At 43.1% G+C, this 144179-nt stretch overlaps 1 protein-coding gene across 1 annotated transcript; it reads left to right on the top strand.

Moving 5' to 3' along the window:
• The first annotated feature begins 38579 nt into the window (after positions 1 to 38579).
• HMG20A (high mobility group 20A) lies at positions 38580 to 117739 on the top strand. The gene is made up of 11 exons (XM_065412033.1): positions 38580 to 38624; positions 55537 to 55575; positions 91044 to 91136; positions 93659 to 93806; positions 96405 to 96617; positions 100312 to 100444; positions 101122 to 101153; positions 110342 to 110417; positions 111307 to 111522; positions 112118 to 112262; positions 117142 to 117739. Exons 3-10 carry the CDS (start codon positions 91048 to 91050, stop codon positions 112252 to 112254), a joined length of 1044 nt encoding a protein of 347 aa, XP_065268105.1. The 5' UTR covers positions 38580 to 38624; positions 55537 to 55575; positions 91044 to 91047; the 3' UTR covers positions 112255 to 112262; positions 117142 to 117739.
• The last annotated feature ends 26440 nt before the right edge of the window (positions 117740 to 144179 follow it).

Genomic DNA, 144179 nt, shown 5'->3' with positions numbered 1-144179 from the left:
ATGTATTGTTTTTACTGTTCTTATTTTTGTGCTTTTTTTGTATTTCAAAAACAAAACATTTTTGTTTACTATGAAAATATGTGGTAATTTTATATAAAGCAATCAAAACTGCCATGAGCAGCATAATCACCTTCACTAAGGTGAGCAGACAAGAGGGACAGAGACAAAAGCCATGCTGGGCCCTTGTAAGCACAATGAAAGCAAGACTATCTAGTATTTTAGATTTCTTTAAAATATACTTTTATTACATTAAGTAATTTCCTTTCATTTTTAAAACTCTTTTCAAGACATCCGAATTTTGCAAAAAGCCCTTGCAAAAATTTAACTAGATATTTTGCTTTATATACTAAGGTTAAATTAAATGATCCATTGAACCTCTTGCTCCTTTGATTAAGAGTTCCTGGAACACCTGAGCCTGACAGCCAGGAATATTACAATCTGCATTTAATTAGGGCTATAGCACCTAGTTTGTTACAGTGGAAAGCTACTAGAAAAATAACGTAAAATCCTTTCCCTTGCTGAAAAGGATCATTCATTTTTAGTTCTAGTATTCACTGTAGGCGTATAGCAATATCATGTCTTATATCACAGTATTTTCAGAAAGCCAATACCCTCCCCATACACGTTTGTTACAAAAACAAAACCATAAAAAAAACCTAGAAGACAAATGCAAAAACCTTCAACCTCATAGTTACAGAGCAAATAAATAAATAAAAAACCCACAAAAATGTTCTTATCACCAAATGTTCCTATAAGCAGGACATCTAGACTACAGTGTGAACTCGGCAAACTTTGCAACTACAGTATGATTATCTTGTCAATATGTTTGCATGCAGTCTCTAGACCAGAGGTAATGAGCCTGTTTCTCAGGCCTGGTCCACACTACCCCCCCACTTCGGACTAAGGTACGCAAATTCAGCTACGTTAATAACGTAGCTGAATTCGAAGTACCTTAGTCCGAACTTACCGCGGGTCCAGACGCTGCAGGCAAGCTCCCCCGTCGATGCCGCGTACTCCTCTTGCCGAGCTGGAGTACCGGCGTCGACGGCGAGCACTTCCGGGATCGATCCGGGATCGATTTATCGCGTCTAGACAAGACGCGATAAATCGATCCCAGAACATCGATTGCCTGCCATCGGACCCGGAGGTAAGTGTAGAAGTACCCTCACACAGCCAAGAAGTAACATTTACAGAAATGGATACCACAGCTTGTCACTCTTATTTCCCCTCCCCCTCTTAAAAACAGTAAATAGATGGCTGAGATACAACTCCGGCTCTGCTGAAGCCCTCTGTAGTTTGTCTGCTTTTGGGGATGCTGTCCAAATGACTGAACAGTCCAAGAAGTTACTGATGAAATTCAAAGTTCAATTTGCAACAGATTTCATATAGTGGTGCCTTCCATATGGCAACAGTAGAAAACGGTAGGTAGGGCTACACTTAAAATGCTGCTGCAGCTGTGCCCCTGTAGCACTTCAACGTAGACAGTCACTACAGCGACAGCAGGGGTTCTCCTGTTGCTGTAGATTGGGGTGGGCAAACTTTTTGGGCCGAGGGCCACATCTGGATGGGGAAATTGTATGCAGGGCTGGGGCAGGGGTGCGGTGTGCAGGAAGGGGCTCAGGGCAAGGGATTGGGGCAGAGGAGGGGTGCAGGGGGGGCTCAAGGTAGGGGGTTGGGGTGCAGGAGGGGTGTGAGGTGCAAGCAGGGGGCTTAGGGCAGGGGGCTTAGGGGGTGGGGTGCAGGCGGGGTTTGGGCTCCAGCCCGGCGCTGCTTACCTAAAGCGGCTCTGGGGTGGCAGCGGTGCACACCGGGGCCAGGGCAGGCTCCCTGCATGCCTTCCCTGGCCCCGCGCCGCTCCGGGAAGCACTGCGGCCCCTGGGGGCGCGGAGGGCTCCGCATGCGCTGCCCTTGCCACGCTTCCAGGTACCTCCCCCGAAGCTCCCATTGGCAGCGGTTCCCCGTTCCCGGCCAATAGGAGCTGCGGGGGGCAGAGCCTGGAGGCAAGGGCAACGCACAGAGCCCTCTGCCCCCCCACCGAGGGACCGCAGGGAAGTGGTGCCAGCTGCTTCTGAGAGCGGCACGGGGGGCAAAGCCCTGAGGGGCTGTAGTTTTCCCACCCCTGTTGTAGATAATCCCCAAGAGGCGGTAGCTAGGTCAATGGAAAAATTCTTCTGTCAACCTAGCACTATCAGCACCGGGGCTTAGGTCAGTGTAGCTACATCTCTTTGGAGTGTGTATTTTTCACACCCCTCAGAGACGTAGCTATGTAAATGTAAGTTTTCAGTGTAGACCAGCTCAGGTAACCTCTCTCAACTTCAGAGTCACAGGTACCACTTCTCACACTGCAATCACAATTCATCCAGCACTGTGCAATTTGAAAAGAATCTGGAAGATATTGGTTTTCCACAGCAGGGCCTGCCTTTTGACTGTAGAGTCAGCTAATAGTCCTATGATCTCCTTGAATGCACATTCTTGGACTGAAGAATCTGTATTACAAAGTGTGAGTCATCAAAAAGGGTAACTGATAAAACAAAATATGGAATGAAAAATACATTATCTATAAACTCATGTAAACAAATAATGCAGAAAACTCCCTAGATAGCCTACTCAAGGGACAATTTCAACACCACATTAAAAATCATTGTTTTATTTAGCTTTTACTCCTGGGGGAATTCTGCGCCACTGCACACGCACAGAATTCACATAGGTGCTGGAACTAAGGGTGCTGGGGGTGCTACTGCATGCCCTGGCTTGAAGTGATTTCCATCATACATAGGGTTAACAATTTGGTTCAATGGCTCTCGGCATCCCCACTTTACAAACTGTTCCAGAACCCCTGAGAATTTATGTCCCCTGCAGAATTTTTTTTTTCTCTACAGAAACTACACTCTGCTGGAGAGGAGCTGCAGTTACACCTTTCAAGCACCCGGGGCTGCTATGGTGCCAGAACAGAGGACAGCCACTCCTGGGCAGGAACAGCCAGCTGCAGACAGAGAGCAGAAGAGGCTGCATACCTCACAGCGCCCTGCCCGTAGGGCCAGTTGAGATGGCACAGGGATACAGGAGGACGGACAGCTCGGGGCACATGGGGATGCTGGGGGCGGGGTCACAGACTGGGATTCAAAAGAGTTAGTGGGGGGGACTGACTGGGGGAAGGAGTGGCTGAGTGAGAGTGCAGGGACACATTGGGATGGGGAGGAGGGCTGTCAGATTATTTCCCCCTCCCTCAGACTCCCTCAAGCTTTTGCACTGCTTCTGAGGGATGTGGGAAATATGTTTCTGTATTGTAGTATAAATGAATTATTACTCAAAGTTCTGTATTAATATGCCTAGCAAGGAATCTATTTGTCAAAAAAAATTTCCTGAAGCTTTTTTGCTATCCGTCTTGTTACAGACATACTTGCTGATAGGTTTTTTTAAATAAATGACCAAAATACTTGAAACTGGCATGATTATATGGTGTTATTTTCACAAATAAAATATGCAGAATTTTAAAATACTGTGTGCAGAATTTTTAGGTGCAGAATCCCCCCCCCCAAGAGTAAGCTTTATTGTTAGTAAACATTTTAGCAATCCAATACAGATATCCAGTTTTTCACTCAGGAGTTATTTCTCCAGGTTTGCAATTTGTTTTCTTCTTCTGATTTTTTTTTTTTTTTTTTTTAAACATACATCCTGGTACTTGAATTTCATGTACACAAGTTAAAATGGGTCAACTTAAAACGACTGCTAGTGTGGGTGAACACTACAAACTGGCTTGTCTTCACTAGGATTTTACCTTGAGTTACCTAACTCTAGTTAACAGCACTTTTTCCTAGTGAAGAAAAGGCCTTGTTGACTTCAGCTGCCACCCATCCCAAATATATTCTCTTGGCACAACAGAGCACAGATCCTGCTCTCCCACCACCCCCAAAGTGTCACTTAATCAATGGGCACTTCTATTAGAGTCACAGGAAAAATGAATATCAGACCACTCTGGGGAGGTGGGGTGATGGGTGTGCACCAGTCTTCACAGAGAAGGAACAATCAGGCTTTGGAAACTCAACTCATCCATTCTTTCATAGAGAAAGAATTACAAGCATCAATCAGCAGAAGAGGGGAAAATAAACACCAACATATGAAGTCTCATCAAAATAAGGAAGGGAAACTTTAACAGGCAAGATAATTCTAGAAGAGTTTCTATGAACCTATTAATTATTAATTTGAAGGCAGAACTGAACTGGTAATCTCTCTTTAAATCTGACAGGGACTTCCCCATTAAACCAAACAAACTCAATTTGAAAAGTGTTTTTTTGCTAATAATTAAGCTACACAAGCAACCAAACTGCTTTCAGAAAGTTATTGTCCAGTAAATCTCATGACTCTACTCTTAAGTATGAGTAACTATTGAATCCGCATCTATACTCTTAATTGTTTCACAGTTTGAGGAGAAGACTAGTTATGGACAAACCACATACTACAAGTAACACTCAGGCCTTGGCTACACTTCAGAATTCACAGCGCTGCCACGGCAGCGCTGTGAAGCGCGAGTGTAGTCGCGCCGCCAGCGCTGCGAGAGCTCTCTCGCAGCGCTCCAAGTACTCCACCTCTCCGAGGGGAATAGCTTGCAGCGCTGCGAGCGAGCGTAAGGCCTTGGCTACACTGGCGCTTTACAGCGCTGCACTCGCTGTGTTGAGGGGGGGGGGCGTTTTCACACCCCCAAGCGCAGCAAGTTGCAGCGCTGTACAGCGCCAGTGTAGCCAAGGCCTTACATTCCAGAATGCGGATGCTTAGGAGGCAGGTAAAAATGTAAGTAATCTGCAGGATGTGAACCTGGCTGTTAATTCAAGCATCTTAAACTTGTAACAATTACCAAGTTTAGTAAGTTTATCTGAAGACCAGTTTCTAGGAGATCAGCGACCAGGATAGCTTACTCCTAGACCCAGACTTGTTTTTCTGAATAAGAGATTCTCTTTTTCAGGTAAAAAAATAACTTCAGAAAGGAACAAAATCACACACTTCATTACTCATGACAATGTATATTACACTTGTTACCATGAGCAGTTCTACTATGAAAAATATTATAATTCCAATATAAACAGCAGTGGTACACTCTTCATCTGGAATACTGTGTTCAGTTCTGATCACTCAACCTCAAAAAAAAAAATTAACAGAAATAGAGGAGATTTAGAAGTAAGCAACAGAAATGATCATAGCAAAACTCTCAGATGAAGAGAGATTGAAAATATTTGACTCTTTACCTTACAAAGATGAATTAAAAAAAAAAAAAAAAAAAAAAGATGCAATGAAAGTATACAAAACAATGAATGACATAGAAAAGGTAGATCAGGAACTTCTATTTCCCCTTGCTTCACATTGAAAAATGATCATTTGATGAAACTGAAAAGTGGCAAATTTGAAACTGATAAAAGGAAATACACAGACAACCTTAAATCTGGTAATGCCTAACTTTCAAGTGCTTGCCTTTGCAATTTTAGCATTCTAGTTTTTAAATGTAAATAGAAATTGAGAGTTCTTTCACTCTACTTTGCAGCAGCGTGGAAAAGGAAGGGGATTTAAGGTCATTCACTGACCAAAAACTTTTAACACAGTGTTAAGATTGACCAGTAGTGCCTCATTCCCTTCCAGAACACATCAAATACACCTATACTTAAACCTCTGAAAACCAGGAAATACATAGTTAAGTTATGAACCAGCCCTACCTCTCAACCTTAACTCTGCCACCTGAAGCTGGCAAGAGTCACTGGGGTAATACTGTAAATATGTTTCAGTCAGGGCTGCGCTATAATAAAGCGACAGTGAAGCATGATTAAGTAAACGTGCCAGTTTATGTGATGTGTTGTGTTTCACAGAATTGTGTTCTCATTCACCTGCCTGCACTACAACTGCCATTCACTGTATTAGCTATATTGACTGGTGTAGGGATTACTTACAGCATGAAGCAGTTGAGTATAGGCCAGGTGTAGCCAGCTGGTGTTCACTAGGAGTCTATCTACATTGCAGTTAGACACCCATGGCTAGGTTCTGCCAGCTGACTTGGACTCGCGGGACTCAGGTTAAGGGGCTGTTTAATTGTGGTGTAAATGTTCGGGCTCGGGGCTGCAGCCTGAACTCTGGAACCCTCCCACCTTGCAAGGTTAAAAAAAAATAATGTTTCTTTACAGTTATTTTGAATTTTAAGAGTCCTCCGATGGAATTTTCAGATTATATCAATTAAAAATAAACATGAAAGTATTGTCTGAGATTTGTGCATTAGGTGCACAAAATAAAAGCACAGAACTGTACAGGCTCTGGTGGTTGCCTCTGTTTTCTCAGTACTGAACCTCTTTTTCATCCTTCTCAAAGTGATTTTTGTTAGTAGTATTAACTTCTAGAATTTCTAAGATGCCATTGGTATTTCTTGCTTTATCCTAATCTCTCCTCTTGTCCTTGCAACCACTGAGTCTCCATCATGCTTAGTATCTATTTTACACCCAAATCTAATCATTCACCTTGACCTTGCATTACACTTGTCCTTGAAAGCTCACATCACCTTGGTACCTCCACTAGCAGCTAATAATTTGGCCACTTGAGGCTATTCTGATTGAAATACACAATTAACAATTTTTCTTAAAAGCTTGTGACAAACTGGGAATCATTTGGAGTTCTTCCCTTGAAAAGTAAACAAACTACTGTAGTAGGTTTGAGTGCTCTAAGTTCCTCTAGTTTCTTCCTCACAACAGAGTTTCTTGGAAGGTTTCTGTTCCTTCATATAAATAACAGGAGTACTTGTGGCACCTTAGAGACTAACAAATTTATTAGAGCATAAGCTTTCGTGGGCTACAACCCACTTCTTCGGATGCATATAGAGTGAACCATATATTGAGGAGATATATATACACACACATACAGAGAGCATGAACAGGTGGGAGTTGTCTTACCAACTCTGAGAGGCCAATTAAGTAAGAGGAAAAAAAAAAAAAAAAAAAAAAACTTTTGAAGTGATAATCAAGATGGTTCAGTACAGACAGTTTGATAAGAAGCAAGTGTGAGAATACTTACACTTGCTTCTTATCAAACTGTCTGTACTGAACCATCTTGATTATCACTTCAAAAGTTTTTTTTTTTTTTTTTTTTTTTCTCTTACTTAATTGGCCTCTCAGAGTTGGTAAGACAACTCCCACCTGTTCATGCTCTCTGTATGTGTGTGTATATATATCTCCTCAATATATGGTTCACTCTATATGCATCCGAAGAAGTGGGTTGTAGCCCACGAAAGCTTATGCTCTAATAAATTTGTTAGTCTCTAAGGTGCCACAAGTACTCCTGTTATTTTTGCGGATACAGACTAACACGGCTGCTACTCTGAAACCTGTTCCTTCATATGGAGACAGCTTGCTCTGGAACTCAAAACTGCTATGAAATTGCTAGAAGCTTGGAATGAGCAACAGGGAATGGATCACTTGATGATTACCTGTTCATTCCCTCTGGGGCACCTGGCATTGACCGCTGTCGGAAGACAGGATACTGGGCTAGATGGACTTTTGGTCTGACCCAGAATGGCCGTTCTTAACTGCACACATGATGGCTCCCAGCATCTTGCTCCACAATTTTCTGCACACTTTTCTTCTTCTCTGACCATATCCAGACTCCTCCTAGTTTTCTTTATATACTCAGTAACTATTCCTCTCGGCCATCCTCCTGTCAGCTAGCTAGCACTCTCCAGCATGTTTTGTCACTGCACTTTATTTTGGTCTATTTTCTACCTCCCCTCCCATAACTTAAATGTACAGTGGTAATTTTGTTCTCATTTTCTTAAATAGACAATGTAATTTCTTCTTTTATTCTTTAAATTCCACCCAATCCCATCACAACTGTGCTGAGAATCTAAATTGGCTTGCTATAACTGTGCTCTAGCATGTTGAAATCCATGAATACTGAAAATAAATCTAGCCTACTTTATTCCCTACTCTAGTGATTTTTACAGGACTGAAAATCAGCATTGATTAATGTACTTTGCGTTGTGGTATCCTATTCTTGTGAATCATTCATATAATTATATAGATATATAAATAAAGGTGAGTGTATCCTGCACTAATTGAAGTACAGGGAAGCCCTGAGGTAGCTGATTAGTAAGATATCTTGATACCTGTCCAGCTTTAGTTCTGACATGTTAAAATACAAATCCCAACTCCTACCACTTCAGCAGCATAACACTTCCAACAAGGAGACACTAGCCCCATTGCCAAATGCAAATTGTTCTATATTAGCATCTGGGATGCTGCCAAGATGAAAGAGTACAGCACTTGTATTGAACTATGTTTGCAAAAGATTTCATATCTTTATCCTTTAACATACGAAAAATATCAAATCGCTCTTAGGACATGAAATTATTTCACAATCAGTTAGTCTTACACATTCACTTTATTTTCACAAAATTTGTATCTACAATATTCATTCAGCTTGTAGGTGTGTGCACCTTATGAAGCCAACCTTCCTCATAGGTAGAAGCCTTATAAACAGGGCCCATATATGTTCTGGAATTCCACAACTGTGGAACTCTCCCCTTGCTGACTAACTGTGCTCTCAAATGTAAGCTCTCTCTTAAAAGAAACATTATATGTTCCTAGCACTTAGAACTGCAAATAAATATTAAATGAATGTTACCAATGTTGTGTTGTCTGCTGATAGACTACAACAATAGCTTTGGGAGAGGTGTGAATTGTTAAATCTTTAGGTTAACTATTTCACTGTTGATCAGGAACATCCATTTAAAGTATTTATCCTACATTCCAAAATATATATTTTTAATCATAAAGACAAGCAAATATATGGTTCCTCCTTGAAGAGCATATAACACTGCTCTACAGCCAAAATGCTTCTGAAATAAATGTAGTCAAACTTTACTAATTCTGGGTCACTGAGAACAAAAATGATGCTTAAAATTGTTGATTGGCTCTAGTTTTCAAGATATGCTATTGGGTCAGTATATACGACCCTTGACTTGGGAATGGCGGAGGATAAGTGAGTTATAAAGGGAAGGGATCTCAATTTAAACCAGAAATGACTAAAATACATCTTTGACTGGATCTATGAATAAATCTATGACTGGGGAGTTTGGACAGTACTTGCTTTTTAGGCAAAACAATGAATGATGCAATCTGAAGCTGGTATTGCGTCATACATGATATGAATTGCATCATGTTATTCCTAGAAGTCATGGATGATGCAATCATAACGAAGCTTACATCACTCTGCTGAACAAATTGCCCTATATCAGCTCTAGAAATCATACAGTGTCGTGCTCTCTTATTTGTCAGTGTTTGATTTTGCAAAGGGACACATTTCTGTTTAGCCAAAGTGAGCAGAGAGGCCTCGTACTTGTGTGAACAGTGCAGATAATTTCTGCTATGTTTGTGGTGAAGTGACTTTTGCATCACAAAAGCGCAGTATAACCACTATGGTTAAGAAAGCCTATCACCTTTATTTTGGCTGCAAAATTGGAGATCAGGACAAGAGGTGGGCCCCACACATATGCTGCAACACTTGTGCAACAAACCTTCGCCAGTGGTTGAACAGGAAAAGGAAATCTATGCCTTTTGCAGTGCCAATGATTTGGAGAGAGCCAACAGATCATACCAGCAATTGTTACTTCTGCATGGTGCCTCCAGTTGGGAAAGGTGTATCAAAGAAGAAAAAGTGGACTGTGCATTATCCAAACATTCCATCAGCTATACGCCCAGTACCCCACGGAGAAGGACTGCCTGTTCCTGATGCACCAGAATCATTCTCACTTGAGTCAGACGAGGAAGAGGATGAAACTTCTGGTCCTGAACCATCAATGTCACAGGACCCACATTTTCTCCCATCCTCCTCCTCTGAACCACACCTCATAACACAAGGTGAACTGAATGACCTTGTCAGGGATTTGGAACTACCCAAGAGTAAGGCAGAGCTGTTGGGCTCCAGACTACAGCAGTGGAATTTCCTGGCAGGTGATGTTAGGGTTTCCATGTTCCGTGACCGTCAAAAGGATCTTGTCCCATTCTTCTTCATGGAAGGTGATCTTGTAGCCTGCAACAACATCGATGGTGTGATGGCAGCCCTCAACATCGTTCACGATCCAGATGAGTGGAGACTGTTCATTGATTCATTGAAGGCGAGTCTTAAAGCTGTTTTACTGCATAATGGCAATGTTTTGCCATCAATTCCAGTTGGTCATGCAGTCCATATGAAGGAAACCTATGACAACATGAAACAACTTTTGAGGTGCATAAACTATGACCAACATCAGTGGCAGCTTTGTGGCGATTTGAAGGTTGTTGCTCTCTTGCTTGGTCTGCAGACTGGATACACAAAGTACTGCTGTTTTCTCTGCGAATGGGATAGTCGTGCAAGAGATTCCCACTACATCAAGAAAGATTGGCCACTCCAACAGTCATTGGAGCCTGGGAGGAAAAGTGTTCAGCATCCACCACTTGTTGAATCAAGGAAGATTTTGTTACCACCCTTACACATCAAGCTAGGTCTGATGAAGAACTTTGTCAAGGCCATTGACAAAACACAAGCAGCTTTCAAGTACCTCCGTGGAAAATTTCCAAGGTTAAGTGAAGCTAAGATAAAGGAAGGTGTCTTTGTTGGTCCTCAGATTCGTGAACTTCTTCGAGATGATGCATTTGACCATGCACTGCGTGGCAAGGAAAAGACAGCACGGAAAGCCTTCCAGTTAGTGGCAATAAATTTTCTGGGAAACAACAAGGCAGACAACTACAGGTTGTTGGTGGAAAACCTCCTCAAGGCATACAAAAGCCTTGGTTGCAACATGTCACTAAAGATACATTTTTTGCACTCTCATCTAGATTTTTTTCCACTGAACTGCGGAGCAGTGAGCGATGAGCACGGCGAGCAATTTCAACAGGACATTGCAACAATGGAGAAACGCTATCAGGGCAAATGGAGCCCATCAATGCTTGCAGACTATTGCTGGACAGTGACAAGAGATGCTCCATTTAATGAATACAAGAGACAAGCCAAGAAGCACCGAGTAGACACTGAAAAGGACTAAACTATGTACATAATAGTTTTTTGCCTTTTCTTTCATAATAAATTTTATTTATATAACCCTTTTGCTGATTTTTAAAGTGTTACATAAACAGGACAGGTGAAATATTATCATGTAAAGCAACCATAAACACATGAAAAGACCTAGGTTTACAATTTATGATTAAAACTCTACTATCTACACAATATACATAGACATAAAATGTAAAAACTTAAATATCTTAGAAACAGTAGCCAATCAGTTGTTTTAATTGTCATATTTGAATTCAGCACATCAAAATACATAATAAATAGCACATTTTATCTCTGAAGCAGACTTCTCAAAAATTGTAGACCAGTGTAATCAAACTACTTCCTGTTACTTCTTTCATTATTTTGTGCACTTGCGTACTAGAGACATTTAGCTCACTGCTCAAAAACCAGAACTCACTTGTCTAGATTGACTAAAACACAGAATAACTTCCCAATAAATATGATGCAGTGTTTCCTCTAAAAGGGACCATTTAAGACCAGGGCCGGCTCTGGTTTTTTGGACGCCCCAAGCAAAAAAAAAAAAAAAAAAAAAAAACCTGCGGCACGGCCGGAGCGCGGGTGCAGGGGGACCGGCGGGGGGGGAAGAGGAGGCGGGCGGGAGAGAGAGAGAGAGAAGGGGGCGGCCAGGGCTACAGCAAGGGCGCTGCCACGCGGCCCTTCCCGCTGCGCCGCCTCCTGCTGCCTGCCGCGAGGGCTCCGCTCCGGTCGGCGGGGAGGGAAGGAAGAGGACTGCCCTGCAGGGCGCTCTGGTTCTCTGCGCCGCCGCCCCCTACAGGGCGGCCGGAGCGGAACAAGAACCAAAAAAAAAAAAAAGCGGCCGTGCCGCCCTAGGATTGGGCAGAATGCTGCCTCCAACAATCTGCCGCCCCAAGCACCAGCTTGCTCAGCTGGTGCCTGGAGCCGGCCCTGTTTAAGACTAACAGTTAGGCTAAGTGACTTACCTAAAACCAGACTTCTCCCTCACTGAGCCCCAAATACCCCTGTTCATCATCTGCATTTAAAAAACATCTTCCCATATAGAACCATACAGTGCTTTACAGACAGTAATAAATTCAGCTTCATTCACCCCCCTGTATGTTATGCATTATCCTCATTTTATAGATGGTCAAGTTCTTTAACCTTTGTGTGCCTCAAATTTTAAGGTCACCTAGTGAGTTAGTGGGAAAGCCAGAAACAGAACTCAGATCTCTTCATGTAAAAGCACAAGATCTGGGAGCCATTAGACCATGTTCCCTTCCAATATTGCAAGCTTTAGACAGAATTATACTAGTAAATGTATTATTACTTTATGAGCTTGCTTGCCTTTTGTATTCTAAATAGATTTAACTTTTGTGGCTCAGTATAAAAGTTCTATGATTAAGAGTTTCTCCAGTTCAAAGCTGATTATCACTGAGTTACATATGTACTTTCAAATAATGAAGGGAACCACATCATGAGTGGGCTTTTATCTAGGAACTAGACACTTTATAAAGTACTGGACTTTTCAAAACAGGAAGAAAGATACTTAATGGATTGATTAATTTTGAAGAAGAGTCAACAATACTGAGAAAATAGATTTGAGCAACCAGATTTGAAATTTAATGTAAATCTAATATTTTAAAGAGAATACCAAAAGAGATCCATTCTTTCAGTTTTTCCAACACTTCCATGATCACTTTTCTTTTCCCGCTGCTGCCACTCTCTTTTCTTAGGTCACGTCTACACTAGCACTTATGTCGGCATAGCACTATGTCAGCAAGAGACGCTCTCCCGCCAACATAGCTACCGCCACTCGTTGAGCTGGTTTTATTTTGTCCTTGGGAGAGCTCTCTCCCATCGACATAACACGGCTACACAAGCGATCTTACAGCAGCACAGCTATATCGGTACAGCTGTGCTGCTGTAAACTTGTAAGTGTAGACATGGCCTTAGTGGCGTTCCTTTTTAGCAGAGAAGTGAGCAATGATGCCACCCCCCCCATCCAAAGGCAATCAGTTTGCCACCGTCAGCAACCACTCTGTTTAAAAATAGAAATCAATCTCAAAATGTGATTTGGCAAACAGCAGCTTAAACATTCAGTAGTTCTCTTTCCCTTCTTCACCATTTGCTATTTGTCCTTCCTAAAATGCACAACATGAAAAGAAACATCTCAAACAGCTCATATATAATTAACAGCTAGACAACAAAGAATATCACGTCATATAAATTTTAACACAAATCCAGTGTGTGAATCACATAATCTTCTTAGTAAGAGTGCTCTTTGTATAACCAGCTCCCGGACTGTTGTGATGTTTCAAACAGTTGTCTTCATTTTCTGATAAGGCTACTGTGACTTTTCAGGGAGTCACCAAGAGGCCTTGCCAGGAGTTAAGGCAACAACTGCTTCCTCCCAACATCTGTCGTAACTGAAAAACCAATGCCTTTACATTTCTTACAACCTGCATCAGCTTTTTCAATATGGTTAGTTCTCACATATGTTACATACCTGCCAAACAAATGGCACAGAAAAACAAGATTCTGAAAATTCTAGAGCACTGTTTCCCAAACTTGGGACGCCGCTTGTGTAGGGAAAGCCCCTGGCGGGCCGGGCCGGTTTGTTTACCTGCCCCGTCCGCAGGTCCGACCGATCGCGGCTCCCACTGGCCGCGGTTCGCTGCTCCAGGCCAATGGGAGCTGCTGGAAGCGGCGCGGGCCGAGGGACGTACTGGCCGCCACTTCCAGCAGCTCCCATTGGCCTGGAGCAGCGAACCGCGGCCAGTGGGAGCCGCGATCGGCCGGACCTGCGGACGGGGCAGGTAAACAAACCGGCCCGGCCCGCCAGGGGTTTTCCCTACACAAGTGGCGTCCCAAGTTTGGGAAACACTCTTCTAGAGCATAGTAGGGCATTTTCTACACTAAAGAAATTTTGCATACTAAACACAATAAAAAGATCACAGGACTTAAGGTCCACTGCAATAAGGCTCAGGACAATAATAATGCATTTGATGCAGGGAAGAAGACCTCTGTTCTTTGAAGAACTCATCTGAATCTTTGGTACTTTCCCTTCCGCACAGGAACCATGAAATGGAGTGGTGAGACAACAAGAAGGGGACCAGAAAGATGAGGAGACTAAAAGAGATACCCAAGACTTTATCATTATAAGGCAGACTAGAGGGAAATCTCACACTGCCAGAACTTTGTATTTTTTCTGTGATTAAATAAAAGGCTCCATTCTCCAGAGATCTCAATTTGGTAATTCTATCATCACTAAAAGATTTAGAAAATCACTTTTTTTGTTAAATAGTTTACTGTGGGACAGGAAGGGCAGGTCACCCTTCAGTACTGACACATCTGTTGCAATACAACAGAAAATGCATTTTACAAAGTGAGTAAAAAGAACTGAAATGGGGAAACTTATGCCTGGAGAGAAATCTACTTTCTAACACCACTCCTAATGCCAATTGATACGTTACATCACTCATATTTGCTAGAGATACTGATGCACATAACAGGTATCACCACCATTTAAGGTCCAAGTTTCTGCAGACTCCCTCTCTTCTCAATGAGCCTTTCAAATGTATTTAATGTTATTCTTAACAAGCATTCAGAGTATAACAGTAAATATATTTATATTAGTTTAAAAGAAGAAAGATTCTAATATGCAATTAGTCAGCCAACTAGATGGTTTTATATGACAGCTTCAGAGTTCTATAGAACAGACAAAATGTATTGTTCATACAAGCAAAATCATCAAGATATTGACTGTAGAGGGTCCCTTTCTTGTTGGTCACTTTCACAAAATCCAAAGATTCATCAAAAAGACAATGCATTTCATTTTGTCATCCCAAGGACAATGGGACTTCCATGATATTTAACTGTTTGTCAGTGGGGATGAGTTTGGAAGCTTTATAAATGAAAACAGAGACAGACTAACATTTCTACTGTCATCAATAAAGCAGTTCAAAGGCAGTGTCAGTAAGATATAGTGATTGATTTCACAGTTCATTGGTCCAGACACTGTTTGTAAACCTCTGACCCAAAAACAAAGGATTGCTCAGGGCCTCTTTAATAGGGTATGTCAACTGAAGAGACTTACAGACTGTTATACAATGGAAATCTATTGGAAACCAAAGGGTGGTCTGACAATGTTTCCTAAAAGTCCTTTAAAGAATTTATTTTAAACAAACCATATTAACCTAGTTAACTGAACAGTGGTCAGACAATGCTAAATTAGCAAACTTTTCTAATTCCTCTCCCTCCTCCCTGGGACCATAATATGTAGTTGTCTCCCTTTATCACAGCACTACTGTACAGCTACTAAAAGCTTGCTAGGAAACTGCCATCAGTATCTAATTACAGCACAGCTAATCGATTTTCAAAAACACACGTATAGGTTTGAAGTAAGTCAAACATTTTAAAAGTGCTAAAGATATAGCTAATTCAAAAGCTTTAATACAGATTCAAAATTGACATCATAGTACTAAGGTGCTAGTAAGACTGGACTGCTTCAGATCTTCAGTGCAGAAAGTTCCTCATTTAAGGTTACAACTATCACCTCCCCTCAACTTTTATTGTTACTTAAGACGGCTGGATTCTAGTGTGCACATTCCAAAATTGCACGGCAAAAGAAGCATCTCATAATACATCAATTAACTTTATTAAATGAGCTTTCCTAGTAAATGTTTCAGCCACTTTAGTGGTACCTACGCTAGTCCTTTTTTCCCAACCCCCCCCCCCCCCCCCAAAGAAAACCAAAAAACAAAAACCTTTCACTGGGTTCTGCTCCATCACCAGGAACGTTTAAATAAATAGACAGGGCTCCTGCAGCAGCTAGCACCCTGCACAGAGCAAGTGTAAATGACATTGTAGTGAAAACACCCACCAGAAGCGCTTTGTCTACACTAGCATTTCACACGGTTGATACTATCTGTAGCGCTAACTTGGTGGTATCAGTTGTAGGAAATATTAAGGGGGGTGGGGGGGGGGAAAGCTATAAAAAAAAAAATAAACCCACCCCAGAATGGATCCCTCATGGAAAACCACATTTTCATTATAAAGCTCTACCATGCAGTTAATTAATTTCATGTATGGAGGCCTCAAGTCAGTTACAAACTCCTCATAGAGCCCTCCACTATCTGTTCACTGCTTACTCTCTTCCCCACTATTTTTACATTTGAAAGAGGAGACAAATATAGAAACTTTGCCTACTGAGTCTCATTTCCAGAAACCTAGACCCAAACTAACGGTAAAGCAACAAGCTCAAGGGCTCCTGTATATTCCTCTCAAGATGCACATACTGTGCTTTTGTAGCAGACTGCAACTGCACATTTAAAATTAAAACATGGCAGAGCAAAGGCAAAATAAACGCTAGTTTAACAGTAGGATTGCCAACTTTCTACTTGCACAAAACCAAACACCCTTGCCTTTCCCCCTGCTCCATCTGTCCTCCGAGTCCCCGCCTCTGCCCAGTCCCTTATCCAAGGCCCCGCCCCCACTCACTACATCCCCCCCTTCCCCTGTCACTCACTCTCCCCACCCTTGCTCATTTTCACCAGGCTGGCTCAGGGGGTTGGGTTGTGGGAGAGAATGAGGGCTCCAGCTGTGGGTGCGGGCTCTGGGGTGGGGCCAGAAATGAGGAGTTCAGGGTGCAGGAGGGGGCTCCAGGCTGAGGCAGTGGGTTGGGTTGTGGGAGGGGGTACGGGCTCTGGGCTGGGGGTGTGGGTTTCGGGGTGGGATCATAAATTAGGGGTTCAGGAGTGGGCTCCAGGCTGGGGCAGGGGGTTGGGGTGTGGGGGTGTGTGAGGGCTCCAGTTGGGGGTGTGGGCTCTGGTGTGGGGCCAGGGATGAGGGATTTGGGGTGCAGGAGGGGGCTCCAGCTTGGGGTTCAGACTCTGGGGTGGGGCTGGGGGATGAGATGTTTGGGGTATAGGAGGGTGCTCCAGGCTGGGACTGAGGGGTTCAGAGGGTGGATCAGGGCTGGGGCAGCGGGCTGGGGCATGGGAGGGAGTCAGAGGTGCAGGCTCTGGGCAGCACTTACCTCAAGCAGCTCCTGGAAGCAGTGGCATGTCCCCCCTCTGGCTCCTACGTGGAGGCGGGGCCAGGCAGCTCTGTGCGCTGCCCCATTCGCAGGCGCTGCCCCTGCAGCTCCTGGCCAATGGGAGCTGCGGAGCCGGTGCTTGGGGTGGAGGCAGTGTGCAGAGCCCCCTGGCTTCCCCTACGCATAGGAGCCGGAGGGGGAACATGCAGCTACTTCTGGGAGCCGTGCAGAGCCACAGCAGGCAGGGAGTCTGCTTTAGCCCCGCTGTACCACCGACCAGACTTAACAGCCCGGTCAGGGATGCTGACCGGAGCCGCCAAGGTCCCTTTTCAACCTGGAATTCCAGTCAAAAACCAGACACCTGGCAACCCTATTTAACACCCTTATCATAAAAATCAACAATTATTCCAAATGTCTAAAAAAATATTTTACATATGATTGCATTACACTGTAACACAAATTATAATACAGAAGCCGTTATAATATAGAGGAGCAATACAGCACAATCCAAGACATGTTTTTTCAGTATATTAAAGGTGCAAAACTAAGGCCCCAATCCTGCAAAAATATATTGATATAATTTTAATCATGGAAGTTATGTCTGATTTCGATGGGATTTCTCACATGCTTAAGGTTAAGCACATTTGCAAGTCTTCACCAGATTGGAGGCTATGCTGGTCCTGTATCATTTAAGTTCTAATAAGTGTGTCATTAAGGGGGAAAATCAGGGGGGATGTTTCAAGCTAGGAAGTTATTTAACACTATTCTGTCTTTTTCCACTCTTAAAAAGCACTAAGACTAAAATGTTGCTTTACATGTTAATCTTAATTTGTTTTCCAGTGCTCACTTGAAGAGTTGGTATTGCTGAAAGAATTAGAAGCTGTGAGGTAAAATAATCATTGAGATGCAACATTGCCATAACCCCTCTAAACGAAGCAGTGGAAAGGAGTTTTCCGCAAAAAGGGGCCTGCACAGGTCCTCTGTCTTACATGATGAGAACAAATGAGAAGAAATCCTGTCTGCTATTTTAAATTTCCATCATACACTGCCCACCTAACATGCAGTCTTTTTGACATTAGTTGATGGCTGTATTGCCAACCCCAGAAGTTCAAAAATCATGAGGCAGATTCTCCCCTTCCCACTTCCACCCCCCAAAATGATGAGATATATTTTATTTTATTTTAAATGGTGCTTTTGGGGCCAGAGATTAAACCACATTTTTAGACCGTCTTTTGAATTTTGAAGTCCCCCTGCCCACTCCCAATGTGTCTGAGACAATAAGGGTGTACAGAGAGTAACATGATTTTGGTCCCTGCTACAAGAGCCCCACTGAGGGATTCAAACGAGACATGGCCATTGTGCTAGGCACTTTGCAAACACATAGGTACAAGACAGTCCGTGCTTACCACATAGTAGAAAGTATGGTGATGAGTTTGTGGTATGGGAATTAGAAACGAGAAACTAAATTTATCTCAAATAGAGTATACCAAAAATCCATTGGATGGAAACAACTTTTAAATCACTGTTGAGCTGGGCAGGATTCAAACTGGTGACCTACAAGTGAAAGGCTCCATAGATCATTAGCAATGCCCTGAAGCATCCAGTTCCGAACAAGTGTTACTGTTGCACCTTTGCAAATGAAGCTTCCTTTCTGGAAAGATAATGTTCATTAAATCAAGCTCTAACCTTTTTGAAGCGGATATTGAAAGGGTCTTCCACTCTGGATTTACAGGAAAGTCTCCAACACACTGCTCTCAAGAGATGGACACTGAGGGCTTGTCTACACAGTGGGATAATGTGCACTAGAGGGTATGATTTCTAAAGCTCAACAACATGTTGCCCATTAACTGGTCAGTGTAGACCCCGCAGGTGTGCACTTAAGGTCCCCTAGTGCACTTAAACTTAGTACTGCTACAAACAGCATTACTTTAAAGTGCACTAGGGAAGTTTTATTGTGCACCAGCAGAGTCTACATGGACTAATAAATGTACAACACATTAGTGTACTTTAGAAATCACACCACTGTATTGCACATTATTGCATTGTGTAGACGAGCCATAAATCTGCCACATCCCTATTATTAAAATGGATAACTCATCAAATACAAATACTAAAAAAGCATCAGTAAGACAAATATTAGCACAATGTGACAGGTTGGGCCTCTTGGGAAGTCACCTGATGTGCTGAGATACCACTGAGTCTACCTGTTCTGCCAGAATGGGCCCCCTTTTACCTGTCTTGCTGAGCCAGGCTCTTAAAACCTCCTCTAACACACACAGAGGCAGGGCCACACCCAGCTACAGATCAGCTCTAGGAAGACTCAGCTTAAGGGACTTGCTCCAGCACTCAGATGTCCACCTCCACCTGAGTACAGACCTAAAGATATATTATATTTGCCTCTTCCCTCAATGTGGAAGAGGGTATGCACAATTTCTCACCCCTCTCAAATTAGAAATCACATAAACCGTGTTATATTATAAACTACAAATAAATTTATTAACTATAACAGGTGTATTTTAAGTAGATACAGTGGTAGCAGACAGAACAAGGCAGATTTCTAAGAAAATAAAACAGAGCACACAAACTAAGCTTAATACACTAAAGAAACCGGTTACATGCAAGTTCTCACCCTAAATGTGGTTCTAATAATCTTCTTCCCAGGCCAGATGCCCTTCCAGCCTGGGCCCAGTTCTTTCTCCCTGTTCAGTCTTAGTTGTTTCCAGCAGTCATCTTGGGTTGGGTAGCAGGGAAGAACTGACCACCTCGGATTACCTCACTCCCCTCCCTTAAATAGGATTTGCATAAGGCGGGAGTCCTTTGTTTCCTAGTTTGACCCCCCTTCCCTTACAGTGGAAAGTTACAAGAAGTCCTAGGTAATGTTTTAGTATCAGGTGACAAGGCCACCTGACTCTGTAGGGCCCTTGTAGCTATTCTTCACAGGCTGACCCACAGGTTCACAGGAAGACTAAGCTCTTTTACAGTCCATTGCCCTTGTTGATGGGCCATCCGCCCTGTCTGGCTTTTCCATTGTTGTACCTGAAGTGTTGGCAGTGGGCATCACCCAAAGTAGCATAGTTGAAATACAGATATATAGTCAATATTCCTAATTTCAGATACAGAAATGATACATGCATACAAATAGGATAAACACATTCAGTGAATCATAACCTTTCCAATGATCTCACATGAGCCATCTTGCATAAAGTATATCTCAGTTATGTCATATTCATATCATAAGAATATTTTCATAAAGAATATGGAATGACATGTCACATACAACATTCAAATTCACTTCTACATATAATATTTCACAGCATAAAATAATTCCAGTGATTACTCCAAAGTCTCTGCTGGCTGACAAAATCCAGGAAGCATGACTTCAGTGGTTAGACAGCTACAAAGGGTGAATGAAGAGGACCTGGTGAAGATAGCTTGGCACGAGACAGTGGTAGGAAAGAGATTCTGAGGAAAGCCAAGGAAGCAAAGGGTGAATTGTATCAAAGATGATGGTAAGCAGGTGGACCTTAGTGCTCCCGCAGATAGACAAAGATGGTGGATGCTTGCATGATGACCCGACCTCAGATGATGGGATAAGGGGAAGAAGATTACTCCAGTGTCCTTACACTAACATTTATGCATGTATTTCTTCAACCCCATATGGGTTCATCAGGCAGGGTTTGAACCCACAACTTTCAGATCCACAGCACCGACCTCATACTTCCATTATAGGAGTAAGTAGTGATGGGAAAACATGCTGTAATTCTCTATGAAGACCAGCTCATGCATGGGGAGACACCATATACTTTGCCATTGGGTTACACAAGTACTGGTGAGACAGCAATAGCTGGGCATCATGATTCATGGGTTCTGTTCCTGGCTCTGGGAGTAGATCGTGGTCTTAGTGGTTGTAGGCAGCACAGCCAAATGTAACAATGCTTCTGTTTAGGGCATGTGGGGACCTGAACTTAGCACCTGAGGATGTAAAAACATAAGCCTTTACCACTTGAACTAATGAACCACATGGCTTAGCATGGAAGTAGCAGCAGAGAAAAAAAACCTCTATATGTGGCCTAATTGCTCAAGGATGACACAAAGAACCACACTTGTTAGGGTGGGTTACACAGGTACCTAATTTAATGTACTCTTTCCAAAAGACTGTGTTGCAATGAGACTATAATCAGAGATCCCAGCTTTGCCTGAAGTGACCTTATGCAAGCTCTCTGTTATTTTATCTGGGAAAGTGGTGAATGATAGTTACTCCCTCCTTCTCCCAAGGTACTGCCAAGTTGTTAAAGGCAAAGAGCTGGAGCTAGAACTCATGGTAACTGAGCTTGCAGCTTTCACTAGGCTAGGTATCTATTTAATGCACCTATATTGGCATTATCATAGAATCTCAGTTTTTAATATATTTATTCTTCCAACACCCCTGTGACATAAGGAAGTACTATTATCCCCATTTTACAGATGGGAAACAGAGGCACAAGGGAGACTAAGTGACTTGCACAAAATTGCTCAGGAAGTCTGTGACAGATCAAATTCACTCTTCCAAGTGTCAGGCTACAGTCCTAAACACTGACTCATCCTTCTTTTCAGGGTATTGTATGCGGGTGTCTGCCTCTCTTGCCCTGGTTTTGCTTCCAAAAATCATATGAAGACTGCAGATTTTTATATTATCATGACACTGCCTGCAGCAGTGGCCAATTATGATAGATTTGTGAGTCAGACCAACAGACACTAGTCAGGATAACAAAAAAAGAAGCCCAAATGGTTAGTCTCCAAAGCACTGAATTGATCATGGAAGCAGGAGTCTCATCCCTAGCATTTGTCCCTTCAGGTAATTTTTATCATTACAGCGGTACATGAAAGCCCAATCTTACATTGGGGCCTTATTCTGGTAGATACCATAAGTGCACATTGTAAGAGACAATCCTTGCCCTGAAGATTTTACAGTCTAAACAGACCACAGGCAAGTAGTGGGAGAAAATAATTTTTACCTCGTTTTGCAGGGGTTTTGAATTTAAGCACAAAGAAATTAAGTGACTTGTGTAAGATCACACCAGATGTCTGTGGCAGAAAAGGAATTGAACCCAGTCCCCATTACCTTAATCACAAGTTGTTATTCTCCTCCCAGGTCAGGTTTGAGGCATACTGGCAAGACACTGCGGGGAACTCTCTCTACCATTATGTGTACCATATTGCTCTATAAATAAAGATGGCTTCATTCTACTATACAGACAACAAGAATTAACCATATATTTCAGCCTGGAACTTTAACAATAACATTCATTAAAAGAAAAAAACTTATTAACAACAGCAGCCTCCAACAGACTATTGCAGTAAGATATACATGCAAGACTACAGTTCTTGAACTCAAGTACATTTTTCTTTCTGAATGCACATGAAGGCAATTGCATTAGGAGAAGAGCCCATGTAATAAAAGTCTCCCCTTATAATCAATGGTTAAAACAGATTCTATTTTCTCCATATTATCACAAATGTAGATTTTGAGAAAGATAGAACACTTGTTGATCTTTGGGTCTGATAATGATAATCAAGGTTTAAAATATGTTCTGACATTCACCTCTACCCCGATATAACGCGACCCGATATAACACAAATTCTGATATAACACGGTAAAGCAGTGCTCCGGGGGGCGGGGCTGCGCACTCCGGCAGATCAAAGCAAGTTTGATATAACGCGGTTTCACCTATAACGCGGTAAGATTTTTTGACTCCCGAGGACAGCATTATATCGAGTTAGACGTGTATATGGTCATTCTACACCTATTTCAATATCAACAAGAGATACTGAAACCTCAGAGCCCCACTTCAACTATAAAATTAAAAATTACAGGCTACCTTTCACAAATATGAAAATGTACCGCACTTTAAAAATGAATAAAACATTATTTTCTATAGAGAACAAACATGTATTCAAGTTATTTTGAAAATCCTCTCCGATCTGAATTACCAGAAGTGTGGACACCAAAAATGTGTACTCCAGAGTAATTTATTAACCATCAATGAAACTTCAACACTCTTCATCATTTTGCAGACACTGATCCCAACAAATTTAATCCATACATAAGAAAGACTGTAAAGAATATTTGCAATAATGATTACAAGTACACACAAAATAATTGAAGTTCTAAGAATCAACAGAAGTCGTACGGCCTTGGGCTAAAATATCCAGTAAGCCAGAGGCAATCTTTCACTCGCAACCCATGAGACTTTCAGCACGTGGACCAAAAGGGAAACAATCTCTTTTGAAGCCTCTCTCCCCCACATCCCAAAAAGGCCTTACAGCCAAAATCCTGATTTTAGCTTTACTTATAACATTGGCAGAGGCGGATTTACAGTAAAACACAGGGTGCCCTGGCATGACCCCCCCTCCCCCCAACGACAGAGGGTCCCAGGGCCAGGCAGCTGCGGGGGCAGAAGTTAACTACAATAGTTAGCTAACGGTACAAACAATATTTGGAAAGATCATTAAGTGGTCCACTGAGACCCTCAGCGATTTTCAAGTGGTCTGTGAAAAAATAAGTTAGACTACAAAAACAATCAAGGTACCTCACTTCATTTTAATTTACTTCCTATTACTTATAGGAGGAGGAGGAAGAAAAAAAGAATGAAAACGGTGGCAGGGGTGGGGGGAAGGGAGATAAGAGAGAAAGTTATTTTTCTTGGCTGGGTCCCAAGGAGGGGCCCCAAGGAGGGCCCCCAAAAACGAAGCTGAGCATAGGGCCCTAACTAACTCTAAATCCGCCACTGAACATTGGATAGTTCAACCATCTTATTTTATACATGAGCCTCTGTCTCACGGGCCAAGGATACCATGAACTGTGATTCAATAGCAATAAATTAGACAAAAAACCCTAATCAGAGCAAAAGCACAATTAGTATGCATGTTGATGAAAATGCAAAGTAATTTATTGAAAATAATTTTTATTCTTTGTGCCACTACATTTTTTCATGCATTCTTAAGCTTTTGGTGCAGTAAATTCCAAATAACTATTTAGAAATCTGAAACTACTAGGAACAAACAAGTCTTTTCTACTCAGAACAGCAGACATTTAGAAAGTCTCTTGGGGAATACAGTTCTTCAAAATTCAGAAGTATAGAAGTAGACAGCAAAACATCCCAAGTTTTACAGGATATCAATGAAAGAAATATTCCCATATGCTTAAAACTATCAAAGCATTAAGATTATGTAATGAACAGCACAAAGCCTGGGAGAATTATTCCTTTAAAAAAATACGCAAAAAAAAAAAAAATTAATTTATTCCAACATTCCTTAATTGGGCAGACAAAACAACACTTCCCCTATTTTCACATTGTATATTGTTTATCCAAAATATATGTTTATCACAGATCCCTGTATCCACAATTAAACTTGTCCTTTAGGGATGGAATAAGCTGCACAGTAGCATTTTTAAGATAATTACCTTTCTAATGAGAAGCTTTCCTTCTCTTCTCCCCTGAAAAGAGAACAAAAACTTGTATTTCAGTACATTTTCCTTTACTCAGACTAAATGTATAGCATTTCAGACAACACAATTGCATTAAACTTCAAGCAAAGAGACACACCACTTTCTCTTTGAATATTTCCTTGCTTTTGACAGGCAGAGTCATTTTCACCCAAGGATCCGAAACTGAAATATCACTGCTACACACAACTACCAGTCATTATGTGCTCATTACCAGCCTAGGGAAGGATCCTTATTTAATTGTGATTGTCTGCTCATATTTTTAAGCTTGTCACCCACAATTAACCAGTTTGACACACACACACACACACACACCCCATGGTCTGACAATTTCCCATTCTGAACTTGATCAGAAAGCCACCACCCACAACAAAATAATACTGTTAGAGAAGAAACTGTTAAGAGATACAGATTGATGGCTTCGTCATAAATACCATGGGAAACCAATAATTCCCAGACTGACTGGTGCTAATTGCAGGTGCTGTGCCTTGCTTGTACTTTTAACGCTAGTCAGAAAGAATTTCAGAACTCCTTAAAAATATTGTAAAAGTGGAGCAGATATTTTGCTGTCCATCTCCAAAAGCGATGTAGGTGCCTATATATAGGACCTCATGCAGAATCACTACTCCTCAAAAGAATATACTTCCTGTGATGATGAAGATGAGGGGAACGAAGTGTCATGGGGAGATAAATCAAGGCGTTTAAAATGAATACCAACTAACTAAAGTGCACTGATTTTAGATACCAAAGTAACTTTAGAAATTCCTAAAATTAGACAGATACATAGCCAATTAGAAATTAAGTGAAGGTAGATTTCTGGTTATGTGGATAAAAAGCAAAGAAAAAAAAATCTTGGATGACAATTGGAGATGTTCCCACCAGACCAGTTTTGAAACATAAGACTTTTTTTTTTTTTTAAGACAACCATTAAAAACTGATAATTGAAGGGACTGACATTTGATTGCAATGAAATTGATTTGAATGATTTAGAATCAATTTAACTCATGCATATTAGTTACTTTTGAAAAAGAACATATCCTACTCTGGAGAAGTTGCCTGTGATGTGATGCTGCTGTAACTCTGATGCCCACCATTCTATAATGAGTGCACTAAAAATGGAACCCTATCGTGACTTTTGGAAGAGTGCAGCACTCTGTTGCTTATCTACTGATACTTATTTTTAATCATTTCACTTGCACAATAAATCTTTCATACATGACTCAGCCATTTGCGACTACACTGCCACTGCAATTACAAAAGCCAGCACAATTTTCTTATCTTTTAATAGATTTTTTCCCCCCTTCTTTTTGTGCTAGCAATTTGATCCAAATTTAAAAAAAAGAAGAGCAAACTAACTGTGGTAACCAGTGTAATTAAAAATAAATAAATCAGAAAGTATTACATGTATATCACTGCGTCAATGGCTGTTTGCTGAATTGATAGCCCTCTTCCTAAATAATGCCTGGCACTGAAGATATCCTTGTGATGAAATAATGTTATGTGCTTTCTTCTATATTCCACAGATTTTTATTTTGTTTAGATGTTCACAACTTCATCCTATACAATTCCATATCAAGACATTTAGATGTCAGCTTTGTACATAGCTAGGTTATGTTGTGCAATAAGCAGGCAATTGCAGGAGCTCACAACCTTAGAAACAATAAAAGGCAATGAAATTTTAAAAAGCTTATGTGAAACCTCTGCCTTTCTCTCATTTTTAAATTATGCTGCTTTTTTGGGTGGGGACCATTTGTGTTTCATCTTTATATTGTGATTTCACATTTGAATTATATTATATTTATGCATCTCCTCGAGTGCTCTGGCAGTAGGGGAGGAATGCTTTATAACATTATTATTTAGTATTTTTCATTATCTCCTCTTCATAGGAACATACAGATTGTAGACCATACAGAGCATTTGGATTGTGCTGGTTATCCATTTCAACATGTTTCAAGACAATATTGCTCCTTAATCTGCAAATTTAGCTTCAAAAGATCTCAGCGTTGGTTGTTATCTCTATCATTCAGCAATAGCTCTGTTGATTTACACTGATAAAGATAATGTAAAATGTAAGCAGTAAAGTCCACCTGCAAAGGACAGAGAAGGGGAAAGACTGCAATGTTTTCACCATTACACAATAAAGAGCTTGTTAATTGCTTGTAAAATAAACAACAGGGTGGATACTGGGTAATTTGATTTTTAAACTGCACCACTTCTTGCTGTTTACAGTATTAATCAACTAAGATTTGCAATGTAGCATTTAAAGAATGTATTCACTAAATACCATACAAATGCACAAGGATAACACCAATGAGAAAAGCAACTGATTCAGCTATTCCTACTGAAAGTGATTGCGCAAACAGAAATGATCAGATACTTCTCACATTCCAACAAGCCAAAAAAAAAAAAAAGAAAGAAAGAAAAAAAAAAAAACCCCCAAACAATTACAAGGAACACAACACGAACTTACCATGACTAAAGCTCCACTGAAGCTGAGGAATCTGTCTAAAACCTTTTCAATTTTACCTTAAAGCTGTCGCAGAAGGTTTTTCATGGCAACTGTTACTAACAGTATCTCTCTATCTAAGGCTAAGCAGGAGTACTCTGAATGCTACAGAATAGCATTCTTTATGGTGCAGCACCTTATTAACAACTCTCATAAAAGAATAACCCTTGAGAGAAATTCTCTCCTACTCTAAGAAGATATATAGAGCTAACTTTTAAGAAACCATGAACACAACCACCACCCACAAACCAACAGGTTATTGGAGTGAGATGATAATGCTGATTTAGCTACCCCCACCAATGAAGATTACAGAGAAATAATGAAGTGCACTTTAAGCTCTGCACGTTTCAGTCAGCCTCTCTTGACAGGAATATTACCTTAATTTTACAAGAAGGTCTTACCAATAGGAACTCATAGGTGCTGGTACACTTCAGGCTCCAGTGGGCTTTGTCCTAACACAGTGGGTCTCAAACTTTTGTACTGGTGACCCCTTTCACAAAGCAAGCCTCTGAGTGCGACCCCCCCTTATAAATTAAAAACACTTTTTTTATATTTAGCACTATTCTAAATGCCGGAGGCGAAGCGAGATTTGAGGTGAAGGCTGACAGCTCGCGACCCCCCATGTAATGACCTCATGACCCCGAGAGGTCCCGACCCCCAGTTTGAGAACCCCTGCCCTAACACGTCTTTGCTTCCTGAATATCCCAAATTATCTTTCCAAAGCATCAAGAGGTACTGGTTTACAAAAATGAACTGTCTCACCATAAAATAAACTAGACATAGTATTCTTAATATATTATGATTACAGGAGAAAGACATTAATGATAGCTTCATAATGTATCTTCATCTCAGCTTCATGGTTTGTTTGGGGTTTTTTTGCATAAATTCAAAGTGATGTTCCAATCCATTCAGCCCAAATACATGCTAATAAATAAAATACAGTACCACAGTTTTTATCTGAAAAGAAAAAAAAAAGAATTTTGCTGATCTAATGTTATAAAGTATCATTTAATATTTAGGCCCCAGTCATACAAAGACTTACACATATGCACTGTCTTTTTGTACCTTTCATTGTCTGTTTCTTTATGAGAAAAAAAATTAATCACAAAATCAACAATAAAAACTTTTATTCACCTTTATGTGAGTAGTTCCATTGACTGCAGTGGAATTACCCATAGAGCATAAGTCTATGTAGGATCAGAGCCTTATTTTGTACAAACACTTGTAACAATTGGTTACATGTGAATCCCTTCCTTTCCAGAGGCTTATTTACTAAATTCTCTGCACCTTCACTATCAGTAGTCTCCCTGTTTCTAAAAACATTTCTGGTTTATAATACAGAAGCTGTTAAATAAACTTATCTTCTCCATGGATCATTCTAGGCAGTGAGAGAGAGAGAGCGCGCGTCACGCTCACTAGACACATACTTTCAGACTTCAAACACACACAGGGCACATTGTGCAATCTTAAGCAGTACTATCCATCCTAGAAAATGAGGGGAGGAGTGGAAAGAGAATCAGTGAGGAGTTTGGCTTCAAAAATGGATAGCACAATACAGTACAATAACTAATCCTTTAGTGGAAGACTCCTGCACTAACACTTTCTCACTATATTTCTAAGTTTGTCTCTTGTAACATGGTATTACTTGAAGATTTATTTTTGTTCAGTCTTTAAAACGTCCTCTAAATTAAAAGACCGTTAAACAATCTTGCTATATTCACTATAGCCTTGCATGGGCAGACACCTGAGCCTGGATAGAGATGCCAGTGATTTCAATGGGGCTCCATGTGGGCTCAGGGATGAGCTTGCAATACATTCACTGAATGACTGGGGTCTAATACAAATGGGATGTTCGGTGGGAGGGAGGCTAAATTAGCCTCAAGAGAACATATTATAAAAGGCACATTATCAACTTGAAATCCAGGCAATTTTTAAAAACAAGATTAATAGTAGTTTCAAGTATTACATGTGTCCTTAAATCTATCTTACAATTTTTGTTAACATTATATTTTCCAATTTTTAAAAATTGTTTTTACCTCCCTTGTTGCTCTTTTAAAAAAAACCCTCACAAACAGAAGAAACTGACCAACCCACCCAGTAAATATACTGAAAAATATTTTCCCTCTAATCTCTTTCAGTTATATAGATTGTAGAAGTTAAACAACAACAGGAAAACAAGTTTTAGGCAAAAGTATCTTTAAGCTGATGTCCTGTTAAAGCGTCTGCATTTGTTCATAAAATGTATTATCTGAAGAAAGATCCCATTTTCTACACTTTCATTTGTAAACTTTATGGAGATGTATTCCAGATTGTATGAAGAACCGCAGCCAGTGGGAGCCGCGATCGGCTGAACCTGCGGACATGGCAGGTAAAGAAACCGGCCCGGCCCGCCAGGGTGCTTACCCTGGCGAGCCACGTGCCAAAGGTTGCCGACCCCTGCTATATATAAAGACACACACACACACACGCACTCACCCCCACCCACCAATTTTTGGTTGCAGTTTAGTCCCTCGTCTCCCACATCCTACGATGAGTTCCCTGTGTGTGGACCCCGGGGACTGCATGGAACCACACAGAGGCAGAGAAATCCCCCTCAAGCACAGCACATTTTAGAATGAAGAACATGTTCTTTTAAATTGCCTAGCTCCTTACTTTTAAAGATATGATACAAGAACATTTATGTCCAACAGAATGCATCACTGGTTATTTTTATATGCAACTCCTCCAAAACTATGAAATAATCCAGATATGTTTAATTTTAAACACCTAGAGAATGGTGTTTATGCTGCAAATTTTGGGCTAGTCACTTCATTTTCCAGAATAGCATGACTATTAGTTAAGACCCTGATTCAGTAAGGTTCTTAAGTACCTTGCTGAACTGGTGCCTAAAAGATCACATCTTATTAAGTTTTGTTAGCAGCCTGCGTTGTGATCACGGACTTCCTTTTTATCCATTTAGTGCATTTCTAATACTTCAATGAAATTGATCTGTCGTCTTGAAATCGGCACTGTCAGCAACACTATATTTCATCTTTTTGTTTTTTAAAATGTAACTGCTGACAACAGATTTTTGAGTTTATAACTTAACCTTGAGGCCTTGCTCTCAAATGAAACATGGCATATAATATAAAAGGATTTTTAGATATTATTCAAAAAGTCCACTTGACTATCTCCAAGATATATATGAATGGAAAACATTTTTAAAGATTTTATACCCCTTTTTTACACTCAAATGGTGGAAAAAATGCATATTCTATGCAATAAATAAAATATCCCCAGCTCTAAGGACCATGACAGTTAAAATAATAATCCCTATAAGAAATAATCAAGAATTTTAAAGTTTTTTAATGTATGCATAGCAGATTAATGCTGTTAAATACTTTTTATAATATGCTGTGTTGTTTTAACCTTCTTGGTCCCCGGATATTAGAGACACAAGGTGGGTGAGGTAATATCTTTTACTGGACCAAAAGCTAGTCTCTCTCAACAGAAGTTAAACCAACAAAAGATATTACCTCACCCACACTGTTTATAATATTTCTTTAATTTTAAAAGATGCTTAACTGAGCACAGATGTACACCACTAGTGACCAAAGTACAGCTGCAGCTATTGTAATGTTGCCCATTTGGCACCATCATAATTTTATTAACTGCAACCTGTCAGAGTCTCGTACCAACGCTGTTCAAAAAACTCATTGAAAACTAGGCCCATACATAACAGACACGGGCCATGATCTTGGTAAGGGATCCATCCATGTGGGGGTTCGACTGACTTCAATGAGACTTGCAAGACTGTAGAGTCTGTGTGGATGGATGCCTTCCTAGGGCTGAGGCCATAGTCAATCCAGATTACAAACAGATTAGAACAAGGTTACAGATTAAAAGGGAACTGCAGCATCATAATACAGTCCCTCCATGGCATGTCTACAGTGGAAATGCTGCAACTGCACCACTGTAGTGTAGACACTTACGACAACAATGGGAAGAGTTCTTCAGACACTGCAGTAAATCCATCTCTCCAAGAAGCGGTTGCTAAATCAACAAACAAAAAATTTCTTCCATCAACCTAGCACAGTCTACACTGTGGCTTAGGTCAGCTTAACTAAGGCCATGTCTACTTTAGCACCTATATCAGCAAAACTTTTGTCATTCAGGGGGTATGAAAAAAACCACAACCCTGAGTGACATAAATTTTGCCAGCGTAAGGGCTCGTATGCACAGCGCTATGTTGGCAGTAGACGCTCTCCCATCGACAGAGCTACCGCCCCTTGTTGAACTGATTTTATGTTGATACGAGAGCTCTCTCCCGTCAGCATAACGCAGCTACACAAGTGCTCTCACAGCGGCACCGCTGTACCGATACAGCATTGCCACTGTAAACTTGTAACTGTAGACCTGGCCTAAGACTCAAGAGTGAATTTTTCATACCCCTGAGCAATGTAGCTAGGTCGACCTAATTTTCTAGTATAGATCAGCCCTCAGAAGAACAGGAGTCCAGTTCATGGTTACCTCACATATTCTGAATGCAAAATGGGTGTAAAACACAACCATCCTGACTTAGTGTCATTTTATACTGGTGTAAATAACCACACAGGGGCACAGAACAGTGGTGAAGGGGTTCCAGAAACGAAGCACAGTTCTGTAAATATAAGCCAACTTAGTCCCATCTACACAGGCAAAACCAGACCATATTATAATATTTGCACTACTGCTGTTTTAACTTATTTCCTTAACGTGGTAAATTTTGTATGGTAGATGGGTCTTTACAAAAAAGATACTAACCTCAGAACCATTCCCACTGCCCAACTTTGCTTTATGCGCATTTCAACTAATCAGCCAGTCTGTGGTTACAGAAGACCACCAACACCAAACCACATTTTCATTATGATACACAATTATAATATTGGACAACTAGATAGAAATGCTGAAGATACCGATTAAAAATAAATTCTTTACTTGTGTCAACAACATCTCTGGCATATTAACGTAAAATAATTTTACAGGTCTAATTTTCACTTCACCATTTATGCTGTTTACTTGTAATATTTCACTCAGCTTTGACAATTAAACTAGACTAATCAGTTTTATTTCCTGCTGTGGAGTCTGAGTTTTCATTACTATACAAGAAAACGTGTGCGTGGGGGGGGGGGGCTGGAAATCATGAAAGAATTTCTGTTAACACTGCATTAAATTCATCTTTGGGCTAATGCAAGTCCCACCACTCCACTTAAGCTCTAAACAGGACCCACACAAGTATGCCTGTAAAACCCCTACGGGCCCCAGAAATGGTCTCTGTGCCAGCCCCACATAGGCCATCACAGAACAATGGGATTAGGAAGGCTGAGGGCTGGCCAAGGAAGGTGCCATGCTTTGATATAGTTTCAATGGCCCAATGCACTAACTAAATAGCCTGGAAGGACTGCAACCTCTGTTTCAGCCTGAGCACTGTGTTGGGGATGAATTTCGCCCCCCCAAAACCTTCACACTATCTAATATATGTAGATGGAATGAATTTGGACTCCCTTAAACTCCCTCCCCCCCAATAAATACTACATTTTGGGACTAACATGACTGGACTATATCCGTTTAGAACTTTGCTCCAACTAAGACACAAATGAAAAAATGCTAAGACGTGCTATTACTATGTTTTCAGAGTGTAAAGAATTGGCAAGAATGACAATATATACCAATAATTCATTAGAGAATGAATAAAACATTATAATTATTATAATTCCAGATCAGATATTTTAATCTCATTTTTGTATTTAAATATATCTTTTTTTATAAAGAAGTTTCCTTATAGTGTTCACATTTGCAATATTTCCCTGTGTGACAGATTCTCTCTCATCATTACATCTATAGTAAAATATCAAAATACAATGACAATGTCAGAATGTTTGCTGTAACTCTGATTCCATCAGGCATAACAGCTCAGGAAGCTGGAGTAAATGTGGAAGCTAATAGTACATAGACCTACGGTGTGAACCATGCTTAACAATTCATTTAGAAAACTTGGGCTCCTCTTGTCAAGAGCTTAGGAGAAGAGGGAATCCAACAGCCACATGTGCAAAACAAGACAGAGGACAACCCAGTCAGCAGCAGCAGAAAGACAACCTTGTCAGAATGTGGCCAGAAAGAAGAAAAGAAAAGACAGGAGTCAAAGCAGCAGCTCCCATCAGACCAGGAGGCAATGTGGAGGGGCTCATGAGCACTAATGGGAGGTTAATTCTAAACAGGGAATGAAAGGAGGGCATAAAAGAGGCAAAAAATAGCAAAAAGGACCGCAAAAGAAAGAGGACAGAACAAAGGCATAGGTGCAGAAATGAAAGAACACCACAACCGAGAAAAAGAAAACAAAAATCATGTTATATCTTGGTATTTTGATCATATGTTTATTTTGTGTACATGTTTCCTAACATGACAGAGATGCTTAACAGCAATCACTAACATCTGTGACTCCAAACCATAACTTGTGATCATTGTGTGGCTCATGTCTAAAGGTCTGACTGTCCTGATTACACAAGAGACATAAGAACATAAGAACATAAGAAAGGCCGTACTGGGTCAGACCAAAGGTCCATCTAGCCCAGTATCTGTCTACCGACAGTGGCCAATGCCAGGTGCCCCAGAGGGAGTGAACCTAACAGGCAATGATCAAGTGATCTCTCTCCTGCCATCCATCTCCATCCTCTGACGAACAGAGGCTAGGGACACCATTCTTACCCATCCTGGCTAATAGCCATTTATGGACTTAGCCACCATGAATTTATCCAGTCCCCTTTTAAACATTGTTATAGTCCTAGCCTTCACAACCTCCTCAGGTAAGGAGTTCCACAAGTTGACTGTGCGCTGCGTGAAGAAGAACTTCCTTTTATTTGTTTTAAACCTGCTGCCTATTAATTTCTTTTGGTGACCCCTAGTTCTTGTATTATGGGAATAAGTAAATAACTTTTCCTTATCCACTTTCTCAACATCACTCATGATTTTATATACCTCTATCATGTCCCCCCTTAGTCTTCTCTTTTCCAAACTGAAGAGTCCTTTAATCTTTCCTCATATGGGACCCTCTCTAAACCCTTAATCATTTTAGTTGCTCTTTTCTGAACCTTTTCTAGTGCTAGAATATCTTTTTTGAGGTGAGGAGACCACATCTGTACACAGTATTCGAGATGTGGGCGAACCATGGATTTATATAAGGGCAATAATATATTCTCAGTCTTATTCTCTATCCCCTTTTTAATGATTCCTAACATCCTGTTTGCTTTTTTGACCGCCTCTGCACACTGCGTGGACATCTTTAGAGAACTATCCACGATGACGCCAAGATCTTTTTCCTGACTCGTTGTAGCTAAATTAGCCCCCATCATGTTGTATGTATAGTTGGGGTTATTTTTTCCAATGTGCATTACTTTACATTTATCCACATTAAATTTCATTTGCCATTTTGTTGCCCAATCACTTAGTTTTGTGAGATCTTTTTGAAGTTCTTCACAATCTGCTTTGGTCTTAACTATCTTGAGTAGTTTAGTATCATCTGCAAACTTTGCCACCTCACTGTTTACCCCTTTCTCCAGATCATTTATGAATAAATTGAATAGGATAGGTCCTAGGACTGACCCTTGGGGAACACCACTAGTTACCCCTCTCCATTCTGAGAATTTACCATTTAAAGTTATGTTAGATCAAAAAGATGTCCTTTTTTCCTAATATATTAAATGGATTATAATGAATCTATTTGGCAAGCATATGCAAAAGAATATATATTTAATCAGGTAAATAACATTTAAAAAGGGTTTATATGGAGTTATGTATACAGAAATAGGTATGTATCCAAGGTGTGGAGTGGTCCTTTGCACAGATATACCCCTTTCCTTCTCCCTCCCCCACCCCCAAAAAAGCATAAAATGTACTGAATGGAAACTTTAGTGCACTGTGACTTTTCAACATAATGGTATGTGTTATTTTGTTAAACAAATATGCAGTAAATTTAATGGCTTCTGTCCTTGAATGAAACTATCCATAATATTAACAGCATGTTTCTGCGCTTAATGTAGCTAGGTAAAACTGACCAACATCAGTAAAGATCTAGAATTAAACTTGCTCAGGTCACTAGAGGGATGGCGCAACCCATTAGGCAACGTAGGCGGTCGCCTAGGGTGCTACAATTTGGGGGGCGGCGACCGCGGCAGTATTTCGGCGGCGGGACCTTCCGCCGCCTCTGTGGGGGGCGGCATTTTGGGGCGGGACCTTCCGCCGCCTAGGGTGGCAGAAAAGCTGGCGGCGCTCCTGGGTCACTAGATTCATCTCTTGGTTTAAATTTATATCTTCTGTCCAATATCTTAAAAATAATAATAATAACAACATTACCTGCCATTGCAGTTCATGTGTGAATGAGTCACCAGAGTCAAGATAAGCCAAACAATTTTTAAAAAGTAATTTGGGAAGTCAGAGAATGGAGCTACCCATTAGAATGCTCTGACAATAAGGTAACGCCATCAAGAAATGAGTATGTAGGATTACTCATGGAAAGTTACTCATGGAAAATGGATAATTCACTTCTTACATACTTCAACACTGCAGAGAGCAATATGAGGTTTTCCTGTAACACACGCTAGAGCACTTTATCTGGAGAAATCATCAGTAGCTAGTTTGCAGAACAAAAATCTGTAAACTAATATGAAATCAGGTGAAGAGCTCAAACTAATCACGTTAAACCTAAGTCAGAGTTACAAAGCAAAATATTCAGCAATATAAATGCCTCCTTAGTGTATTGTTCAGAATCAAACCATCTATCCAAATGAGGACACAAGTCAATCATCAGTCAAATATAGCCACACAGAACTAAATGAACCTAACTTGAAACAGACAGGATTTAAAAAAAATTATATGTATATGTATATGTATATGACAACCAGTTTTAAATAGCTTTCATTTAACTATAGAATTTGAATTCCAGAATTCCATCAAATCTGGAATAAATGTCTCAAGACCTCAATTTTGTATCTTACAGCAACTGTTTTATTTAGTATTTTCTAAAGAATTCTTTTATTCTGTATTTTATTTATCCTGTAAAGATTTTTCAGGCACATGGAATCACAAATTCAGGAGTGAAGTGCTTTAACAGACATGAGACAACCTTTAAAACATCTACAATAACAGAAGAAACTTCAGAGTCTTACAAACTGATCAAAGTGCACAGAAAGCAGAGTTCTACAAAAAGAAGCATCCAAAATGTAACTAAGATAAACAGAAGCAATCTTTCTAGGGAAGAGGCCCTGATCAACTCCAAGCTGGGAGGCATACCAATGCATGTTTCTTCTCCCCGGTGCCAGCCAAAAAGAGCATAGCCATCTTGTGTCAGATACCAGCTGCTCAGTAAATAATGATAATCTCTGCACTATATAAACACCTTTTTTCTACCCAGTATTACAAAGCAGATTCTAATGAATAAACTTCTTAATCCTTCCATATCTGGACTCAGCTCAACCTTTGGGTAAAACAGGATAAGAGATAAGGAGAGACAGAGTCATACTGATCAATCTGCCAATCCCAAAATAAGGGACAAATGAATAGTAAAACAGAAAAGCTTAATATAATGTAGCAAATAATTTGGCATTTGTAAATTAACAGTTTTAATCTCATTTTCTTTATGCCAATAATATACAATAATAAAAACGAGAGGAAACCAGGTCTGTGAGGAGTAGAAATAAATCGGAGTCTGCAGCAATGTTTTACTTGTAAAATTCCTAGAAAGTGGAAACAGAGGAACAGCCCACAAAGATCTCAAAACTGCAGACTGAGGTAGACTGTGTTGCGACATATTTAGCAAATGAGCATGCTGAAAATGCAAAACATATATACACAGAGAAAGAAAAATTAAGTTTCTTTATTAAAAAAAGTGTCAGGGTACCTATCATTTGAAAGATACAAGGGGGATAATAGCAACTGCCCTGGCCTCCCCAGCCTACAAATAAATAACTGGTCTGTAATAAGAGGCAGTTGAGAGAGATCTATGGACTCAATCCGGGCTGAGCTGTAAGAAGCTGCCGCTGCCTCTTAGCTATGTCCAAGACCCTCTCTACTCAGCAACAAGCAGCTCCACCTCTCCCTTAAGTTTGAGGAGCCCACTTAGGACTAGATGCTAGGGAGGAGGACAGAAGAGGAGGGGGCAAATGAAGAGACAGGCAATGAATCCCGAGCTGCGGAAGGATGGAAACAGAGATAATTAGGCGTCCTTCATTGCTGTTGTATCTTCAATTCCCCCTCAATTCCCTGCCCCCATCCCCCAGGAGACGGGGATGTCAAAAAAAATTGATCAGCCATTTCCAATATATTTTTGCTCCTTCTACTCCACCAATCCACTGAGCAGACGAAGTAGGTATCTTCCTTCCTTCCTACTGCCCCCCACCCCAGACCCCAACTTAGGAGGCGTCTTGTAGAGGAAATCTGAGCCATGGGGGGGAGGGGGGAACCAATTCATTTTCCGTGAATGGTTCTGCCTCCTTCCCTCCCGCCTCCATCAGACTTCCCTCTTCGCGGTTAAAGGGGGCAAATAACTACACCCCCCCCCCCGGAAGACTCCCCACCCACAGCTCCCCTCCTCCTGTCTCCTCCACGGGAGAAGGACCTATTGGGTCCTCCAGCCCCTCCCCCTCAAATGGAAGGACTAAGCCTGTCAGAGGGGCATTTAAATGCCCCTAAGTCACTTTAACTACCCCCTCCACGCTGTACTTGCCCCCTTACCTCTGAGGGGCCCCAGAAACTGGCAGGGCTGAGGGCTTCGTTCGTCACGGTTCAGCTCAGCTGCCGCCGAGCCCCAAGGAGGAGCCGACTCTGGCACCCACCGACGGACTGACTCACACAACTAACTAACTACTACCAGCGGCCGGCCACAAGCAGAGACCACGCCCCCCACGGCGCGCTACACCAACCGTCCCTCCCCCTTCCTCGCGCGGGGCGCCAACCGTCACTCTCTCTACTGCGCGCACGGAGGAAGGAGAATCTAGCCACTCGCGCGCTCCCGAGCACACGGGACACCGAGCCATGAGCGCGCTCTCGCTCTCGCAAAGCGCACGCCGATTGGCTCGAATGGTGACAAAGGGCGTGGCGCCGCGGAGTAGACACTATCGGTTTGCTGAGAGATGGTCCTAGTACGGTGTACTCAGAGCGAGAGAAGGGGAAACTACGATTCCCAGCATGCATTGCACCCACCCCGCCGCCGGGCCCTTGAAAAATTGCATCACCACGTACGAGAAGGTATACTGCCGCCAGTCGGATCAAATAGTTCTGCGCTGGCTTTCTCCCTTTCCTTTCTCGGCTGTCAATGGTGAAGCGAGAGAAGTCGGTTCACTCCGATCCCACTGTCCATTCCCTTGCGGAGCCTTCCTACGGGGGGAGGAGGACCGGGGAGGCAGGGTGTGAGAGGGGCGGAGAGATCTGTGCGGGGCAAAGGGAAGGGTAAAGCGGCTGTGTGTGTGTATGAGTCTGGAGGAGACTGAGTGGGGTGAGGGGATTGCGCTCCGTAGGGTGACCCCCCCCCCTCCCGGAAAGCCATCCTGCGGCAGGTCAGTAGAGAGGGTCTGAGAAGCCCCGAGACCCACGTATCCCATCTTCCCGTTCGTGCGGTGCGTGAGGGCTTCACTGGGGAAGGGGACACCCCCATGCCCTTGCTCCTAAGGGAAGGGGGCCTGCCTGGGTACTCAAACCCCAGCAGGAGGTGGGGCAGGGGAAACGTATCTTCCTCCAGCTTCCGTCCCTCACCAGCCCCAGCAGCCTTTATTCAATCTCAGCCCCTCCTCCCCACTAACTTCTCTTGTAACGGGAGAGGAGGGGATGCGCCACTGGGCTTCCTAGCCGCCACCCCCACAAGACACCAAAGGAAATCCGGGAGTAATCTCTAGGATAGGGAGCCCGGGCCTCGTGTGGGAATGAGGGTTTGGAGGGAAAGGAGGGTCAGATGCATCTGGGGCCTCTTCTCATACAACCCCCAAACCTGTTAAGGCACAAAAGGGGGGGGAATGGTGGCGGTCCTTTAATTTCTTTATTCCATAAACCTTGACTGTCCTATGAGATGGTAGATAGTTGATACTGAAAACTGCAAGATTGAAAATCCACTCACAACTGGGGAGCTTTAACTGCTAGTTCCTGTAGAATTTAAGCTTCTAGTTCTTGGGTTTGCAAAGAAAATATAACAAACCTGAACAGCCTCTTAAATCTTCAGGTAGACTGCTTTGGGCTTTTTCAGAGCTCAGCAGTTGCAGAATACAATTGACAAGAACAGTCAGTTTCACTGCTACTGTCAGGGACCAATGGGTCGGCAGTAAAACAGATGAGAATGATGTCAGTGTCATGTTCTTTCTGCTCAGGAGAGCTATGAGCAGCTGCTTGCAGGAGGGATGAAGTAGTAGAATTGCACATACCTTGCTGCGGAAGGGTAAAAATACATCCTTCCACCCCCTCATAGCAGCCAGGAAGCTTTGTAGGGAGAGAGAGAAAAGGAATGTTGGAAGCAAGAAGCAGCTTTAGATTTATCAAACACCTCCTATCTAGAGGCTAAATTGAAAATTGGGACAGCACTCCCCTTACCAGCAGATGGAGGCTGGTCTTCTTACTGAGGCATTGCCTCTGAAATTTGATTAAGGAGGGCAAGCATATTTCTCACAGGTGTATGGGTGATAGGCTTCGACCACTTGCTAGTCGGTGACCATGATTTTTCAAGACCTGATTATCCTTATTTTACAGATGTGGAAAGTGAGGCATGTAGGAATATTAACTTGCTCAAGGCCACATAACAAATCAATGATAGAGGTGGAAATAGAACGTGAGCACACTTACTGTCACTTTAGAATGTTGGTGTGTGGTTCCTGAGAATATTTTTAACATGCGCTTAGGTATATAGATACTTATTTCATTGATTGCGATGGGTATTTAAAATGCTAAGAAACTGCAACAGACACAGATAAGCATGGCAACGTGCTATACGGCTGCTACTTCACAATGGAAGGTTAATGCCTTTTTTAGACTTTTATTTTAATGTTTTCTAACAATGTCTGGCAGAGATGACTGGCTCCATTAACAATACTTTGCTTTTCTAAAGCATCTTCTAACCAGTGATTACAAAATGCTTTGCAAACATTAAAGATTATCCTCATTTTAGGATTGAAGAAACTGAGGCAGGGAGACTTACTTTCCTGTGTTACACTGAAAGTCTGGTAGAACTGGGTTTGGAACTCCTGATTCCAAATTATTGACTTTAACAAGAATATCTTTCCTTGGTTTTGTTGTAAGTCCTTCAGCCCAGGGCTTGAAAAGATTACAAGATACTTTTTAGCTGTTATTATCCCAGAGGTAATTATGGAGGATGAGATGTGTGGGCTGAGCAACAGTGAAGCCCAGGGGCAACATGTTGGAAGAAGCTCAGTTATTCTCCCACCAACAGTTGGACAGAAGGTGAGGAGACTGAATTTTCTACTAGGTAGCTGTCTCTAGCACTCACAAGTAGGTTTCATCTTTTTTATTCACATCTAGCTGTTAGAAGGGGGTGGCAGGGAGAAAGAACTTTCTGTCTTTCCTTTCTTCTGTCCAGAAGCTCTTTGCCGTTATCTTTCTCCCAGAGACTACTGGTTTTACTCTACCTTTACACCCCAACTTTCATTTATTCATTTATTTATTTTAAGGGAAGGTCTTTCCCCTGTGACATAGCCCCAGTGCTTGCATGGCTGCCTCTGTGGCTAGTTTTTTTCTAAGCAGCAACTGCTTGAAATGACATTCTTGACAGTTTCACTGGTGCAAACAAGCTTTTGAATAGTAGCAGTGAAACTGATCAGTCTTTGCCATGCTGCTGGAGAGCAAAAGGATAGTTATGAAAATTTATCAAACATCTCCAATATATAGGCCTAGAAGATAAGGTGATAAGTAACAGTCAACATGGATTTGTCAAGAACAAATATTGTCAAAACAACCTAATAGTGTTCTTTGACAGGGTAACAAGTCTTGTGGATGGGGAAGAAGCAGTAGATGAGAGAGATCTTGACTTTTGTAAGGCTTTTGATACTGTCTTACATGACCTTCTCATACGCAAACTAGGGAAATATAGTCTAGATGGAGCTACTATAAGGTGCATGAATAACTGGTTGGAAAACCATTCCCAGAGAGTAATCAGTGGTTCATAGTCCAGCTGGAAGGGCATATCGAGTGGGATCCTGCAGGGATCAGTCCTGAGTCCGGTTCTGTTCAATATCTTTATAATGATTTAGATAATGGCATAGAGAGTACAAGTTTGTGGACAGTACCAAGCTGGGAAGGGTTGCAAGTGTGTTGGAGGATAGAATTAAAATTCAAAATGATCTAGACAAACTGGAGGAATGGTCTGAAATAAAAAGGAAGAAATTCAATAAGTACAAATGCAAAGTATTCCACTTAGGAAGGGGCACAATCAATTGCACACATGCAAAATGGGAAATGACTGCCTATGAAGGAGTGCTGCGGAAAGGTATATGGGGGATATAGTAGATCACAAGCTAAATATGAGTCAACAGTGTAACGCTGTTGCAAAACAAGCAAACATCATTCTGGGATGTATTAGCAGGAGTGTTGTAAGCAAGACATGAGAAGTAATTCTTCCACTCTAGTCCGTGCTGATAAAGCCTCAGTTGGAGTATTGTTTCCAGTTCTGGGTGCCTCATTTGCGGAAAGATGTGGACAAATTGGAGAAAGTCCAGAGGAGACTAACAAAAGTGATTAGAGGTCTAGAAAATATGACCTGTGAAGAAAGATTGAAAAACTTGGGTTTGTTTAATCTGGAGAAGACTGGGGGTTGAGGGGTCTTGATAACAATTTTCAAGTATGTAAAAGGTTACAAGGAGGAGGTTGAAAAATTATTCTCGTTAACCTCTGAGGATAGAGCAAGAAGCAATGGACTTAAATGTCAGCAAAGGAGGTTTAGGTTGGACATTAGGGAAAACTTCCTAACTGCCAGGGTAGTTAAGCACTGGAATAAATTGCCTAGGGAGGTTGTGGAATCTCCATCATTGGAGGTTTTTAAGAACATGGTAGACAAATGCCTGTCAGGAATGGTCTAGTTATTATATAATCCTGCCTTGAGTGCAGGAGACTGGATGAGATGACCTACTGAGGTCCCTTCCAGACCTACACTTCTATCATTAGCAGCAGAATCACTTGAGCTATCTTTCTGCAGACTTACAAAGGCAGCACTAAATTGATCTATACCCATTTGTTGTTTGGAAGGCTCTTTGCAACTATAATGGATGGAAATATATATTTTTTTAAATTAAGGTTTAAATTCTTCAGACATTTATATCGTAACTCTCCTCACTTGCTAGGGCAAGCTCATTCATCCTGAAAAAGTGGGTGAGTGGGATGCCACTATGTCTCACACCATCATCTTCCTCTTTGCCAGAATGAGAGTTGTATCAGTGCTAATGTTAGGTACAGATATTTCCTCCAAGCTGGATTCATGCCTTGCCACTGGTTGAAACAAAGGCTTCAGATAGTAATCTGGAGCATGCCAAGCTCAGAATTCATTCGCTTTAATGAATTACTAATACTCTGTAGTGAAGACATGTGCTGGGTTTTTTTTTCTCAGCTAATCTGCCCCTTTGAAATGCCCTCACTGTCATCATTTGATTAGCTGACTTTGATCTCCTCCTGGCTTCAGTGGTTGGTTCCTGTATGAATTCAAGCTTAATTGTTTTGGTGCTGTAATTCCTGTGTGGTGTAGTACATGCTTGTGCTTTTTGTGTGTTTTGAAGTTTTTAATTTTTCTAGGTGCTGAAGAGTTATGTTTCAATTCACTCCCTCCCCCACCCCCACCCCCCAACCGAAACTCAATTATTTGCTCAGCTTTAGCTGGAAGTGAAAAGCTCCATATCTCTGCACCAATCTTGTGCCCCTTCAACAATAGCTTTTACTTCCAGGAAAGTTGGACTATTTTGGTTTCACACTGAAGTGATTAGAAAATGTCTGCCCTTCCCTACTAAAAAGTGCTGGTAAAACTAAAAGAACATTAATTTCCCACAAATCTTAGATATTAGACATTAAACTATTGTAAAATCTCCATTTCATAGATTCTAGGACTGGAAGGGACCTCGAGAGGTCATCGAGTCCAGTCCCCTGCCCTGATGGCAGGACCAAATACTGTCTAGACCATCCCTGATAGACATTTATCTAACCTACTCTTAAATATCTCCAGAGATGGAGATTCCACAACCTCCCTAGGCAATTTATTCCAGTGTTTTACCACCCTGATAGAGGTGGATGTTGTTGATGGAGGTCTTTATTTATAATGTCCTCAGACAAATAGGTAAAGATACTGTACGTACATGGTAACAAATGACTCCCCCCTCCTCTTTCTCAAGAGACTAGATTGATAGTAGACATCAGTTGACTGATTTCAGTTTTGTGTATTGTATTTCTTATGCAACATACGGTAAACAGAACCAATGTAAAATAGTGCTGGTTTCACCATGTTACTGTATTTGGAATTGTTGTGACTAAAAATCGGTTGTTTTTTTTGTACAGGAGTAAATATAATAAGTTGTGACATTGTTGTAGACCCAACAATGTGCCTTTAAGTCACTAGAAAGCTAATGAAGGAAGCAACTGAAAAATTTATTAAATAGGTTGTGTTGTAGCTTAAAGAATTGCCACCACCTGGAAGCAAGAAAAATCACTGTAGTTGAAACTGAATGACTTAAAGAAATGTGTTATTGATAAAAGCAATATGTATGAAGTCCCTGGCAAAGTGAAGGTGTTTTGGTGAAAAGTGGCAGTTTATTTAAAAAGGAACCCAAGAACTGTGGAATAGAGGGAAAGAATTGTGAACAAGCTTAAAATTCCTCTTTTCTTAAATATTGCAGAAGTGTCATGATGGTTTTTATTCATTCACTGTATTGAAAAAGGGGAGTTTGATGTGCTGGTGATCTTTTAGTGTTCCAAAATTTAAAAAAAAAAAAAAAAACCCTACAAAATAATTGTAATGCCACTTCTTTGGAACAGTTCTTAATTGAATTAAATTCTATTTCTAAATTGCAATTTCTATGTTATGGAAGCAGTAGTTAATAGCACTCTATTGTAACATAGAAATAAATTGCATGCATTAAGAAACATTGCTGAAGATCTGTTTGGACTCTTGCTACATGAATGTTCTTAATGCTTGTTACCTTAGTTCTCCTGTGCCCTAATGTATTTTTACTTCCTAGATACTAAAATTGTTCAGACATTCCTGTCTGGTTGATTTTTGTCTCCTGAATGTGATGGTTGTCTTTGGGACAATAGAGGGTTTTGGCCAATATGGCCTTGTCTACCCTGGTGAAAATTTAATAACAAAAAAAATTGGAATAATTGGAAGCCTAGTGAAACTAGGGCTTTATCGGCCTAACCCAGTATTACATTGTTTTAATTAGACTGTTTTTCAGCAACTTTAACTAAAATGATCGTTAAAACAGGTGTGGCTGCTAGAGTCTAGTTTATGCTGTAGCTCATGCTTCTTCAGGTGAGCTGGTGTTAGAACTGATGGGAAATTTTTGTCAATTTCCCCACTGTGAACATAGCTTGGTTCTTTCACTAATTCCCTTGTCTTTCTTTCAAAGCCTTAGGCTTGGTCTACACTTACCCCCCAATTCGAACTAAGGTACGCAACTTCAGCTACGTGAATAACGTAGCTGAAGTTCGAAGTACCTTAGTTCGAACTTACCTCGGTCCACACGCGGCAGACAGGCTCCCCCGTCGACGCCGCGGTACTCCTCTCGTCTAGCTGGAGTACCGCAGTCGACGGCGATCACTTCCTGGTTCGACTTATCGCGTCCAGACAAGACGCGATAAGTCGAACCCAGAACTTCGATTCCCAGCCGCCGAACTAGCGGCTGGGTGTAGACATACCCTCAGACTCCTAATGGCATGTCAATTTCTAGCCTCACAAAGCTGTTTATCCATTATTTGCTTTTTTTAGCACACCATCAGTAAATACTAAACTAGGGTTGATTTACAAGGCCAGACAAGTCAATACCATACAAGCAGGGCCAGATTAAGGCAGCCTGGAGCTCTAGGCACACTGTGACCCTGGGCCCCTGTGGCTCCATCCACTAGCAACCCCACCCACAAAAGTTAGGGACAGTGGCATGGGCCCCCTTCTACTCAGGATTGGCTGCTGAGGCATGCTTTCTACCCCATTAAGAAAGAGGAGGCATCAGGGTACTAGTAGTACTCACTCCAGCAGCTCAGATGTATCTGCTTGGGTGGATATGCCAGACCCACTGGTTTTAGAGTTAGCGTCATATTGAGATTCATGGAACACTTCGCACCTCTCAGAGCTGTTGTTCTGTGCAGTCTTCAGACTCACAAGGATATTGTTGCTTTGGTTACATTTACACTGAGTTCATGTTTTCAAGCTTTTCTTTGCAACCATCAGGGCTAGAAGATATAAAAAGGCACCGGAGACATCTCCATATTAAAATAAAAGCTGAAATTCTGATGTAATCACGAGTCCAGAATATGCTGAGCGTGTCTCGTGAGCTGTGAAGTGGGAGATAGGTCTGTCACTTACCGTGTGCCTAGGAGAGATGGGGAAAGTGAGCTGTGAAAGAAAGCTTTTGGTAAGGTTATGTCAAGCTGTGTTCCCAGTTGCGCCCCAAGACTTACATATGCAGCAGCCTATAGGGTTTGCTGTTTCTCTCTTCTGAAACTGTCATTGCATAAGTGTGACATAAAACTTCACATGCAGCTTTATTAGGAGCAGGTAAAGAGGTGTTTCCAATACAGGGAGTAATGGCACATGCGGTGGAATGATGCAGACTGGCCTCTTAAGAGATTGTTCTCCAACCCACTTTTGGGCCATGGTGACTTTTACCCACAGCATTTCAAATCATGCCATCTGAAAATGTAACTCTTGTCCTTTATTTAATCAAATCTCTAAGGAATAGACAAAAGAAGTAAACAAATACACACTCTACACAAGCATACTATAATGCCTCACTTAAATCCTCCTCCAATCTCTCTTAGTGCTGGTGAGGAAAGATGGGGTCTGTGGAATTAACAAATTTGGATTCTGATGACTAAAGAAGGAAGCCAAATTAGAGTTGAGGATTTCTTGTAGAAAATGCCCTGCCATCGGGCTCCTGCTTATTTGAAACAATGGACCTATAGCTTGAATAGTCTGCTGTTCCCAACTCTGCTAATACACCTCTACCCCAATATAACATGAATTCGGATATAAAGCAGTAAAACAGCGCTCCGGGGAGGCGGGGCTGCACGCTCCGGCGGATCAAAGCAAGTTCAATATAACGTAATTTCACCTATAACATGGTAAGATTTTTTGGCTCCTGAGGACAGCGTTATATCAGGGTAGAGGTGTATTACGTTAGAGGAGAGGCAAACCCTCAGCGTCCCCATTAATTTAGGGCTCTAGAGATGGAAATTTAGTTTCTAGACAGAGTTCAAGAGGCTATTGGAAGTCAGTGAAGGCAGAGTACCTGTGTTGTGTGATTCCGGTATGACTCATTGCTCAGCAGATGTGAGGCTGACTTTTGCAGTGACTGGAGATTCTGAGTGGTTCCAATCCACTCTTTTTGAAATTGGAGTCAGCTGTTCACCACTCAAATTGCACAAGACTAGCATGATGATGGTGAGTTTGAGGAAGAATCTGGAAGAGTTAGTGAGGGAAACATCTGCAGCCCTGCTTAAGATAACATGGCTACCATTTATGAGGCAGGTTTGTGTTCTTGGAGTTTTATTAGATTCTGATGTTGGAAGATCTAGTAACTATAGCTAAAAAGATGTTTTGCATCTGTGTGGGGCCAAAGGAGCACAGCTTTTCTTTTTAGCTGCAGACATACCATCAATGGGATCCTGGTCCATGAGTAGGGCTCCTAGGCACTACAATAATACAAATGAATAATAATAACATGCCTCTGTCACCTCAAGATTAATTTACTGTAATCTCTAGTTGGGACTGCATACTATTCACAATACTGGATCAGCTGGTCCAGATGTGTTGGAAACACAGAGTTAAGTACAGGCAAATGTACTGAATATGCTGCAGTTTACCAACTTCTTATGGCCTCAAACATGTTGAACAAGAAGAGTGACGAAACAGATCTCAGACTATTTCACATGAAAGCTATCACATCAGAAGAGAAATTGCCCCAAACCACCATCTGGTAAGCAATGAACAGAGCCACTCTAACAATTGTGTCAAGTATCGAATGGGTAGCCGTGTTAGTCTGGATCTGTAAAAGCAGCAAAGAGTCCTGTGGCACCTTATAGACCAGGCCTGCACAACATGCGGCCCGCGGGGGCTCACTCTCAAGCCTGGGAGGGAGGGGGAGCAGGGGCGCGCGAATCAGCTGTTTCGCGCGCCGCGGCCGCTCGGGGTCTCCCCCTCCCTCCCAGGCTCTCAAACCTGGGAGGGAGGGGGAGATCCCGAGCGGCCGCGGCGCGCGAAACAGCTGTTTCGTGCGCCGCTGCTCCCCCTCCCTCCCAGGTTTGAGAGCCTGGGAGGGAGGGGGAGAAGCAGCGCCCGCGCCGCGGCCACTCGGAGTCTCCCCCTCCCTCCCAGGCTCTCAAACCTGGGAGGGGGGGGGAGATCCCGAGCGGCCGCGGCGCGCGAAACCGGCCCCCCTGCCCCAAGCGGGACACGGGCAGGGAGCCCTCGCGCGCCGCCGCGCCTCGCCCCCCTGCCCCAAGCGGGACACGGGCAGGGAGCCCTCGCGCGCTGCCGCCCCCCCCCCCCCCCGCCCCAAGCGGGACACGGGCACGGAGCCCTCGCCCCCCCCCCCCCCCCAGCAGGGACACGGGGCTCAGCCACCGCCCCCGTCCTGAGCGCTTTTTGGCCCACCCCACCCCGGGACTCCTGCCCCATCCACCCCCCCGCATTCCTTGATGCCCCCCCCGGGACCCCTGCCCCATCCACCCCCTTCCCTGTCCCCTGACTGCCCTCCGCCGCCCCATCCAACTCCTCTCCTCATTCCCTATCCAACCACCCCTTCTCCCTGTCCCCTGACCACCCTTGGAACCCCTGCCCCTGACTGCCTCCCACCGCCCCATCCAACCCCTGCTCCTTCCTGACTGCCCCCTGGGACCCTTGCCCCCATTCAATCCCCCTGTTCCCTGCCATCTGACTGCCCCGACCCCTATCCACCCCCCCACCCCACCCCCTGAACTCCTCTGCCCTCTATCCAACACCCCCTCCCTGCTCCCTTACCGCGCTGCCTGGAGGTGGCTGGCGGCGCTACAGCCACGCCTTGCTCGGCTGGAACCGGGCCACGCCGCCACCGTGCAGTGCCTGGAGCACCGGGTCAGGCTGAGCTTGCAGCCCCCCTGCTTCCCGCGAATCAGCTTTTCACGCAGGAAGCCTGGGAGGGCTGAGAAGCAAGCGGCGGCTTCGCGCTCAGGCCCAGGGAGGCGGAGCAGAGGTGAGCTGGGGCGGGGAGCGGTTCCCCTCCGCGCCCCTCCCCCCGGGTTACCTGCTGTGGCGCGGGCGGCTCCCCCCACCCCAGCTCACCTCCGCTCCGGCTCCCTGGGCTTGAGCGCAAAGCCACCGCTTGCTTCTCTGCCCTCCCAGGCTTCCCGCGCGAACAGCTGATTTGCGGGAAGCGGGGGGGGGGATGGGGAGAAGCGGGGCAGAGTGTTCAGAGGCAGAGGCGGAGCGGAGGTGAGCTGGGGCTGGGGAGCGGGGCGGAGAGCTGGAGCACCCATGGGGTCGGCTCCTAAGGCGCCACTTTTGGATAATGTGCTCAGGGGGAGCAGCCGCTCCCTCTGCTCCCCCCCAGCTACGGTCCTGGTCACTTCAACTTACCAGTTGTTAAATTTAGAAGCCCTTTTAGAACCGGTTGTCCCGCGCAGGACAACTGGTTCTAAAAGGGCTTCTAAATTTAACAACTGGTAAGTTGAAGTGACCAGGACCGTAGCTGGGGGGGAGCAGCCGCTCCCTCTGCTCCCCCCCAGCTACGGTCCTGGTCACTTCAACTTACCAGTTGTTAAATTTAGAAGCCCTTTTAGAACCGGTTGTCCCGCGCAGGACAACTGGTTCTAAAAGGGCTTCTAAATTTAACAACTGGTTCCCGCGAACCGGCTCCCGCTCACCACTGGAGACTCCCCTTGCCGCTCTCACCCTAGGAGCCAGACACCTCCCAGCAGGGCTGGTGAGTACGGCCAGGGAAGGGTGTGGTGGAGTGAGTGTCTGGGAGATGTGCGGGGGGTGCTGGGCTGTGAGGGTGTGGAGGGTGCTGGGCAGTGGGGGAGGTTTGTGTGTTTTGGGGTGCTAGGCAGTGTGGGCCTGTTGGGGGGTGCTGGGCAGTGAGGGGGATCTGTGTGTGTCAGGGCACTGGGGGTCTGTGTGGGGCATTGTTTAGTTGTGGTGGTGGGGCTGTGGGGAAGGGCACTGGGAGGGAGGGAGGAGAAATCTGTGTGTATTGGGAAACTAGCGAGTGGGGGGTTCTATGTGGGGTGCTGATGTGTATTAAGAGTTACCAGCTGGATTGAGGACTGATAGATCTGGACAGAGTTTATATTGAATGGGCAAATGAAAAAGATCGCAGGGAAAAACAGTAAGGTTAGTTTAGCCGTCTTTGACATTTCGACCAATAAGGACATTAAAATGCATTTGTAATTACATATCTTATTCTTGGCTGATAATCATTTATTGATATTTTTTAGGAAAATTTTCAATTTAAAACACAAACTTTTGTTTTTCTTTTTTTACTTATGATGTCTATCTGAAAACCCATATAAATTGACACAAATTGCAAATTAAAACTTTTTAAATGTATAAGCATTTTACTCACTTGGGCGCATTTGCCTCATGGCACACAAATTTGAACTCTGCTTCAAAAATTTGCACAGAAGAAATTTTTCTTTTACCTTAATTATACTATCTTAGGAGCCCGCTATAACATAGTACCAAGGTTCAATACAAAGTCATATAAAAGTTATACAAAAATGCATAATGCAGAGATTTATCTACAACTGCATTGATTGACTGCTGTGTGCAGTAATATAGTGACCCCTGGACCTACAGGCTTCCACACACCGTCAGTGCCTTGCTAGTGTGCCATGCGCCGTGAGATATCTCTTCTCTTTGTGTGTGACTGTGAGTGTTTCCCTTGTGTGTGAATTTATTCAACAAAATCTTGAGCTTCATAATGGATACCATGAGTGAAAAGAAAAAGAGAAAAAGAGAATCAGAGCACAGAGTTTTCAACACTGAATGGACGAATAAATACTTATATACTATTTCCAAAGACAAAATACTGTGCCTCGTGTGTCGCGAAATGTTAGCCGTTCCGAAAGAATACAACCTTCGGTGGCACTTTGAAACTAAGCATCCCAATCTCGCCAAATTGAGCCCAAATGAAAAAATAATTAAAGCAGCCAGTTTAGCGAAAAACCTTAGTAGAGAACAGCAAATTTTCAAGAAAGTGAGCACTGAGAACGATACAGTTACTAAAGTAAGCTTTAAAATTTCTAAGGAAATTGCTGCTGTTGGGAAATGCTTGACAGAAGGCGAGTTATTAAAAAAGTGTATGTTGATTGCTGTATCTGAGTTATGTCCAGTAAAGAGGGGAATATTTGAGAATGTCAGTCTATCACACATGACTGTACGGAGAAGAATAGCTGACATTTCTACCAATTTAAGTGATCAGTTAAAGCAGAGAGTCAGTGAATTCTGCTTTTACTCCCTAGCTATGGATGAAAGCACCGATTTAAAAGACACCGCCCAACTTCTTATTTTTATTAGAAGTATTGATAAAAACTTTGAAATTACTGAAGAACTTGCTGGCATGTGCTCCATGACGGGTCGCACAACCGGAAAAGAAATTTCCAGTGAAGTGATAAAGTGCACGAATGATAAGTCGGGATTAGATTTCACAAACTTGGTGGCCATTTGTACTGATGGTGCTCCAGCTATGTGCCAAAAAAATGTTGGAGCAGTTACTCTTCTTGAAGAATTTATCGGGAGAGAAATAACCAAACCTCACTTCATTATGCATCAGCAGGTTTTGTGTAGCAAAGTCTTAAAATTTGAGCATGTAATGTCAGTGGTAGTTTCCATTGTAAACTACATCCGTTCTAGAGGACTAAAACATAGGACATTTCGAACCTTTCTTGAAGGGGTAGACACCGAGTGCAATGACTTAATCTACCATACAGAAGTGAGATGGTTGAGTCGAGGAAGAGTGCTCCAGCGTTTTGTTGCTTTGAAAGAGGAGGTAGCAAAATTCCTAGAAAATGGGCCAATAAAATTCCCAGAGCTTGAAAATGAGTCCTGGAATCAAGATCTCTTTTTCTTTTGTGATATTAGAGCACACCTGAATGATCTCAACATTCAACTTCAGGGAAAAAATCAACTTATATTTCAAATGTGTGCAGCAGTGAAAGCTTTCAAAATGAAATTGAAACTTTTCAGAAGTCAGCTGTCAAAAGGTGAAATGTGTCACTTTCCCACTTGTGCACAGCGTATCCCTCAGCACAAACACGCCGAGTTAGGAGAAAAATACGCAAAGCACATCATTCTTTTGATTGAAGAATTTGACAGAAGACTTACTTTGTCTAAAGAAGAAGACGTCCAGTTGAAGCTGATTGAAGATCCCTTTTCTGTGGATCCAGAGGAAGTGCCACTAGATTTGCAGTTGGAGGTTATTGAACTTCAGTGTTCAGCAGTTTACCGAAATAAGCACAGAGAAAGCAGCTTGCGGGACTTCTACAAAAGTCTGGACAATGAAGTTGCACTGAAAACGTTCAGCATTTTTGGACGCACTTACATATGTGAACAAACATTTTCCATCATGAACATGAATAAAAACAAGCAACGTTCTTCTCTGACTGACGACCATTTGGAAGACATTATGAAAATATCCACTTCAAATATGACCCCCAAATGCGACAAGCTTGTTGCCGAAAAGAGATGTAATATTTCTCATTAAATTTGCAAGGTAATTATGAAAAGTACAAATGTTTTCTTTCAACGGAACAGATGTTTTTAATTTTTCCATGATTAATAAAAAAAATTAAAAGAATTTAAAAAATTGTTTGATTTAATTGAAAAATTCTTAATAAAGTATCACACACCCTCCCCCGCAAACCTTAGCTGTTTCGGCGGTGCGGTGCTGGGGAAGGAGGGTTTGTTTCCGCGGGGCTGGGCAGTGCTGGGGGGGGGGGGGGTGTTTCCGCGGGGCCGGGAGGTTTCGGCCCTCAGCTGTTTTCTTTGGAGTAATATGGCCCTCGCCGCTTTACGAGTTGTGCAGGCCTGTTATAGACTAACAGATGTATTGGAGCATGAGCTTTCGTGGGTAAATACCCACTTCTTCGGATGCATGTGACATCTAACAATTGTGTATCCCTTAAATAAGCAATGGTATCAGAGGCAGTTGATATCCTATAAAATCAGCGCAGACAATTCATTGTCCTCCATTGTAAAGAGAAGCTCCGTAATCAATGTTGCTTGTTGCTCAAACCCAAGTCTAAAGTCCAAATGAGTGGGATTCAGGAAAGATGAAATCTGTAGAACCTGTCATGGGTCCTGCCACAATCCTCTCAATAAACTTTCCCAAAACTGGAAGATGATGTGCAGTAGACCCAGTATTACTTCTCTGACCTTCACTCTCCAAGAAGAAGTTGTCTCCAACTTGCAGAGCACCCTTACCACCTTCAGAAGGGCTCAGTGTTGCCTACTCTTTTGATTCTTGTGATATTTCGTGGTTGTCTTAAAGCCCCACCTCCTGGAGTCATGTGATTAAGTGAGACTCTCTTCTTTCTTTCTCTCTCTTTTTATTTATAAAAAAAAAAAGGTTTTTAGCCATCATGATTGCCAAGAAAAAAATTGAAAATGTGAACTTCAAAGTCTCAAAAATTAGAAGATAAATTTTGACTGGGTGCCTGGTATGGGCCTCACTGAAAATGCCACGCTCAGTACAGACTGTAAGAAATAGGACAGACAATCCCCAAAACTCTTGGTTTATTCTATAATTAGATTCACCAAGCCAGGAACAAAAGAGCTTCTGCAGTAACCTACTGGTTAACCAGAAGCCAAATGCAGTCCCCTGTACAGATTTAATAATAAAAGAAAGGGGCAGTTATAAATGGTTAATAGAACATACACATACACATGATTGCAAAGTCCTTATATCAGGTTTGTAGCAGTGATAGAATAGCTTGCTGGCTTGTAAAGTTTCTCTGGTAACTTCCAAAAGATTGTAAGGTTCTCCGTCCATAGTTCAAGATGCTCCTTTTAGTTGTAAATCCACAGTCCAGAGAATCAGATGAGGAAACAGTCAAATTAGGGATGTCTCAGGTGCCTTTTTATATCCTCTGCCATGTGCATGGAAGCTTACTGTTCTAAACAAAGTCCACAGCCCCTGTTTGTGGAAAGTTACTGGCCCAACGTGGAGTCCAGGGTCACAGGAGCATCTCATATATCCTTACATGATTTGCTGAATCACAGGAGGGTGGCCATTGGCTCCTCAGGAAGAGCTACCTGGACGGGGTAAGCAGTGATGTAAATTCTACCTGGCAGGTGTCACCCACAAATGCAACATGTGTAAGATATAAGTACATAGCCAATATTCATAGTTTCTGATACAATGATGATACATGCATATAAATAGGATAATCATACTTCAAATCATAACCTTTCCATTGATACCTTACATGATACACTTTGTATAAGATTTATGGAAATTGTATAACAGTGGTAAGTGATATAAATGGTCACCTTTCTTGTACACAGCATCACAAAACCTCACAATCCCATAACAAAAAAAAATCTCAGAACTTTTTTTTTTTTTTTTTAAATCCTGATTTCAAAGCCAATGCCATGATTTTGGTGCGGGAGGCTCACTCATGATTTTTAACTGTTTGGGGCTCGCAATATCAGAGAATGAGTCTGGATGAAACACGAGCCATAAAGAACTAGCAATTGTCCCCTCCAGCCATTGCTCTGTTTTCATGCAGGTATACAAGTTATTCTGAATCTGAATACCTTTATCCTCAATGTAACATGAAAACTCTACTTTGTAACTGACTGGAGGCAGCATGGGTCCAGCAAGCTGTCTTGTGGGCTGTTCTGGAAGTGAAGAAGCATTTTGTTATACCATGCAGCCTAAAGTTCTGATTAAAAATTCCATATGCTGTAATGCCCCGTCGTCTTCCACCAGTGCTCTGGCAGTTTCCAATTTTGCTTTATCATTTGCAGGTCATCTCTAAACCACTGTACTGCATGTGTTACTATGTTTTTGTAAAATGATCTATAAAAAGTACTAAGCATTAATACTGAAATCTGGAAGCACTAATAGTGGCTTTTTGAAGTATTATATTATGGCTGGTGTTGGGAAGAGAAGGCAGGAAGAACTGCCCGGTTCTCTGACTCAGCTGTGATCTCTGACCCTTCTTCATATTCTTGTAAATATTTTAAAGCCATAAATAGACTCCAGTACATATTGCTTACTGAAGATTGATGTCCTCAAACCTAAATAACATCAGGTTTAAAATTGTATTCAATAGTAGCAGATACTTGAAGCTCTGAGTTCCATGAGCTATGGAAATGAGGTTTTTTTATTTCTAATTCTCATCTCGAAATAGTCTGGAAAAATGTACTGGTCCTGTAAGCATTTGTACTAATCCCCAAATGGTACTAGCCCTGATCAGTCGCAAGGACCTGCTCTTGTTTGCCAACCGGTCCAAAATTGAATACAACTGTTCTGCACTAGAATTTCCAACCTGTTTTCATTAAACATTGAGACCTTTCTTTTCTTTTTATTTTTTTAAATTTTAAAGTGGATTGTCTTGAATCAAGAGTGATACAAAGAGGCTGTGGGTCTTGCTAACACTTTAAAACATGGAGTTTGCTTACATTAAAAAAGCTGTTTGCTTTTTTCTCCTAAAACAAGTATATATTTTTATAAAATTCTTAAGGTGGTTAACACAAAATCAGTTACAGGTCTGTTGCATCTTACGCGCATTTAACATGCGCGATTTCAGTTTTACGCGGTTGGCAAAAACAAAACAAAAAAAACAAAAAAGAGGAAAATAACAATTTTAATACTGTACCCGTAGTGTGGGCGATTCCGCCCGCCATTACACTCAATGTAATTTTGACTATATGCGATTTTCGCTTTACGCGCTGACTGCGAAACGTAACCCCAGCGTAAGATGAGACAGACCTGTACTCCGCTTACATTTAATTTTGCTAGCTAGAGCTACTGCAAATGTTTTTCTCCGTTTGGGGGGAAAAAATGTATTTTAAAAAAGTAGTTTTGAACAAACACATACATTGAGCTAAGCTATTATTCAGTGTATATTCTAATTCCTTATTACCACTTATAAAATAGCCTAAATTCTGTTTTAAGAGTCTAGTCCAGCAAATTGTTTATCAAGGGAGCTATTATAAGGGAATATGTTTATCAGAGCATTTGCAAAGTATGCAGAAAATAACTGAGTACACCAAACCTTTCAATTTGTTCCCAGAGCTCAGATGCCTGTACTGCTGTGAACTGGAAGAGCATTGTGAGTATTGATATGCAAATAAACACACAAAGCATTTAAAGGTTTATAATAGGGAGAGAGTGGGAGGATGGAGGAGATTACAAATGCTTAGAAAATGCCAGAACATTTCTAAAATTCTAACTATCGCTTTTAGCTTAATGTTTTATTATATACTCTTGGGAATTAAACTGTATATATTTTTAAAATCTAATATCTATTCATGCAGTACTAGTTTATTAGAGATGCAGCTCTATTCTGAGGCCAGCAAAGTTTTCAGATAAGAGTTTATAATTGCCTATTTCTGGAGTCTTCTAAATAAGGATTTTAAAATGTAGAAACTTTATTGGTCTATAGTGCACTATATGCTTTTTCTTCAGGTTTTGCAGATGTGGATCACTGACCTACATAACCAATAAGAGATTGTGATTGATGATGGGATAGGGTTGTAACAATAATACCTGGAAATATAGTAGTTTATGGCTACAGTGAGAAAGGGGGGGTCCTGTCATGTGCAAGGATGTTTTAGTCAAGTTAATTATCAATTTAACAAAAGTCTTTTAAACGTCGAGGGCTGATTTTCATATTAATTTCAAACATTTTGGAAAACGCATTCTTTTTAAGGTGTTGTGAGGTGGTGGTAGGTTTTTTGTTCCATTTTTTTGCTAGTAGGGGGAGTGAGAGAGGGAAGAAGGTTAAAATATGAGTGTTGGTGGGTAATGCACCATTTTATCTTGATGGCATCACTGTTAGCCTCTTATTCCCTAGTAGCAAGCTGTAGTGCATCTGGTGAAGACACTCTATGGCGACCGGGTGAGAGTTCTCTCCTAATTCGCAATATTTGATATAAATCAATTTGGATTTTTTAAAAGGCACACCGAATATTTTCTGCAGTTGTAGGTTTTTGCAGGCTAGGAAAAACTTGTTGTCTGGCAGCCTGAAGCCAAAGTAAAATTTATTGTTTGCTAGAAATATACTTGGGGCTTAACAGATAGGTAAAACTCAGGGTCATTGCCCCAAAGAGATCCCATGTTACATTGACAAAATGTGACAAGTGATGATTACAAAATTTAGAAGAAATGAAAGATGAATGAAGGAGATCATATGGTATTTTATTCAGTGATGCATGCAGTAGAGAGATTCCAGATTTATTGTATTTTTTTTCTGTTAGGGATCATTGCTAAGAGAGAGGGACTAGGATTTGTAAAACTTCATAAAGTATGTTTTGAGGAGGAACTCAAAGAAAGAGAATGGGAGGCATGGTGAAGCAGGCCAGGAGGATGGTGGTATTTGTAGGTGGCTATACAGAAGACAGGCAAGAGATTAAAGGGATACAATTGATTTGAAATCTAGTCAGTAGTTTCAGGTACTTCGCTTACCTTTGAGGCTTTACAATCACATTTTCTTATTTTTTTCCAAAATGTTTCCCTGTTACTTGTATGAAAACCAACACAATAATAGGCTGACTGACAAGTACTGTCAAACAGAAAAACCCTCTAATCGTAATTTTACTTGGAACAATACTAGCCTGTTGTTGTTGGTTTTTTTTATGCAAAAATGAAATTGGGTGGTTATCCCACCAATCTCTAACTGCCTGTTGGTCAAACTTCAGACCTGCATTTCAGAATTATCCAGTTTGTGGTTAGGTGGCCTGGTGGTATGGTACTGGACTGGGAATCAGGAGAGCTAGGTTTTGTTCCCAGCTCTGCCACTGCTCTCCTGTGTGACCTTAGGTAAGTCACTTCACTGCTCTGTGCCTCCATTTCCCCTTATACTCTGTGTTTATCTAGATAGTCCCTGCCCCACATAGTTTGCTGTCTCTTACTTTGTGGTATATAGTGCCTAGAGCAGGGATCGGCAATGTTTGGCACGCGGCTGTCCAGGGTAAGCCCCCCGGCGGGCTGAGCCGGTTTGTTTACCTGCCATGTTCGCAGGTTCGGCCGATCGCGGCTCCCACTGGTCGCGGTTCGCCGCTCCAAGCCAATGGGGCTGCGGGAAGCGGCAGCCAGCACATCCCTCATCCCGCACCAATTCCCGCAGCCCCCATTGGCCTGGAGCGGCGAACCGCGGCCAGTGGGAGGCGCGATCGGCCAAACCTGCGGACATGGCAAGTAAACAAACCAGCCCAGCCTGCCAGGGGCCTTACCCTGGACGGCCGCGTGCCAAACGTTGCCAATCCCTGCTCTAGGCACTATATACCACAAAGTAAGAGACAGCAAACTACGTGGGGCAGGGACTATCTAGATAAACACAGGGAATAAGGGGAAATGGAGGCACAGAGCAGTGAAGTGACTTGCCTAGAGCAATGGGGATCCAATCTCAATGGAAATTCCAGGTGCTACTATAATATAAATAATACAGTGTGCCCCACTGAGACTGAAAATGAAAATTAGCCTACTTTCTCACACTTCTTGAAAATGTTATTACTCAAGAAAATAAATGAATTATTTGCTCTCTCTCCTCCTCTCCCCCCCACTTGTTGTCCTCCTCTCCCAGCTCCATTCACTCTATTGCCCTATATACAGACATTCATTTTGTGCTCTTTGCCTAGTGAGGGCAGAACACTCCTGCTAACTGGTGGGATATACAAGGGTAACTACATTTTAGATCACAGTTGTCCTTGGAACAGTTACTTAAACTTCTCCACTAGCCTGCCTTTTTGTATAGCTCTGCAGGAGAAAAGATTACATTGTGGGGGTGGGAGAAAATTGCTGAGAGTTGGCTTGTATACGGTTAGTGTCACAAATCACCTTTCTGTAAGATGGCAGCTGCCAGCTGGAGTTTGCCTTTGGTATGCCAATTGTAAAATTTAAATAGTTGTTTTCAAATGCTGTTAAAAAAAAAAATTTAAATGTGATAAGTGCTTCTCACTGTGTGATTAAAATACAGAACTGAGTATAATGGCAGAGATTAGAAAATGTACCAAATGCTAGAGGCTGATACAAAAGGCAAGGCAACTGTGGTTTAAGGTCAGTGCCATAGTGAGAAGTCCAGCTCTGTCCACAGCTGTTGAGGAGAAGAAGGAAGTCCTGAATTTCCTACCATGGTGCTGTCCCTAGATCTGCTGTGGGGAAGGGAAGAGCTAGATTTTTTTTTTTTTTTTTTTTTTTTTTTTTTTTTTTTGGCCTCTGGTTAGTAGGTGTGGCATTACAGTCTATATGATTTTATAAAAATATGCTAATGAGTGAATATAATGTAACTGGAATATGCTTCATGCAAAAGGTCTCTTGTAAGGTATCATTTCAAAGCTTATAATCTGAGTGTGATCGTCCTATTTGTATAAATGTACCACTCTTGTATCTGAAACTAGAAATATGAAATATAACTCTGAGGACCTATTGTAATTATGCAAAGTGTGGGCCATTAATGGTGGTTTGGAATCTTGATGACTCCCATTAACCAGGACAATTGACTGCAGATGGCTCTGTTTTACCTGTAAGTCTTCCTGTATACGTGTGTGCTGGCAAGTGGCCAATGAAGTCTTGCAGTGACATGTGATCATGTCACCTGAACTGGAATCCATCTTTAACCTGGTGTCTTTCCATTGAGAAGGAGCGGGTGGGAACCCAGAGAGGGACAAAGGATTCCCGCCTTATGCAAAAGATTATATGAATGGGTGGAACAGAACAAAGCAGGAGGAGCCATCATGAAGAATCCCCTAGCTACCACCTGAGCTGGAACAAGAGCTGAACCAGGGGAAAGAATTGTGCCCAGGCCTGGAAGGCGTCCAGTCTGAGGAAGAAACTTACTGAAGCATCTCTGAGGGTGAGATTATCTGTATTCAGTTTGATTAGACATAGATTTGCACGTTTTATTTTATTTTGCTTGGTGACTTACTTTGTTCTGTCTGTTACTACATGGAACCACTTAAATCCTACTTTTTGTATTTAATAAAATCACTTTTTACTTATGAATTGACCCAGAGTATGTATTAATACCTGGAGGAGCAAACAGCCATGCATATCTCTCTATCAGTGTTATAGAGGGCGAACAATTTGAGTTTACCCTGCATAAGCGTTATACAGGGTAAAACGGATTTATTTGGGTTTAGACCCCATTGGGAGTTGGACATCTGAGTGTTAAAGACAAGAACACTTCTGTGAGCTGCTTTCAGGTAAACCTGCAGCTTTGGGGCAAGTAATTCAGACCCTGGGTCTTTGTTGGAGCAGACGGGAGTGTCTGGCTCAGCAAGACAGGGTGCTGGGGCCCCGAGATGGCAGGGAAGGCAGGGGTAGAAGTAGCCTTGGCACATCAGGTGGCAGCTCCCAAGGGGGGGGTTCTGTGATCAAACCCATCACAGGTGTCTAAACTGCAAAATATACTCTTTTCCCCTTCTCTGGCCTGCTGAAAGGGAGAAAAACTTTTTTTTTTTTTTTTTTTTTTTTTTTACTCCCCTGCCTTTGAGCCCTCCGATGGATGGATTTAGAAAAGGGTAGTCTCTGCTAATCTATCCCTCCCTATCCTCACAGCTTTTGTAAAGAGACTTTTTTTTTTCACCAATTCCATCCCCAAACCTTAATTTATTGGTAGCTCCTTCTCCATGAAAAGCACCAGTGCCTGCTGCTGCAGCTGTTCATAGCCTTCCCAAATAGTGGCAAAGTGAAGCTGATATAGTTCTTGCCAATTTCACAGCTGCCTATTGGTTTCCGTATACTAGCTTTGAAAGTGACCATAGTCTTGTCAGCTGGGGAGTGAAAGGGATTAGGAAGGCCATGAGCAACAGAAGATACCCAGGCACAATCTGTAGACTGAGAAAGACGGCACTGCATTGTTTAACATTTGAAAAGTTATTTTCACAACCATAAAAGGTAGAAGCTTCATTGTTTAAAATAAAAGCTTAACTTCTCTAGCTTCTCTGGTGGGTAATATAGGTTCCTTTCTCATCAGTGAAAACTTTCTACTCACTGGCAAGATGTCAAGTAGAGTTTTCAAGCTCTGAAAATGGAAGCTATTTTCTTTTGAAGGGACACCATCAACTGGAAGTCTAGTCAGTTTAAAAAATTAAATTAGTTAAAGGGATTTCAGATGCTATACCTTCCATCTGCCAATATTTTTGATTTTACAATTACATTTTCTATTTTTTAAAGGTTTTAATCTCCCTTGTTTCTGTGTGAATGAGAAAACTACCCGAGTAATACAAGAAAAACAGACAAACTGACTATACATAAAGTGCTGTCAAATATACAAATATATATACAAATCTTCTTAACTGCTTTCAGTTACAGTAATATTAGAAGTTAGTTGTGACAGTAGATAAACACACTTTCAGAGAGACGTGATTTTTTTAAGATGACTCTGCCATTTTAAACTGTCTAATGTGAGAAATTATGAGAGTTAAGACTACCGCCTCCTTTGCATTCTGGCTGATGAATCTAAGATCTTATTCTTCTGTTGTCGTACCACCTTTGCATAACTCCAGTTAATCAGAACTAAGTACATACTGAGAAGGATTGGGATTATAACATCTGCTCTGATACCTAAGGTACAGCACAAGGAAGAGATTTAAGGATGAAATGAAAGCCTTAAATTGAAATTTCCTGGCTTTTTTTGTGGGTGATTTATACCATTCTGCTATGTAATATTATTACCCTTCTTACACACCTTTTTGTATTTTCTCAGTTTTCTTTGACTTCTTGGGAATTTCAAGATGTTGCTGGCAATTTAATGTGAAAGGGGAGGATAAACAGCTGCAAATCTTAAACAGATTGTCTGAGCTTACTCACATTAAACTCTTGTTTTTACGCTACAAAAATAGTGGCTTGATTTATGAAAATGGAGTTAATTCAGTATAGCAGCCCAGGAGGTTAAATTTAGATTTCTGAAATCCTTAACCACGTTGCACTCTTTTCCATCAACCAAAAAGGAGAAACCTACAAAATGATTGTTCTGATAGGCAGTCTGGTCTTGGTCAGTAATACTTTCCTGAGGTGGGCCACTGTCAGCAGAACTAGTTAGGCTCTCCAGATTCTACTTCATTTCTGGCGTCACTAGGGAAGTGTTTATACAGGAGCAGATGTGTGATCTTCATCAGGTGGTGTTGGTAAGGCTCTTACTGAAAAAGAGAGGTTGAAACAAGCATCAGAACAAGGTGATGTGGATTGAGAGATACATGGGAACTAAAATAGAGTGGAAGAAAGATTGAGGGCAGAGAAATAAAGAAGTGTTTCTGTTAATTGCTCAAAGAGTTAGGCCTTGGCTACACTTGGGACTTCCCAGCGCTGCTGCGGCAGCGCTGAGAAGCGCGAGTGTAATCGCGCCGCCAGCGCTGTGAGAGCTCTCTCGCAGCGCTGTATGTACTCCACCTCTCCGAGGGGAATAGCTTGCAGCGCTGCGAGCGAGCGTGCAGCGCTGCAGGCTCTGATTACACTGGCGCTTTACAGCGCTGTACTCGCTGCGCTCGGGAGGTGGGGGGGGCCTTTTCACACCCCTGAGCGCAGCAAGTTGCAGCGCTGTACAGCGCCAGTGTAGCCAAGGCCTTAGAAACAGAATAATTGCCCATTTTGATAGTAGTAGGGAAGACCAGTAAAAATAAAATAAATAGGGCTGTCAAGCAATTAAAATAATTGTGATTAATCGTGCTGTTAAACAATAGAATACCATTTATTTAAATATTTTTGGATGTCTTCTACATTTTAAAATATATTGATTACAATTGCAGTACAGGTTTTAGAGTAGCAGCCGTGTTAGTCTGTATCTGCAAAAAGAACAGGAGTACTTGTGGCACCTTAGAGACTAACAAATTTATTTGAACATAAGCTTTCGTGGGCTACAGCCCACTTCATCAGATGCATCTGGCTAAGTGGGCTGTAGCCCACGAAAGCTTATGCTCAAATAAATTTGTTAGTCTCTAAGGTGCCACAAGTACTCCTGTTCTAATTGCAGTACAGAATACAAAGCGTACAATGCTCACTTCATACTTATTTTTTATTACAAATATTTGCACTGTAAAAAACAAAATAGATAGTATCTTTCAATTCATCTAATACAAGTACTATAGTACAATCTCTTTATCATGAAAGTTAAACTTAAAAATGTAGAATTACATACCAAAAAATAACTGCATTCAAAAATAAAAGCATATAAAACTTCAGAGCCTACAAGTCCACTCAGACCTACTTCTTGTTCAGCCAATCGCTCAGACAAACAAGTTTGTTTACAGTTATGCAGTGACGGATTAGCCACTGGGCCAACAGGGCCCGTGCCCAGGGGCCCTGGTCAATTGGAGGGCCCTGGAAAAATGGGTGCCGCCCCGACCTGCTCCACATGCCCACCTAGCACTCCTGCACCCCTCGGAAGCCCCTCCTCCCCGGCAGGAGCGCTGGGCGTGCGGGAGAAGCCCTTGCACCCCAACCCCATTCCCCGGCAGGAGCACCGGGGAGAGGGGCAGGGGGGACTGCAAGAGGAAGAGGTGGGGAGGGGCCCCCACTTGCTCTGGCCCAGGGCCCCACAAAACCGTAATCCGCCTCTGCAGTTATGTAACAAAAAAAATCTACATTTGTAAGTTGCACTTTCAAGATAAAGAGATTGCCCTACAGTACTTGTATGAGGCGAATTGAAAAATGCTATTTCTTATATCATTTTTACAGTGTAAAATTTGTAATAAAAAATAATATAAAGTGAGCACTGTACACTTTGTATTCTGTTTTAATTGAAATCAATATATTTGAAAATGTAGAAAAAACATCCAACAATATTTAATAAATTTCAATTGGTATTCTATTTAACAGTGTGATTAAGACTGCAATTAATCACGATTAATTTTTTTATCGTGATTAATTTTTGCAGTTAATCGCATGAGTTAACTGCAATTAATCGACAGCTCTAAAAATAAATCCTCTGCAACACAGAAAAGTGTTTGGAATTTAAATAATTGATTCAGTTCTTTATTTTTCTTGTTTTGAGTTTTTCAGAAATTTGATAATGACCCTGCTGAGTATATATTCAAATAATAGTCTCTCCCTTTCCTATTTGAACAGATGCCCAAGTAGCCAATGTGCTTACTCTCTTTGGACATTGGGGTGGTCATAATTTAAAAGCCCATATTTTTCCAGAGCATTGGCTCAGGACAATTTATATTTGGCATGAGCTTATGGGTGAGGGATCCTATATGTTGTCTGGGTGCAATATTTAGGTAGAGGAGTCACAAAAAATTCTCTACAGCTTTTTAATATTGTTCTCTCCCTCCGCTCACCCACAGCCAACACCCCCCCCCCCCCCCCCACCACCTATCATCTTGTATAAGCACAAACTGCTGCAGTTATCCTGCAGTAGAAGGGAGATAGCTAGTCTCTGTTCAGCAATGATTTGATTTAACCAAGCAAGGGTATTTTTAAACGATGTTTTATCATGAGAAAGAAAAAGTTCATTTTAAATGTGTACTGAACTCACCAATTTTATTTTTAAAAGAGAGAGACCATGTTACCACAGAGTATCAGAATGTAGTGCACATTTTTTCCCCCAGTTAAATATGGATGACCCTTTCCAAAGGTCAGGAAACAGTTCCAGGGTGGGAGTCTGCTGTGGTGGGAGCCAATAAAGACTTGGAAAACCAAGCCTCTTTCATCAGAAGGTCAAGTTTCAGCTCAGGAAGTCTACAAACTAATTACTTATTGCTGGTCAAATTCTTTTAATAAAAAATGAATCCTTACTATTTTTAAAACTTGATGTTGACTCCAACTGCATTGGAGTCGTAACAATTGCTTTTTTGCCTGTTTGGGAAGCTCGGAAGTCTGTAAGGGAAAAACAGATTCCTAGGCAAATATTCTACAGCCAAGAAACTTCAGAGAGCAAAAAAAAAAATAAAAAAAGAAAGGGATGTGTGCTGATGGCTTTCCCCCACATCCCAGGCTCATCTACATATCCTTGTCTACACCTACAATTTCCCTCAAGACAGCGGACTCCCCCTTATTAGACCACTATGGCTGAAATGTATTTCCTAATCTTTTTTTCCATACAAAGGTCTCATATTCCTCATTTCCATATTCCCAATCTCTAGCAGAAGTTTCTGTAAAGCACAGTGTTAGTAGCTTTTTGTTAAGGGTCTTACTATTTCAGGTCCAGCTTCTTTCTGCATTAATTGCTCTAAGAATGGTGCAGTGTCTCTTGCACCAGGTCATCATCATAGAATCATAGAATCTCAGGGTTGGAAGGGACCTCAGGAGGTCATCTAGTCCAACCCCCTCCTCAAAGCAGGACCAATACCCAACTAAATCATCCCAGCCAGAGATGTGCGGTCCCTCTCTGTATTCCAAAACTGGGCGTGCTTGCCCGCCACAGCTGAAAGTTTTTAGTAGCAGGGTCAGTTGACCTGCACCTGAGTCATACATTGCCTCATGCTACAAACAAGGTTATAGGAGGCCATGCGGGGCAATGCCCCTTCAGTCACTCTCTCACCACTAAATAGCGCAGTCTGCAGTAGAGGGGATGGTGGGTGGGTGTGACCAGGTGTCTGGATGTGCCACACTGACAATGCCACACTCAGGGCAGACTGCAAGAAATAGGGCCCATAATCCCCCAAACTGGTGGTTTATTCTGTAATTAGATTCACCAATCCAGAAACGAGAGCTATCTGTAGTGCCACACTGGTTAATAAGAAACCAAACCCAATCCCCTTTAGGTATTCCAGCTCTTGGCTCCCATCTAGACAACCAAGTCTAATACATTGAGGGGTTACTGAAAACCCTATTCACCATACTTAAAGTTCTACCAATCCCAAAGATATTGGACACTTACCCGTAGGTCCATATGAATCTCAGATCTTACCCAAATACATGCTTACAGCCAATCCTTAATAACTAAGTCTAAGATTTACTATTAAAAGGAAAAAGAAAGAAGAGAGTTATAAATGGCTAAGGAATCATATACATACAATTGATTGCAAAGTCCTTATATCAGGTTTGTAGCAGTGATGGAATAAACTGCTAGCTTGCAAAAGTCTCTCTGGAAATTACCCAGACAGATTAAGGGTTATCAGTCCTTGTTTAGAGCTTCCTTGTTAGTAATCCAGTCCAGAAACGTGAAGCAGGAAATGAAGACAAAATGGAGATGTCTCAGGTGCCTTTTTAGATCCTGTCCCAAACAAAGCCCACAGCTCCTCTTTGTGGAAAGTTACTAGCCCAAGATGGAGCCACGGTCATATGAGCATATCACGTCCTTACATGGTTTGCTGACTCACAGGGGTTGGCTATTGGCCCCTTGGTGTCTAAGGCGTCCTTTGGGAGAGTTATCTGGGAAGGATGAGTTTCTTCTATGGCCCACTGATAGAGTGAAGTGTCCTTAATGGGCCATCTACACATAGATGTCTAGTCTTGATGTTAATTTATTTGAGAGGTGTCACCCAGAAACAAACCTTTATCTTCTTCAAGTGATAGTCCCTATATGTATTCCAAATGTGGGTGAGTACCAAGTAGTGATCAGCTTGGAGACAGGGGTGAGGACACAAGAAGTATCGTCATCTGCAGGATGGCATGGCTGATGGCTGTATCTTCTACTGCTCCCCTGTGTGATGGCATAGTGGGTGGGGAAGGTATGCACGAAGCGCCAGGTCGCTGCCAGGTCACATGTGTCCATGTGGAGTGGGCTGTAATCCTGCCAGGCAGCGGGGTATTAGCCTGCCTGCAGCATTCTGTGATGCATGTAGAGACCCACTTTGATATGTGCTGTGAAGAGGGGGCTTGTCCTCACGACCTCACCGCAATGCCTACAAAAAGGTACGAAAGGCATGGGTCCTGTCAAGGTAGAATGCAAGTGCATGGCAGACGTCCAATGAGTGTAGGGTCCTGTCACTATTTCAGTCCCGTGCACTTGAAACAGGGTAGTGATCAAAAGTTTGTTACAAAGCCTTGGCTATTAGGTGATATGTATGAAATGAGTTGGTGACCTCACTCTAGCTCTTGAGCAGGTGTTCACATCAAAAGGATGAAGGATAGTTTTGTGTTTAAAGCCTGTGATTATATATTAAGACATTTGGGTTCCCATCCCAACTCTGCCACAAACTTCCTGTGTGATCATAGAGAAGTCACTTTGCACCTCTCCCTTTTTACACATCTGGAGGAAAGTAAGGATGATACTTACTTACAGCTGTTTAAAACAGAGGCTTAATACATTATGTGTAGGCTTGAGATTGCACTTTTGTAGTACTCTCTATTTGACAAAATATTATTAAATTTTTTACTAATTAATAGGCCAAAATGTTCAAACCTGAGTGCCTAAAGTTAGGCTCCTAAATACATATTTAACACCAAATATAAGTGGCCTGATTTTCAGAGGCACTAATCCCACAGAAGTCCATGAGAGCTTCAGGTGCTCAGTACCTTTCAAAATCAGATCACTTACTTTTAGATGCTAAATATGGATTTAGGAGCCTAACTTTAGGCACTCAGGTTTGAACATTTTGTCAAAAACTTCATCTGGGAGACCAAAGATGGAATAGACATGAAGACAGAGCTATCCTTTTAAAGCTAAAAAGGCTCTCTCTAAAGCAGAGGTGGGCAAACTTTTTGGCCCGAGGGCCACATCTGGGAATGGAAATTGTATGGTGGGCCGTGAATGCTCACAAAATTGGGGTTGGGGTGCGGGAGGGAGTGACGGATGTGGGCTCTGGGGTGGAGCTGGGGATGAGGAGTTTGGGGTGTAGGAGGGTGCTCTGGGGCTGGGACCGAGGGGTTTGGAGGAGTGGCTCAGGGGTGCAGGCTCCGAGAACAGCTCCCATTGGAGCACCGGAGGGGGGCCACTGGAGCGCGTAGGAGCCGGAGCGGGGCCATGCTGCTGCTTCAAGAGCCGCGTGGAGTGGCCCCCAACCCTGCTCCCCGGCTGCAGCGCTGGAGCAGGGCAAGCCCCAGACCCCGCTCCCCAGCGGGAGCTCGAGGGCCAGCTTAAAATGACCTGTGGGCCGTAGTTTGCCCACCTCTGCTCTAAAGGCTTGTCTACACTTGATACACTACAGTGGCACAGCTGCAGCACTTGAATGTAGACACTGCCTACTCCAACAGGAGGCGTTTTCTCTGCCATGTAGGTAATTCACTTCCCTAAGAGGCGGTAGATAGGTGACGGAATAATTTTTCCTTTGACCTAGCGCTGTCTACACCAAGGGTTAGATCAGGTTAACTACTTAAATCTACTCCTCTACCGTGGTTACTGGCTCTCTGCAATATTGCTCTGCCCGGTGTTCACAGAGAGGAAAGCAAAGCAAACTTGTGATGAAATTGCGTGATATGCCATATCTACTATTAAGTAAAGGCTTGTTTAATCCACCACATGGCATCTGCCCTCACGACACCCGTTGTGGATAAATTTACCAGGTGAGGGATTTACTGTAGAGGACATGTGGCGGGCTTTATGGTTCGCGGAGAAACTCACAAATAATTATCTTTTCTCAGACCCCACTCAGCGTCAACCTGGGTTTGATTTACCATGAAGGCAATGGAGCCTTCCGAACCGGTTTCATACTGGACATGGAATTTGCTGCAGCAGAGTTTCGGTAGCGTTTTAGACACAATCCACTATATCAGTTTGGGTAGCCACAAACTATGACACACATTGTTGAGGACTGAAAAATGACTCAACTTCCTGGGTGTCTTCGTGCCTTGAATGTTGTCGATAAGAACACTGTGGCTTGGCTTGACCAGATTGCATATGCCAAATAAATAAACTACATCACTCAGGGATGTGGATTTTTCACACCCTCAAGTGACCTAGCTGGGTCGACCTAACTTTTTAGCATAGACCAGGCCTAAGACATTGAGACACATTGTTGGGCCAGCGTAGTTTATACTGCTTCTGCTTGTTCAGTGCCTGTTGTGCAGCTACTAAGAACATAAGAATGGCCATACTGGGTCAGACCAAAGGTCCATCCAGCCCAGCATCCTGTCTGCTGACAGTGGCCAATGCCAGGTGCCCCAGAGGGAGTGAACCTAACAAGTGATCTCTCTCCTGCCATCCATCTCCACCCTCTGACAAACAGAGGCTAGGGACACCATTCCTTACCCATCCTGGCTAATAGCCATTAATGGACTTAACTTCCATGAATTTATCTAAATTACTTTAGTCTCCTGAACTATCAATCTGCTACATATCACAAGCACTATATTTGCTTAAAGGGGGCAGGGAGAGAAATCATCAGGTTGGGTGCCATTATATACCTAATTTTTGCACAGTTGCATATAATTTCCTATATACATGTGTATTTATCCTACCTGTATATGCAGATTGGATAAATACACATGTACATAGGAAATACGTATTTTTGTACAGTCACCTTGCACTTGTACTGTGGTTATTGCATGCCTAACCTCTCTGTCTTCTTAATATAGACTCAAGCGCTCTCAGTAGTTTTCACTGTGTTGGACTAGTACAAGAGCAACAGCAGACACGAGAAAAAAGAATGTATGTGGAAACTGGCATTGCTTATTTCTTAAAGATGAATAGTTTCTGACATCTAATAGAATGAGTAGCTTACTTAGTGTGAGAATCTTACTCTTCCCACATTTCATTTCCTCTAACCTTTTGCCCTGATACCCATACCAGTGCATTAAAATATCTAGTTCCAAGCTATCTTGGCTGCTTTTTGTGGTCAGGGGAGATGCTTTTATGTTGGGTCATGAAGCCAGTGGTGAATCACCCTTTGCATAGTCGTTGCTTTTTCACATCCTAGTCTCTGGTCTCTCATCCAAAGTATTCATCCCCCTTTGGTAAAATGATCACTAATGACTCATCTTGATGGGTATGTCTATGAGAAATCCCCTTTTGCCTTCTCCAGCTATCACCATTAAGAGTTTCCATTCATAGAATCCAAGTGAGTTGGGAGCTTACTCCTGCCACACAAGTTTTTGTGGAAATCAGAGTGTGACGATGCTGCCTGTGGGAGCCAGCTGAGGTCACTCAATCAGGGTGAACTGCAAACAGAACAGGGCAAACAAACCTCAAAAGCTGGTGATATTCCAATACTTAGATTTACCAAGCCAGCACAAAACAGCTTCTATAGTACTTCACTGGTTACCCAGAAGTCCAAATAATGCAGTTCCCGTAAAGTACCCAGCCTCAGGCCTCCATCCAGACACACATGTCAGATACGATGATGATTACTGAAAATCTTATCTCATCATATAAACAAAAAGGTTCTTCCAATCCCAGAGGATCAGCCACACACCCAGGTTCAATTATAACTTAGATCTTACCCAAAATACATGCTTATAGCCAATTCTTATTAACTAAACTAAAATTTATTAAAAAAGAAAAGAGAGTGAGTGTTGGTTAAAAGCTCAATATACATTCAGACTTGAATTCAATTCTTAAGATCCAGATACACAGCAGAGATGAGCTTGTAGTTGCCAAAAGTCCTTTTAGAAATAGTCCACAGGTTATAGTCCAATGTCCATATTCAGGGTGACTCCAGTCAGTGACTGGGGATCTCAATCCCTGTGGCTTAAGGTTTCCCCCTCTTGAAACCCAAAGCAGATCTGAGATGAAGAAGGATCATGTCCCAAGGTTTTTATACATTTCCTGCAGCCTTTTGGCCTGAGAAAACAATAGGCTTAACTTTCCTTCTCCTAAACATCATGGCAATTAACACAGGATAATTTATCCATTAAACAGTTCAGATACAGGTTACCACAACCTTCAAAGAGACACATAGACAATAATACTATTTCACTCAAGTGTGTTCCTAAATACTAATACTCCTTTTTTGATCTTTGAATCAAAGCTATAGCAGTAGACGGGACTTGTTTGCTTATATCACAAGACCTGAGCAAACATCTACCTTTCTACCTCTAACAATACAGACTTGCATATCAAAGTTTTATTCATTTACATATCTTCCTAACCAGTCTCTAAAGTTCGGCCATGGGTCAGGTCAGTCTGTGAGTTAATTAACTCTTTCTGGCCCTGTCACCTTTCAATGAAATATTATATTACACTCATAACGTCACACTGAGTATAGCTTTATGAGGGGAAAAGACCTACAAATTATTATTTTAAAAGCACTTTAAACTTCAGTCTGGGCAGGTGTATGTCTTTTTAAATTATTTTCTCTTCAAATGTATAACTCATTACTTTATTAACCAGTCAGGATTCCCCAACATTCTGAATTGCTCTTATTTGTTCATAATACTTACATAGCATTTCAAGTCACCAAAGCACTTTGCAAACATTTAATTAATCCTTGCTACACTTGTATGGTGCTGATAAGTTTAGAACTGGGCAAACAGCATAAAAAAAACTTTAGAGACTGTTCATTTACATTTTTTTAATGAATTGCTATGCTCATGGCCCTTTTGTGTTTGCATTCCACAAGCATTGAAACAACTTTTACTGGCACGAATGCTCACAGAAACTGACTAAAAATGGCTGCGCATCTATTCAGCTGGGGAACTAACAATATCAGGTGACTTCTCTGATCACTCAAAATTAATCATAGTTTACAAAGATCTGTTTGCGATCAAGATGTTTGTTTACTTTTGTAAAAAGCAAAATGAGGATCCTTTGTACTCAGCAAAGAATCTGGGTGGCTGCAGGAGAATATTTAAGATCTCTCTTTTAATATTTTTTAATTGTATATTATAATATAAAAGAGAGAAGGTCACGTATTAGAACAGGAGTCAAATTTGGAAAGTAAGAGAGAAATGCCTAAGAAATCAGAAGTCAAGTTAATAAAAGAAAAACTTCAGCAAATGATTTGGGCAACAGAACTGATATATTTAATTTTGGATTTCATTCCACTAGAGGAGAAGAAAACCTGGATTATTTTTCCCCTCTGACTCTACCACTGGCTTGCTGTGTGACCTTGGGCAAATGACTTATCGCTCCTTCCTCTGTTTCCTGCAATGATAATACTGCCCTCCCTCTCCCATCTCCTATGGATATTTTAGGGCTTAATTAATGTTTGTTAAACAATTTAGTATCTTGGATGAAAGGTTCAATAGTAGTGTAAAGTATTATTTGAGATTTTGTTTAATGGAATATCCAAGTCCTGGTGAATCTTGAAAAATCTTAACTATTTGATGGAGGACAAACACAATATTCTTTTATTCTCCAGTAATGTGTACCATCTGAATTCTTGACCATGCATGGAAGCCTGAAATTCACAGCTTTATGCAGGAAGTTTCCACTTGGCAGGTTGATCCAGGTCTCTGGTAGAAAAGGAGGAGTGTAATTACAATAGCTTTACAAAATTATTGTGAAAATATACTAAGCCAAGCTCAAAATCTACTGCTTTCCCTTGCCATGATGATTTTTAACACCCCTCCCCAAACTAATAGTGTTTTACTGAGCTGTTTTTAAAAAAATTGACTGATTAATGGCAAGCAGAATTTTGGAGCGGTGTGGTAGTACTGGACTTAAAAAATCCTTTAGAAATTTATCAAGAAGTCTATTGAATGTATAGCAGATGTGGTTCTTGCCTCTGTTACTGAGGAGTTTGGTCCACTCTTTGTCTAACACTTAAAACAATGCATCAGCGCAGCTGTAGCGCTTAAGTGAAAACACTCCTGTGCTGACGGGAGAAGCTCTCCCGTCGACATAGCGTTGTCTACATGGGGAGTTAGGTTGGTATAACTAAGTCACTCAAAGGTATGGATTTTTCACACCCCTGAGTTACATATACCCATATAGGTCTGCAGTGTAGACCTCACCTAAGATGCTCACAATTTGAAGAAGTTCTTAAACCTAGGAATATTAGGTGGCCCATGAATGCCTTTTTCCATCTTCGTGTGGATGGATGTTTTGACCTCGTCATTTTGAACTAGACCTCACAAAAGTAATTGGATACTTTTATGCTAATTACTGTAATCTTCTTTATGTGAGGCTATCGTTGAAGACGACCTAAAACTACAGCTGGTGAAGAAGTGGATGCCCACCTGTCTCAAGCAGCTGTTATTGCTTCACATATTTGTCAATTCTTTGAAAACTGCACTTGCTTCCTGTTGGCTTTCAGGTGTAATTCAAAGTGTTGACAATGATCCATAACAATCATTCCTATTAGTTGTACACCTCTACCCCGATATAATGCTGTCCTCGGGAGCCAAAAAATCTTACCGCATTATAGGTGAAACCGCGTTATATCGAACTTGCTTTGATCCGCCGGAGTGCGCAGCCCCTCCCCCCCAGAGCACTACTTTACCGTGTTATATCCGAATTTGTGTTATATCGGGTCGCATTATATCGGGGTAGAGGTGTATGTTTTTTCTATTCCGAGATATCAATGTTCTTTACAAAGGTGAGTACATATCATAAAGGCTCATTATGCTTAGCTTTTGGCTTAGATTTGGGTTATTTGCAAAATCACCTCTTTTCCTGTTGTGCTACTTACGGTTAGCTGGGATGAATGCTGAGAATAATTAGTAATAAAAGATCCTCAAATGAAAGTATTTTGCAAAGGTGTATAAGTAATAGTATCCCCATTTTAAATGGAAACGGAGGCAGGGAGAAGTTAAATGACATTCCTACAGTCACATGGGAAGTCAGTGGCAGGCTCAAAAACAGAACGCTAGAGATCTTCTAGATCTTGGTTCCTGCCAACAGCCAGCCCAGCTAACAGTCACTAAATTTAAATGTCTGGGGTTGATATCAGGGCATTATCAATGGACGGTTTTCAACTCTGGACTTTGCTTCCCCCCCTCCCTCCATTGGTCTGAAAGAGCTTGACTTTATTGACCTTTAGGACAAGGTGCTAAATCTTCTCTCTGACATGTCTGAAAGGGGAGAGCTGAGTGAAGAACTGTGTTTTGTTTTGGGGAATATCCTTTGTGACTTTTTTAGTGTGACAGAGAAATGGGCAAAAACAATGTATAGTGTTAGGGTACGTCTATACTTACCTCCGGGTTCGGCGGTAAGCAGTCGATCTTCTGGGATCGATTTATCGTGTCTTGTCTAGACGCGATAAATCGATCCCGGAAGTGCTCGCCGTCGACGCCGGTACTCCTGCTCCGCGAGAGGAGTACGCGGAGTCGACGGGGGAGCCTGCCTGCTGCGTGTGGACCCGCGGTAAGTACTTTCTAGTTCGAACTAAGGTACTTCGACATCAGCTACGTTATTCACGTAGCTGAAGTTGCGTATCTTAGTTCGAACTGGGGGGTTAGTGTGGACCAGCCCTTAGATTTTGAACATCCCTGAGATGTTAGGACACATTCTATAATCACAGAATAAACTTATAAATGGGAGTAGGAATCCGTGGATCTGAAACTAGAATGTTTGAAATGGATTTCTATAGATGTTTAGCAATTGTTACTGAAGGTTTGAGTATTAATAGCATTGTTTGAGTTTCATGCAGGGATCCAAATAACTAACTGTAGAACTCTCTAAGGTTTACATTTCCCCCTTTCTCATCCTGCACTCAAGCTGCTTTGAAACACACTGTTAGTGCCTCTTCTGGAATTTGTTTTTTTGAGAAGGGTCCTGGTTTTGATCTCTATGAGCTTTGGTATGATCTTCTTGGCCAGCAGCAGTAACTACTCTTATTGCTATATTCATTGTTAGGGTTGGGCAAAGGGACCTTCATTTGTATAGTCTTTATTGCTGATCTTCTAGAATCCTTAGGATTTCTCTCTAAAGTGCTGTGTGTATTAACAAATCAAATCGTATATGCAGTCAAGTATGCAGCCAAGTATGCTGGTCAACATGCTTTTCCTCCATCAAATTAGAGCAATATGTTGCTTTTAGAGGAGTCTGCATTTTCTCATTTGGATCAGAGCAGAGTAGTTCAATCAGAAATATACCTTTGTTTACCTCTGCTGGCTTTCTATTATAACTTAATTTGACACATGCTGGCAGAGGGAATCATGATATTTCTGCTTTGTCTGTGCTGAAATACAGATCCTTTGATTTTCATTTACAATTTACTTTGTTTTTTACATTGTGAAATGTCTGTAGTTTTGATTCACTTATAAACTCAAGTGCACTGTGCTCTCCTCAGTGAGAGGAGCATCTTTCTTTACCCATTCTCTTCTGTACAGTGCGTTTCAGAGCTGGTTGGTCTGGCAATGACAGAGACAAGACACTTCAGAAACAGAAAGTGTGGAAGGAAATTCCTCTCTATCCACCTAGGGTTGCTAGGTGTTCGGTTTTCGACCAAAACACCCGGTTGAAAAGGGACCTGGCGGCTCTGGTTAGCACCACTGACTGGTCCGTTAAAAGTCCAGTTGGCACAGGGCTGGTAGGCTCCCTACCTGGCTCCGCACGGCTCCCAGGGAGTAGCCGGCATATCCCTCCGGCTCGTAGGCGGGAGGGGCAGCCACAGGGGCTCCACGCACTGCCACCGCCCTGAGTGCTGGCTCCGCAGCTTCCATTGGCTGGGAACCTGCAGGGGAGGTGCCTGTGGGCGGGGGTAGCGCGCAGAGCCTCCTCGCCGCACCTCCGCCTAGGAGTCATAGGGACATGCTGGCTGCTTCCCAGGACCCACCTGAGGTAAGCGCCTCCTGGAACCCCACACCCTGAACCCCCTCTGGCACCCCAACTCCCTCCCGAAGCCTGTACCCCAACCCACTACCCCAGCCCAGAGCCCCCTCCCACCCTCGGCCCCAGCCCTGAGCCCCTTCCAGCACCCAAACTCCCGCCCAGAGCCCCCACCCCCTCCCGCACTCCAAACTCCTCAGCCCCAGCCTGGAGCCCCCTCCTGCACCCTGAACCCCTCATTTCTGGCACCACTCTGGAACCCGCACCCCCAGCCAGAGCCTCACCCCCTCCCTCTCCCCAACCCTCTGCCCCAACCCGGTGAAAATGAACGAGTGAGTGAAGGTGGGGGAGAGTGAGTCGGTGCTGGGCCTCAGAAGTGGGGGGCAGGGATGGGCCTCGGAAAAGGGGGGGTAGGGAGGAGGCCTCAGGGAGGGCAGAGGGCGGGGCAAGGGTATTCGGTTTTGTGCGATTAGAAAGTTGGCAACCCTATATCCACCGAAAGGACTTTTGAGGTCAGATCTGGCAAATCGATACCAAACGTTCATTTGTGTTGTTCAGCTGTGTTCGCAGGCGGAGAGTTTAATTTCTGACAATAAGGCAATTTCATATTTGAGCTTAGTCTTCTAATTAAAACAAGTCATCTTTTTCTTGCACTGGGGACTCTTGCTTGCTCAGATTATGTTTTTCTTTGATGTGTTCAGTATGATTTTGAGTCAATGAACATATGAGGCCATGGTATTGTTTTATTTTTTTCCCCCCTATCCCACACCTAGCCTTCGGCAACAGCAACAGATCCTGGCTAATGCTACTGAGACATTTAGTCCTAGCATTGGACATATTTTCTCACTTGCAGGTTCTATCCCCATTTATTCATAAAAAGGGATATATAGTGTGCTCTATCCTGATGGTCTGCTGGATGGATTAGTGTGGTTGGCTGCACTCCAAGACCTGGCTGCACTCCGGTCTTTAAATTAAATAATTTTTACTTATTTGTAGACAAATTGGCTCTAACCGATTTAATGTTTGTTTATTTCAAATATATATATCCAATGATTTAAGAGTTTTATACTAAACAGACCTAGAAATATGCTTTAAAAAATTATCATTTGGCCTGAAGCTGTATGTTACCGCCCCAAAGGAATGGTGCCTGGAACGAAACAAAATACAATACTGCTGTTGTGGAAAAGTCAGTCAGTGATCACGTGCAGTTCATGCCATCATTCACTCTCACCTCCTCTCGCGACTCTCACCTCTACTACACTGGGGTGACTAGCTGCAGTCTATTCTAGATCAGAATTTGGATCATTTAGTGATTTTCATTGTACCTTAAGTACAACTTATTAAAGCTTCCATTATTTTCTCTAAGTAGGTGATCTTTCCTGATTTTAATTAGAGAACCTTCCTTCATCAAACCATGGACTGCCATTACAACAATTAATGCTGAGACAAAGACAGAGTAAGGAGAAAGGAAGCAGGAAAATATAGCTGAACTCAGTCTCTTGAGGGCCATTCATTTCCTTTATTCTTCATCTCTCTCCCTTCTCATCCTGTCCATCAATCTAGACAGCAGCTCTCTCAGAAGTTCACAGGATTGGCAGATCCAGTTAGTTCTTCCCTCCTTTATTCAGTAACAATGTCAAAAAGTTACATAAATGATTGTAAAGTTCTAGAATATTAAGTACAAGTCTCTTGGTGAATGTGAAGTGCAAATGACTGGCTAAGTGTTTTAAATCCAAAGCTACCAGGAATGCTGTAGAGCCTCGAAAGCCACAAGGCCTCTTCCTCTCTTCCCCAGTAAGAAATACAGTCTCAGAGACGGGGTTTGGGAGGCAGAGAATAAAAAATATTCAAAACAACTGGAAGTCAGCTCTTTGGAGCCTTGGGAGAGTATACAGCATATGTTACGAAATGTACTGTGGACTACTTAAACACCAACACCACCCATTTGTTTTGGTACACTGCAGTGATAATACCATCAGGGTCATACTGAAGACAGCTTTAACAGCTGTTTGGATTAAAAAAATTAGCAATTACCCTAAATAATTACAGAATAAGTCCCTTTCCCATTTCAACACAGCTCCACATCATCTTCACTATAACTCTCATCACTATGTCCAACTTTGACCAGCTAACATTTTCTATTCCTGCCACTTCACCCTGTTTGCCTTCCGTACTCCTTCACCTCTATAATAAAGACCTTAACTATCTTTCTGTCTCTTCTTGCATAAAGTTCAAACTCCTTGTATGATTGCTAAGGTACAAATGTTGAAAGGGACCATTCTCCAAGTAAGTTAGGGATTTGGGGCTGCCTAGGGGATTTGTGCACATGATCATTGTTATTGCATATGCAAATGTAGACATATAAGCAGGGACAGCTTTAGCATGGGTTCACTGGTGCGCACACACACAAATCGTGAAAGCAAGGGGGCAAAAACAGGCACACATACACTTCTCCCTGCCCAGTGTGGAAGGGGGGGCCTGGGTTGGAGAGCGAGCTTGTCCACACACTCACCCTGCAGTGGCATTTCCTGTTCCACGTAATAGGGTGCAGCTCAGAGCATTGCGACTTGCCACACTGGATCATGGTGCCACTTGCTCTAATCATGATGGAGAGGCAGCCGGGCCAAATTTGAGTGAGTGGTGTTACGACCTGGCACATGGGGTCACAGCACCACTCAGGTTTGGCCAAGCCACCCTGCCATCATGATCTCCACTTCGTAAAAAGTGGACGTTAGTACCAGTGCGGTAAAAAGTAGATTACACTCTTAAAGCTCTTGTTCAGAAGACTCCATATAGTAAACTGCATGATTCTCAACTGATGTATCTTGGGACGATTAAAGTACAAATCCATCCTGCTGGATTTTGACTCTTATTCTGTGGCTTCTAGGCATTTTAAAACTAATTTTTAGATAACTAATCCATATACATCAATTAAATGTCCTTCCAAAACAACTTATTCCTCTCAAATCAATCAATTCTTCCACCCCCACGCACACAATTCTCTAAATAAATATCTGCACTCCTCCCTCCTCTTCTAGAAAACAGCTAGCAGCACCTAGCCCATTGTGCTCCTTGTCTCACTTCTCCTACCCAGTTAAAGAAGCAATGGTTCTGGATTATGGTGAAAGCCAGCCCTGTAACAATGGGTGGGGTGGCTGGACCACCTTTGGGACACAGCAAAGAGTTAAGAGCCTACCAGCAGCCTCAATCTGAGGATATTGGCTGGGATTCTGGTGTCACAGGATGGGTGTTCAATACCTTGTACTATCCTGGCACAACCAGGAATGTGGCAGCTATGCCATTGTTCTAATTCTAAGACTGCACAACACTACAGTTCTGTCCATATCTCATCTTTCCATTACTCTCCACCTTGTCCTGGCCACCAATTAAAACTTTTCCCTTAGCATACCTCAAGTGACCGAGACAATGAAAACATCTCCTTTCCCTAGGGCTTGAACCCTATCTATCAGGGGTCTTACTGCTTCAGGAAAGTGCAGTTGTCTCCCCTGTTGCGCCGGGGTGTCTGCCTGAGAGGGAGTTTATTATAGTATTGAAAATGATAGTCTGTTGTCTACATCTCAGTCACACTCTACTGCCGGTGTCCTGTGGATCAATTTAGTGTCTTATTCTGAACAGGAAAGAACTCAAGGTGGCACTAACATTTTTCTGTATAGCTTCCCAAAGCTCAACGGTATTAGACCTAGCCCTTTGCTACTCCATTATACAATAACTCTGCTCAGAATCCAGCATAAACTGCCATACATTTATGGATAGTAAAGGGGATACTAAACATCAGATATTTAACATATGGAAGTAAAATAGCATAATTCAGAACAGAGATGAGGCTACTGTTGCACTACTGATTTTTTTCCTAACAGATACAGGATTTTGTGTTTTTTAAAATACCAATTGGGATAAAAAATGTGTAATGTGAGTATAGAGGTGGGAGTGAATTAAATATAAATGTAGTCCAACACAGTCTCAAGTGAGGGGCCATTCTCTGGGTTGGGAGTTGCTGTAGGGGAAAAATCTGGGTAGAGAGGGGAAGTGGTGGTGAAAAATAATATCTAAGAGTGGGGTCATGGAAAAAGATCTGGAGGACCTGTTTTGGATAGTTGGAAAGATTTATGGCAGAGGGCCCAGACGGTCTTTTTGAGACATAATCCGCCACAGCAAATGCAAAGTTCTAGCTACTGCAGTGATATCAAAGTAGCTGGTGGAGCTAATTTTTTTCAAAGTAACACAAACAATTTAAAACTTGCAAAATAGCCCAATAAGAAGGGAAAGTATTTTTGTCTGCATTCAGATTAAAAATGCAAAGTCTGGGTTTTTTTCAGTTGCTAACATTACTTCCAATTTTAATTCAAGAAGTAGTGTTTTGGAGGGAGGGAAAAGGAAAAGCTTGTATGTAAAAGCTGCTGTTGTTGCATAGGTGGATGTTTAACTTCTCGAAGGATTTAAAAAACAAAATTTCAAATGAGTTGACAACATCCTCAGCCACATTTTGTGTGCATTTTCTATCATATTGCTTTTGTTCAGTGTGCAAACTAATCTTTAAACACAGAAGCCCTGTCCACACTGCAAGTGCTGCGGTGGTTTTGTAACTTGTTCCTGATACTCCCTCATCTGTCCCAATTTACAAAAAACATTGGTTTGAGTTGTGTTTGCACTGCAGCCTTTGTACATCACAGCCGACAATGCTTGTGCATTCACATCTACCATATCACTTAACAGTGCATTCTGGGAAAATCCAAGTAGTTATCCTATAGCCTTCACAGCGGATGGAATGCAAGGGGATATGTATACAGAGTGGTGGCGTCAGCACATGGTAGCAATATGTCTTGAAATCTCCATCTGCCTAGAGAACTGGGGAAGCAGAATTGGCCAGATTGTGTATGTAGGCATGCTAGGGGAGGGGAAGGGACCATCTGCTTTGAAATAAATAGGTATGCTGAACTAGTCAAAGGAAGATGACCATGTGCTAACAACATAGGATGCTAGTAAGGGTGAAACACTATTAGCTGCTATCAAGGCTGATTCCCCACTCTGGCACTTTGAGAGCAGAAGGTGAGGGCCCTCAAGGATTCTAAAAATTAATACTGGCCACTCCAGGCTTGTATTATACTCCCAAGGTTACAGCTTTTCTCTGACCTTGGATGGGTAGATGCTGCCATCACCCAAGTGCAAAAACTCCTTTGAGAACCCAGGAAGGCGCACTTGGGAATTTCTTCCTGTAGGGTACCCTCAAGCCCTTTTACCTACCCTCTCCCCCACCCCCCAGGGAAGAGCTGAGAAAGAAAACATAGGAAATCAGCTGTTGCCACTAGCTAATTAAACAACATATGCACAAACCTCTTAGGGACACAAAAATCCAATCCTGTTCTTTAAAAAGGTAAATTTTATTAAAAACAAAAAGAAAGAAAATACATCTGGAACTTAGGCTTTTTGCTAGATTTAAAAAGAAACCATTACAAGGATTAAGCATCAAGATAGCTTCTTGAGGTCCAGCTTAAAGGTTATAAGAAAAACAAAAGCACCTGGGATTAGCACAGAGGAGTCCACAAGCCATAAAGAAATAAGAGATAAATCTAATCGTGTCTTCCTAGACGTTTCCTGATCTACTTACATATCTGGGGTTTCAAATTAGTAGTTCCTAGGTATGATCCGGTGATTTTTCATACCTGGCCCAAAGCTTTTTACATCATAGTTCCAGCCCTGTCTTTCTCTCCAGGAGAACAACAGACAGACAGACAGAGGGGAAGTTTTTTCCTCATTGTAAAAAGTTCTAGCTTTCCCATTGGCTCTTTTGGGCAGGTGCCCACTCCCTTCCTTTTACCTATGGACTTTTTAACCCTTTACAGGTAAAGCAAGTAGAGAACAGCTACTAACAGGGGTTCTATAGCTAGCTGGCTGGCTGGGTGTCCATAAAAGGGAGCTCCCCCCTGTGACAGGTTGGATCACAGAAACCCCCTTGGGGAGCTGCCACCTGATGTGCAAAGACTACCTCTGCTCCTGTTTTCCCTGCCAGCTCAGGACTCCAGCACCCTGTCTTGCTGAGCCAGACACTCCCGTCTGCTCCAACACAGATCCAGGGTCTGAATCACTTGCCCCAAAGCTGCAAGTTTACCTGAAAACAGCTCACAGAAGTGTGCTTGTCTTTAGCACTCAGATGCCCAACTCCCAATGGGGTCTAAACCCAAATAAATCCATTTTACCCTGCATAAAGCTTATGCAGGGCAAACTCATAAATTGTTCGCCCTCTATAACACTGATAGAGAGATATGCACAGTTGTTTGCTCCCCCAGGTATTAATACATACTCTGAGTACATTACTAAATAAAAAGTGATTTTATTAAATACAGAAAATAGGATTTAAGTGGTTCTAAGTAGTAACAGACAGAACAAAGTAAGTCACCATGCAAAATAAAATAAAATGCGCAAATCTATGTCTAATCAAACTGAATACAGATAATCTCACCCTCAGAGATGCTTCAGTAAGCTTTTTCTCAGACTGGACACCTTCCAGGCCTGGGCACAATTCTTTCCCCTGGTACAGCTCTTGTTCCAGCTTAGGTGATAGCTAGGGGATTCTTCATGATGACTCCTCCCCACTTTGTTCTCTTCCACCCCTTTATATATCTTTTGCATAAGGCGGGAACCCTTTGTCCCTCTGGGTTTCCACCCCCCCTCACTGGAAAAGCACCAGGTTAAAGATGGATTCCAGTTCAGGTGACATGATCACATGTCACTGCAAGACTTCATTGCCCACTTGCCAGCACACACATATACAGGAAGACTAACAGGTAAACACAGCCATCTGCAGACAATGGTCCTGGTTAATGGGAGTCATCAAGATTCCAAACCATCATTAATGGCCCACACTTTACATAATTACAATAGGCCCTCAGAGTTATGTTTTATATTTTTAGTTTTAGATACAAGAGTGGTACATTTCTACAAATAGGATGATCACACTCAGTAGATTATGAGCTTTGTAATAATACCTTACAAGAGACCTTTTGCACGAAGCATATCCCAGTTGCATTATATTCACTTATTATCAAATCTTTATAAAACTATCCCGGTTACATTATATTCACTTATTATTATGTTTTTATAAAACCATATAGACTGCACAACGTCACACACACACCCCCACACACACCTTCATTTATCACAGCTGCTGCATTTGTTAACCAAGTATTGACCATGCAGAATATGGCAACAAACCACATTTGGAGCTGACCATGCCACTAACTGGTTACAATGTTGGTTAAAAATTGTAGTGTTGTTTGGTGGCTCCTTACTGCCCATGATAACAAGAGCACAAGCAGCTCATTAGCTGTCATGGTGGTGGCTTTTGATCCTCAGAGTCTGGCTGAAAAGATATGGAAAATTCTAACTAACTGGCTTCTGATTAACTACTAGCCAATCCAGGTCAAATACACAGAGGGAAGTTTAAAAGAGCAACTTTCTGGGGAGGAGGGAGTAGTAAAATGTGGCCACAATGTTGGCAAGGCTTTGTGGCTACAGCTGCAAAAGTTCACACGACTGGCAGCTCTTTCGTACATTCCTGCAGCCCTGCAGAGATTTCCTGTATCCGACTGGGTTGAAGGAATGGTCTGCAATTGTACTTTCTAAGCGTGCAACCTGGAGGCCTTTTTGCCTCTTATCTTGCTGCTGCTCCTGTTGGACCAAAGCAACTGGGAAGAACAGGTGACAGCATCAGCAGCAACAAGCAGAGGGGATAGTGGCAGGGACAGAAAGTGAGGGCCCCACTACTGGTCCATGCCCACCACCCCCTCAGATACCCATCATCCATCTAAATGGTGGCCACAGACACCGTCCAGAGCCCATCCATCCCAGCCATAGCTGACAAGTTTTGCAACTCCAAGTCTTACCCTCACACTGCTCAGGGAAGGCTACTATGTTGACCGTGAACCGAAACTTATGGTTTTATGCAAATTATTTTTAAAACATGCAAATTGACCCATCAAATAACTTGCATAAAGCTCCACAGATGGACGGCACAACACTTAGTAGCTGTAAGTGGCATGTTGGGTAGTTGGAGGACTGCAGCACCAGGAAATGCCAAGAGTTTACTTCTCCAGTGATGACAAAAAGACTCTACATTTATTCTTTTATGTTGTTGGGTGCGAAAGGGACCTTCCTCTTCCCCATCGCTAGCTTCCCTCCCCTTATTGCTCTCATACACAATTCTGTTTCTCTCCCATTCAGCTCCATCCCCTGGTAATATACCACGGAGATCCTGTAATGGGTGGTACACCTATTAAAAGAAGCCTCTTTACTAGGTTGCCAACCCTCCAGGATTGGCCTGGAGTCTCCTGGAATTGGCATCCATATCCCAGTGACTGTTGAAAGCAATCCAGGAGATTTTAATAGGCTATTTCAAAAAAAATGACTGTCATGTTGGGAAAAAAAATCTCCCAGAATAGCTTCAGTAGGGTTACCATTCGTCCGGATTCCCCCGGACATGTCCGGATTTTTGAGCTAAAAATAGCGTCCGGGGGGGATTTGTAAATGTCCGGACTTCCCCCCCACATGCAGAGCGTGCGCGGCTAACAGGGTAGCCGGCCGGATGGTGCCACTTACATGAGGCTCTGACAGCCAGAGAGAGCCCCCCTCCTCTCCCCTGCGGCAGAGATCACTCCCTCCCTCCCTGCATTCGCAGATCGCCTCCGGCAGTCTGGAGCTCCTCCCCTGCTCCTCCTCCCCTGCCAGCCAGCCTGCCGGGACGAACGGCTCAGGCCGTTCCTGAGCAAGTTCACAGAGACATTAGGCGAAGGCCAACAACAAGGGGGCCAGGGGATTGGAGAAGGGGCAGGGAGGTTTTGGATGGGGCAGTCAAGAGACGGGGGGGGGTCGGGAGTTCGGGGGGGGGCTTTCTGGGGGAGGGTGTGGATAAGGTTTTGGGCAGTCAGGGTACAGGTAGGGGGTAGGGTCCTGGGGGGCAGTTAGGGGGGGATCTTAGGGGATAAGGAACAGGGAGGCTTAGGTAGGGGGTGGGGTTCTGGAGGGCAGTTAGGAGCAGGGGTCCCAGGAGGGGGCAGTCAGGGGACAAGCAGCGAGGGGGGGGGGTTGGGAGTTCTGGGGGGGGCTGTCAGGGGGCAGGAGTGGGGAGAGGGATCGGAGCAGTCAATGGGACAGGGAGCAGAGGGGTTTAGATGGGTTGGGAGTTCTGGGGGGGGCTGTCAGGGGGTGGGGAGTGGTTGGATGGGGCGTGGGAGTCCCAGGGGTCTGTCTGGGGGTGGGGGTGTGGCTAAGGGTTGGAGCAGTCAGGGTACAGGTAGGGGGTAGGGTGCTAGGGGGCCAATTAGGATGTGGGGAGGGTTTCAGGAGGGGGGCAGTCGGGACAAGAGGCAGGGAGGCTTAGGTAGGGGGTGGAGTCCTGGGGGGCAGTTAGGGGCAGGGGTCCCAGGAGGGGGCAGTCAGGGGACAAGGAGCGGGGGGGAGGGTTGGAGGTTCTGAGGGGGGGCGGGAAGTGGGAGGGGCAGGGGCGGGGCTAGGGCAGGACGGGGGCGGGGCTAGGGCGGGGCTCCTCCCGTCCTCTTTTTTGCTTGCTGAAATATGGTAACCCTAGCTTCAGTCAGAATTGGCAACCCTACTCTTTACTAATACTTGTAGGACTCTTCTTCTGTCTGTGAAAGATGCAAATGTACTGTGACGTTGTGCAGTCTATATGATTTTATAAAAACATGATAATAAGTGAATATAATGTAACTGGGATAGTTTTAGAAAGATTTGACAATAAGTGAATATAATGCAACTGGGGTATGCTTTGTGCAAAAGGTCTCTTGTAAGGTATCATTACAAAGCTCATAATCTACTGAGTGTGATCATCCTATTTGTAGAAATGTACCACTCTTGTATCTAAAACTAGAAATATAAAACATAACTCTGAGGGCCTATTGTAATTATGTAAAGTGTGGGCCATTAATGATGGTTTGGAATCTTGATGACTCCCATTAACAAGGACCATTGTCTGCAGATGACTGTGTTTACCTGTGAGTCTTCCTGTATATGTGTGTGCTGGCAAGTGAGTAATGAAGTCTTGCAGTGACATGTGATCATGTCACCTGAACTGGAATCCATCTTTAACCTGGTGCTTTTCCAGTGAGGGGGGGTGGAAACCCAGAGGGACAAAGGGTTCCCGCCTTATGCAAAAGATATATAAAGGGGTGGAAGAGAACAAAGGAGGAGAAGAGCCATCATGAAGAATCCCCTAGCTATCACCTGAGCTGGAACAAGAGCTGTACCAGGGGAAAGAATTGTGCCCAGGCCTGGAAGGTGTCCAGTCTGAGAAAAACTTACTGAAGCATCTCTGAGGGTGAGATTATCTGTATTCAGTTTGATTAGGCATAGATTTGCGCATTTTATTTTATTTTGCTTGGTGACTTACTTTGTTCTGTCTGTTACTACTTGGAACCACTTAAATCCTACTGTCTGTATTTAATAAAATCACTTTTTATTTAGTAATTTACTCAGAGTGTGTATTAATACCTGAGGGAGCAAACAACTGTGCATATCTCTCTATCAGTGTTATAGAGGGCGAACAATTTATGAGTTTGCCCTGCATAAGCTTTATGCAGGGTAAAACGGATTTGTCTGGGTTTAGACCCCATTGGGAGTTGGGCATCTGAGTGCTAAAGACAAGCACACTTCTGTGAGCTGTTTTCAGGTAAACTTGCAGCTTTGGGACAAGTGATTCAGACCCTGGGTCTGTGTTAGAGCAGACTGGAGTGTCTGGCACAGCAAGACAGGGTGCTGGAGTCCTGAGCTGGCAGGGAAAACAGGAGCAGAAGTAGTCTTGGTACATTGGGTGGCAGCTCTCAAGGGGGTTTCTGTGATCCAACCCGTCACATGTACATCCTAGAAATCAGTGGAAGAGATACCATGGCATTTCTTGCATGTAGTAGTGAATTTTTTTTCAAAAATGTCTCACTATTGCTTATACTGGCTCAGTTTCAACAGTGTTGGTGATGTTGAGAGCCCTATCATTGACATGCAGGTGGCTTTTTAAGCATCACGTTGTTTACTGTAGCCCAGAGCAGCTCCAATCAATATTGTGCTTAAAATAGTAGTAGTACCCTCCAGTAGGGCTCTGAACGCTGATGATTCAGGTGGAGCTGAAACAGTGTTAGCAATAGTGGGAATTTTTTTTTTTAAATGTCTCTGGGGTAGTCAAGGCTATAAAGAAGTGAAGCTGAGTTTAAGTGGGCTCTTGTGGAGCTAACTATCGGAATGTCCTTTATATTGGTTTTTCAGCCAAAAAGTAGGCTATAACCTCCCCCCCCCCCCCCCCCCCAGAAGCTGACAGTGTTGTTTTAAATCAATGTTCATACCTTAGACACAGTGGTATCACTTTAATCCTGTAAATGCTTTGGTCAGAATTCATACTTGCAAAGTTGTACAAGTATTGTCACAGGACAGATGGGTCTGTGACTAGACTATTAAATTCCCTCCTCTCTCTTCCCCCCTCTCCCGCACCCCCAATTCCTGCTACTCCTGTTCAGGCTGAAGGTTGAGATGGGAGTCCAAACAGCCTCCCCCTTTGTCAGTTTGTCTCCATGTTGTTCCCCTGGATACAATAACTTTGCCCTCCCAAAATATTATTGAGCCTTGGTGCTCTGTCACTTTGAGGCTGACTGACCATAACACGGGGGCTGAGGGCTTGAATGCTTTCAGGCACAGAGACCACAACTGAAGGGCTAATGACAGGAAATGGTTTGGAAGCCCCAATGCCGGCAGATCACCCCGACCTGCCATCCTATGCAGATTCTCATCTCTTTTCAGCTATTGTGTTGGGAACTGCATTGTTTTCCTGTTTATTGGAACAGTTTAGAAGCCGTTGCATGTTCACTAGTATTTGAGCTTTTTCTTTCTTTGGGGCCTGCCTGTACACTGACTGAAGGAATTAATATCGAAACCATATGGGTTAAATAAAATAAACTTTAAAGAAGATAGAAGTGTGTGTTCTTCCAGCTTCCTGTGTTTATGTGGTCTGCTTGTATGTTGTTAAGTTTGATGTCCGGCTGATTCCCCACAGTTTGAAAGCAAGCTGAGGCTCTGATGCTGCTGACTGGGTCCAGATGTAGAGAGGAACCCAGTGAGAAGGGTCATGCTGGGCATGATGGACAGAAAAGCACTTTGTGATGGTTTGTTCACCAGCAGACAGTATATATTCTCTCAAGGCATGTGTGGATTGGTGAGTGCCACCTGACTGATGAGGCTGGGATTCTGAAGAGGCCCTTGACCTCTGGGAAAGCTGTTGGAGAGAAGCCTGCAAAATAGAGAGTGCTTTCTGTGTTTCAGAGAAGACATACACACAACTTTTTCATATATATAATTTTAAAATATTTATGTGCAAAGTTTGCTCTAGTTTTCTAAATACTCTTTTCTATTAGATAAATTCAGGGCTCATCTAAGATAAGATTGACGGCACTGAAGGAGGTTGCAAGCTTAATAGCTGTATGTAACACAAACAAAACTTCTTTGTTATAGTCTATTAACTTGCTCCATTCAGAGCATCTAGTACATGGTATAGGGGCCAGGGTTACATTTAGCTCCTGTGCTTAACCAACTCTCCAGTGGGATCAAAGAAGAATTCAGTCTCCAGTTTAATTAACTCTTGCATTCAGTGGCGGATTTAGAGTTAGTGGAGCCCTGTGCTAAGCTTCATTTTTGGGGCCCCCTCCTTGGGGACCCAGCCAAGAAAAAGAACATTCTCTCTTATCTCCTCCCCACCCCCATTTTTCATTCTTTTTTTTCTTCATCCTCCTCCTATAAGTAATAGGAAGTAAATGAAAATAAAGTGAGGTACCTTGATTGTTTTTGTAGTCTAACTTATTTTTCCACAGACCACTTGAAAATCGCTGAGGGTCTCGGCAGACCACTTAATGATCTTTCCAAATATTGTTTGTACTGTTAGCTAACAATTGTAAAGTTCTTTAGATAAGAGCCCTTTATAAAAAAAAAACGGTGGGGTGTGTTGTCTGGCCAGGACTTAGGGTGCGAGAGGGGGCTCAGGGCTGGGGGTGCAGGGTCTGGGAGGAAGTTAGGGTGCAGGAGCAGGTTGGGATGCAGGGTCTGACAAGGAGTAGGGTGCGGGAAGGGACTCAGGGCTGGGGCAGGGGGTTGGGGTGTGGAGCGGTTACATGGGGCAGCTCCCGTTTGGTGCAAGGGGTGCAGGTGGGGATGTGGGGAGGGGGGCAGGAGTCATGGAGGGCAGGGGGCTGAGGGTGTGTGAGGGGGTGCAAGGAGTCCGGGCTGGGGGTGTGGGCTAGGGTCATGGGGGTGCTCCCAGCCCCCTGCCCTGAGTGGCTCAGGGCAGGGGGCTGGGGGTGTATGCAGAGGGGGAGTGTGGGGGCACCGCCTTTGCTCTGCCCCGCCCCGCCCCCATCCCTTTTCCAAAGCCCCGCCCCCATCTCTTCTCCACCTCCTCCCCCGAGTGCGCTGTGGCCCCGCTCCTCCCTCTCCCTCTCAGAGCAACCTGAGTGCCAGGAAATAGCTGTTTGGAGGCGGGGGAAGCGCTGGGAGGGAGGGGAAGGGGCGGGAATGCGGCATGCTCGGGGGAGGAGGTGGGGGAGAAGGTGGGGGGAGAGGGGAACTTGGCTGCTGGTGGGTGCGGAGCCGGCAACAGGAGCCGGCAGTACCAAGCTTCTGCCCCCGCAGCTGCCCGGCCCTGGGGCCCCCTGTCGTGGGGCCCCGTGCCAGGGCACACTGTGTTTTACTGTAAATCCGCCTCTGCTTACACTGTCTCACAGTGCTTCATTTAAGAACCCCAACCTTAATTTGGATGGATCCATCTCCTCAGGTGAAAGGAGAATTCATCCCCTCTGTTCATTTCATTCAGGATTGAAATGCTTCACTCTACTCCACCAGTGTATCCTAAGCATTTCCTATTTTAGGGGCTTTCAGATCTTTATTGCAGTCACTTTTTCTTTTTTATATGGGAGATTTTCACACTTAAGAATGGTGTTTGATATAAAGAATTCCCATAATAGTAGGAGGATTTCTGCCTTCCTGATTGAGCCTCTTTCTCTTACATCAATAAGATGCACTTGCCTTTTCCCATAACAGGTTTATATTAGCTAGAAACCCAAACTTCGTATTTTTAGTTAAATTCGAAAGAAGAGGGTCCCTCACTCCAGTCCCTTATTGAGGTCATTAGAAAGAGGACAGTCAAGAAAGGAGGAAATAAAATGGATTTCCAGAGGTAGAAAAACACAGGATAGGAAGTGGAGAGAAGGTACTGACACCTTTACTTCCCTCCCGCCACCTTCTACCCTTACATATACATACATACATACATACACACACACTGAATTTTTGTGTGGAAATCTTGAAAGTGTAATTTCCATTCCAGGTGGAAATTAGATTGATTTGAAGTGTCCATTTCACCTAGACCTTACATTGATCTGCTGATCAGGGAATTAACTGATAGGGTTAGAAGGGACCGCAAGGATAATCTAGTCTGCCAAGATGCAGGATTTGCTGGATTTATTGCCAAGATGCAGGATCAGTATATGCACAACAAATGGCCTTCTTAGCATTCAAAATAATCCAACTTCTCCCCACAGATTGTAACTGTTCCTTCAAGCACCTGTTTGGTAGTGAACCTTGCATCCTGCTACCCCTCTTTTTGTAATAATATTGCCTTACCAAGTCAGTTACTGTAGAACTTGGGAATTTTTCAGGTGTTTTCTTGTTGTCCTTGACCATCAAGATACCCTTTTAAAAAGCTGTAAAGTAGCCAGAGTGTTTAAATGTGACACTTAGCCTGGATCTGAGTCTCTCATTTGTCTCACACCGATGTGGGGATTCTGTGGGTTTGTCTTCATTGCAGAGTTAACTCAGGCGATCAGCACTCAGGTTTGAGCGCCTGGGTGTGAACAGTCACACTGCAAAGCTTTACCCAAGTCACTGTGTCTTCACTAGTGCTGCACTCCACCATGTGTGTTGCTAGGACTTCTGGGGGCATATTCCTTGGTTCTTTGCACTGCAGTAAGCTGACTTGCTTTATGATTCTTTCCCATTGAATTGTTGTAGAACTTGTCTGTCCTTCTGGGCACATGGGGAGAATTGTGGGAATGCACCGGAGGACTATTAGAATACTATCAGAGTATCAGATGTTCGCTTATGACTTCATTGCAAAGTGGGTGGGTTACTCATCTGAGTAAAAACAGCACCTGGGCTCCAACCTACACCCACCAACAGGGGAGCAGAGGGGAAGCAGATTACTGTGAAAGCACCACTATACATGGGTGAGAAGTTTTTGTGTGTGGATGGGTGGGGGTTGTGGCAAAACCAGAGTAAGAGCCCTGGTAACTCTGTAGTGTAGACATACTCTAAGAGTAGGAATGGAATTTTTCTCTTTCCATCAGGATGAAACTTTTTCTGATAATTGTAGTGATTTCTTGTTCAGAGATCTTGTATATGTTCTGCTAGGGATGGGTATGAAATAAGCTTGTATTCATTAAGTTATTCCTCCACAAATTCAAATCTCCGACTGGCGAATGTGAGGACACAAAAGAAGCCACGTCTGCTCTGGCAACCTGGTATCTTTCAATGAGAATTACATCATGCTACAAGTGCTTGCCCATTTTGCTTGTGAACTTAGTATGTCGTATTATACCTTGAAAACAGAAAACAAGGTAGCCACATATGAGGAGCAATGCAACAAATATGTGCATTCCAATACATTGTGAAAGTACAGGAGTCAGGAGAGGAAGTGAAAACACCAACTCAAATTGAAACTGCAAGGAGGATTTAGGTAGGTAGGCAGAATGTTATTTCCTACTAAGATGCCAACAATCTTCAGTTCTGATTACAAATACCTGATTGATGGGACCAACATGGGATAACCCAGTAATATAAATTGGTAGGTTCACGTCACACAATCAAATCTTTATGTCCAAATAATTCAAAAGATTGACCAGGGTGCAGGATTAAATTGAGGCTGATGTGCTGTTTGGCTTTTAAGAACTGGCAGTTAAGTAAGACTTACAAAGACAGATCATTAAATGGGCAGAACACGTGAGAGAAGTAATTCAAATGTTAATTTTGCTTCCACTTTCTCTTCACAGAGGTATGGAGAACCTGATGGCTGGCTCATCCCTACCCCCACTGTTTGCAGATGATGATGGCTCAAAGGAGAGCAGTGATATGCCCACAACTGGGTAAGCAACTGCTGCTCTAAACTCAGCTCACAGCTATTCTCTCTTTGCAGACTCTCCAGAGAAAGTACTCCTGATTGTACAGTCTTGCTACTAGACCAATTGAGCACCATTAATTTTCTCTTTCACGTGTACTCTTCTGGTACTTGTAAAATCTTGCTTTCCAAGGACAGCTTTCTATAGTGGGTCTGCAGATATGGTGATTGTTTTCTTTATTGTGCTCCAGTGGCACCACTGAATTTCTGTTAAAGATACATTCTTGATTAAGGGATGTCCAAGAACAGAACTGATAAATGAATACCCTTCCTGTCTATCAAACAAATTGTCCTTATTTGCACAGGCTATAAAGCAGTGGCCCTGTCTTAAGGACTCAACGACAAAAGATTAGATTCTTTTTCAGGAATACTTTTTTTTTTTTTTAAGCATTGTTGTGCTTTAACAGGTTTCTTTTCTATTCTTTAGACCTCCAAGGGGAAAATTCAGATCCAGCATAAGCAAGTGCAATTCTATGTAATTAAACATAGAGGAACCTGCTTGTACCAGGTCTGAACTTGGCCCCACGTCTCGGGGCCTCAAGATTTGCTGACACTTTGGCCTGGTCCACACTAACCCCCCACTTCGAACTAAGATACGCAACTTCAGCTACGTGAATAACGTAGCTGAAGTCGAAGTACCTTAGTTCGAACTTACCGCGGGTACAGACGCGACAGGCAGGCTCCCCCATCAACTCCGCGTACTCCTCTCGCGGAGCAGGAGTACCGGCGTCGACGACGAGCACTTCCGGGATCGATTTATTGTGTCTAGACAAGACACGATAAATCGATCCCAGAAGATCGATTGCTTACCGCCGGACCTGGAGGTAAGTATAGACGTACCCCAAGTGTGGTGCACGGAGGAAGCTTGACATGCTGTTAGGAGGGATTAAGGGAATGATCTTTCATCACCTCTCATTGAAAGTCCATGCACCACACTCAAAATTTTCCCTACTCTGTATTTGTTAGTAGATTGGAAGGTTGTGATGCCTAAAGTGGGTTAAAATCTGAGAAGTGACTGAAAATATCATTGTGAGGTTCTATGGGCGCTCTCTCTCTCTCGCTCTCTCAGTATGCTTAGTGTATAATAAACCATTTTTTGTTTTTTCTAACTGCTGGCTCTGCAATCTCAATCTGAGATCTGAAAGTCAAGCCTGTCTCTATCTGGGTTATGTATCATAATCAGTAAACGTGGCCCAACCGATGTGTATTTCAGGATAAGGTGCTATAGAGGTACAACTCTCTGTACATGAAAATTAAAATTCTGCAGTTGGTACTTGGTTAACACATCTGATGTTGCACAAATCAGAATAAGAATTAATCTCGCTTTGTTGTAGCTATGTTAGCTCAACGTTGCTAACAGGAGAAAAAAGTAGTAAAAATTGTTTGTCCATTGACTAAGCAGCTATAGCTTTGACTATACACAGGGAGCAGATCTCAAAATTGTACAGATCTATGAATTGTTCCATTAAGAACAATGGTTAGAATGACTAGTGGATTGTTGCCCTAAAACAGAAAATCCCCAAGATCCATGCAGAACTCTGGGGATCCGCATAGATCAGTGGTCCCCAACCTTTTTTGTCTGGCAGGCGCCAGACAACGAGCCACGGAGGACCGTGGCGGCGGACAAGCATCTGCTGAAATGCCGCTGGTAAGCGCCGTTCAGCGGCATTTAGGCGGATGCTCGTCCGCCGGCCAGTACATGGGCGCACTTACGCGGGCACCACGTTGGGGACCCCTGACATAGATCATGTACCTCCATATAGCTACACTGTTGGCCTCCATACCACAGGCAGCCTGATTCCTGCAGAGTGCTGCCATTGAATGAAATGCCACCTTCAACATCTCTTGACTGAAGAATAGCAGCCATTCAGGGGCCTACTGGGAACTAATGATACTGGAGTCTGCTTCAGATATCCAGGTGTGTCAACAGGAGACAATACTGCTAAGAGTTCCATCCCAAATCCCAATGGCACAGAACACTTATACAGGGCTATAGGAAATGCATACAAGAAGGTGCAATCACTTGGAGGAGGATGAAAATAAGACTCTGTACCTTTTTTGTCATTCTGCTGGTGTTCTCCTGAACACAGCTGCAGGGTTCATGTGTTTTCATTCCTGCTCTAAACCTCCCTTCATATGACTGCATGTTTGATTATTATTTGAATCAGATAGTGTTTAGTTTTGTTTGTGTTTGACTTGTGTAAGCACAAGTTTCTCCAAAAGTTAGTTTTCTTAGGACTGTTTTGTCTCCATCAGGACCTAGAAGAGCTTTATCTAAATCCCTGTTAACTGCTGTAGACAGTGGCCTGGAAATCACATAGCCAGATGGAACATACAGCTGTCTGAGTTGCTGTTTTTGTAATGTCTCACCTTTTGTCTGGCCTCAAAGTTGCATAATATTTTCAACATCATTGCACAGTTCAGAGGAGCAGAGAGGAAGTAGATTACTGTGATAATGCCTGCACTTTCTCACACAACTTGATTTTCCAGGTTAGCCCACTCTGAGGGGTCATACGGTGGAGGAGCTTCGCAGTCTGTGAACAACCCAGACTTTGTGGAGGACTTGTCACAAGTTCAGTTGCTGCAAAATGAGTCTTCTAATACAGCTGAAAGCAGCGAGCAGAGACTTGAAGAAGAGGTGAGCTGAAATAATATAGTTAACACAAATGACTAACTGATTGAGAGAGCAAAGCATGGGCTCTCCTCCACATCTGTCACTTTATTCATTTAAGTTTTTTCTAGTAGGATACCAGTTTTCATCCATCCACCATATCCATGAGGCTGTTTTTCATCTATTTACTTTCTATAGTGTGACAGGGTTGGGTCAGATGGCTACAGGAGAGTGATAGAAGGCAGATATATTAGCCTCAGATTAAGCAGGTCCCTTTTCCCTGGGTAAGGTAACAGGGGCGGTTCTAGAACAATCAGGAACTTGCTGGAACCAATTAAGGCAGGCCAGCTAATTAGGACACCTGGAGCCAATTAAGAAGCTGCTAGAATCCATTAAGACAGGCAGGCTAATCAGGGCACCTGGTTTAAAAAGGACCTCACTTCAGTCAGTGAGGGGCAGGCAAGGAGCTGAGAGTGAGAGGGCATGCTGCTGGAGGACTGAGGAGTACAAACACTATCTGGCATCAGGAGGAAGGTCCTGTGGTGAGGATAAAGAAGGTGTTGGGAGGAGGCCATGGGGAAGTAGCCCAGGGAGTTGTAGCTGTCACACAGGTGTTACATGAGACACTGTAGACAGCTGTGATCCACAGGGCCCTGGGCTGGAACCTGGAGTAGAGGGCGGGCCCGGGTTCCTCCCCATCCCCCCAACTCCCTATTGGATACAGGAGGAATTGACCTGGACTGTGGGTCCCACCAGAGGGGAAGGTCCCTGGCCTGTCCCCCGACCCACTAGGTGGATCAGCAGAGACTGTGTGGATTGTTCTCCTTCCTTTTCCCCATGCTGGCCAGTGATGAGGTTAGCTGAGTGAACGGCAGATTTGAGCCATTAGCAAAAGTGGCCAAACTGAGGTCTGCCGTGAATCTCTGAGGCGAGCAAATCCTCCAATAAGTGCAGGACCCACCAAGGCAGAGGAGGAACTTTGTCATAATAGCTATTTCTCCTCTGTTGCACAACCACTTTCCTATAGTCAGGAAAACACAGCAGGCAGACCCTCCAAGAGTGACATCTGTGATACTCCCTAGTTTAGCAAATAGAGATTTCTATTTCAGAGGTTTGCCTACCTTTCCTTCTTTCATTTCTCTGGGGAAATAGTACAATCTAATGGTTTGAGTAGGGGACCGAGACTCAGACTTGAGTGCTATTCCCAGTTCTTTCCCTGATTTACTTTGTGACCTTGAACAAGTCACAACCTCTCTGTGCTTCCATTTCCGTATCTGTAAAATGGGGATAATCATACTTATCCACCTCTATAAATGTTTTGAGATACTCTAATGAAGTGTTGCTAATGCTTCTTAGACTCGAGTTGTGTATCATCTTTACTGATATTGATGATTTAGAATGTTTAAGAACTGAAGCAAATGTTTAATTCTGTGTCCACTCTTGAAGCTATATTCAGTTTTGATGACCTCATCTCAAAAGAATTACAACAGAAGCAGTGAAATGCCAAAGAAAGGCAATCAAAGTAATAAGAAGCCTTCCATTCCAGGAGAGATTAAAAGAATAAAAGAAGGGATACATGATAGCACTATATAGCATAAGAAGATAGCATAGTCCAGAGATTATTACAGAAACATGGAGTTCAGAAAACTCAAGCAAATATTTAACTGCCCTACTTCAGAGTTTCTCCACCTGTAAACTAGGGACAATACTCGACTGCTTCTGTAAAGCTCTTCAAATTTCTGATGAAAGGAGTTTTAAAAGTTCAAAGCAATTTATAATGATATCCGTAACAGTGAGCATGGGAGGGAAAGCTCAGTAGTACACACCTGTTTACATTATTCCATGATACAAGAAGACTGGGAAACATAACATCCGAATGCAAAAGATTAGAAGGGGAAATATTAGTTAATATACAGTATGGTAGATAATATGTGGCACTTTCTACAATAAGATACTGGGGCAAATGGCTTTGTAAATTTCCAAAAAGATTAGACACTTTGTTTAGAATAAGAATAACATCTGCAGTTACATTAGCTAGGATGACAATTTCATGAGCATTTACTCCTCGTGCTTTATGGCATAAAATGATTATAGGCTGTGGTCAGGAAGAAATATCCCATGGCATAATATAGCACAACTGTCCAACTACACTGGTTTTGTTTGTTTGTTAGTTTCCCCACCCCCCTCCTTTTGAAGTAACTAGTATGTGTCACTGCTGGAGGTAGGACAGTGAAGAAGATAAGTTCATTACAGCGTGTGCTATGTTCCTAAATAAATGTTTCAGTGTGGTGACGCTGGTCTCAACTCATGGTCCTACAGCAGGAGAATCTTAGTGGAATGATGAAGATATCTTATTGTCCTGTGGATCTGCAGTGATGTTATAAAACAATTTCTGATAATGAGGCTCATTTGTCTCGCTTTGTTTAGAAGAAGGTCAGGATTAGACTAAAGTGAAGTTTGAACTTTACAGAGAAGATAAGTGAAGAAGCTTATATTGCAGCCACATACTCCTTATGAAAATGTTTGAGACATGAATATTTGTTCCTTCCAGGGGTAAAATTATTTATTTGATTTCCCCTCTCCCCCCCCCCTTCAGTCTGAATTTTCTTCTGTTTCATTTTGCAGCAAAGAACTAAACGAGGAGGCTGGTCCAAAGGGAGAAAGAGGAAGAAACCCCTTAGGGACAGCAACGCCCCGAAATCCCCCCTCACAGGGTATGTGCGATTCATGAATGAGCGTAGGGAACAGCTTCGAGCGAAGATGCCTGAAGTCCCTTTCCCAGAGATCACCAGGATGCTGGGCAATGAGTGGAGTAAGCTGCCTCCTGAGGAGAAACGGGTACCATTAACTTCCCTTTTCCTTGCTGGGGATTTGATTATTTTTTAATGGGAACACTATTGCTTACTGAGGAAGTTGACATCAGTGTTTGACCATGACCGTGTTTAGGAAGGTGTTTTTAGGTGGGGTGCAAAGGTCCTTAAGAGATAAAGGAAGGAACCCTCTTGAGACCAAAGTATCTCTCCCCAGTCATTGCTGGTGGAAAATTACATAGGCCCGATAAACACTGCAAGAGTATATGCAGGACACGTGTGAGTCTTTCAGAAGAGAAAGCTGGGCAGACCAGAAGGGATGGGCTGCTCACAACTAGCTGGGGCAGAGCTGTTTTTTTGACAATATATTTGTCCATTTTCAAGGTCTGCTCGCCATGTAAAGAAAGCAAAGCTCTATAAGTTGTGCTAGTGAGAGTGTTTCGTTAGATTTTTATAGAGACTAAAATTATCCCAGGAATGAGAATTTGTTTTTCTTTCAACCAGAATATGGTGTATCTCTCTTCATCAGTCTACCTGGGCCTTCTGCACTGTACCTCATATGTGAATTAAGGCAATGGCCAGCTTAGTCTGTTCCTTTACTTCCTTCCTCTGGAGCGGATACCAGCATCACTGCTGAATTTGTACTATTTGTAGCTGATTTCTAGTTGGAGAGTATGGTGCTTCACTGTAGTTAAGATTGCATGAGAGAGTTCAGTTTAACAGAAGCTTTAAACCTTTATTTTGTAAAAATCTCATTGCAATGACAAAAACATAGAATATAAACTTTGGGTACTATTTGAATTTTTCATAGTTTTTTGATGAAAAATGAATTGATACAAAGAGAACAAGAGCTCAGAAATCAATCCTTTGGGTGTTTTGTTTTGTTTTTTAACAAAATGTCTTTTTTTCTTTGTACCCTTTTTGCAAGAAATCAAAACATTCTGTCCTTTGTTCACATTGTTGCTCCTCATGTGCAGATTCCTAGAATATCAGTTACACATTGATAGTGTTTGTCCGTACAGCATTTGATAACATTTTAACCATCATAGAAAATGTGTGTCAAGGTCAACTTGCTGAATTTGATGACAAATCAGCTGCAGAATGATTGCCATCACTCACTTCTAGGGACCAAAAAAAAAAAGACAGATACTCCCTTAACAAATAACTCTGTAGCCTAAGGAAGGCTGGGAAAGAGAAGACCAGGCGATCAAATCCTTCCTTTTTTAACTGCTGTTTAAATTCCTGTGGCATTCACTGAACTACCCTTATTATTGAGTCAGGTCCTGAATCCAAACCTAGAAGACAGGGAAGGGCTGCTGAACACTTCCCCCCGCCCGCCCGTCCCCTCCCTATCCCATTTTTAAAAAATAAGTTAGCAGATTGCTTATGCAAGGACACTCCAGGCCTGGCACCCAGGTCTCTAACATGACAAACCCCAGTATGACTAAATTAGGTTTTGGGTCTCCTAGCTTTAACCACTATAAACCACACTCCTCTTCCAGAGTCAGGAATCAAATCCAGAATTCCTGATCATCAGTATTCTGCTGCTGACTAGAGAGTACTTGCATAACCCAGTGGAAAAGCATGTTTCAAGTTTCTCTCCATTGGCTGGTCTCCAAAGGGACAAGCAGTTACTCCTGTCAATCAAGTGACAGCAGTCTAGCTATGGATCTTTCTCCCCATATCAGGAGAGCTATGTACTAAGGTACACCAAAGCTGTATAAAAATAACTAGAAAACTGGCAAACAAAAACTGCATTTAGTGGCAGGTAGGGTTGCAGCAGGACACATGCTATCCACCCAAAACCATAAAAGGATGGCTATAAGAAGTTTAGGGGGTAAGACTTGTGCATTCCTTTCCACCTTCAGATTGCCTACAACATTGTCAATAATTCACTCTAATGCTCCATAAGGCTTTCATTTCCATCTCCAACAGGTACTCAGAAGTAATATGTACTCCAGTGTCATCAAACTTGCAAAATCTTAATAGTGACCTCAACAGTGTTAAGGCAAAATAATGTTCCAAATGCATGGAATGTGTGATAGCCAGATGTACTGATCTGTTGATATAATGGATATAAAAGCATATGAGGTCACTCTTAAGGTTTTGCCTGAGTAATATGAATAGGTTTGCATAATACTGTATGATATAAACTTGTATGGGGAAAAAGCCTTAAGCATATTGTACTGAAACATGATAGCAGGGAAGGGAGCTTTTTGGTGAAAGGGTCCCGTTAATTCCCATGTTGTGTTATGACTATTCTTTAAGTGGTTTGCAGTCCAGCAGTTTCCTTATATTGTTCAAGAGCTCCCTGCATTAAGCAGATGTATGAAAATGCTTCAAGATTATTTCTTAAAAAACAGACTGAAATATCACTAAGGCTTAAACTGACAGACCCCTCTTGGTTCTATTCTCTCTGTAAGCTTGTCATAAACATACAGTTAAGGGTTAATTCCTCTTTTACCTGTAAAGGGTTAAGAAGCTCACATAACCTAGCTGACACCTGACCAGAAGGACCAATAAGGGGACAAGATACTTTAAAATCTGGAAGGGGGAAAAAAGTCTCTTGTCTGTGCTGTGTGTGCTTTTGCCAGACACAGAGAAAGAAGGAACCATCCAACTCCTATAGGGTAGTGAGTATTTAGAGAAGGAATGTATTAGATTTACTTTTATTTTCTTGTTTGTGTTCTTTTGCAAATAAGAGGGAAGATAAATTTGGGTTCTTTGTGTAACTTTAAAGTTTTGCCCAGAGGGAAACCCTCTGTGTTTTGAATCTGATTGTCTGTGAGATTATCTTTCATTCTAATCATACGGAGGTACTCCTTTTTACCTTTTTTTTTTCTTTAATTAAAATTCTTCTTTTAAGAACCTGATTGATTTTTCATTGTTTTAAGACCCAAGGGTTTGGATCTGTGTTCACCAGGACTAATTGGTGAGGGGGATTCTCAAGTCTGCCCAGGAAAGGGAGGTTAGGGACTTGGGAGATATTTGGGGAAAGGCAGAGTTCCAAGTGGCTCTCCCTAAATATTTGGTTAACACTTGGTGGTGGCAGCGTACTGTTAACCTAAGCTGGTAAAAATAAGCGTAGGGGGTCTTTCATGCAGGTCCCCACATCTGTACCCTAAAGTTCAGAGTGGGGAGGGAACCGTGACAAAGCTGTTCTCTCATAGTAGCTACAGCTGTCTCCCCTATCAGATGAGAGGACAAGACATTGTGTTGCAGCATGGTATTGGCCTTTCTTCTAGGGGTCTGAAGGTGAGAAAACACAGTACTCTGCTCCAGGAAGACTGACACACCTTAGCAACAATCTGAGCCCCTAAGGGTGATCCACAACCAGAGCTTCCTGTTCAACAGCACATAGTGCTGGCCACAAACATCCAGTTCATAAATATTTTCTGACTATGTGAAGATAGCATTTGGCTGCATTGAGTAGCCTGGTATCCAGTCACCTCAGCATCTAAGTAAACTATTGCAATCAGTCTAGTCGAGAAGTAAGTTTAACAGAATGATGAGTTGGATAAAATATGTTACTATTCTGGAGTGCTTCTCTCTCTGTTTTTATCCTTTCTTGCCTTGGTTATCCTTTCTCAGGTTTCCGTGTTCTGAATCTCTGAGGCATTCTCACTCATTTTTCTCCATTCCTTTCCTGTTTATCTAGGTAAGATGATCATGTGTCTGATTGTTTGGTTTTTTTCCTGAAGTACTCTGTTTTCTTATTGCAGCGCTACCTTGATGAAGCAGATAGAGATAAGGAACGGTACATGCGGGAACTGGAGCAGTACCAGAAGACAGAGGCCTACAAAGTCTTTAGCAGGAAAGCACAGGACAGGCAGAAAGGCAAATCACACCGGCAAGGTATTAAACCATAACAAAAATAGTGCCTTCATGAAAACTCTGCCCACATTCGGAAGAGAGGATCACTAGGAGGGTGGTGAAGCACTGAAATGGGTTACCTAGGGAGGTGGTGGAATCTCCTTCCTTAGAGGTTTTTAAGGTCAGGCTTGACAAAGCCCTGGCTGGTATGATTTTAGTTGGGGATTGGTCCTGCTTTGAGCAGGGGGTTGGACTAGATGACCTCCTGAGGTCCCTTCCAACCCTGATATTCTATGATTCTATTCATACTGGGCTAAACAGACCATTGGTCTGACCCAGCATGGCAATTCTGTTAGCTAGAGTAATAAACAGTAGACTGTTAGCTAGAGTACTAAAATATCCCAGGCATATAGTCAACTAGCAGGTGTCAAACACTTTTTTATAAAGCCTGTGACTGTTATGCTGCTTAGAACATACTCTTCTGTGTTTGCCTAGACCAGTGTGCATGTGTGTATGCAGAATGGTTAGGTTTATGTACACACTACTGTGCCTTGTGACAGGTGCATTAGAAAAACCTAAGGTAGATAGAGATACTGTGTGCTAAATCCCTTATAGTATAACTAGACAGATTGTGTAGCTGTGCTTTTGGGTTGTACAGCTAACTTTCTCCTTCAGTTCTCTTTCATTCCAAGATCATCTTATCTTTTTGTTTGTTTCAGATGGAACGCGACAGACTGCCCATGACCATGAGGTAAATACCTTGCTTTCTTCTACACAGCAGGGGTCAGAACCACAACTGGTGAAAATTTCCATTGAAGTCAATGGAGTTATGACAGTTTACACCAGCTTAGGGTCTGCTCTAGATATAGATTTATGCGAATTTCTATACAGTTTTTTTGGGGTCGCGTGCATAGATGATCCCCAGGACCAAAGAATCAAAAGTGAATAGCAATTGAGTTATTTATGTGCTGTTTTGAGTGCTTTCTGCTAAATCAGAAGCTAGTCCATGCAGATATAAGTTATCTGAAACAAAATGGAAATGGAGTTTAGGGTTTGTTTTTAAAAGGGCTGAGGCCCAGCCTCTCCTTTTGTAGGTGTCATTTGCATTGCAAAACATACACCTGTGATTTGGAACCTCAGAACAAATTCTGAGTATACCTCAGAATAATTGTGTCTTTTATGTACTTGAGGTGTACGTGTAATTCAACTTCAGCTGCAAAATTGCAGGTGACAATTTTGGAAGCAGAAATGCCTACAAATGGGAAACTGTTCTTTTGAAAATTTGGCATGTAATGTCTAGGACATCCTTATGGCCAGCTTGAGACATAGACCGATCATGCACAAATAAGTCGCACCTCTAGGTCATTGTTCCAGTACACCAACCACCATGTGGTTTCTTCCAAGGTAAGGGAGGGAAATGGCCAAGTTGTTGGGAGGCCTGTTGTAACACCTCTTAGCATACCAAATAAGTGAATAGTAATGAAAAATACTGCCTTGCTGTAACAAGACTCTAGATTCCCTGATGTAAAACAGACACTAAACCTTCTGGATCCTGATTGACAACAAAGTTATCCGAAGTGCTGTAATTGTCAGTCTTTTAACAGAACCAAACACAACAAGGGCCATTTTACATAGGGTCCCAGGCCAGGTGCTTCCTTCACAGTCACCAAACTGCAGCAAGCAAATAGGAAAAAAAACCAAGTAGATGAATCATCCCCTTTTTCAATATGGGCAAGAGACTTTCCTGCCAATGCTCTTCCTCTGTAAGCTCCCAGCCAGCCTCCTTTTCAGGGAAAGTCATCAGTTTCTGTACCCCTTGGTGGGTTTATTGGAAGTATGACTGTGATGGCCACTTGCCAAGCCACTGCAACTTTTTAATTTCTGCTGCTCCTGTCTACTTTAAGGGTAATACATTTCATTTCCAGGGAGCAGCTTTGGTTGGATGCTTTCAGCTCAGATGCATTCTCCCACTGACCCCCAAAGCCAAGTATTCCCTATCAGACGAACCTTTAGAAATAGATGGACTCTTAAAATGTCTAATATGAAGTGCCTAAATCTGCATGCCACGTGGGAGTTGACTTTTTATTAGTAACCCCCACAAAACACTGTAACCTTGTCCCAGTCAGTAATATAGTACTTGTGCAAAACTTAGATTACATAAATATTCTGTTTAACAGCAGTGTTCATGTGACAAGTCACTTCAAAAATTCAAACAGGCTTAATTCTTATCCTTCAATTTATGTAATATGATTACTGAAAGATCATCATTATCTAAATGCACTCATGGAGGAGAGTTGCCCTCCTGCACATCCCTATGGCGTTCTTATGCTCCATCCGAGCAGGGACTGCTCAAGTGGAGTTAGGAACTCCACCGGCTAGGCATCCTGTTCTGAAAGCCTCCTCTCCTCTCCCCTTCAGGATTTTCTACCTTTCCATATTTGCAAAACTCTGTGCTCAAGTTACCTAATAAATCCTCACAACACCTCTCTAAGGGTAGGTCTACACTTACTGTGGTGTGCAGAGTACAGACACGGCATGCCTAGCTTTCACTAGTATAAATAGCAATGTAGACAGTGAGGCACTGCTTAGGCAAATAGATTACAGACATGCTAGAACCTTAGGGGGTATACCCTACACGCAAGCAGTGCTTCTCACATCTACACTGCTATTTTTAGCAGTGTAGTATTCCTCTGCCTCTCCACTGCCAGAGCCTTCCACTGCAACATGTAGGTATATACCACACAGCCTGCCTTTCACTGCAGCGTGTAGCTATGCATACCCTACACGCCACTGCAAGTGTACACAAGGCCTAATGTAGGTAAGTAGTGTAATTCCCATTTACAAAGGAGGAAACTGGCACAGAAAGGCTAAGTGACTTGTCCAAGATTGCACAGCAAGTCATCATTAGATTTAAGATCTCAGGAGCTCCTGGATCCCTGTCCTATTCTCCTTCCTCTAATCACCATTGCTTGCTGTTGTGGTAGTTCTATGACCATCAGAGAGGATTTGCTAAATTATCCCTTGCAAAAAATTTGGGAGCACCTCTGGGTCAAGGAAGCTTTTCCTCAGTGGTAATAGTTTAGCTACCATAGACAATGTTGATATCACTTTAGCATTTAAACACAGTGCATGTGCATAGCAATGACCTTCAAAAAGTATAGCAAAGGACAAAAACATGAAGTAAATTTGAATTAATCACAATAAAATATATAGATTACTCTTCACATAAATCCCATATTCATGAATTTTTATGTGGAATATTATACGTGATGAACAGTGACTGCTGTGAACTTTATTCTTGGTTTAAAATAACTGAGATTTTGTGTTTATATTCTCAATATTTCACACTAATCAAAAGTGACCTTACTAATCTCAAATGTAATAAGACTTTCTACAGTGGTGTTATTTTCCCTTCCCTTATCACATGGCACTGTTTGTATGGCCTGTCATGACACTCTTGTGGGCAGAAGAAAACAGAAGCACATAAGTACCTCTCTTCTCTCTATGTTCTCTCTGTATTCTTCTCTTTCCCTGCTCTTCTGCTCCACCTTTTCTGAAATTGTTGGAACCAGAATAGCTCCAGCTTCATGCAGCTGATTAGAAAAAACATACCTCCTTACTGGCAAGGCTTCCATGAAGTGGCCAATCCATTCTAAGGAAAGGAGGGCCTGCTTGATGATGTCTATAAGGTAGAGTATAGTGCAGGGCAAAGGGCCTGACAGAGTAGTGGAGCACAACAAAAATTGTCTACCCAATAGGGAGTATTCCTTATAATGCAGAGCATTGAGAGGTACGCATATGACCATAGCAGGGATGATATTCAAAAAGACGTCTCTTCTCCCTTCTTTCTCCCCTTCCCCACATACCCTCAATCTTCTATCCCTATTAAGAATTTCAAGTCCAGTGTGTCTCTGAAGCCCCTAACGCCAACCCCAGTTTAACAGCCCAATGAATAATTTTCCAGGCTGACATTCTGGAAATGTCTCCATCTCATTTAAAGACAAAGATAGAAACAATAATTTTTTTGTTTCTCTTTTAATTTATGAGAAATGAGAAAATGACACTCAGCCTGAACAAATTAAGCCTTTTCAATGAAGGGGTAATCAAATCCTTATGATTTTAATCCCCTGAGCAAGCCTCAGAGTGGCTTAAGTATATCCGAGCCCCCGAGAGGATCCTTTACATGCTGGGTAATGTACTTGGTAATGGAAGAGTGCTGATGGGTTTTCATTACCAGTCTTCCGTTAAGTAGAATTTCTCTGTTGCCTTTCAGAGACTGAGCAATTTCACCTAATTGCTTTAATATTTTTTATTTTGTACCTGAAGAATCTCTACCCTGGGGCACCATATATAATGTCTGTAATACCCTCTCCTCTGCCCTTCAGTCTGTAGGAGCCATTACTGGTCCATGCCAATGCCTCCAGCACATAGCTAGTAGTATCAAGCATGAATTGCCTAGGCTGGTAGAGCAAAAAGCACTTGGAGGGCAAGCTGCATAATTGCCAGCGTTCCTTGAAGTGTGTTATTGCTGAGACTCCGGAGTTCTAGATTAAATTAATTTGTGTTTGTCTAGAGGGCGTTAAGATCAGATGATACATTGCCAGGCTTGTTGCTGTACATGACTCCTCATTTTCTGAATACACATCCTGAGATTTTTTTTTTTCCTGCAGTAACCTGCATCAGAATTTGGGTAGATAATGGGTGCGATAAAGAAAGCCATTGTGACATTTTTGCGTCTCTTCAGCTCCTCAGAAAATCAGGACCGTGTTTTTTTTTGTTTGTTTGTTTGTTTGTTTGTTTTTTCTTTTGCTCTCAGTCTTGAGTACCAGCCCACTTGGTGTGTAGCATGTGAGCTTTGTGCTCTCTTGTTGAATCTAGGGCTTCCCAGCTGCAATTTTACCACGTTATGAAACTCCGCTTTACTTTTTAAAAAAAGAAAGTAAAAACTAAATAAACCGATTCTGACAGTTTACTCAGGTAAACACTTGGAAGGTTTTTGAAGTTCCATCTAGCCAGGTCTATCTTGGCTGACTGCCAAATGGCACTCGCTTCACCCCAGTCTAGCCCCTTTATGAGCCAGACACCAATATGAAACACTAAGCTTAGCTGCCAGAATTCCCTGATAGGCTGTTAACCACTTAGCTTTTCTGCTGGGTACCAAATCATGTTTGACATTTCATTTAAAGACCAAGGTGTTCAAATATAAAAGACCATAGTGGTGGCAGAAGCAGGAGAGAGGCATTTTATCTCAGGCTTTAAACATGGTTTTGAAGGAATGATTTCTTGGTGCATTTTACCAGCCAAGATGTTTTAGAGGTTTGAGAACCTTCTGCTTTCAGTAGCAATTTCTCTAATGCTTATTTTGTTCCTATATTAAGCAGCAGTTTGATTATAGTTACCCCAATTTATCAACCAAGAAAGCTCTGTTGTGTCTTTGACATCATCAGTATATACTTTGAAAACAAACATTTATTCTAATTACTTTTGACTTGTAGAAATTATGACTGAGGCATCACTAAAAATATGGACTTTAAACTACTTTTTAGAAATCCCTAAAGAAAAAACTGTCTTCATAATAACTCATCAGGGTTACATTTTGTCTGTCTGTCTTGTCCTTTTTCTGTTAAAAACAAAATAATAAAAATAAAATAAAAAATCTTCAAATTATATTGCACCTTTTATCTTTGATGATTTTAAAATGGTTTGCATACTTAATAGACACACAAACCATAAATTGGGATCGCTTCATTTACCACTGAAATGTAGTCATCTCTTGGGTAGGCTGTGACAGCTGTTCAACTGTACAGAACACCACCACTACACCACATTTCCAGAAAGAAAGTGAAGACTACCTTCTGCGCACACAAAAACAGCAAGGGAATTTTAGAATGTAATTATCTGAGTTTAATTTGACCAGGGTACCAGGTGCTGATATCACTACACTTGTGAAAACTACTAGATGTTTGATCCCAGGTGGTCATGTTCCTTGTTTTAATTCTAATTTTAAAAGACGACAGTCTCATTTGTTGTGTTGTACAACATCGCACACTAGAGCTGAGTGAGTAATGGATTTTTTTGGTTCATTGGCAATTCCAAAAAAATTGTTTTGGGTTGAACCAAACCCCAAATTTGTTGAAATATTTGATGAATCCAAAATTTCAAGTGGGATCAAAATGAAACGTGTTTGTTTTGACCTGAAGAGGAGAAGGAGAAAGCAGCCTCCCTATAACCTTTAGCTCAGTGGGCAGGGCACCTACCTGGGATGTGGTTAGGGAATTCACAAGTGATATGAGAGGGCTGTGGGTTCAATTCCCCCATCTGCCTGATGTGGGGAAGGGATTTGAACTTCGTTGTTAATATGAATGACTATGAATTGCCACTGTGTATGACAATGAATAGTCATTGGGACAGGGACAGAAAGCGAGAATAACTCTACAGCCTGGTACTTCGAGCACTCACCTGGGATGTGGGAGGGCCACGTTAAAGTCTTGGCTTCAGTGACTATTTATTTAAAAACAGTGGAAGAGTTTCATCAGGAAATGCTGAGAAAGACCCATCCTTGAATATCCCATAGCCAAGTGGAGAGGGCACTCTCCTGCAATGGGGGAAACAGAAGTTTAAATTCCTTCTCCACACCAGGCAGAGGGGGGAATTGAACCCAGCCCTCTCACATCACTAGCGAATGCCCTAACCACTAGACTACAGGTTAGAAAAGTGTCTTTTGCCACTGCCACCTCCTCTCCCTTTTCCTGTTTTTTGATTCTAGTCCTCCTCTGCTTTTGTCACAATGCCGGTAATTGAAATGAAAAATTTTGGGTTGCTTCAAAATCAAACATTTTGTTTTGACATTTCTGAACCATTTCATTTTCCCCCATTTCATTTGAAACTACTTGGTGAACTTGACACAGATTCTCAAAGAGTTTTGTGTCAACTGAAATTGCATTTTTTGGTGAATAAACTGTTCACCAAAAAAATTTGCCTAGCTCCACCACACACATTATCAGCACTTAATAAATAATAATGACACCTCAATCAGCACAGTCCCTGCTGGACCCAAGTTGAGGAATTGGTTTAGAACTATTCAGTATTATAGTTTCTGTTCTCTTTTCACTTCCCTCCATATCCCACTAGAAAACACCTAATCTGGGGATATAATAACTAGAAGTTTGAAATCTGTACGAACACTGGCTAGTCTGTTGCCACATCCTTTATATACTCATTCCCAATCTCCCAAGGCGCAGTCGTGTCATTACTACACACAATTAAGTAATAGGTGAGGGTGCAGTTACATACCATCATTCTGTCTAGCAGAAAAAGCAGCCCTTGGACCACAAAAGATGACCTTCAGCAAATATTGTTGCAAATAGTGTTCAGCTTAGTGTTGTCTCCCACTTGCCTTCTCTGCTCACAGATTTAGGATCTCTCGATGCTTCTATTCTGTGCACAGGTAGGACAGCAAAACTTACTGGAGTCCTAATAGTGGAACTGTCAGCAGACAGCACTTCAGAGGTCAAGATTTTGTATGTTTTGCTTTGCTGCTCACCTGCCAACAATGTGGTGTTAAGAGAGTTAGGGGCAACATCCAACATACACGCTTATAACCCCTAATGTACACCTGATTGACAACATGTGTGTTTGAGGTGGTGGGATGTGAATTATCCCCCAGGTCATAGTTCCTGCAGCAGTTCTGATGCTCCTGTGCCTGTAATCTGGGAGAAAACAATCAATGCCCTATACAGTTGTGGATTCATGAACCTTGCCCTTGCAGAGCTTGGCTTTGCAGCATGCAAAGGGTACAAACCTGAATGACTGAAGTCATTCCCACAATGATGGAGATCTGCATGAGTTCCACTGTAATCAGGAACCCGGAAGAGTGCAAGGGAGCAGACGTTTGTTTTTTAAAAAAGCACACACAAACATCCTTCCCTTTTCCCCTCTCTCTTCCCCCAGAAAATGAAAAACAAACCACCTCATCCTTGCTAGTCATAAGCAATTTGCACAAATTCTGTACCATTGTGTCTGTCTATTTTCACCCATGATAAAAAACTGTCTGAATAATATCAGAGGGGTAGCCGTGTTAGTCTGAATCTGTAAAAAGCAACAGAGGGTCCTGTGGCACCTTTAAGACTAACCGAAGTATTGGGAGCATAAGCTTTCGTGGGTAAGAACCTCACTTCTTCAGATGCAAGTAATGGAAATTTCCAGAGGCAGGTATAAATCAGTATGGAGATAACGAGGTTAGTTCAATCAGGGAGGGTGAGGTGCTCTGCTAGCAGTTGAGGTGTGAACACCAAGGGAGGAGAAACTGCTTCTGTAGTTGGATAGCCATTCACAGTCTTTGTTTAATCCTGATCTGATGGTGTCAAATTTGCAAATGAACTGGAGCTCAGCAGTTTCTCTTTGGAGTCTGGTCCTGAAGTTTTTTTGCTGTAAGATGGCTACCTTTACATCTGCTATTGTGTGGCCAGGGAGGTTGAAGTGTTCTCATCAGTGATCTACAACCCATCCTGGACAATGATCCCTCACTTTCACAGACCTTGGGAGGCAGGCCAGTCCTCGCCCACAGACAACCCGCCAACCTTAAGCATATTCTCACCAGCAACCACGCACTGCACCATAACAACTCTAACTCAGGAACCAACCCATGCAACAAACCTCGATGCCAACTCTGCCCACATATCTACACCAGCAACACCATCACAGGACCTAACCAGATCAGCTACAACATCACCGGCTCATTCACCTGCACGTCCACCAATGTTATATATGCCATCATGTGCCAGCAATGCCCCTCTGCTATGTACATTGGCCAAACTGGACAGTCACTACGCAAGAGGATAAATGGACACAAGTCAGATATCAGGAATGGCAATATACAAAAACCTGTAGGAGAACACTTCAACCTCCCTGGCCACACAATAGCAGATGTAAAGGTAGCCATCTTACAGCAAAAAAACTTCAGGACCAGACTCCAAAGAGAAACTGCTGAGCTCCAGTTCATTTGCAAATTTGACACCATCAGATCAGGATTAAACAAAGACTGTGAATGGCTATCCAACTACAGAAGCAGTTTCTCCTCCCTTGGTGTTCACACCTCAACTGCTAGCAGAGCACCTCACCCTCCCTGATTGAACTAACCTCGTTATCTCCATACTGATTTATACCTGCCTCTGGAAATTTCCATTACTTGCATCTGAAGAAGTGAGGTTCTTACCCACGAAAGCTTATGCTCCCAATACTTCTGTTAGTCTTAAAGGTGCCACAGGACCCTCTGTTGCTGTCTGAATAATAGTCTGCTTGGCAAAGGTATGGCTCATTTAAAGTATTGTGTAGCTCCTGTCTTTATTTCTGAGGCAGAATATGTCACCTCTGCACCTTCTGCAATCCCTAACAAACAGAAACAAGGAACTGTAAGACCCACTGCAAGGTTCTCCCTTTTCTTTTCTCAGCTCCTTTCCCTGTTCTCTCACTGGATATCTTGGCATTGATAGTCAAAAACAGAGCTGTGAAACTTACTATAACTATCATCTACTTTATCTGCCATCTTGTCTTACTATAGAGGCTTGTTCTGAAGTATGGTAATTTGGAGAGGTGGATGAATTCATGAGAATAGTTATGAAAGTACTGAAGTCTTGTGTAATGTGTAGTTTCATTAAGGTAAAAAAGTTAGGTGGCAGGTTATATGAAATATCTGAACCATTGAGATCTACATTTGTTAAACGCTCACTTCCCTTGTATCTCTCAAATTCCTTGTGGCTTTCTAGGAATGGGAGTCCCTGTCATCTCCAGTTCAATGCTCGATTTGCCCAATAGCTTCTTTAGAGAAAGGGGCTTGCTGGAATCATCTCCATCCTTCTTCTCATTTTCTTGATAGATCTGTCACTTCTTTTATTAGCAATTGAGAATTAGCAGTATTTAACTGTCACTTTCTATCTGCAGAAAGAAGCAGACACGAAGGAGAGGTCTGTTTTTGATATCCCAATCTTCACAGAAGAGTTCCTGAATCACAGCAAAGGTGAATTAAACTCATGCAGTGTTTTCGCCAGTCCTGCCACAGAAAGTGCTTTACGTAAAGAGTGAAGTCAGATGGCTCAGTGTGTTAGTAAGGTTACAGTATCTCTTAGGAGTATAATGGCTGAGCAGATAGGTACTCCAGGCCTACCCTCTTCCAACAGGATTCTCTGTGGAGAATGGTGCTGGTGTACAAGCTGTAGGCGAGCTCATATAGATGCTATTTTCCCAGTCTTTCCAACTGCAGTTGCTCTGTTAGAATGAGGAAATATTTGAAATAGTTGAGCAGATAATGTGCACTAGTTAGCAGAAGTTAGACAAGAGAAAGTCTCTTTGGGCCAACTAGTCCATGACCCCAGCCAAAATTTTCTACAATATATTCTCCATTGCTGTAGGGGTTTGATTTTATATTAATAGATTCATATGTCTCAAGTGATGGGGTATCTGCCAGTTCCCTTGGGAGATTATTCCACACTCTAATAAATTTCAACTTCAGGCACCTAAAATGTACACCCTGCTAATACTTGTAGTCAGTTGCTGGTCTCTAGCCCCCTTGTCACTATATTGCTGATCTATAGTGTGCTGAAAGTATTCATAGTAGTTCTTTCAATCTTCCTTCCTCAATCAATCCCTCTATTCTTTTTTGTTCCTCTGCTCTGAACTCACTCTAATTTGTCAGTATCTCGGGTATTAAATTGAATTCAGAATTAACTTCAGAATTCTAGGCATTATCAACTCGCTGTTCTGTGGTGTGATGCTTCTTCATATGTAGCCCAAAATAGCACTGGTTTTTTAATCATCCTCAGTTGAGTGGACATCCCTGAACATTCTGCTTCACTGCCACAGGACTACTTTCTACAGTTATTTCATACCTTTTTGGGGTGTGTTCACAGCACGGGAAGCAGAGCTGCGCCAGCTGCGTAAATCCAACATGGAGTTTGAGGAGAGGAACGCTGCCCTGCAGAAGCACGTGGAGAGTATGCGCACTGCTGTGGAGAAGTTGGAGGTGGATGTGATCCAGGAGCGCAGCCGGAACACAGTGCTGCAGCAGCATCTGGAGACCTTACGGCAAGCACTCACCAGCAGCTTTGCCGGAGTCCCACTACCAGGTAATCCCCATTTCTTTATGGGGCTTCTCTACTACTGCTTAAGTCCAACTTCTGTTAGTTGTATGTCACTGGTTCCTGTGAATTTACTTTCCGTGGCCTGGTTTACTAATTCTAGGCTGCAGGTCCGTTTTTAAACCTTTCCTGTGCTGCAAGTTGGAGCCTGACAATGGCTGCAGGATGAGGGCTAGAGTTAAGGGTACTGTCTCCCAGTTTTGTAACTTTTTAATACAATTACTCTCTGTATTGGGGGTTTTCTCTTCTCTTTTTTGTGGGGGGAGGCTGTTAGTCCCAGAGGGTCTTTTACAGGTGCAGACAAAGGGAACAGTACTGCTGTATACCCTTGCCATATGATCCCTTTGGCCCTAAATTCCACTGAAATGAATGGAAGTTAGGCACCTAAATACCTTTTGAGGATCTGGGCTTTTGTTGCTAAAGATTTATGCTTTATTTCAGTTACATTTCTTTTGGGTCTAACTGTGTGCAATATGTTTTCACCTTGATGCAAACGCTCCTTAGAATGGTAATGTTTGATACTGCTGTAGTTATCTAAATATTCTGTGGCTTTTTTTTCTTTCTTGCACTATATTTACTGTAGGCAGTGGGGAGACCCCCACAATGGACACCATTGACTCGTACATGAACAGACTGCACAGTATTATTCTGGCTAACCCACAGGAGAATGAGAATCTCATAGCCACAGTCCGAGAGGTTGTAAACCGGCTTGATCGCTAGTGACTTGGGTAAGCACCCCCTTGCTCAGACTGGTTTGCTTACCAGCACCTACACCACATCCATTGCACCAAGCCTGGAAATAAATGAGGAGAAATTTTTAAAGGCACAGAGAACAGTGAGATGCTCAACCATTTTCAGTGGAAGTTGGGTGTTTTTACTCCCATTTATGGCTTTGAAAATCTCCTCCCTGATTTCTAAGGGAGGCTTAAGTGCTTGGTATGTCGCAGGATTGTTCAGCATCTTGGTTGATGTATCAGATGAATAATAAGACTGTCAAAGTCTGGAGTAGAACAGAGAAGGAGGAACATTCCTTTGCATGCATGACGTACTGACAAGAAGATTTCTCTGTCGAGCATGATGAATCTGAAGAATTTTGCAGTGAGTGTTTGCTAGTTTTGGTAGTCATTGAGAAATCCTGTTATCACCAAAGGGTTGTTCACCAGCTAATCCCAATTCCTAAAATTAAAACAGCTTCCCATTTTGCTATGGACACTTAGCAAGTCTGTAGCACACAGAAATTGTCAAATTGGTTATGTGTTGTGTTGTTCTTTTGGACCTGCAGGTATACAGATAAATTAAGCAAGATATAACTGGGTCAGGCCACACATAGCATTTGCTGAGGTTTAATGATCCGATACATCTTTATGATATGCTTATAGTATTTCAGAGATCACGATTCTGCAAATTTTGCTTTGCTGCTTACCATCTAGAAAAGCCTTAATAAAAGACTTGATGAATAGCAAGCAAACAAAACAACCCAACCTTTGCACTATAATATACCTCCCCATGCTGTATACATATTAGCATACTTTGTGGGTTGACAAAAGGATTATAATGTTGCAATTTCGATCTGAATATCCTGGGCTTGAATCTTTTACCTGCTTTTGTTGCTGTAAGTATACTGGCCTGGATTTTTTGGAATATGTACCGTACATTCCAGCATATTCTGCGCTATGAATGGCATGTATAAATGCAGCTAAAATTCTGACTTAATGTGTTATGAGATGGGGTTTGTCTGCAAATATAAAGGCAGAAGTCTTCATCCTTCCTGGTCGTGACCTTTTGTGATATTGCACAGTGCAATTAATTACATGTTCCCCATTACAGAGTAGCTTAAGCTAAAAGATCATTGTCCTTCCAGTGGGTAGCCAGATGGAACGGACTGTAGTTCTAAGAGATGACTGAGCTCCCAGCAGAATAAAGAAGTGGCATTACTGCTGCTATTTATGAAAGGGAACAGCTTGTGGATCTAGGTCTGGGATTTTCAGTAGCTCATCTGCCTTCTAATTTTCACACAGTGTTTTCAATTAGCACTCTTGTTGGCTCAACAAAAAAAGAGAATTGGGGATTGGAGGGGGATGGGAGAACTTGAGACAAAATAGAATAACTGGTAAAGTGGTCTCCCATCAGTCAGGTGTTGGAAGGGCACCCCAGTCCTTGAGACAGATGTTTTCTCTTTACAGCACCATAACCTATCTCAAGGTTACTCAAATCTAGGCAGTTTCTGCTGTATGGTTTGGGTCCCAGTTGTCATGGGAAGCCTCAGAGGATTCTTATTTTCTAGGAGTCACTGACATTTTCTGTGGTTTCAAGATGTAAATATTTTGTTCTTGGAAAAACTGGATTCAGCTCTGAGCAGTTTGGAAAAAATGTTTTTGCTCCAGAATTCCTCCTTCCCAATTATGGTAAAAAAACAACAACCCATCCCTAGAAAAACAGTAGATAAGGCAATTAAAAAAATGTAATTAATAGTGGCCTGGCTGCATTATACAAATGTGTACAGACAACTGGGCCTGATGTTCCAAGCTCTCATGGTGCAATTAATTGTCCTGATATGCACTTGGCATTGTCACATCCAATGACAGGAGCTTGTGAAGGAAGTTGGGGGCGGGAGATGGGTGTTTGTGTAAGTGGGTTTACACTTAAGAGAAGATAGGACTTGTAACCAAAAGCAAGAACCTTAAAATAGGAGAAGGTGAGAGAACTTACTAAGAGTCTACCACTGGTAGATTGTCAGCACCATCTTCCCTTTGTTAGTCTAATATACAGTATAAGTATGTTCTCAAAAGAATGTGTATCAGCAAAAAAGATCGCTTGGTGCTCAGAGGCACATTTAAAAATAAAACTGATGATCAGAAACCTATTTGCTTTTACACTTATGGTATTCTTCAAAAATACTGTACTCACAGAGCTAAGCTGATTTCTGATAGCTAAAGTACCTAACAAATGGCTGTATTACACAGCACTGAAGAACAGAAACACCAAACAGAAAATTAAAATATAGAGGTACACTTTATGTACATAGAAATATCATTATAATGCCCCCTATCCACCCAGTTGCCTCCTTAGGCGCCCATCTCCTTGCGGCTTTAGATGGACAGGCCTGGGTTCTTCTGGATCCTGCCTTCCACTCAGTAGGGTGTAACTTATTTATTTTCTTCCCATATGAATTTATTTGGAGGTGCCCCCCACCCCACCTTGCCCCTGCTCCTTTCTGGCAGGATCATCAGGGCAGCTTGGGAGGAAAATTCTAACCACAGGGTAACCTCCACTTATTTGCCAGATAGTTGGAGACTCCCAAGAAATAACACACACACACACACTATATTCAACACAGTAATTATATTTAAACAGGAGATAAGTATAACACAACAGGGTAGAACACTATTCTCAGGGACACTGGTGCCCACACTGATAATACCCATGAATTCCCCCAGTCACGTGACCTGATATAGCAAACATAAAAATTAGCATCCCATTGGTATGCGTACTTTGTAGGGGCCCTTGATGAATTGTGACCACAATATCTTCTGTGCAACAGTTAGCAACTTGGCTGACTGGGTTCAGTACAGCCCCAAAGACTCCCAAGTGGGATAAGTTGGCATGTCCCTTCACAGGTTTAATAGGCAGCAGGTAATAAAATCCCCAACTCTTACCCACTGGCTTGAGGACACAGCTCAGGAGTGGGAGGGTCTCTTAAACAATCTCTCTGACTAGCTAACTAAAGCATGCCCTCACAACTCCGCGAATGATCCTCCGGTTCAGAGATGGCTCTGGACTCCTCAATTACTGCAGAAGGGCTGATGATCGCTGATATCAAGTGTCCTCTTCATGCAGGAATCAGGCTGCTTCTGGACCCAGGATTTCCCCTTACCGCAAAGGGGTGCAGGGCTCAAGGTGCAGGTTACAAAACTATACTAAAAATCCAAACTTTTTAGTCTCCTACCCTAGTGCTCAGATGCATTCTCAGCTGGCACCAGCCCTGGACTAGCAGCCAGAGCAGTGGTGGTGCCATGTGGTGACTGATTTTTTCCTAGGGAGCTAAAGGGCTAACTCAGCCTGGCTGGGGGGAATTTTCCCAACAAAACTCTACAAACTGGGAGTCACCTTAGAGAGGGTAAGGCCCAAGCTGAGGGATGTTGCTTCCAGGTCCCCAGAGGCCAATTCTTGGAGGAACCCTGCATGCATGCCTGGGACTCACCAGCTCCCCACACAGCCAGTCCTGCCCTTTCCTACTCCAAAATGGCTTTTCCCACCTCCAGGGTTTCCAAGGGATGGCAGCTCACTCCCTGTTGGTAAGGCTAACTCAGCTTCCTGGGCTTTCACTTGTCAATCATTTCACTCTGCCCCCTCCTCCAAGCAGACTGCATGCTATCTTCCCCCAAGCCAACTGGGCCCCTGGTATTCTACATAGTTAAGGCCTTACCAAATTCATGGTCCATTTTGGTCAATTTTACGGTCATAGGATTTTAAAAATCATAAATTTCATTATTTCAGATTATTTAAATCTCAAATTTCAGTGTTGTAACTGTAGGGCTCCTGACCCAAAAGGGGATTGTAGAGGGGTCACAAGGTTATTGTAGGGCAGTTGTGGTATTGCCACCCTTACTTCTGTGCTGCTGCTGGCGGCGGTGCTGCCTTCAGAGCTGGGCAGCCAGAGAATGGCAGCTGCTGGCTGGGAGCCCAGCTCTGAAGGCAGAACCGCTGCCAGCAGCAGCGCAGAAGTAAGGATGGCATAGTATGATATTGCCACCCTTACTTCTGCACTGCTGCCTTCAGAGCTGGGCCCTCGGCCAGCAACCGCTGCTCTCCAGCCACCCAGCACTGAAGGCAGCGCAGAAGTAAGGGTGGCAATACCGCGACCAGCCTCTACAATACCCTTCTGACACCCCACCACCCCCATGGTCCCCTTTTAGGTCGAGGCCCCCAGTTTGAGAAACGCTGGTCTTCCCCATGAAATCTCTACAGTATAGGGTAAAAGTACACAAAAGATCAGATTTCATCGTCCATGAAGCTTTTTTCATGACCATGAATTTGTGGGGCCCTATACATAGTGGCTCTCCTCTCTCCCTCTTGGTTTCCTAGCCGACACCTTGGCTCCCCTTTCCTCCCAGGGACAGTGTGCCACTCCCTGAGTTACAGGCACATAGAACCCCAGGAGCCTAGGGAGTTACATTATATGATTATTATTAATAATATTTATTACAGTAGTGCTTAGGGACCAACCAAGAATGGGGCCCCTTAGAGTGGGCATTGTACAGGCACAGAGCAGTAGACAGTCCGTGCCCCAAAGATACATACTTATATGGGGAAAATAGTTTATTTGAAAACAAGTGTTTGGGCTGAAACACAGATTCAAAGGTGATTTTCAGAGGTAACTCTGAGCTGACTCCCTGATAACTCTTATAAAGGATCATATTCTGGTTTCTCAATGGAAAGTTGTCCAAGCAACTCGATAAGCTTCTTTCTCTGTAGGTTTTCCAGCTATCTAGTGTACTTTAATATGGTCCCTTCAAATTAACCCTCCAAAAATCTCTTCACAAAGTCCTGTTTATTTTGACAGACTGGTCTAAACTTCTAACATTTATGTTTCTGTTTCATCTGCAGGTCTCCTGGCCCAGGGGTGTCTTGCAAAAGTGATTCAGCCAGTGAGGAATGAAAAGCCATGGTGGAAACAGACTGGAGGTGGGAGGCAGGACTTCAGGATCTGTCCTGGTCCCTGCCTAAGCAGCTTGCCTATGGGGCAAACTGTTTAATGAATTAAAAGCTCCTATGAAGCCACAGGCACCAGCCACTAAACATTTGAACTGTCCTCCATGTAAAGCTTTCAGAACATGTGACTACTGTACAATCATCAGTTTTCCATCATTTCAGCTGGGTGGGGAGATACCCACACACTCTGTGGACTGGACAACAATGGAGGTGAATCTGCTTCCAGTCTGTGTCGTGGAGGCAGCCTTCGTGTTGTGGTAATAGAGCTTTGAAATGTTATGTTGCTTTGTATCTCTTCTTCCTTTCTGTGGGGTTTCCTTCTCCCTTTCCAGTTCTCCTTTTGTCCTTTTCTTGTTAGTTGATGTTTGCTGCACTGTATAGCAACACCTGTATTCTTTGCTATGATAGACACAGCCTTCCTTACTACCCCGCCTTTCGTGTCTTCAGTGCAAGCTTCTCTTTTTTGTGCTAGGTTGCATCTCGTACAACGAGGTTCCTTCCTGCTGGTATTGGCTGTGGCTGGCGCTTCATGACTGAGTGGCCCCGAAGGAAGGGCTCTCTCTTTTCCCCCTCCCAGCTGCTCTTTCCAAGCATCTCTGCTGCACATATACAGTGTCCTGTTTCTCAGCAAGATTCCGCTGTTCCTATCTATTGAATTGTCGTGCAGCATTTTACTGCTGAAAAGGTCAGCGGTAATCAAGAGAGAAAGTGAAAGGCTGGCTTCTCTCAGCCAGCAGGAAAAGTGCAAAACTTTATTTTAGACTAAAATAAAACACGTCGCTTTTCTGTCCTCTGATATGTTGCTTTGTCTAATATGATGTGAGCTGCAGCCTGCTTGAGCGAATTATATTATGTTCCAAGTCGTCTCTCCACCACAAAGGGAAACAGGCAGGGGAATTACATTTCCCTCTGTCCATCTGCTGTTGTAGCGCTAAGGAACCATTTTTATAAAAGGGGCCTGCAATGAAGTGCAACCGCAGAGAGCAGCTTTAGCAGAGGTGAGCAAATTGTGGCGCATATTATTCCGCAGTGCAGCCCATGGCTACCCTCACCTTTAATACAAAATTGCATCTTCTGGAGACTACTGCTTCCTGCATGGGATGTTCCAGCTTGATCTGAGTGGCCTTTCACTCATGGCAAGTGTCTTTTTGTGTGCTAAGCTCTGTAGTTTCTCTGAATTGCACCTCACCTGCTTGTCAAAGATGAAGACGTCTACTGTCTGCACCGTCTTATGCAAATTATTTGCAGCCCTTGGGCTCCTGTCAGATTATTAGTTCAGGCTTCAGTTGAAAACTTCTTGAATACCCTTGGGCTTTACTATGATGGTCCAAACACGCTCTCCGTTCTACATGCCACCTTCCTACTCCTCCTTCAGAAAATCTTGGGACTTTTCCTATCATGAACTGGGATTGCTTTTATTACCTTGCCATGCTGATGCAAGCAAGAACAGTTTCACAGATCTGCAATGTAAGCATCTGCAATTTTATATTTGAAGATTAAAAAGTAGTTCCTCCTTTTCCACTCTTTAGTGCATGCTGCACAGATTTCACACTTGCTTGAAGCCACCTCCAAGTCAAAGCCCTCTGTGACAGGGGCTCACTCACCCCTTGCCTTGCAGTTGGTACCTTCACGGAAGCCAAACAGCAAGGATTTGCGTGTAAGCTCGAGTCTTCCTTCACGGGGGGACTCGTTTTTGTCTTCTCTCTCATCATTTTTCAAGACTTCACCCACAAGAGCTGCAACTTGGGGCACTGGCTTTCTTTTTCCTTAACATAGGCAAAACCTAAGTTCCCTGTAATCTGTGCAACCTCACAACATCCTATTTAGCGCTGCGCAGGCGCTCGGGGAACCCTCTTGGGGACCTGCCGCAGCCAGGGCGGCCCGGGCCCAGGGACAGCCAGATCAGGCTCAGCCACGGCCGGGGCGTTGCAGCCGGGCCCGGACCCAGGAGCGGCCCGGACCTGCTGGGGCCGGGGGAGGGGCACCTATCCTGCAGCCCCAGCTCCAGAGCTGCCGCGGCAGGGGGAGGCGCCTTCCCCCCGCCCAGCCCAGGTGCTGCTGCAGGGGGAGAGAGCTGGGGGGAGTCCTCTCTCCCCGCTATAGCCCAGGAGCACCCTCCTGCACCCCAAACCTATCATCCTTAGCTCCACCCTAGAGTCCACACCCCGAGCCAGAGCCCTCATCCCCTGCACCCCAACCCTCTGCCCCAGCCCTGAGCTCCTCATCCCCGGCCCCACCTGAGAACCTGCACCCCCAGCTGGATCCCTCACCCCCTGCACCCAACCCTCTGCCCCAGCCCTGAGCCCCCTCCCATGCTCCGAACCCCTCGGTCCCACCCCCACCACATGAATTTTGTTATGTGCACCAATATGAAAGTGATTCATTCTGCACACGGGTGGGAAAAATTAGAGGGAACACTGGGCAAGACCAGCAGATGTTAGCATGAACTAGTTCTGAATTCTGTAGTGAACAAGTTGTGGGAGAACATCCTGTAGATAAATAGCATTTCAGGAAAAAGCACCTCCATCTCACACCGTTTAGTAATTGTGGCAATTGACTGCTGTATTGAAGTGGGAGTAGCCTAAGTGCAGTCCACAGCCAAAACCTGGGCCCACAGAGTTCTAACAAATCAGTCAGTGGTAACTCTTATCTTTAATACAGAGATACACCCCATGGAGATGCGAGGGCTTGATCCACTTTGTGTCCATATTTAAGGTGTGGATGGCTGCAAGCTGCCCTGTCTTACACAAATCAGATGTAGCCGTCAGCTCCTGGCACATTGCCAACATATCTCTGTGTTGGGCAAAGCATGCCTGTTCTTGGATGGGAGAGTCAAGCAGGTACTTACCGTTAGCTGCATGCTGACTGACCAGTCTTTCCCTTTTCCCCAACACAGAGGAAGAGAGATGTGATGACATGGCCCATTTTGAAGCAGCTGGGATGGGGGGGGGGGGGGGTATGGTGTGAGTTCTTGCTCTCCAACAATATTACAGATGATGTTTTGTCTCATTAAGAAGCTTCATATCTGCACTGATTTATCCAATGAAAAATGAATTTTGCCTTTTCAGTGTTTTTCATGAGTGTCACTTCAGTTTACATTTTTCAGTGTGTTGGCTGACAAAAAAAATTAAGTGGGTGGTGAGGGGAGGAGCAGGGTCAGACATTTTCTTTGCTCTGAGAAATGTTAACAAAAACATATTAAAATGGAGTCCATTTGCTGGATTAATGTGTTTGGAATTGTTGAAATGCCAAGTTTTCTGTACAAGTGTTTTTGCAATTAAACTTTTAGACTTTCTTTGTTTAAGAAGATGATATGCTTGCTTGACATTTGCTTCATTAAAACTGTTCAACATTGAATCCATTCTGATTCAATTTTAACTGCATGTTAATGAGAGAAATCTTACCACCATTGTCTTCTTGTCTGAGAGACTTTGTCAACTCCACATTAGTCACCAAAACTCTTAGGCAATCCATATTGGCAACACGTTCATTTCCCCAGTGGCTCATTCGAATGGTGGGTTCACAGTTTGAGGAGTCTGTATTTTAGAACGCCATGCTGGGTTGTAATTTGGTTTTATGTGAAGGTGATGCTTGGAGCAGAGTGGGGGAGAACGCTCAGTCTTTATCCTGTCTGTCAGACAATCATAGAACTAATGGGAGCTCCCCATCCTCTGCAGCCCAAATGTATTAGCTCTGTGTGAAGGGGCCCTGGTGCTGAAAGGGGGCTGGATAGCTGCCCTCTTTCAAGTGTAGCTCCCCTTGCATGCAGCTGAAGAAAGTAACAACTGTTGAAAACCCCATGAAGACCATTAAAATTTAATAGTCATACAGCATCATTAATAGGGCAAGCCATAGCAAAGCATGGCCCATCATCCCCCTGTCACCCAACTGAGTCAATTGAGCAGGTCCTTTCTTTGCTTCTCATCCACCCTCATTTTTCTCCCTTCCTTGGGTTTCTCCCACCAATTTTTTCTCTGTCTCTTTTCTTGGTCATCTACCATCTTGTCTTACCCCCAGACCTCTTCAGCTCCTTTTTCTTCCCCTTCCAGAATCTTCTATCTGTCTTCCATTCCGGTTCACTGGGATGGAGGACTTATCTTCTAGCCATCTTTTATCCTCATGCAGCCCATATGTTGGGAATAGACTCCCATGTGAAGGAGTCTTCCGGCTGGATGAATTTCTCCTGCACTGGAACTCCTTCCAAAACCATGGGGCTTTAGTCAACCATCCATTTAACTTATTCCCGTTGTTACACCTGATTATCATGATTGCCCAGTCTGATTACTAGCTTTGTTTATACACAACTAAGTCCTTGGTTCCAGTACTCTTTCAGATATCAGGATATATGCTCATTTGGCTTTGTGTATTTGGCATCACATGTGCTGTAAGCCTTTAAGGTTCCAAAATGGAGGGGACCCAGGGTATCCTTTATTGAAGGGCACCCACCAGCGTTTTCCTGTCCAAACACTGGTGAGCACAGGACTGGTGCACACCTGCAAAAGTAACAAACAGTCACAAGAAATGCATCACCAAAGGCAGGGGTCCATTTCCCTTTCAGCCAGTGCTGCTATCCCTGTGTCTGACGTCAGGCAGCAGATGGTGGCCAATCGTGCTTTCTTTAAAACAAACTATGAGGCATGGTAATATTTCCACTGGTTGTTTCTTCCTTTTCTTAATCTCTCTTTGCTGTGCAGCTGCTGGATTGGATCAGTGATTAATAATCCTTTAGGGTAGATGGGGGAGCTTGGGTTCTTTTCGGAGGAAAAGCTCACAGCTCCTTCCTGTTCCGCAGGCAATTTCCTGTCAATAATGTAGATGAGATTTCAAGTGAGGTATTTTTTACACTTAGCATGAGTTCAGCTGTATTCTTTGGAGCCTGGAACACATTCAGGACAGTTAGAGTTAAAGGTTATCCTTCAGCTCTTCTGTAATGATCTCTCACTTACCAGTGGATCATTTTGTCTCTTCCTTCCCCATTGCTGAGAGCATTGAATATTTTGTCTTTTTAATCTTTGGGATTTCCTAGTCAAATTCAGGAACTGCCTTGTTAATTGCAAAAGCTGCAGATTTACTGGGTGCAAGTGGAGTTCACCACCTGGTATATGTAGTCAGGTGTCTGCATCCACTAATTAGTAAGAGAACTGATGTGGCCTTGGCCAAGTCAGACCCTGAAACCAGTGTCCATGGACTAACACCTGGGACTGGCCTCTTTTGGTTAATGTAAGCACTGATGAGGTATATGGCTGTGTAAAGATATGAAAATTGGACCCTGGGAGCTTTTGGCAAGCAAAGGGCCAAAGCTTTTAAAATCTGGTGCTATCACTAACCTGTTTGATTGTTATAAACTGGTGGGTGGAGACTAGCACAGTGAGGGTGTATTTATGTATGTGTGCCAAAGAAGATGTTGGAAGTTTGAATATTTATAGACAAGTAATGGCAAGCAGATGCAGCTGGAACTTTGCTAAAGCACAGCTTTTAAGGGAAGTCAAGAGGAAAAGGTGACTGCAACACAGGAGAATGGGATGTTATTGCAAACATATGGCTTCCTGTCTTTAACTCCTCAGCACTACTCATAGGTGAAAAGAGGCTGAAAATGGTGTTGATGGCTGATTCCTCTGAACTGAACCTAATACAAGTTTGATCTCCATTTCAAGCCTGCACTGGCCTGAATGGTCAAATAGGTTTTCCCCCCCCCCATCTCTAGCTTCTGGTTCACTCTGATGCAGGGCCAAACACAGCATGGATTTATTGTATCTGACTTTACCTGTAGCTAGAAGGCAGTGGTCCACCAACTTTATAACTTTAGGTGTGACATTCTCATTATTAGATTTTGCAGTTTTTATATGAATCTGTATCCTTGTAAGAAGGTCTCAGTGGTGCAAAAGATCTAGTTTTTTCAATGACTTAATAATGAGGCAATAAACTACTCTTTGAAGGAATTCCTGTTTCTTGCTATACAAGGAAAGGATACCCCTGTTTGTGTGGTGTTATTTATAGGCAAAGCCCTTTATTTTGGTTTTTATTTTGTTTAAAATTTCCCAGGGACTTTATCTGTGTTTATTATAAAAATTTAAAAATGGGTGAAAATTGGTGCAAAAAATTAACTTCTCTGTTTTCTGGTGAAATATCGGGGTTAATATGGGGAAATGGGAGGACAGAAAAAAGGAACAAAGAGAGAAAAGTAAGAGTAGTAAAAACATTTTAGTGCTGTGGTTTACTTCATGAACTGTACATTGAGTACATACATATAGGCTCGCACTTGCGTGTGTGTATCTTCCGCTACTTGCCTTATTTTAACATTTATACTTAGATGTGTTTATGTTAATAATAAATTAGTCTATCTAATGTAATGTATTGGATTTTCTTAACAAAATCATCATTTTTATGTACTGGAGTGGAGAATTTTATACTGGAGTGGTCTAAAATTTGGGTGAAAAAGCCGTACACACTGAATCTTTTGTAAAACCCAGGTATTTTTTGGTAAAAACCAAAAACGAAGCGCCTTTCTCATAGGATAGGGAGAGAAGTAGCAGCACCTTCAAAGGGATGGCGAGACCCCTGAGATGGCACCAGGACATCCCCCACCCCAGTAGTGGGGAGCAGAACTGCACGTCTCCAGCTGTCATATCACTACTGCATACTGTACATTCCATAACGAACACAGAACCCTGGTGTGATCCCTTTTGACAGATTGTCCTCTCTGATCTCCTTTCGCCCATCTCCAGGTACCTCAGTTCCACTGCCTCACCATCACCAGGTGAGCACCAACCACTGCTTCCATCATCTCTGTTACATCATCTGGACTCTTCACTAACCTTTGCACTACATCTTGGATGGGGAAGTGTGAGGAGGGCGAAAGATGAGAGGCTGTGTGCACTGTAGTGTGCAGAGGGCGGTGCATGGGGTCATGCGTAAGCGGTTAGTTTAGCTGGGATTTTAGGCCTCAATCCTACAAGATTTAAACACAAGCTTAACGTTTTATACATGTGAGTGGTTCCATCAAGTTGAGTGGGCCTATTCTTGTTTATAAAGTCACTTGAGTCCCCAAATGCTCATAGGATAAGTGTCGTATGGAGTTTGAAAATATCTTAGAAAATCTATGAGGTAGCAGTTTAAAAAAACAAAACACAACTAGCTATTTTTTTTAAGCTAGAGAAACCCAGAAGCAGAGAGATGTAGTGATTTTAAAAGAAATATAGAAACAGGCTTAAAATAAGAGACACAGTTTAAAATCTAATCTACATGGGCATGTCCCCATTGACTTCCTGTGAGTGCAGGATATCCACCTTGCAAGATCAAGGCCTTACTTTCTAAGCTCTTTGAGGGGGGGACAGTATCTTCCTATGTGTTTGTAGGATACCTAACTGAGATCCTGATGGGTGCTAGTACTGCAATACAAGTAATAAATTGGTCACCATCTAAACTGACATTTGAAAGGTTCAGTAGGGAAAAAAAAGTGTGGTTACCTAATTACGCTACAAAATGAGGTTCCTGCCTGATTAGCAAAACTGGAACGGGGTCTTCAGACCACATACAAGGAAAAAATCTTCATCCTTTGGCAAACTGAGAAAATATTTTTCATTTAAAAAGATATTAATCTCTAGTCGTGGATGAATAGTCAGTCTAGTACCTTCCACTACACAATATTTACAGAAAGAGGAATGTGCAAGCTTTTAAAAAAATAAATACAAAAAGAGGTTTGAGATCCCCCGATGCTAACACAGCAGATGTTTTGACTTCATTGTCGTAACTACAAACCTTTAAACAATTTGCTGACAATCAACCTCCCTCTCACCTTTCCAGGGAAGACTTCAGTATTCTGGGCCTGATTCTTTATTGCCCTACCCTTTATGCAGTCATTTACACCTGTGCCAAGGGGGTGCAGAATGCTACCCAATGGTGTCAGGGGACACCCACTTTGCTCTGGTGTAAATGACTATACAGCAACTTAGGGTATCTGTGTTTTCCCTGGTACTGTAGATGATGCAGCTAGCTCCTCACACTGGGTAAATAATCAGAGGGGTAGCCGTGTTAGTCTGAATCTGTAAAAAGCAACAGAGGGTCCTGTGGCACCTTTAAGACTAACAGAAGTATTGGGAGCATAAGCTTTCGTGGGTAAGAACCTCATTTCTTCAGATGCAAGATGCATTTCTTGCATCTGAAGAAGTGAGGTTCTTACCCACGAAAGCTTATGCTCCCAATACTTCTGTTAGTCTTAAAGGTGCCACAGGACCCTCTGTTGCTTTTTGGGTAAATAATGACTCCCTTTACTGTTCACATATTGGTGGTTTCACCATCTCAGAACTCGGCTTTAGTGAGTAAAAGGCCTTCTAATTTAGTAGAAATGTGTTACTCGGCAGGCTGAAAGTCTCTCTTCACTTTCTGCCAAGGAGTTTACATTGCAAACATACAAAGCATTTAACGTTTTTCTCTGGGCGAGATGCTTCACTGACATAACTAGGCATCGTTTCATCAAATTCAGTGGAACTATGCCAGCTTACACTGGCCAAGCAACCAGCCCTCTGCTTTGGGGAATCAAGAAGGAGGGCGTAGTTAATTTCAGTACAGGATGATACCAATGTGGGATTCCCTTGTGCCTGTCTCATGTGAACACCACCCATTTTATTAAATCTACTCTAGTGTACACGGAGAGAATTCCCTCATCTAATTTATTTGAAATAATTAACACTTCAACCCAGGGCACTTGCAAGCAAATCCCAACCTGAAGTTTTAGAGCTGTCTCTAAATAGCCTCTTTCTCCCCTCAACCCTCCAAAATGAACTTTAACAGCAGCAGTGGCCCTTTCCTCCCTTCTCAGAGGAAGTTTGTTTCCTGTATGACACTTCAAATTCCTGCCAAGGTGTTTTTTGTTTTGTTTCCTCTTCAGTTTCTGAATGAAAAAGGGAAGCAGTTCTGAATGGGGGAGGGACGCAGGAAGTACATCCAAAATAGAAGACTGCAGGATGTCTGAGCCTTGGGGGAATGGGAAAGCTCTGGAAACCTAACTGGGCCCAATCCTTTTCCAGGAAGGTTTACCTCTTCAGCAGAAATGTTGCCCTTGCTCGTGGACATAGCAGCACAGATGCCATTCGTTGTTGTCCTTGTGTAAATTGATTCTGGATGGTGTTGACACTATGCATAAAAGAATATAATTCTCCAAGCATATTCCACTGATGGGTTTAGCTAAGGAAAGAGCTGTAGGAGGGGAAAATGTGGATGTTTAAAGACATACAGCTTTCTGGCAGGTGTGAAGCTGACTCACAGAATGGGGAGAGGGGTCTTTGTCTTTTACACATAGTAGTAACCAGTGTCCCTGGCATTCCAATTTACACATAATTTAGACAGATCAAGTTCTACCAAAAGAGGCCTGCCTGTTTCTTCTCTTCTGTGGAGGAAAAGGTGAATGCAGCCCAGAGCTGAACTTCTTGTGCTTTTAAAAGGATGGGAATTTCCCCCCACCTTCTTTAAATCTGCTAGTAAAAAAGGGGTAGAGGAAGGGGGAGGAGAGCAAAGGAATAAAATCTGTAATGTTCCATGAAGTTCATGATCATCCATTGCTGATTCAGAGACATTTGAGAAGTGGGAGTTTTTACTCTGTTTGTGTGTCTGGGCTCAGACGTCCAAATTCCACACATTCCTGAAGAGCTTTCGAGAGGAAAATGTAACAAATGTGAAAGTGGAATTCTTGCTGCACACCAGTTTCAGGATTTCACAATCATGATAAATGCACATTTCCAGATGGCTGAAATCTATATGTAAAGAAATTAACCTAATTCCTACTGGGAGAGGCAGTGCCCTCTAATGGTAATTCCTAATATAGCATAACTGAGATGGAGTGAAAAAAGCCTGTTAGTAGATTACTAAGGCCTGGTCTACACTACGATTTTAGGTCGAATTTAGCAGCGTTACCTCGATTTAACCCTGCACCTGTCCATACGATGAAGCCCTTTTTTTCGACTTAAAGGGCTCTTAAAATCGATTTCTTTACTCCACCCCCAACGAGGGGATTAGCGCTGAAATCAGCCTTGCCAGGTCGAATTTGGGGTAGTGTGGATGCAATTCGACTGTATTGGCCTCCGGGAGCTATCCCAGAGTGCTCCATTGTGACTGCTCTGGACAGCGCTCTCAACTCAGATGCACTGACCAGGTAGACAGGAAAAGTCCCGCAAACTTTTGAATTTCATTTCCTGTTTGGCCAGGTGGTGAGCTGATCAGCACAGGTGACCATGCAGAGCTCATCAGCAGAGGTGACCATGGAGTCCCAGAATCACAAAAGAGCTCCAGCATGGACCGAACGGAAGGTACGGGATCTGACCGCTGTATGGGGAGACAAATCCATGCTAGCTGAACTCCGTTCCAGTAAACAAAATGCCAAAACATTTGAAAAAATCTCCAAGGGCATGAAGGACAGAGGCTATAATAGGCACTCGCAGCAGTGCCACGTGAAAATTAAGGAGCTCAGGCAAGCCTACCAAAAAACCAGAGAGGCAAACGGCCGTTCCAGGTCACAGCCCCAAACATGCTGCTTCTATGATGAGCTGCATGCCATTCTAGGGGTGTAGCCACCACTACCCCGACCCTGTGCTTTGACTCCATCAATGGAGTAGAATGCAACACGGACGCGGGTTTGGGGGATGAGGAAGATAGCTCACAGCAAGGAAGCAGAGAAACCGGTTTCCCCAACAGCCAGGATCTGTTTCTCACCGTGGACCTGGAGCCAGAACCCCCCGAACCCACCCAAGGCGGGCTCCCGGACCCTGAAGGCGGAGAAAGGACCTCTGGTAAGTGTCCCTTTGTAAATATTATACATGGTTTAAAAGCAAGTGTGTTTAATGATTAATTTGCCCTGGCGTTCGCGGCCAGTACAGCTACTGGAAAAGTCTGTTAACGTGTCTGGGGATGGAGTGGAAATCCTCCAGGGACATCTCCATAAAGCTCTCCTGGATGTACTCCCAAAGCCTTTGCAAAAGGTTTCTGGGGAGGGCAGCCTTATTCCGTCCTCCATGGTAGGACACTTTACCACTCCGGGCCAGTAGCACGTAGTCAGGAATCATTGCAGAACAAAGCATTGCAGCTTATGGTCCCGGTGTTTGCTGGCATTCAAACAACATCCGTTCTTTATGTGTTATCCTTAGGAGAGTGATATCATTCATGGTCACCTAGTTGAAATAGGGTGGTTTTATTAAGCGGACATTCAGAGGTGCCCGTTCCTGCTGGGCTGTTTGCCTGTGGCTGAACAGAAATGTTCCCCACTGTTAGCCATGCGGTGTGGGGAGGCGTGAAGCCATCATCCCAGAGAATTGGGTGTGTGTGTGTGTGGGGGGGTTAGTTTGGTTTGTGCTGCACGTTAACCCAGAAACCGCAGCCCCTCCTTTTAAATTGCCAACCCATTTTAAATGGCCAACCCAACGGCTGCTTGGTATGGGAAATGAGGGCGCTGCTGTTTGAAACCATTCCCACATGTTATGATGGTTAAAGAAGCCAAAAGACTGTGGCTTACCATGGCTGCCTGCAAGCCGAATTCTGTTGCCCAGCCCTGCGTGAGTGATCTCTCTCACCAAACCGGCATACCCTCAATAAGAGGCAAAATGCGACCTTGTAACGAAAGCACATGTGCTATGTAATGTTAACAGCAAGGTTTACCATGAAAGAGTGTACCCAGTGTTCTATAAAATGTGTCTTTTTAACTACCACTCTCCCTTTTTTCCCCTCCACCAGCTGCATATGTTTCTCCTTCACAGAGGCTAACGAAGATTAAAAGGCGAAAAAAATGCACTCGGGATGAAATGTTCTCTGAGCTCATGCTGTTCTCCCACACTGACAGAGCATAGCAGAATGCGTGGAGGCAGACAATGTCAGAGTGCAGGAAAGCACAATATGAACATGAGGAGAGGTGGCGGGCTGAAGAGAGTAAGTGGCGGGCTGAAGAGAGTACGTGGCGGGTTGAAGATGATCGGTGGCTTCATGTTGCTGACAGAAGGCAGGAGGCAATGCTCAGGCTGCTGGAGGATCAAACTCATATGCTCCAGCGTATGGTTGAGCTGCAGGAAAGGCAGCAGGAGCACAGACCACCGCTACAGCCCCTGTGTAACCAACCGCCCTCCTCCCCGAGTTCTATAGCCTCCTCACCCAGACACCAAAGAACGCGGTGGGGGGGCCTCCGGCCACCCAACACCTCCACCCCAGAGGATTGCCCAAGCAACAGAAGGCTGACATTCAATAAGTTTTAAAGTTTTTAAGTTTTAAAGTGCAGTGTGGCCTTGTCCTTCCCTCCTCCCGCACACCACCTGGTGCTTCCCTCCTCCCCCACCCCTCCCGGGCTACCTTGGCAGTTATCCCCCTATTTGTGTGATGAATTAATAAAGAATGCATGAATGTGAAGGAACAATGACTTTATTGCCTCTGCAAGCGGTGATCGAAGGGAGGGGGAGGTCTTGGTTGGCTTACAGGGAAGTAGAGTGAACCAAGGGGGCGAGTTTTCATCAAGGAGAAACAAACAGAACTTTCACACCGTAGCCTGGCCAGTCATGAAACTGGTTTTCAAAGCTTCTCTGATGCGCAGCACGCCCTCCTGTACTCTTCTAAGCGCCCTGGTGTCTGGCTGCACATAATCAGTGGCCAGGCGATTTGCCTCAACTTCCCACCCCACCATAAACATCTCCCCCTTACTCTCACAGATATTGTGGAGCGCACAGCAAGCAGTAATAACAATGGGAATATTGGTTCTTCAAGATGTGTTGCTCAGGTGTATTCCACTATAGGTGTGCGTGCTCGCCACGTGCACCGGTGCCGGAAGTTTTTCCCTTAGCAGTATCCGTAGTGGGGGAGCACTGCTGCGACCCCTGGAGTGGCGCCGACATATCGCGCCATAAAGGGGCTGCGTGCTCCCCCCACCCTCAGTTCCTTCTTGCCGCCAGTGAAGGTAGTCAGAACTTGCTCCAGCTTAGCATAGCTGCAGCGTGTCTAGCTTAGTGGTATCCAGTTTCACTGATCTCTTCCATTATTGAACTTTCTTTCGTGAGTGCCTGGCTCCGGGCATGCCCTGTGGCCCAGGCTTCAAGTCGTGCGACTCCTGTCGCAACTCCATGCCCAGAAGCGATCCACACAATCACTGTAACTGGTAACTGTCCTTTTCGCTGAGGTCTATCCGAGTCAGAAAACTGCACCAGCGCGCTTTTAAACATCCAAATGCACATTCTACCACCATTTTGCACTTGCTCAGCCTATAATTGAACAGCTCCTGACTACTGTCCAGACAGCCTGTGTATGGCTTCATGAGCCATGACATTAAGGGGTAGGCTGGGTCCCCAAGGATAACTGTAGGCATTTCAACATCCCCAACGGTTATTTCCTGCAGCTTTTGAAACAGACCAGAGTTCTTGAAGATGCGAGCGTCATGTACCTTTCCCGGCCATCCCACATTGATGTTGGTGAAATGTCCCTTGTGATCCACCAGTGCTTGCAGCACCATTGAAAAGTACCCCTTTCAGTTTACATACTCGCTGGCTTGGTGCTCCAGTGCCAAGATAGGGATATGGGTTCCGTCTATCGCCCCACCACAGTTAGGGAATCCCATTGCAGCAAAGCCATCCACTATGGCCTGCACATTTCCCAGAGTCACTACCCTTGATATCAGCAGCTCTTTGATTGCGTTGGCTACTTGGATCACAGCAGCCCCCACAGTAGATTTGCCCACTCCAAATTGATGCCCGACTGACAGGTAGCTATCTGGCGTTGCAAGCTTCCACAGGACTATCGCCACTCACTTCTCAACTGTGAGGGCTGATCTCATCTTGGTATCCTGGTGCTTCAAGGCAGGGGAAAGCAAGTCACAAAGTTCCATGAAAGTGCCCTTACGCATGCGAACGTTTCGCAGCCACTGGGAATCGTCCCAGACCTGCAACACTATGCGGTCCCACCAGTCTGTGCTTATTTCCCGGGCCCAGAATCGGCGTTCCATGCCATGAACCTGCCCAATTAACACCATGATGTGCACATTGCCGGGGCCCGTACTTTGTGAGAAGTCTATGTCCATGTCCTCATCACTCTCGTCACTGCGCTGCCGTCACCTCGTCACCTGGTTTCACTTTTGCAGGTTCTGGTTCTGCATATCCTGCTGGATAATGCGCGTGGTGTTTACAGTGCTCATAATTGCCGCGGTGATCTGAGCGGGCTCCATGTTCCCAGTGCTATGGTGTCTGCACTGAAAAAAGGTGCAAAACGATTGTCTGCCGTGCTCTGACAGAGGGAGGGGCGACCAGGACCGCCCAGAGGGAGGGGAAAGTGGGGCAATTTGCCCCGGGCCCCACGGGCCCCCACAAGAATATAGTATTCTATGGTATTGCAACTTTTTTTTTTATGGAAGGGGCCCCCAAAATTGCTTTCCCCAAGACCCCTGAATCCTCTGGGCAGCCCTGGGGGTGACTGATGACATGGCTTACAGGGTTGACTTATAGGGAATTAAAATCAACAAAGGGGGTGGCTTTGCATCAAAGAGAAACACAAACAACTGTCACACAGAATGGTCCCCTCAAGGATTGAACTCAAAACCCTGGGTTTAGCAGGCCGTTGATTTCACGGAGGGAGGGAGGGAGGAGCAAATGAATACAAAACAAATCTGGTCTATTTCTTGTTTTGATCCACTCCATCTATCTTATACATCTTAGGCTGGCAGCAGACGGTGCAGTACGACTGCTAGCCATCGTCATCTCCTGGATGCTCAGCAGAAGACGGTGCAGTACGATTGCTAGCCATCGTCATCTCCTGGCTGCTCACCAAAAGACGGTGCAGTACAACTGCCAGCAGGACTGAGTCTCCAGGAGACAAAACTTGAAAAGGGAATGACCTGGCTGAGTCACTTCCATGTCTGTCCAGGTGCCCCTGACCGACCTCACCAAGGTCGGCTAAAAGAGCACCCAGGAGTATAATGACAATGGCTACCAATCGTAATGCACCGTCTGCTGCCAAAAGGCAATGAGCTGCTGCTGTGTAGCAATGTAATACCACGTCTGCCAGCACCCAGGAGAAGTACAGTAACGGTGAGCTGAGCGGGCTCCATGCTTGCCGTGGTATGGCGTCTGCACAGGTAACCCAGGAAAAAAGGCATGAAACGATTGTCTGCCGTTGCTTTCACGGAGGGGGGGGGGGGGCCTGACGACATGTACCCAGAACCACCCGCAACAATGTTTTTGCCCCATCAGGCTTTGGGATCTCAACCCAGAATTCCAATGCGTGGCGGAGACTGCAGGAACTGTGGGATAGCTACCCACAGCTACCCACAGTGCAACGCTCCGGAAGTCGATGCTAGCCTCAGTACTGTGCACGCAGTCCGCCGACTTAATGCACTTAGAGCATTTTGTGTGGGGACACACACAATCGACTGTATAAAAACGATTTCTAAAAAAACGACTTCTATAAATTCGACCTAATTTCGTAGTGTAGACATACCCTAAATCAAGGCTATGAGCTTGTGTGCACCGAAAACATAAATCAAACCCCTGCTTTTGTTCTAGATAGACAGTAGTTCTATTTGAGGATCATTTGGTGTGTTTTCCTCTTCCTACTCTGCTTCAAGATGCTAGGAGAAGGACAGACATTTCTGTATTACAGGGAAATTCCAGCACCACAAGTGAACCTGAATGCCTAAATGTCCTTGTGAAGTCATCATCTTGCCTGAAAGGGGTGGGTGTGATAATATTTCCAGTTGGCTAAAAACGGGGGGAAATTTTCTTGACTCAGGTGTAATATATAACATGCCAACAGCCAGCAGGATGGAAAGTCACAGGTTTTTCCCCTCTCTAGCTCCTTTACTATCAGGGCTGTGATAAACAAAAGAAAACCATTAGGAGTTGTGGATGCATAGATCTCTCTAATAGAAGCCATGCAACATCTGGACTGCAGTATAGTCCTTGCTCTATGTACAAAATTTACTGCACTGCCATACAGAGAGTAAGAGCACATGTCAGAGGGCCCATACAAAGTTTCCTGCACTACCACAGCTAGAGAGAGAGAGAGAAAGCATGAGCAGCCTGTCCAAGCAAGAACTTCTTTTACAGGATAGCCAGTCCCAGGCATTCAAAAAGTATGAGTCAAGCCCAAAAGCAGTAAGAGATTGGCTTAAAATATCATGACATTTTTTAAAAGATAATAAATTAAGGGGTCTTTTTATTTGCCTTCTGGATTTGGAGCCTTTAGCGTTAATGGTTTTCAAGGTTTTCTATGCAACCAGGAGAGCTAGAAACGTACTTTTAAAACTAAAGAAGCTAATGTCATGTCCTCACAGGACTCCAAAAGCTTAGAACTCCAAATGTAATGAGACTCGCAGTAAAATTGTGAGAGTTGGCAATCCAGAGGTTGTGCTGAGAGATCACAGCTACTGGAAAGGGAAATAATGTAGGAGTATCTGCTGCGAGGTTCAGTGTTCCAGTCCTGTCAAGGTTCCTTCCCCACTCTGAACTTTAGAGTACAGATGTAGGGACCTGCATGAAAACCTCTAAGCTTCTCTACCAGCTTAGATCTGCGTTTGCTGCCACCACTCCCAATGTGCTAATTCCCTTTCCTGGGTAGCCTTGAGAGACTTCTTCACCAATTTCCTGGTGAACACCGATCCAAACCCTTGGATCTTAACACAAGGAGAATTTAACCATCCCCCCTCCTTTCCCCCACCAGTTCCTGGTGAGTCCAGATCCAACCCCTTGGATCTTAAAACAAGGAAAAATCAATCAGGTTCTTAAAAAGAAGGCTTTTAATTAAAGAAAAGGTAAAAACCATCTCTGTAAAATCAGGATGGAAAATAACTTTACAGGGTAATCAAATTCAAGGAGCCCAGAGGAACCCCCTCTAGCCTTAGGTTCAAAGTTACAGTAAGAGATAAACACTCTAGCAAAAGGAACATTTACAAGTTGAGAAAACAAAGATAAAACTAACACGCCTTGCCTGGCTGTTACTTACAAGTTTGAAATATGAGAGACTTGTTCAGAAAGATTTGGAGAGCATGGATTGATGTCTGGTCCCTCTTAGTCCCAAGAGCGAACAACCCCCAAAACAAAGAGCACAAAGAAAAGCCTTCTCCCCACCAAGATTTGGAAGTATTTTGTCCCCTTATTGGTCCTTTGGGTCAGGTGTCAGCCAGGTTACCTGAGCTTTTTAACCCTTTACAGGTAAAAGGATTTTGGTGTCTCTGGCCAGGAGGGATTATCATATTGTACACAGGAGGGCTGTTACCCTTCCCTTTTAGTTATGACAAGTCCTAACAAAAGCAATGTTGGAATGCACTTCTGGGAAGCGAAAGTACTGGAAGTACCAGAACGCTGTTATGGTTCCCCAAAAAGGTGCTGGAATGGTGTTTCAGCATGACTCAAGCAAGCCCTGGTGAGGACGCACGTTGTTAGTGCTTTCATAGCCAGGAGTTACGCTGTGGAATAGTACAGGAGCACTAGCTGTGGAAAAGCTCATCCTTTACAACAAACTAAGCCTTCCATTGAGAAGTTACTGGAAGGAGAACATCTGAGTGCCGGGTGTGGGGAGGAGCTCACAACTGCGGGAGTCTTGGCCGTGTAAAAAATAAGACACAACATTAAAAATAAATGTGTTTTAAATTATCTTCTCCTCTATGAAATGAACAGAAAAAAAGAACAATGCCCCTCTCTCTGGGACCAATTTCCAGGCTAGGCTGAAATATTGACAAGGTCAACAAGCTGAAGCTGTAAACTGAAGATCTTTATCTGTGTGGGAAATAGGAAAATCATTCTACTGATAACAGGAAATACAGTAAATAACATAGAAATTCCTGGCTAAATTCCCTGGGGTGCTTGCCCCACTGTAGAAAGAATGTGCATGGCAAAAATATATGTGCTGCTTAAGCACATTTCTAAAGAACACATCCCCTTCTTACCTTGTGGAAATTCTTCTTTGTAAAATTCACTCTCAAGCATTTTAGATCTTTTTTTTTTAAGCCATCAGTCAGTGTAGCTGATATATTTTACCCATGGGCCGGTTCCTCCATGGGTAGTTTAATCTGGGCACGTCCCTTCCTTGCATTGAAATTCCATTGTATTTAATGGGGTGCTAACTCAGTTTATTCTCTGGGATTTGTGCAGTAATTTTACTGCCTGCATAAGCAGCAACTTGAGGAAGGTGGAAGTAGTGATAGACATCTCTAACACGCCCACAGAGCTTTGCAGAGGTGCCTAGACGTGCTTGCCTCACCTCCAACATTTATATTTTCTCACCGTGACTATGGTAATTCCCCCTGTGGTTAGATCCCTGCTTTGTGAATTTCAGACACTACTCCCTGTAGGAAGCAGGATTACATCACCCCCATCACATACCATCTCCACTGGCTGATCCATCTATAAATCCAATTCAATATTGATTTGCTGGATTTCTAGGGCCTTGGACTCATGTAACCCTCTGATTTCAGTGTGGTTGCATAAGTGTAACTAAGGGCAGGATTCTGTCCCTACATTTTCCATGGTCTCAGTACATCCAAACTCTCTGATTTCCTCTCCGTCTGCTCTGATGTCCCTTCTCACCTTCAATATTTGCTTTCTCCTTGTGACTCTTCACAGCTGGGGGTTGCTCTTGCATTTGTGCAGTGTCCTCTATTTGGAACTTTCCTCTTCTGTCTGAATCACTTGGTCACTATATAAACTTCCTGTTCTCTTCAGCCTATACATGGCTCTGTAAACAGTTTCAAGATCCTCTTTGCGAAGGGATTGTTATGTACAAATACAATTTACTCTGGTTCAAACAATACTATGCAAAAGGATCACAAAATGCTTCATGGCCCATTGCAGTCTGCATAGCCAAATTCAATTAAACTCTGCTGTAAGTTACAGTGTGAGGCAACATACAGGTAGCATCCGGGGCGGCTCTATGTTTTTTGCCGCCTCAAGCACGGCAGTCAGGCAGCCTTCGGTGGCATGCTTGCGGGAGGTCCACTGGTCCCGTGCCTTTGGCGTACCCAGCAGGGACCCAGTTTGATGATGGAAAATTGGCTTTGCCATTGACAAGACTGAATACTGGAGAAATCCACATTAGTTGTAAAATCAGTTCCACCATTTAAAAATAACACTTTGGTTAATTTACAGCAGCTTTCAAAACTGCTATATTAACCAGATGGGTTTTTTAAATGATAGAATTGACCTTTACTTTGAATTTTTCTTAATTCTAGAGTTTTGTAATGGCAAAGCCTTTAATGCTTTGCCTCATTAAGGGCTAAATCTTGTGTGTCTTCCCCCCCCCCCCCCCCCCCCCCACCACAATGCAAAACTCAAAGGGGGAGGAAGGATGGCCTTGTGGTTAAGGCAATGTGCTGGGACTCAGGTGATCTCTGTTCAGTTCCCATCTGTGTCCCAGACTTCCTACACATGTGACAGATATTGGTCATATTGTTTAATGCATTGATGGAAGATGCTCAAATACTATGATGATGAGGGCAGCATGGGAACCTGTAATGTATAGAGTGGAATTCTTGTGTGACCTTGGGCAAGTCACTTAATCCTTCTGTGCCTCATTTCTCCATGTGTCATATGGGGATAATGATCTTTTTCCCACCCTAAGTCTATCATGTCTTTTAGCCTGTGTGTTCTTTGGGCCAGCGACTGTCTCTTACCATGTGTACATACAAAGCCTAGAACAATGGGAACTTGAGTTGGGTCCTCTAGCTAGTACCATAATATACATTAATAATTGCCTTCAAGGAGGGTTTTTCATGTGTTAGGGGAGGAGGGTTTGGCACCAAATTACAATTTGCTGATCTCCTGTTTGCTTGTTGGTCTGTTTTCATCATATTTCAAACATCCCAATGATTTATTCTTTTTTCCAATTAGATATGATGACTGGAATATCTCTGATATTAAACTGGAGTATTGCTTTTGTTATGCTTCCCCCAAGGTCTAGGGCAGGCCCCAGCACAAGGCCAATCCACCACCTAAACCTTTATAGATTCATAGACCTAATGGCCAGAAGGTGTCATTATGAGCATCCAGTCTGACATGCGTAACACCAGACCAGAAACCCTCCCTGAATTATTCCTGCAGCAGACTCTTAATTTCTGGTTGAGCTACAGCATATTTTTTTAAGAAGACATTCAATCTTGATTTAAAGACTGCAAATGATGGAAAATCCATCACACCCCTAGGTAAGCTGTTCCAATGGTTAATTATCCTTACTGTTAAAAAATTGCACCTTATTTCTCATCTGAATTTGTCTAACTTCAGCTTTCAGCTACTGGATCTTGTTATGCCTTTGTCTGCTAGATTTAAGGGCTTTCTCTTATCAGAAATCTTTTTCCAGTGTAGGTACTTCTAGGCCGTGATGAAGTTGCCTCTTAGCCTCCTCTTGATCAAACTAAACAGACTGAGCTTGTTAAGTCTCTTTCTGCAAGGCAGGTTTTCCAGACCTCGAAATATTCTTGCAGTACTGTTCAGAATCCTTTCCAATTTTAGAACATCCTTTTTGAAGTGTGAACACCAGAACTGGATGCAATATTTCAGTAATTGTCTCACTTGTGCTATATACAATGGTTATACATCCAAGGATTACATTTGCTTTCTTAGCCAAGGAATCACATTGGGAGTTCATGTTCAGCTGGTTATCCACCATGATCCTAAATCCTTTTCTGAGCCAGTACTTTCCAAAATCCACCCCTTCTCTCCACTCCGCTTCTAGGGAGAATCACCTCTGCTCAGTCTCAGCTTCAACTCAGCCACCCCCCAGCCATGTCAAATGTGACTTCCAGCTGCCTGGAAGATGTCCACTCTGTTGGACATTTGCTACAAGTGGATACTCTGCCAGGGGTGGCTTAAAACATAAACTAGATACGTAGCCATGTTGCGTGCCACATTTCAATGAGTGCAGCATGACTCTAAGAAGAGCTGCATTGCAGTTAGATGCTTGGAGTCTATCCCCAAAGGATGGGCAGCATTCAGGAGGACAATGTCTGGCCAAAAGACATGTCTCCCACCCTGCCACACAAAGGAGGAAACGGAATGGAGAAAAGATGGAGAACTTGTTTTATTAGCTTGTTGGGGTGAGAGGGGAAACAAAAAGTTGCAAATTTGGGCCACCAAAATATACTCTGGGCTGACTCTGTTCCTGTCCATGGAGGAAGGATTCCCATCAGCTGCTAGAAATCTCCCCAAAGACCCTGCTTTTCTAAATTTCAATAATAAGAGAGTTCATAGCTAACGTCAGTCTGGATTGTAACGACAGGCCTGGATTTGACCTGTCCCACAGCCTTCTTGTGTATGGACTTAGCATAACCCGGTAGCCATCTTGTATGTTCAGCCACCATAAACTGGAAACAAAAACTAGAGAGTCAGGAGAATTCGGCCTTGGCTTAGACAGCCTGAGAAGTATCAGCCGCAGCTGCAGCATTACTAACAGGGATAGATACACTGAAATCACAGATTCATGAGCACTGAAGGGAGTAGGGACAAGCTAACCTTGAGTTTCTGCAAGTTCTTACTGGATGCCTGTGTAAGTTTTTGTTAAAAGTTGCTTTTGCTGATAAGTAGAAATTATGAGGTTTTGCTGTTGCTAGAAAATTGTTTTAGCCCATTGGGGTTATGATTGGTTAGATTTATTGTATAGTCATCCTTTAAGTAAAATAATTGGTTAAGGCATAGATAAGAGAAACCCTAATTTTAACTTTATAATAAGGCTCAAAAGATGAGCTGGTTGGAACTTAACTCCAGGATTCATCTGGAGACCAAAACTGCTAGATCTTTTTAACCCCTGCCTGACCAGACTGTGTAGAAGCTGAAGCCCCAGACAACATGACCCTGACCGGCCATCAGGAGACGTCCGTCTGTTTCATTGGGAGTGGTGAGCATTAGACGCTTGGTGTGTGCATTCTGCTGATTGATTGTTGATTGCTAATAAATACATGTACATGTTTAAGAATATTCACTGTGTGATAAAGGGTCTTTCACTGGGAAAAAGTCCCATTAACCCGTAGAGGGCCATGGAACTCCGGGCCCAGGGAGGGAAGGGGTGGGAGGCATAAATTGTGCGGGTAACAGGATGGTTCACTAGTTTAAACATCTGGTTTTGGGAGGTGTGTTCTTGAGCATAGATTTCTAAATATAGAATCTTGTGAAGTTTTATCTTATGAATATTCACTTGTTGAATTTACATTTTGTTTTTCATCTCTGAGCTTCCAGAACAGAGCCATGCACACAGGATAGCCTTCCCAGCTGTCTGATTAAACTCTCCCATAGAAAGCTTTTGCGAAAACAGTACCATTATTGTTTCATTTTGTATCTCTCCCCTTTAGTTATTTTCTTTCAGAGCACTTTGAAGAAAGCCCAGCCACTGTGCCACATGCAACCCCTAGTGATCTAAGGACTTAGGGCAAAATTATGATCTCATTTACACCTGAGTAAATTTTAACATCAGTGGAATTACTCTGGATTTATGCAGGTGTAACATATTACAATTTCATGTGAGAATTTGGTCATCCACCATCCATACAAGGAGTTCTTAACAAACGCTGAATAGAGCAAATACTTCTAACAAATATCCATCTACGATTTGAAGTGGGCAACTGGGACGATTCATTTCAAGATGGAGGTGCATTGGAAGAACTGAATATGGGATGCTTGCAAGGTACCTGCTTCCTTTCTATCTAGGCATTTTATGCGGTGCTTGTTGTAATGCTGGCAGACCAGATGCCAGCTCATGCCAAGGCCCCTGGATTCACTGAATACTGGCAAATGCATAGCTGGAAACCAGTCTCGCTTACCTGTGTGTTAGTTTAGTTAAAATAAATATTAGAGTTATGAGAATGTGTTTAGTGTTTAGACTTTATGGAATGCTTGTAGGATGCTGCATGTCTTAATCTTGCTTTATTATACCTATATCTCAGGTTATAAGGTAAAGTTTAAATGTTTACTCTGTAACTACAAAAATGTTTGCTAAGACTGCAAATCCCCCCAAGTCAGGGGAAAAGCATACCAAGTGTCAAATACTAGTTCATCACAAGAGGTATCATCTCCTCCCCACCAAAAGATCTACAGACATCAGACATACCACTGTCGATTGCTTCCCCCACACCCCTGAAGAAGGTATGTGCCCAAACCCTTGTCCCATCCTAGCTTGACTGCTGGGGGAAGAAAATAAAAATGCTTGTTAAGGAAAAATTTTTATTCCTATGCTGCTGAAACTCTGAGGGGGCAAGGGTTTCCGAGTGTAAGCAAGGAGTGGTCAGCTGGTTAGTTTGGGTTAGCCCCAAGGTACTTATAGCAGCTACTATAATCTGTTGGAACCTCACACCGTATCTGAGTTGTGTGTATACCTTCATCTACTTTAACCTTGTAAATAACTCATATTACTTTTTCCTGGTTAATAAATCTTTAGTTAGTTTATTACAAGATTGGCCACAAGCATTGTCTTTAGTTTGAGATCTGAAGTACAGTTGACTTGGAGTAAGTGACTCAACCTTTGAGACTGGAAGTAACCTGAACATTGATGTGATTTTCAGTGTAAGTGACCATATATCACAAAGTCCAGCTTGCCTGGGTGGCAAGACAGACTGGAATGCGCAAGGGGATGCTCTGTGACCCCATGGGAAGACTGTTGTAGTGCTTTAGGAGTTCACACTTGTTACTGGGTGAAATCTAATTATCGAACATACAACCAGTTTGGGGTTTTCCTCCAGCTTCTTGACAGTCTGCCCTCAGGTTGGCACTCATGGTCTTGAGCCACTCCAGACAGCATGACATTTGTCATCATGGATTCTGAGCTCCTATATGAGGTTTAGTTATCACTAGCAGTTCAATGCTTTCATGCACATGAATAATCACTAGAAAAAGAATGACATAGAGATATACGGAGATATACATTCTTCCCAAAGCGTCTTGGATGTCAGATTGTTTCTCGGCAGAGGATTTTTCTTTCTATTCCCAGCTATTCTCTTCTTCAGTTGTGTTTAGTTATCCCCCAATCTAGCTTCACATGGTGGTTAATGGAACAGAAATGATGCAATTGCTCCAAGAAGAGCTTTTAACCAGTGGAGTCTAATTAAAGTAACCCTTTTTTTTTCAGAAAAAAATCCCCACTCAAAGAGTCCATTTTCTTTGCATCTGATGAAAATATATGGAATAACTTACCATCCTGACGGAGACAGAGATTTGAAACATCCTTTGAGCAGCTATGTCCAACCATATATAAGAGCAAGAACTAGCTGGAGCTTATTTCTCACAAGAGCTGATTTCCCTTCCAGGCTAGCCCTAGTCCTTCCTACCATGTTTCCAAAAGGCAGTATTAGGGGCCTTGGCATTACATCCGCGAGCCAATAGTGTCCATATGTCTTATCTATTCTATACAGGTTCTTATACAGGAGTGTTTGCTCATCTCCAGAGTATCTGAGTGCCTTCCAGTAGTGCATTAAATGATGTGACTCACTCCTGTCATGTGTTGTTCGTTCAGTGTCCAGTTCCAGGAGCCTTGTTATTGCAAATCCCACCTTCAGGAGATCTAGCAGGGAGGCTATCTCTGAGCAGGGTAAGGAGCAGAAAAGTTCAGGTCACTGCTTCTCCCATGTGCCCTATTGCTCCCATGGAGAAAGGAGAGGGAGGGGAGCTGTTGCTAGGGCAGCTCTGCTGCTAAGCTACTCATGAAAGACTAAAAGCTGCTACTGTTATGGGCATAAACTTCCTCTGTGCAAAAACCATATTTAAAAAAGACTGCAAGAAAATGGCAGCTTAAGTGGAACAAACCAATTTAAAAGAACCTTTTTTTTTTTTTAGAAAAACGATTCAATGGAGCTTTTCTTAACTGGATTAGGGAATTAACCTGTACCGAGAGAACACTTCCCAGCATGGAGCGCCACGGCCTCCGCAGGCCTCCCGCCAAGTGCTATTCATGACCTGGCAGTGCTGGCATGAATAGGCTCAAGGGATCCCAGCAAGGCAGTGCGGGAAATGATGGCATGGCCCACCATGCAAAAAAAGGGAGAGTGAGCGTTCTTCTCCACAGTCGTGGCATGACTCTTCCCTCCCAACCTCCCCCAAAAAGTGATGGTATGCTCCAACTTTCCCTACACATTTTCTCTCAATTTGTCACTTGGCAGCAGTGAGAAGAGGGGGACTGAATAACCACCTAAAACCCTCAGGAATAACCACCTAGAGCCCTTCTCCCCGAATAGTCCCCTATAACACCACCCTCTCTCCCTGGAATACCCACTTACAGCTCATTTGGGCAGAACTTTCTGGGGGCCACTCCCAGACTGTGGAACGAACTGCCCCAGGAATCCAGGATCCTCACAAACCTCACCACCTCCTGCTCCAGGTGCACTCCTCCACCCTGCCTTCTCCAACATAAACAGAGAGCAATGCGGGTACATGTAAACACCTGACCAAAACAAAGAACCCCGCTGCACACACAATTCTCCCCCTGGGGCGAGGGTAGGGTGACCAGACAGAAAATGTGAAAAATCAGGACAGGGGGCGGGGGATAATAGGATCCTATATAAGAAAAAGACCCAAAAATCAGGACTGTCCCTATAAAATCGGAACATCTGGACATCCTAGGCGAGGGTGAGAGAAAGAGTGAGCCACACTTGGCAGATGTTAGCCACATCGCTTAACGCACTACAGGAAGGCACTTGGATATTATGATGATGAGAGTGGTATTAGAACCCCTTATAACCCCCAGGATAATCATAGAGAACCACCCCATAAATAACCAGCTGTAACTGCCCAGAATAACAACCTCAAACCCCACCCACAGAGCTCTGCTGTTGCCTCACCGTGTGGGGGTGGTTGCTGCCTCTAACTCCCTGCAGGGTGTGATAAGCTACACCCCTACAAGTCCCAGGTTGGAAGTGCCCTTTTCCTATCCCCCATGCCTCTTTCCTCTGTCATTTCACCTGAGCTGGCTGGATCTGTGGATCCTAAACATGTCAGTGCTGCTGTTCTCCCCTGAGTCAGAGAAGCTTTTCAATCTGACTCCAAAATGAGACTCCTACAGCTGTAAACAGAGTGATCACATACCTGCTTTGAAGTTACCATTTAAATAACCTGCAGGGCTTCACTACTGCAGGGAAAGGAAATAATTCCCTCCTCCCCCCCCCCCCCCCCCCCCCCCGCTCCTCTCTCAGAGGCAGGGAAATGAAAACGAATCCCCAGGCAGGAGCAGGACACTGCATTTCATGGAGCTGCATGGAAGATGAATGATTTTCACTTACGGCTTAGTTAATGAGTCAGCAGATATTCATTCATGGACACAATTTATTAACCCATAAACGCTGCAGATGACGGTGTCATTGCTGTGATAAAGTTGTTTTCATTAGCTGTATAATTTATAAGGCAGCTGCTGCTGTGTATGTGCTTGCCCCTCCCTGGCCTGCCTTGATACTGGGGAGGGAGGATGGGATGGCAGGGGAAAGGGACAAGAGACCAGCGTGGGATCCCCCTGACAGAGCTCAGACTGCGGGGGAAGAGGGCTGGGCTTCATGCTGTCTTCTGCTGGCTCCCATCCCTGCAGGCTCTTGTTACAAACCCAGGGAAAAGGAGCTGTGTGAAAGGGAGGAGTGTTTGAGTCATGCCTCTGGCTCTCCATTGGAGCTGACAACCAGATGCTGGTTCTTGCCCTGAAAAGAACGAGCGTAAAAGCCATGCAATACCCAACAGCATCCGAGGGATGCTCAGAGTTACCCTGGAGAGGGGCTTGTCCTGCATTGGACAGGATGATGCCACTACGATGCGGATGGTCCTGAGATTATGGCACAGTCCTCTGGCTGTCTCTTGTGTTGGGTGCTCACTGAACGTAAGCAGGCACTGTGCAGCCTCAGAGAGCTCCATGGGCAGCATGCCTAGCGGTGGTAACAGTGCGTTTGTGATGGAATAACCTGCCACAGGAGCCTGGGGGATCACACGGTCTGGCAGGGACTCGGGGAAGAGGAGACCCAAGGGGGAATCTGTAGA

This window comes from Emys orbicularis, chromosome 10, assembly GCF_028017835.1.
Source record: "Emys orbicularis isolate rEmyOrb1 chromosome 10, rEmyOrb1.hap1, whole genome shotgun sequence".
NCBI classification, from domain to species: Eukaryota; Metazoa; Chordata; order Testudines; family Emydidae; genus Emys; species Emys orbicularis.
Note: the sequence above shows the minus strand (reverse complement) of the source record. Positions and strands in the feature narration are given on the sequence as shown.

Bases quoted from the DNA above. Each gene is read 5' to 3' on its own strand.
- HMG20A (XM_065412033.1), top strand. From the start codon at position 91,048: ATGGAGAACCTGATGGCTGGCTCATCCCTACCCCCACTGTTTGCAGAT. The intron at 91,137-93,658 runs GTAAGCAACTGC...TTGATTTTCCAG, and splicing joins AGTGATATGCCCACAACTGG to GTTAGCCCACTCTGAGGGGT. The intron at 93,807-96,404 runs GTGAGCTGAAAT...TTCATTTTGCAG, and splicing joins AGCAGAGACTTGAAGAAGAG to CAAAGAACTAAACGAGGAGG.